The 121896-nt window shown below is 39.8% G+C and overlaps 2 protein-coding genes and 1 long non-coding RNA gene across 6 annotated transcripts; 1 reads left to right on the top strand and 2 right to left on the bottom strand.

Annotated features, from left to right (window-relative positions):
* Positions 1–44492: 44492 nt before the first annotated feature.
* On the bottom strand, positions 44493–87091 carry GALC (galactosylceramidase). Of its 4 annotated transcripts, none has more exons than XM_087747460.1 (17): positions 86784–87090; positions 85722–85790; positions 83823–83886; positions 81721–81834; positions 80149–80288; positions 77933–77971; positions 65382–65512; positions 59933–60088; positions 58280–58404; positions 56904–57031; positions 56365–56454; positions 54958–55047; positions 54470–54614; positions 53768–53948; positions 50799–50962; positions 49036–49112; positions 44493–47248 (listed from the first exon to the last, which is right to left on the bottom strand). In XM_087747460.1, exons 1-17 carry the CDS (start codon positions 86949–86951, stop codon positions 47105–47107), a joined length of 2025 nt encoding a protein of 674 aa, XP_087603586.1. In that variant the 5' UTR covers positions 86952–87090; the 3' UTR covers positions 44493–47104. The 4 variants fall into 4 exon arrangements, with proteins under 4 accessions (XP_087603586.1, XP_087603587.1, XP_087603588.1 ...); XM_087747461.1 differs by lacking the exon at positions 65382–65512 and adding an exon at positions 71533–71660; XM_087747462.1 differs by lacking the exon at positions 65382–65512 and adding an exon at positions 77068–77162.
* Positions 87092–91268: 4177 nt separating this feature from the next.
* Positions 91269–99944, top strand: GPR65 (G protein-coupled receptor 65). The gene is made up of 3 exons (XM_087747464.1): positions 91269–91327; positions 93351–93446; positions 96344–99944. Exon 3 carries the CDS (start codon positions 96465–96467, stop codon positions 97500–97502), a length of 1038 nt encoding a protein of 345 aa, XP_087603590.1. The 5' UTR covers positions 91269–91327; positions 93351–93446; positions 96344–96464; the 3' UTR covers positions 97503–99944.
* Positions 99945–100554: 610 nt separating this feature from the next.
* Positions 100555–107472, bottom strand: LOC148056823 (uncharacterized). The gene is made up of 3 exons (XR_015702312.1): positions 107309–107472; positions 102672–102854; positions 100555–101043 (listed from the first exon to the last, which is right to left on the bottom strand). It is a non-coding gene; the product is annotated as an uncharacterized LOC148056823 (long non-coding RNA).
* Between the last annotated feature and the right edge of the window lie 14424 nt (positions 107473–121896).

Below are 121896 nucleotides of genomic sequence, written 5' to 3' on the forward strand. Positions count from 1 at the left end.
TCAATTTTAAACCCTATGGTCTGGTCCAAAGGGACCAGGGGTGGAGATTGTAATGGAAATACCTTTAAATTGTTGTAACCCAGGATTTGAGTTGCATGTGATGGGAATTAATATAGCAGGAACACCTTATTGCTAGTCAGGCTAGGAGTAAGGGGAGGAGTTCATTGCAATGTTAAATCCTATAACCTGGCCCAAAGGACCAGATGTGGAGACTATAATGGAAATACCTTTAAATTGTTCTAGCCCGGGATTTGAGTTGCATGTGATGGGAATTAATATAGTGGGAACCACCTGAACCAATGGAGGAGAAGCCTTACAAAAAGCAGTGCAAGTGCAGCAGTAACCTGACCTGAGCTGGCTTTGGTGCCCAGTAACTTCATGCAACACACCCCCTCTCCTGTCCTAAGTGACCACCATAACAGATGGAGCCCAAAGTCATGGACTGAATGAACTCAATGGACATTTGTGGGCATTTTAAAGACATTTTACAGGGGTGGTCTGTAGACTACCTGAATGATATCTGTGTATTATATCAAAGGATGGGAAGGGGGGGTGGTGGTTAGTGAGGTTGCATTGGGTAGCGTGGTACCTGAACATGATGTAAATGGTATGGAATGAGGAGTGGAGAATGTGCTGGTTTTGTCTGGGATAGAGTTAATTTTCTTTATAATAGCTAGTATGAGACTATGTTTTAGTTGCTGGCTGGGGTTAAACCACAACACTCTGCCATGCTGAAATGGCAAGATTATAAACATGCAATGATAGAGTATCATGAGATGCCTGTATCTATCAAAGAAATAGCACAGAAATCAATAGCATAGAGGAGAAGGATCATGGGAATTCTATGAGTGGATGCGGGAAAGAGATATCTGCAGGTATGCCAACATCCTCATGTCTGTTCTGTGACAGATTCTTTCAACGATGCTAAAGTGTTCCCTTTATTGCTTTTCCTCCTATAGCTATAATACAAACATCTCTCAGGAGACCTTGTACATGTTCCACTTAAATATTTGGGTTTGTACTATTGGAAAATATGTTTCCCACCCACCTTCTTATCCTCCTGCAGTCACTTGGTTTTCAGAACTGAGTAGTGTAATATCTGTTCTGCAGGAGATAAACTCTTTTGCCTCAAAGTCATTGACAGTAATCAAATTCACTGTGGTACACTGGCTGTTAATTACCCAGCGAGGAAAAAGTACAACATGATGCACCTGAGAAAGCAAGTCAAGTAGTTGTGACTTATGTCATTCCTAAAACAAAAATACAGTTTAAAGACTGAAGCAATGAGAAACTGTCATTGCACTTCTGTGCAGTCAGAGAGCAATAGTCCTGTGAGTAATCAGGCAGAATTTGCTTCTTAATATTTCTAAAATGCATAATAATAAAAAAACCTTCTATTTTATTGCCCTAAAATTGGAAAAGCCACACAAATTTTGCTTGCAGGTGATGTCATAAAATTGTTAAATTGGATCAACTCAATTGAAAAGAGAATAAATTGAAAGTTTTTGCTCAATCTGGAATTTTTAAGATTTACTGTTTTTTACATTAATTGAAAATTTCAAAGAAGTGCCATTTTGACCCAAAGCATTGAACTTATTCATTTAAAAAAAAAAAAGGAAAGAAGAGGCCAGGACTACTCCAGAACTGGGTTTTTTGGGGGTGAGGACAGTAAATTAATGAAAATGTTATTTCCTCAAGAGCAGTTTCAGTAAAGCTAATTGAAATTTTCCAAAAATAAAAGTTATTCTCAGTTAGCTATATTCCAGATGTATAAGAAGCACAGAACCATCCCTGAAACTCTGCCAGGCACCCCAAAAGAACGACACAAAAGTGGCATGGGCAAACAAAGCAAACTGAAAACGAGAGAAGAGATTGGAATAGTAGAGGCCAGCCTGGTGAACAAACACTGAGTTAAGTTAGCTGTTAAATCCGCAAAGCAGGCACCATTTGTGTTTTTTAATTCTGTACTATTCTGTTGCTATGCAAAGCTTATTTATTTAAAACATTCGTATAACTCCGCCACCTTCAGGCAAACAGTTTTGGAAAAGGATCCTTACTACTGACTACAGTAACAATGGGAAAATCTAAGTGAAATACTTTGAAAAATGTCAACTGCAAGAGAGTAGTAAATATGCTTGTACCAAAAAGACTGCCATTAATTTTAATGAGATTTTCTCATGTGGAATATTTACAGGACTCAGTCCAATGGCTAAAGAGTAGCATGTACCACTGTTGGTAATAATAATAAATTTGTTCTCTAATGTTGTACTATAAAGTAATTATAGCTGCATTTGATGTGGAAGTGATAGCTCTGGAGTTTACTTACATACTTTATCCAAAGTGTGTTCAAGTCTAGTTGGCCCACTGGGCAGGTGTGGCTATCCATATCAGCTGCTGGAGCTGATGGGATGCATCCAGGATTTTGGACACATTTGATTCCTCTGCCTGAATGATCCATTTACAGTTGGGTGAGCTGGGGATAAGACTGGAAGTTTTACCACTGGATCACTTCAGTCATACTCCTTGTCATCTCTAATTCTTCTTTTCTGTGAACCAGTGTAATTTCAGACCAATTGCTCAAGGGAGAGGAATGATGAAAGAGGTTCCACGTTGTTCACTGAAAAGTTGGAGAACTAGCAGATTGTTGTCTTGATGCTTTGAAATACAGCAGACTACTAAAAGCAAAATATTAGATGCCTACCCTTGTCTTCTGACCTTCAAACAAAATACCACATAACTGATAACCAGACAGAAAGATCCAGATCTCCTTTTGTGTAGAGGCCAAAATAACTTCAAGGCTCTAGTTCAGCAGAAAGATACTGTGTTATCACCCAAGTCTGACTACATTCTTACTTGGTAAAACCAGAGCTAAATCCTATTGCCAAACATGGTCTGAGCAGTTAAGGATCTTCTGATAGACCCAGACGCATGAATTTAAACGCATCTGAGTTTTCCGATAAGTAAAATTTCTGATTCTTCTATGCACTTTCTCTTTGTTTCTGTGTGATAAAATGAGCATCTTGTGAGAAGTTACAGGCTCCAGAAGAACACTTAACAGTGTCCAGACAGGTCAAGAAACAGGTAGCTAGCGGGCTTAGGCAGCAAGGGAACTGTGCAAAGTATGGAAGTCCAAGGAGACAGAGTCCTATTAATTCCTTTCTTCCTCTTCCTATTAGGAACAGAGTGAGCAGGCGACATTGACCACTTCCAAAATCCAAGCTTTACAATCAAAACTTTAGAATCATAGAATCAGAGAGTTTACAGATAGTTATGCTGGATATTAGAGATAGAAATAATATATTCCTGTATGTATAATGAGCTTTGGGTTTTAATATTATTTGACCTGCAATGTCTCCTCACTAGCATGAAGGATTTAATGGGAAGTTATTTTTTTCACCATAGTCTGTTTAAATGTCTGAACAGGCTTAATTCACCTCTTCACTTGGTTGCACTTTCATAGCTCTTTCCCATCCACTTGTCAGCTCTCTGAAAGGTCCCTTTCAGATTGGCCAAAATGAACGCAATCAAATCATATGGGGGAAAAATTAAAAACAAAAAGCTGAACAAAATAAAAGACCTTTCCATCACACAATTGTGATTTAAATTTGTATGTATCCAAATATTTCCTTTGGTAAAGCTTTTCACAATCCCCTGTGCAAGGCAGCAATCAGCTGTTAACAGGAGATAAATTAAAGAATGGAAAATTATAACACACGTTCCACCTGCATATTGGCTTTAACACAAACATCAATCATTTTCCAAGGTAATTAGTATTGTGCTGGCCTGCAGGGACGAGGCGAATGAAAAGGGTAAGATTTAATGCTCTATACAACACGCATAAACACATGCACATCCACACACATGCACGCGCCCACAGCAAAGAGTTTTTTCACTGCTAAAGAGCTTGCTGTAAAAGCTGCCAGTGAATGTGACAAATCTCTTGAGACAAATTCAAAAACTAGAGAGCCATGTACTGATCAAACTTATACAGAGGCAAACCCAGAATAACACCACTAATGTCCACAACATTTCTCAAAGTTCACACAGAAGTAAATGAAATCTGAATCTGGCTTAAAGTCCTTGCCAAGTTCTCAGGCAACAATACTTTCTTGATTAAGCAACAGGCTATGAAGAACAAGGAGCTATTGTCCATGCAGCTGGCAGCAGTCTGATTAATAATAGCACTAGTGGACATCTGAGACATGCTAAAAGTTATTGAATTCATTAAGCTAAATTCTGTTGCAACTTGAAATCACTAGGAGTCTTGCCACTGATAGCTGTTTAGGCCAGCCTGTCATTATTTCCCATATAAAATAAGCAATAAAGCAGCAGCACCAAAAAAACTTTGAAAACCAAAATTGGACAGAACCTTAGGAAATACACAAGTTGTGAAACCATTTCATTTTAGAAGCTGAGGATGGATAACAAGTCTAATAGAAATCAAAGTGAAAAGACTTATGCTACAGTTCATCAGATACCCTTAACCCAAGTATGCTATTAGCTAATATAGTAATACACTCATAACTGATGGATTTTGTCTTTGCAAGCTGTTTTTTGTTTGTTTTCAGCACACACACACGAACACGAAAGTCAAATGAACAACTCTATGATCCCACAGTCACATTAGGCAGTTCTAGTATCCTTTCTGAGTCCATGCACAAAGGAAAAATAAAACAACCTTCACTATTGTAATTAACCTTAAAACACTGGAAAAGGACGTGCAAGCCATCATTTGGTAGCACGTAAATGATTAAGAGGCTGTCAGATAAATATTTTTAAAAGTTCCTACAGTTTTAATTGCTGTTCCCCCTCCTTCTTTTTTTCCTTTTGTTATCATTCTAACTGGAGTCACAGATGGTTCCTGACCCCAAAACCCCAAAGCAGCTTGGTGGCTAGGTGGAGGGAACCTAGTGCACTTGTGATTATTATTGCTGTGGCATTGTCACTCAGCTTATGCCCTATGCTAATTCAGAAGATGAAAGATTAACCTGGCCATTGAGAAACTTGCCTACAACCAGCATACCCAGCACTTACAGCTGCAGAGCAAAACACGAGCTGTGCTTAATACAATAAGATTTGGAGACAAAGGCCAAAGAACAGGAGGGATTTCTTGCCTTCCTGACAATGCTGCAGCCTGAAAATGAGGAAGATTTGCCCTTCAACTATTGCTCTGGGATGATACAGACTGGACATCAGAGACTAAACCAGGGAAGCTTTGCACTGTTAGGCTGTCAATGCCCTTTTCAGGTATCATGGAAAGAAAACAGGTTGCCAAGATCAGAAGGCAAAGAGTTGGTGTTGCAGTCTGAACAAATTAAGACCCTTGTGGGGATACCTGAGCTAGCTCTCAGTAGCCCAGCTTAGGTGTGGGAAGCAGTATGGCCCCATTCTTCTGGCAGTCTGTCTAGACTAACAGACAGGCTAATAAAGCTGGGAAGAAAGCTCTGCTGAAGTGATTAAACTGCATTCAATTCCAAAATGAGTTGCTCAGGGATAGCTCTATATCTGCCCACTGCAGACACTGGAAGAAAAAATCAACAGTGGAGAAAAAACAGATTGGAGGAGGTGGCAGAAGGTCCTCCTGTTCACTTGCAGCATGCATGACAGCAACTCTGGAAACGGTTCTCCATGACCAGTGTTACAAGCTCATAGTCCTTGCATGTTATTATTCAGCATCCAGTACAGGAACCAGTGAGAGGACAAGGAGACTGGGACTGGTAAGTGCATGAGGGAGAAGAGCCTGGAAAAGGCTGGGCGAGGAGATCAGTGTAAGTGATGACAAGAAAGAGAAAATAGAGGTTTGACCTCTCAGGCATACATTGGCTGACTGAGGGCCTCAAGACAAGAAGCTGGTAAAAAGGGATGAAACTGCACAAGGAGTTTGAAGCCTGGGGCTGGAAAACGTCATTGGGGAGGATGCAACAGCAGGACAGAGGAAGAGTGACAGCAACTGGATGAGAAGGCAGGAAAAAAAGATAAGAGGGAAAAGCTAAGCAAGAGCCTGGTTATAGAAACAGAGCAGGGAGAATGTGAGTTATGATCACACATGTTGCTGTTCTTCCAGTATTTCCTCATGTGGGAGCCAACAGCTGTGTAATTTATGCATCCTTTTAACCCCCTTGGAGGTCTAGTGAAAAAGAAATTCTGCACAAATGAGATCAGCTTTGCCCTCCTTCCAGGGCTCAGGCTGTTACTAGTTTACTCTTTCCCCATGCTGTGGATGACCTAGAAGAAATTCCACCTATCCAAGAGTGGAGAACAGTGTCTAGCCTTTGCCGTTGGACTTGGTCATCTTGCAAAGATACTGATGATAAATTCAGAGATTCTAAGAGACATCAGACACAGAAGTATATCTATTCAGAAGTAGTATTTCTCACTTAAAAATCAGGCACGGGTGATAAGGAGACTGTGTGTGGAGGATTTTTGTTTGTATTCTTCTCTTTTGCTTTTATGTTTCTGTTCTTGAAGAAATCTTTGGAAAATAGCAATTTATTCAGAGCCTGTCACACAGCTGACAGTCTGCTGCTGCTATCAGGAGATACATCTTATTTCTGTTGAGCTGGTTTGACAGACACTTGTAAGGTTTCTCTGCTTTATATCTCAGCTCCAGGAGACATCCTTACAGAAACAGAGCATTCTATCTATTCCACTTGTGGCTAACAGATTATTATTATTTGTTTCTTATCCCAAACCATCAATACTTGGCAGTCTGTCCAGAGCCGCACGGCTTACATTTCTTTCTCCTGTTTGCTAGATGAGCTTTGCCCTGTTATTAACTTCATTTTCCTGCACATAAAACTGACTGGTGAGGCTCTTTGGGACATTGCTGTCAAAATGATTTTTCAATAGAAAACGCTGTTTCTGCAAAATTGATTTTTTTTTACTGGGAAAATGGAATGAGTGCCTAGCACTCAACCTGCCTCAAGGGTCAGGGTAGCTCATGGGATTTGTCACTCTAGAAATGTATATCTGCATCCTAGCTCAAGGGTCAGCCATCACTATGTGGTGTCCTATGGTGAGATTTCAGCACTTTTTAACAGATGTTTTTGGGATGAAGGAAAGGAATCTGTGATCTGACTTCAAGCCATTTGACCATATTTAAATAGTGGCAATATTGTGCCACTAAGCCCTGATATCCCCAAGATGTGAGAGCTCAAACTGTGTACTATGCAAGCATGGTCATATGGCTTTAAATCAAAGTATAGCTTTGTCTTGCATACGTATCCTTTGTAAAGCAAAAATCATTCACTAGTTAAATTTTTTAACGTGTCTTATGATTAAACCTAATTCTGAAGTTTTTTCTGCAGGGCAGAAATTATGACTCTGCGTGTCTGACTTGAGTCTAAAACGTATTATGATCCTGATGGTCTCACCCTCCAGGACCCTGTAGGAACTTGTCCTCTCTTATGTGCTCCAGAGGGTCAAACATGGTCAAGGATAACCCAGGCAAAACCCTTCACTGCAGCCTCACCTCTGTTGAATCCCCTCTGACAGCATTGAAAGTCACAGGAAGAAAGAGAATTGCAGTCAACCTCCAGGAGGTCAGTGCTCTTTTGTAATCAAGTCCTTCATTTCCACTGGTTTAACAGTGCCCAAGGAGCCTCAGTCCACATGCATGGACACAGGCAGACAAGTGCCCATCTACAAAGCCAGCTAAGCCCCATGAGAATGGCATGTTATTTTGTCCACAGCAGATAGAGATAATCAAAGGAGATCATCCTACTTATTCCCCTCTCCTTATTTAGACTGAGAGCTTTTCATTGCAGGGAGATGTTTTGTTCGTGTTGCATAAGTACAGGGTGTTTTCAAGTCACTTTTCCTGTGTGTTACACCAATCCTTTCCTCCTCTAAGCTTTCATCCTTAAAGGAGGTCCTTGTCAAGCTCAGGGACAAAATGCTATGTCAAAGAAGTTTGAACAACTGCTTCTCCTTTCTTTTCCTGGGCTGTTGCTGTATTTAACTCACAGGCACATTTTAAATAAATGATCAAAAAAATTTGCAGTTATGTTTCCAAAGAATTAAAGAAAGTAATAAGTGGCTTTGGGACTTTTGTTCATCTGCTTTTGGTAAGGCATGGAAACTTAGCTGATGGTGTCCTTGAGGGTATTTTCTAAGGCTGAGACACCAGAATATTCTCCTGACACAGTCTGAGGAAGGGAAGAGAGAGCAAAAACATGGCTGGAGCTGCATGGCAGAACTGTAGATCAAAACAGCTCCCTCAGCATTACAGTGTCCGCCTCTTGATTCTTCTCTTGGCTTGCCCTGCATTCCCAAGCAGTCAGTCACATACAGCTTCTAGTTTTAGTAAGTGCACAGCACTAGCAACGCCATCATAGTTTCACAGAAGTTGGGTTTACTGAGGAGATCAGCTGGCAGTGCAGCTGCCCCTACACCCTACCCCTACACACACAAACAGATAAACACACACACACACCCCCTCTTGCCTTCCCAATGGGTCACACGAGGTAGTGACCACATGCACCATTGCACCCAGCCTAGGCTGAACGTAACAACTAACCTGACCACCAGAAGAAACAGAATTAACACTAAGGAAGAAGTTATCCGAAGCCACAATATGCAGATTGCAAATGCTGCTGAATCTACATTTTCCCAAAATGTAGGGTATCCAGCAGCAGAAAGGATGTCAAAGGCTTGGTTACAGTATTGTGGTATACCCATTGCTCCCGAGCTACTATGCCAATGCCAAACATAAGCCATTTTTTGCCTTTTGAACCTGAATTCAGCTTTTCTGTTGGTATTACTATTGCCTTTCATGTAGTGGGTTTTTTTTCTACAGGACTGTATCTGTCTCATTCATTTCTCAAAGACAAATTCTAGGCATGAATAAGATCTCTGTGGGGTGTGTAAGAGGTCTTGTCAAACTTGTGCCAGAAGCTGAAAGTGCTGTCAGGCAGGGAATGCTGGAAGAGATGTTATGTGATCTCCCTGCTAAGGCTGCTGAAATCAAGCCTGGTCTGGCAGAGTCCTTCTTTGCCCTACCATGAATTTCCCACCCCACCCTCTGAGAGGGGATGAGGCACACTGGCCAACAGCTGGTCACTCGCAGTAGTCTCACCTCCTGTCCCTGAAAAAACAGGCCTTGAGTTTCTCATATCCCACACACATATTAACAGGTACTTTGATCACAAGCTCACTGTACCTCTCCTTCACTGTGAACCACTCTATCTTTGAAAAGGGGATAACAAGAAGCTTTCACATAGAGAATTACTTAGAAATAAATTCATGATTATCTATGAAAATTATGGTCAATCTAAAGATGAGCTGCATTTAAAAAAAAACATGAAAAATTAGTTATTCCATTGCTAGAGCAGGATCTGAAGGAGTTTCAGGATTATGCAGAAAATTACACATAATGCTACATGACAAGCAAGAAGAAAATAAAATACTGAAAAGTACTCAGCATCACTCCATGGTCCGAATGAGGCAGAGTTCCCACAAGAAAAAAGATACGCTTCCAGACATTCAAAAAACATATTGTACTGCTCATACACACAAAGGTGGCATCTAGAGTGTCCTGTTTCTGACTGCATAATTTTAAATCAGTAGTTGTAAATAGGAACTCTTTATAGTTTGACAAAAAGCAAAAGAGGGAGAACTGTTTCTAAATATATTAAGAGTTTAAACATGGAGGAAAGAAAAACATTGTTCATGGTACTACAAAATGGAACAGGAGCTGGAGTTTGTGAAGAAAATGAGCATAAGGAAAAGCTCACAAACAAACAGCTTCACAAGCAAATCAATCTTACTTCTTGTAATGATAATCCTTCAGCATGTACCATACCTGAGACTTAACCCGTTATCATCAGTAGGATTCTTTGCATTGACTTCAGAAGACCAGCCCTGAAAGCAGTGTAATAAACAGAAACTGAGCAAAAGGTCTTTTAGGTGAAGAAAACTTCCTGCCAACAAGATCTACTAAGACAGAGACCCTTAAAATTGTAGTGCTCCTTCGCTGAGGTTCTTGCACAAGTCACTCAATTCTTATTCCACAGATCCATCATTGCCCTGTAATTTAAAAGCAAGTGAAAATCAGCACTAATCAGATCAGTATGTGTTAGTCAGGAGACACGCCAGAAGACATGCACAGTAAGACAACAATATATTATAAATCCATTTAGTAGAGCACCCTACAGGATGAGCTTTCTGCTCACTTCCACAGAATACTGTGTTGACAAGAACCTTAACAACACAACTTACAGCTCAATTATATGACATGGATTTTCAACTAGAGTCATCAGAAATATCACTTAAATGTATTTCAAACTAGTTCATTGTTGACATGATGCCCTGGCTATAATATTCGCTCAGATAGCCATTGTCATTAGTGGAACTGCTCTGACATTCTTTGGTGTAACTCTGAAGCACAGTTATCTTCTAATTCAGTAATTTATAGAGCAACACAACTATTCTATGAGAGATGGGAAAGAAGAAGGAGAAAATCCTTCTCTCCTGCCTCAGTCATTTCATCACTATGGTTATCCATGGAGCTGTGTCTTGCTTGGAAAGTTTCTGTAAAGTGGGGAAGGTGAATTCATCTCCACAAACTGTGGGTAGGTAGGACATGCGTTGAATTTATTGACACCATTTATTAACAGCATAAGCCCCAATATAACTCTGAGGAGGCATCTTCTGGCTTTACTCTTTCACTTGCATTGTGTAGTCCATGTCCTTCACATAGAACAGGGCAGTACTCCAAAAGGAGGTGAATTTTGCAGGAGCTGAACTGATTCAAATGCACGTTTTCCTTTCCACAATCCAATTCCTACAGCTATGTAAATGTAAACAGGTGGAAGGGAGACAACAAGATGTCTGTACCTTCTAAATAAGAAATGAAATGGCCTTTTGTCGTCATAAAGGAAAGGACCATGTCAAGAAGGCCATATCACTGTGTTGTAGGTCACTTTATGATGAGAGGCGCAGATCCCCTCACAGATTCTTTGTACAGCTACAGCATCCTGATTCCTTGTGTTTTACTCACTGAAAGGGTCCACATCAGTGTCTGAACAGCAATCATTTCTGACTAGACTTAGAAAGCCTAAGTCTACTTCTCACCTTCACTCGTGTAAAATACACCATCCTTGAAGGTAAAGGGCTTTTGCCTATGACAAAATAGGCATTACAATTGATAACAGAATTAGATCCTAAATCTGGAAGTCAGCTAATCAATACACATACCAGGTGTCTAGGAATATCCAAATGGGTGGAAACAACAAATTGACATTTCAAAATTATGACCCGTATTGTCATGACCATACAAGTCAGATTTACTGGAAAAAAAAGCAGCGAGAGGAATGGAAGGGCCTTATACATATATGTGCTGGTTTTGACTGGGATAGAGTTGATTTTCTTCATAGTAGCTAGTATGGGGCAATATGTATTGGATTTGTGCTGAAAACAGTGTTGATAAAACAGGGATGTTTCTCCTTATAGCTGAGCAGTGCTTACACAGAGTCAAGGCCTTTTCTGCTTCTTACCCCAGCCCACCAGCGAGAAGGCTGGGGGTGGGGGGGGGGCACAAGAAGCTGGGAGGGGACACAGCTGGGACAGCTTGACCCCAGCTGACAAAGGGCTATTCCATACCGTATGACGTCATGCTCAGCATATAGAGCTGGGGGAAGAAGAAGGAAGGGGGGGACGTTTGGAGTGACGGCGTTTGTCTTCCCAAGTAACCGTTATGCGTGATGGAGCCCTGCTTTCCTGGAGATGGCTGAACACCTGCCTGCTGATGGGAAGTAGTGAATGAATTCCTTGTTTTGCTTTGCTTGTCTGAGCAGCTTTTGCATTACCTATTAAACTGTCTTTATCTCAAACCATGTATTTTCTCACTTTTACCCTACTGATTCTCTCCCCCATCCCACCAGGGGGGAGTGAGTTAGTGTCTGTGTGGTGCTTAGTTGCTGGCTGGGGTTAAACAACAACAATATAATGTGGCCATCAAATCTATACCTGGCATTTGAACACAGGCACAGATGCTTCCTGTACTAAATAAGGAAAAAAAAAAAAGTTGTTCTTATTTAAGTCTCTGAATGCCTAGTGGGCAATCTCTTCTAGATTGAGCAACCTGTTGCATTTTTACAACTGGAAGGTGAGAATTCTACACCAAGTATCACCAGGAGCTTCCAAACATCCTCACTGTCGCATAATGATAACAGTGAACTTCCTTAGTGGCTTCCTAGTTGCTGCATTTAATTGTCAGCCTGGTCCTCAAAGCCCAAGTTTATCCTGCCAGGAAATAAAGAAGTCAAACAACTGGTAGGAGAGTTGTTTGTGCATCATACTCCAGAAGTAAAAAGCAGGGGGAAATATTTCCTTCTCCTTCCCAACTTGACACATATAGTAGAGTGTTTTGATGGAGCTCTGTATGTGCAGCTGTGTTCAATAGAGTGAAGCTCAATCACTGAGACGGGAACCGCTGCAGATCACAACTAAAGTGGCTGGCATGTGAAGATCTTAAATGTCAGGGAGAAGCCAGCAATCAGTCATCAAAAATGAATAAAAAAATTCATAGCTTGAATTACATTTTACCTAGTAAGGCTTTGTATGAATTAGGTGGGAGTTTTTGATAAAAAATTCTCCCTCTTCCCAAAGCAATCTGATGATCACTACCTAAATTGGACTTGGATAACACAGTGGTATACACACAGACATCTTCAGAACTGGATCAACAGTAGGTCAGCTGTCCTACCAAAACTATTATTACCCACAGGGAGACACAAGCATTAACCCTTAAAGGAAATTGTTTGTGTAGACAGACTTCAGCTTCCAATCCCACTAAATTCACTGATTTGCTGATAGAAATCTGTTCTAGAAAAAAGGTTTACCTTTTAGTAAAACCTTCAACATTTTTTGACCAGCCATGCTTGGTGCATTCGTATATGCATATGCATAAGCTCTGGAACTAAGTGTTTGTACCACTTTTAGCTCTGGGAGTCCAGAAAATGGAGACTAGGCTTGGTTGGCAGCCATGTGTGGTCAAAGCAAGTCCACACACACGTATAATTCCATGCCTCAATCAGGATAACCACTGCTAACCCAAGATGCCTTCTGCCACTGGCTATATCAGTCATGACCCCATCAAATCATGCTGTTGTTAACAGAGCTTCGTCAACTGTGATGCTGAAATAACTTATCAAAGAATGCATCAGCATCTCCATTACTTGGTTGCTTTAAAGCAAGATTGCCTGTATGAAAGAGAAAGAAAAAGCACACTGTAGTTTAAGTGCAGGTATCAGTCTTAAGATAGAAATTACTGGCTAAAATTTGATGGCCTGATATAGGTCAGATTAGATTATCATAATGATCCCTTCTGCCTTAAAAATCTATTAATTTTTAATAAAAAATGAATTAAAATCAAACTCTGTCTTGTCTCTTTTATGCTGCTGCATTAAGATAAATTATCAGGATCTGTAATGCAAAATATTTCAACAAAATCTTGCAGAATAACTCTTGAAGAGATGATATGTCTGTGGACAGGCCTAGAAATGCCCTTCATTTTTTGAATTTTCTTCACCTTATAAAACATCTCTCTCTCCCAACTTAAGCCTCAATATTCATAACTCCTAATATTGCATTATATACATGAAAGCGTAAATGAAAAAATTAGCTGCTATGTGAAATTTCCCAGACCACAGCTCCTACCAGATGTTTGCAGCTTACTGGGCAATATATATTATTTGTTCCTACATGATGGTATCATAAGCAGAGAATTGGCACTTCTTGACTCTGAAGCCATGCAAATCTCTCTGGCTGTCTCTCAGACACTGCTAAATGAGACAAGGTTCCCAAAATCTCTTATCTATGAAGTCAAACAATAGCATATTTCTTAAAATAACACAAGAGCTACATTCTGTGTCAAAGCAGAATAATAAGGCCAAAGAATTTGCAGGAACAAACGGTTTGTAGAGGGTAGTGGAAATATCTCTTAGCATTTTGCCCTTTTCCCCACCCATTTTTCTCTACGCACAATTGTGTCATGTTCAATTTTTTACACTTCCCATCCTGTCATCAGTTTTCCATGCCATCTGTAACTCAGCTTTCCCCTCTGCTCTTTCTCATGATAGCCGACCTAGGTTGAAACATGAAACCAATAAATTCTGTGGTTCTGTCAGACTTTCAAACCCACAGTACTTAAGTGAATTCTAAATTGGTTGACCACAGAGTGGACAAAAATCCATTAATGTGTGCATAGTCCTTCTGGAAACAATGCTTCCTCTAATCAGCTTTTTAGCAACTCCAGTAGCAACCCCAATGACAGCCATGATGATAGCCGCTGTGTAGTGAAAGAGCATTAACAGCATTTTACATTTCTATTTTCTGCTGCACCAGAGATTTTTTTAATTTAATTTCAATTCTCATTACATAAGGTCTGATAGAAAGTAACAAACCTAAAAGGAAAGTGATCTCATTTAATTGTAGTGCTTGGTTACACTTCATTTTTAAAGGTTGCTTTCACTTTATTTTATAGAACTGGTATTTTTTTTATGACAAATAGTAAGGGGGTTTAATTTAAAATCCTACTCAGCAACTTGATATGCTTCACTACCAGAAAGTGCAAACAGTGAAGGAATTATGGGCTTCATTTATCTTTCCCTTTTTATCAGCCGTGTGTTACGTTAAGAAACTCACTTATTCTGAGTGCTGTTGGCTCAACTTCTTTTGGAGCTGGCATATGTTACATTGCAATGATTGATCATTATGTACTGCTGCAGTGCTAGGACAAGGGGATGAATAGCAAATGAAGACGCATCTCTGGGAGAGGAAGGCCAAAATATGCCCAGTTAAGACTAATTATAATAGTGCTTATCACTGAAGACTCATGAAATATAGATCGAGAGCATAATGACAAGCAGCCTGGATGTTACAGATCACACAGTACCATCATTAAGAAAAAAGACATAAACCTCAACATCCATATAAAGTGGGTAAAATTATCTTCATTTTGTAGGCAATTTAAGACCTAGAGATTAAATAACTAAGTAAGGTGATGTTGCAAGTCAGTGGCAGTCAGGAATACCATGCCAGGGGTCCTTACTCTACGCCGAGTGCTCTTGTCACTGGGACACCGACCTAAGATGATAAGAAGGGTCCAGACTGATAGGAATTAAGACATCCCATAGCTTCTGCTTGCAAGGAGGGTTTGGAGCAGCTTGGCATGTGCATTCCAGTGCAAGAGGTGGTTCATATCAATCCCTGCTCCTGCTCCACAGCTAATGCAGAGGTCATGACCGCTTCTTTCCTCTCTTTTCATTCTTCGGCTTGATTGATAGTTATCTCTTTAGGGATTATTAAATATGGTTCTACTATACATTTCAAAAGGCAAAAAGCTCATGGCTTTTTCCACTGGAGGACATTGCACAGTCAAACAACAAAGATAGGATTTCTGCATGTTACTTCTTGAACACAACTCTACTGTTATACAGCCAATCAATCTCGCTCAGTGTTCCTATCTTGTAAGGCAGAATCATGTAAAAAGAAGAATGAGTACTAGTGATCTACTAGTGGAAAGGGAGGAGAACAGACAGCAAATAGATTAAAAAGCCTACATCCAACCCTGTGTGAGAAGTGAGACGTAAAAATATGAGCAATAATGGATAAATGAACAGATGGTTATTATCTTCATTGAAACACAGCATTTCCTCAGGTGAATGGCTTTACTGGTTGATCAAGATTGGCACTTTGCTCTCGACAGTGGCCATTACTGAGTACTCAATTTATTAAAAAAGAAGATGACATAATACACATAGCCATTGAGAATTCTCACTGGTATGTGATGATAGTTCATATTTTTGAGTCAAGGAAGGCACACACTTTTGAAATTCTTCCAGTGCATGTTGGTTTGAAAACACGACCCTCCAAACAAAGCTAATTTTAAGCCCAGGTTCAGATTAAAGTCATCAACAGACTCAGAAGTCAATGTAAACAGGCGATTTTGATATCAGGATCCTCTGAAAGAAAGATATTTCCAGTAAGCTTCACTTTTCCCTCTTGCCAGCATAGATGAGAGATACACAAAGTCAGGCTGTGGGAAATGGACGTCAGGAAACAAAAATTATTTTGATAAAAAAAAACAATACCAGAATGGAGGAACTTTTTTCTAAAGGTTATCTCACTCCCAGAAACATGCTGATCCAACTGGACGCATTTACCCTAAGATTTTTCAAGAGTTTGGACATGGATTGAAATTTTGTGCCATGGTTCATTTTGATTTCTAACCTGACCAAGGAGTACTTTCAATCATTTCATATTTCTCCACATTGCAAAAACCTTCAGTAACAATCTTTGAACCAATTTTATCCCCTTAATGATGTTTACACTATAACAGTATCCCAGGGCCAAAACTATCACTTCCCACTGACTTTTTAAAGGTGGAGGGGAGCGTGGATAATGTTTCATCAAGACATCTTGTGTAACATACTATTTTTTTCTATTTGTGTACATAGAAAGAGTCAGGTTGTGGAGCTGTGAAACTGAATTTTAAATGCTTTGACAGATGTTACATTTTAAATGGGATTAACCTCTCTCTTCAACCTCCAAATTCTGAACAAATTATTAAATATATCCTACAATGATACTGACAACAAACAGTTAGAATCCACCAGGTGAAAACTACAGTGCTGTAGCCTTAAGCAATGCACAGCTGGACAGGGAGCAGAGAAGAAAAATGGCATGGATAATTATGAAATATATTAATAGACTCAGCCAGGAACAGAATTGCCATGCTCCATTAAGAAGATGCAAAGGCACATGGCAGCAAGCTCTGATGTACCAGGTGTAGTATGGGAAAACCAGGAGAGTGGTATTTCTTCAAGAACAGAAGCCCCAGGGAAGAAATCATCCTCTTCTCCCATAAGCTTGTGTCAGACTCCCAGACAGTCTGCTGGGAAATTTATCTTTCCTACCCATCTAATTTTTCTCTCTTGCGACAGCAGAAGGAAACTCTGTGGAGGCAGCTTGTATTTAAGATTGATCAGAAAACAATACTTCTTCTCTGTCAAACAGCCAAGGTTTTGAAAGGAGTTTTCATCGCACATCGAGAGAAGCTGTGGATTTTTAATTACTTTAGATTGGGGTGGAGGGGGAAGTGTTTTACATTTTCTTGTTGCTGTTTTTTTGATGGAAAATAGTGTACCTCCCCAGAACATCCAGCTATTCATGGGATAGGTCAGCTGCATGGATTTGTGAGAACTTCAGATTTTAGGCCAATGTCCTAAGCACCAAGCTGCTGGCCACACTGACAAGGGTTGGTGGTTCATTGTTCCATTGGGGTCTGACCCAAATTCCACATCAGAAATTTTCTTGAGAAAATAATTTAGTCAAAACTCATGTATTTCTATGAAGAACTTCAATTTTATACTGAGTTCTCTAACAAAATGTCCTGCTCAGTCTTCTCACAGACCAGAAATACCTTCATTTTCAATAGCTACAAGATAAAACTCTGCCCTCACCAGCATCCATGTCTCTGCCATAGCCGTTTCCAGACAAATTAGGACAAAGCAGGGCAAAGGCTATCACTGCCTTGAAAATCCCACCCCATGCCTGCCTTTCTTTCTTCCTCCTGCTGCTGCTAGAGACAAATGATTTCAAGAGCTGTATTCCTTCAAAGCAAGTTGAAATTCTCTTTTTAAAAACAACAATACAGAATAACTTTTAAGGGAAATAAATCCAGAACATAATGTCTGCGTCACTGCTGTTAGCATCCTCTGTTTTTTTTCTTTGAGCTTCTCAACCTTTGTCCTCTCTTCCCTCCTCCTGCCTGAAAAAGGTGCTGTGCTTTTCACACCCTTACTCATACAATCTCACAAGAAGGAGTCTGTGTTTATCTCTGTTTTTAAAAATGGAAAGCAGGCAGGCACAAAAAAAAAAAACCAAACAAAAAAACCCCATAAAGCCAGCATTTCTGAAATATCCATGCAACACAACACAGGGCCTTTCATAGCTAGCTTAATTAGCAACAAGTTGTCCTCCTTACGAGAAGGGTCTAGGTTAAGCTCAGCAAACAAATGTCCACAGGCACAAAACCACACACACTGCCTGGCCTTGCCACTGACTGTCTCTGAAGATCAAGAAGTGCCTGAGTCCTGCAGACTTGACTATCACCTCTACCAGGAGGGCCATTAGGCAGAAAGCAGAAAAGGAGGGAGGACCTTATGTGTTTGTGCAGGGAAGTGAAGAGCTGGAGAACATACAGGGTTACCATGGATCCAGCAGACTCCAGGAATGGCAGGAGTCCTCTAAGCATGGGTGCATTTGTGACACGTACCTGCCTGCTTGTCATTGCCAGGGTACTAAGACCCCATCACTTCAAATCTGCCCACAACATATTTCATATCCGTAAACAAGTTATTCTCCAGCAACAGCAGCTCTTGGCTTAAGGGACAGCCTTCATGGGTGGGTGAAAATCAGGTGAGAGGTATCAGTATACCGTAACTGAAGATCTAGGTCTCTGTGCGTGCAAACCACACTTCCAGCCAAGATTGTGTTTCATATCTTTTTCTAACACTCAGAAAATAAAGTAACTTCTTATCGGTGAGATGATGCAGTTACTCCGCTAGCTCAAAGTGGCAGGAATTAAGCCATGCCTGTGATCTACAGTGAGACAGTTACACAGGTTTTATAGAAACCATGCAATATCAAATATTAACTGTTCAACAAAGGTAGTGAAAAATGAAAATAATTATTTCACACTGTTTCAAGAACTTCTCATCAGAAATTCATCGGATGATGTTCACATTCCTGTTGGCAGGCTAGCACATGATAGGTGTTATGTGCAGTATATTCATATGAATGTCTGAAAAAAACCAAATTCTTGACTTCAAAATTCATTTAATTGCAAAACTGAATTTGTTTCATGTTCAGGCCTCGCAGTACTCTCTTCTGTGAAGAGTGTAGCATTAGCTATTAAAATGCTAGGCTTTGAAAATATCTACAGTTGGTATAGATAGGGCTGAAAGAAAATTTTCTGATGAAAGAAAAAGTTCAGGTCATCTAATTAAAAAAAAGAAGAAATGGTATCATAGTGTAGATGACAGACTACCCAATTTTAAGATTCAGTTCCAGTATGGGAATAAAAATTCCCAGCGAAGAGTCATAAGATATTCATGGGTAGATATTTGTTTTTACAAAAGATTTAACAAATCCTAAGAGTCGAATTCATTTAAAGCAGCAGTCTCCTAGAAAAAAAAATTTGCAACAGGAAAAAGGTCTTAATTTGTAAAATAAATTGTTCATCGTGAATTGTTTCTCCAGATGAAATTTCCATTTTGAATAACTGATTTCATTCTTTCTCCCTCTCCCATGTTTTTTTTTTCTCCTCCTGCAAAAAAAGAAAAAAGTTTTCTTCCTTTTCACACAGGAAAATGTATAAAGTCAAGACTGTTTATTACCTGACATGTACCAATTTGAAAATAAAACAAAGGAATGTATTTTTGAAACAATAAATTTTCAGTATGTTTACCCTTGCATAAACAAACAGAGCTGGAGTTTGCAAGAAATATTAAAGTTAATTTAAATTGCAAATCTGACCTTATTAAAATGGTTTTTCAGAGAGCTATAAACAAACAGTGTGTGAGCTGGTAATGTAGCCAAAATAACAGAACACATTCTCAACTAGCATTATAATTAAAGTAAAAAAATATTGTTTTCACAGTTCTGAAAATCTCAGAAGGGGAGGAAGAGTGGGGAAAATATTTTAAGGAAATCTCAAGGTTGGGGGGAAAAAAAAGTGTTGCAGTTGGATGTCTCCTTTAAGAATTCTTGGGACATTTACTCGTTCAAACTCAAAATAAATTCTGATGAACAGCTTGAAAACGTTATTAAGCACTTACTAATTTAATGTGTTTTGAATACTTTTCTCCTACAGCTACTACATTGCCTCTTAATGTTTGAAGCACAACCATTAAGATTTACTGCATCTTCTGTGAGAATAAAAATGGAGCAATTAAGACGGTGCTTGTATCTGCAATGGATGTGGAGAGCTAATAAATTTCAGAATTAAAAGCCAACAGATAAGCTGGGCTGCTTTCTTGGTTTATGGAAAATCTATACCTGAAGGTCTATTTAAACCAGTGTATTGTTAGCAAGCAAATTGTTTCCTTTTACTTAGAAAAATAACACAGGCTGCAGAAGACCAGGGAAATTAGATGGAGCAGAGGTGAAACTCAACAGGGTACTTCTACCCTCCAAAAGTTTACATGATTATAGCTCTTTCGTACAGCATGCATGGCTCTTGGTAAGTGTAAAGGAGTACCAGCTCTCTGTGAGTAGGTGTTCTCTGATCACAAATGTATTTTTACTCATGCCCTTTTTTACTCATGCCCATGTCGGAATGGTTTGTGCATTTATTTCATTGAAGTTAGTTTAAAATAAATTTATTTTAATGTAACTAATAGTTATTTAACTGTATTGTCAAGAGTATATTCTCATTTAGACTCAGTGCATCCAAACAGAAAATGGCCAAAGACTATTTTACTGATAGAAAAGGAGTAAACCAAATACTAAAACAGACAGTGACCCTCTCAGGCTACTTTAGGCAGGGTGGCAAAGCAGAGGTTCTCTTTCTCTGAGTATCTCTGTGGGGATTGTTAGTATTTTGTAAGACTGGATTTGATTGTCAGGTGCTTTCCCATTTAAGTGGAGCATGCAGGGAGGGAATAGCAGTGGACAGAGTCAGGGTGCTGTTTGTCATGGCTTCACAAGCACAAAACCTCGTAAAACTCTCCAACAAGCAGACACAAATTTCTTCAATATCTAGAGCTGTGCCTGAAAAGCACCACCTAGCCTCTAATGGAAACTTCTTCAATCTTTCTTATTGTAGTAAAAGCAGCACAGCAATTCTTTGCAGGGCCTTCTTTCACATCAGGGTGGTGCCTAGTGCGCGTACATACAGCTACTCGTGTCCATCTCTGGGCTTTGAGGCAGTTTCTGGATCTCCAGGGAGGAGGACTTGCATGAGACTTCTCCCTTCCACTGCCTCTGCTCAGGATGAAAATGTCAGAATCCCCTCTGTTTGCAGCAGTTCAGTGCTTTCCACGTCAGCATGAACTAAGTGCAAATGCAAAACAGGAAAAGATGAAACAGAAAAAGATAACCAAACTATTGTAAATCTTGAAAAAGGTTATCAGACCTGGCACAGGTTCTGGATTAGGTTTGTGGCAGGTCTGTCTGTTTGCAAAGGAATTCATAGAATCACAGAATCGTCAAGGTTGGAAAAGACCCTTAAGATCATCGAGTCCAACTGTCAACCTATCACTGCCAAGTTCATCTATACCATGTCTTCAAGCACCGTATCTATCCGTTCTTTAAATACCTCCAGGGATGGAGACTCGACCACTTCCCTGGGCAGCCTGTTCCAATGCTTGACCACCGTCTTGGTGAAGAAGTTTTTCCTAATATCTAACCTAAACCTCCTCTGGCGCAGCTTGAGGCCGTTTCCTCTCGTTATATCACTTGTTACTAGGGAGAAGAGACTGACAATTCCCACAATTACTTTCTTTATGTGCTGCAGGAGTCTGAACAACAGTAAACAAAGCTATTTGTGTGGATCATTCTTTTTACAGGGTACTTATTTTGGCTAAAAACATCCCAGCTTCAGTCATCAGCTCTATTTACCACTGAACTAAAAAAATGAGCCATTTCCCCCCAAAACAGAGGCAGGATAGAGTGGTAAGGCAGACATGCTAGAAGCTATAGGATTGCAAATAAATTATTTTGTATAACTAAGGCATTTCTTTTCCCAGGATCCTTCTGGGTTTAAGTTTCAAATCCCCCATCAGCCACGTGCAAAAACTGGAACCCTGGGCTTATGAGATCATATGGATAAGATGAATGTGTATATGCTTTCTCTAGTTCCTGTATACAGAACTTGGATCTACTTCAACTGAGACTGGAGCCCGACCTTTCAGAGTGAGGCTCCAGTTGAATCACGAGCTGCAGAGCACAGGCCTGTAGGCGATACTACCCTGCGGTTCCTCTGGCCTGCTTTTCAGGCCCCTTCATCTACGCTCTCTTCTACCTCACCCATAACTGCGCTATGAAGTGTTGGCCTAAAGACTATGGGCTATCAGGCTGCACCAAGCTTTTGGTTTCCTCTGGCATAAAAATAACAGGGATCGCAGTTTGGTGAGATGCATCATCTGTATAACAGTATAACAGGATCAAACAAAGTTACTGAGTGCTAACAGTGAATTCAAAAATTCAAGTGCCCACCACGTGACAAAGGAGCTAAGACGCCTGCCTAGCTCCTTATGCTATGAAGTCTGCCTGGGTATTCCTCCCCATCTGGAAAAGAGTCTTCGGTTCCTGTTGGCATCTGAACAAATACAGCCTCCTTTTCAGATCAAGAATAAAGCAAAAGAAACGATAATTTAGAACAGAACAGACACCCTCCCTTTGGCTGAGAAAGGAGAGAGCAGCAGACACACACCAGTGCCAGACATGCAGGAATGTGAGCCATGTGGGGATAGATCCAGGGACTAGGATGGAGAGGAAATATAATGGGAGTTGAAGCTTCAGCCAAGGAAGTGCTACCTGCATCTGTGTCATTATTATGAGGGAAATGTAGCCTAAGAGAGTATTTTCCATGGTGCAGCAGATGAAATTATTGTTACGGAAGATACTATATTTTAAGGGATGACATTACTAAGAGAAGCCATCATACATCTTTAGTTCCCTTTCCTTCATACTTTTTTTTGCCATGTGTTACCAGATGAATGTGAAGTAGCCCAAGCAGGACAGTTAAATACACACCCAACATTAATTCCACCTTTTTAAGTGGAAAAAAAAGAAAAGATCCAAAATCAGGACTGCAGGTATGGCAGATGTGACTACATGAATCAACATGTACTCTGTCACACCAGCACGGTTCTCGGAGACTTAAACTGGTATCAGTATTATTCAGACAGCTCAGATTACAAGTCTTGGAAGCTGTATGAAGTAGACGTGCCTTAGTGACAGCAATATTCACCTTCTGCATTCATGATACGCTGTAAATGTGATGGGGTCTGAGGGGAAAGACCACCTTATTAGTGCAAACATCTGAATTTTAATTCAGCTTCCCGATAAAGTTGATCTCATTCTAGGCTGGGGAATTTTTCACATGGGAAAAAGTGAAGATAGACGTTCCTGGGCTGCTAACTTCCATTGATTGTTTCCATTTGTCAGTGTGAAAATCAGTCAAACAGCAACAAAAGATTTCCTTTTCATGGTTTTCCTGCAGCTGAAAAATTACTCCTCCTTCCAAGCAGGATGTCCAGCAGATTAAAAAACAGTATAAATTTTCCCTCAGTCACAGATAACATTTGTATTACTAACTATCAGAGCAGATAGCCCAACTGTTTTCTGACCTGTTACAGACCGTGGAATGAGGGTACACACATCATAATTAGGGTCATGCGAGTTAGGCCATATGATGGTTATCAGTGAGGTCATGAAGAAGGAAAGAGGAAGATGCTGAAGTCACGCTTTCAGAGGTAAGACTCCTGAATGGTGATTTCATTTGCAGGCTGACATTTGGCCCTCTCCTGTATCATTCTCTTTCCTGATTCCCAGATCCAAGGTCCTTCCCCAGCTCTGCTGCTGGGCTCTATGCCCAACCTACATCAGATTTTGCCCCCCACTCCCCTTGCATTTAGAGCAGAGAGCTACCCCACAGCACCACTGTCTGGAGAGTCACAGAGAGTTCACAGGTGAAATCATGCTGCACAGCTCTGACTGGAGCACGTTTTATGAGAATAGCAAATAGGTGACTAATCAGTGACTTGAAAAAAATACAAGGCAATGGAGAATGCTCAGAGAGATGCAGAATTGCAGCTTAAAACCATAACTACTTGTGCCCTGGGCATGGAAAACGAATTATTGCCTTCCTCTTTGCAGCAGTCTATACATATTAGAAGATCAAACAACCACACATTCATTTTTTTCGTCACAACCCATGTTTCTCTAGGCTGTTGGTTATTGCTCTTCTCTTAAATTACATCCCCATATTTCTTTGCAAACATACAATTTACACTAATAATAGTCAGTAGATGGGATGACCAAACCCTCCAAACTAAGAAGGAGAACAGCTCTCAAAAAAGACTGAATTTGCTACTTGAACTTCAAGTTTTAAGGGAGGGAGTTGTTTCTACCGTCAATAGGTGTAACAATATATAACAAACCTCTCTGAACTTGTTTCTAGAACTGTTCTATAAAATGATTCATCTGAAGCAGAGAGATGTGAGAACTCTGAAAAGAAGGAAAAATGTGAAATATTTCACTTAGAGCCAAATTAATAGAATAGAATAGAATAGAATAGAATAGAATAGAATAAAATCATAAAATCATAAAATCATAAAATCATAGAATCATAGAATCATAGAATCATTAAGGTTGGAAAGGACCTCTGAGATCATCAAGTCTAACTGTTAACCTAACTGCCTGGTCCACCTCTAAACCATGTCCCTAAGCACCACATCCACACGTTTTTTGAATACTTCCAGGGACCGTGATTGTACCACTTCCCTGGGCACTCTGTTCCAATGCCTAACCACTCTCTCTGTGAAGAAGTTTTTCCTAATATCCCATCTAAATCTCCCATGGCACAACTTGAGCTCATTTCCTCTTGTCCTATTACTTTTTACTTGAGAGAAGAGACCGACCCCCACCTCACTACAGCCTCCTTTCAGGTAGTTGTAGAGAGTGATAAGGTCTCCCCTCAGCCTCCTCTTCTCCAGACTAAATCACCCCAGCTCCCCCAGCTGCTTCTCGTAAGACTTGTGCTCCAGACAATAGAATAGAATAGAATAGAATAGAATAGAATAGAATAGAATAGAATAGAATAGAATAGAATAGAATAGAATAGAATGATTTCAGTTGGAAGGGACCTACAACAATCATCTAGTCCAACTGCCTGACCACTTCAGGGCTGAACAAAAGTTAAGGCAAATTATTAAGGGCATTGTCCAAATGCCTCTTAAACACTGACAGGCTTGGGGCATCGACCGCCTGAATTACGGGACCAATGATACCCATAGCTTAGACAGATGATACAAGATCTGTCTGCAAGAAGAAACGATTCCCTAAAACACATGATGTCTGCACAGCCCAGTGTGTGGGCTCACCGCTGTGGAAATAAGGGAGCCCATTATCTGAACCCAAAGTGGCACAAGCCTGGCATACAGATGTCCCTGAAGGTACATTTAAATCCTGTCTTTAACTTATAAGGCTGTTACCACTTCCTGTGTTCAAAACCTTTCCCCAGAAGGCACTGACTGGCTCAGAGGCAAGATGAGTGAAACCAGCTATATGGTTTGCTCAGCATACTAACACTGCTTCTAAGACGAAAACACTGCAAACACTGTAGCTATCAAAACAGACATCTCTGGGCACCTCTCATGGCATGGGCTGTCTATCATATGAGCTTGTTTGTATTTGCAGAGAACCAGAGGAGTTAGGGAAATACTGTGTTTCCTCCCCAGTGCTTTCCTCCCCTCCTTAGATTTAATAATAGTAATTCACTGTGAGCATGTACAAGCACACAGGTTAGAAAAGAAAGCTCGCCATGTTAATCCCTGCAGAGAAGTTAATTTTTTTATTGATACTATAAACTGAGCTATATTCTTTATTCTTATTGTTACAAATCATCTACCAACATACTTCTTTCCTACTCTCCCACCTTCTTCATTCTGTTCCTACACCAGACTGACTGATACCAGAAGTGAAGGGGAAGATCAAAATCAAACTTCCAAAATAAACTCAGAAAGTACATTGCATTGCTGCAAAGCACATTTTGCAAACAGCACTGAAAGTGATTTCAAGCACAGGCACAAAAAAAAAAACCCCAAAAACAAAAACAAACAAACAAACAAACAAATAAAAACAACAAAAAAACCCCCACACAACTAATTCATAGGAGTGAAATGCAAATATCCATTGCCAGGAGATTATATACATGACATGCCAAAAATGAGCTGAAAAATTACGTTCATAAGCAGCCACATGCAACAGCTCTGACCATTTCGCTGTTACTGCATTAGATAATGATCAGACCAGGAAAAGCATCAGGTGACACATGAAGGAGGCATTGCAATGCTTACATCTCTTTGTTTCTTACTTCATGGGGTTGTCTGAATTCAGTCAGTTATTACCCAGCAAATAGAAGGCAACAGTTAAAAGCTAAAGAATAATATTCAGCTAGTCTATAGCCCACAACAGGTGAAAATATCAGCAGGAAGAAAATGCACCTTGACTATGAAACTGAATATCAGTTTTTAATAGAACTGGAAATTTATTGAAGGTGCTGTGCACATATGCTGTATAGCAGGTAACATGTCACACAGGTTGTTATGGAAACATATTGTCATTGTCATTTGGGTGGAAACTCTTAGAAAATTGAAGGGACCGCTTGCAAAAAGCAGCAACAGTCATAGCCTTACATCTCAAGAGCTGAATCAAATATGAACCCCCCAAGACAACCCTTTGACACTAAAGAAAGGATGCTCACGTGTAAAAGGGGGAGAGGCACAGACCAGTAAGGAGACTTGCTGTTGAGTTCCCCAAGTACCAGGAGAAGAAGACCTGATACTCTACAGCTAGCAAAACAAAGTGTGGTAGTTTGAAGATGGTTTGGGGTAAGAAAAGTGCTGGAAGACTGACTGAGATTGATTTAGACAAGTACTAAATATAAGGCAAATAGAGTTACTGTTTGATTAATAAAGCAATAGCTCAGGCACTGAAATAAAGCCAAGCTGCCACATGCTCATTTTGTGGAGAAAAACTGACTCAGATAATAGCCTCAAGTGGCTGGAGAGTTCAGTGAGGAGTAAGACGCTAGGACAGACCGACCTGGAGGGCTATCTAGAAATGAACCTACAGAGTCAGCTCAGCTTTGATGGTCAGCAGGAGGCTGAGTAAGACACGATGTTTCTCTTCACAAGCACTACGCAAAAAAGGCTAGTACTAAGCACTGTTTTTATAGAGGGAGAGCTAACAGGTGAGGATTTGACATTTCTGAGTATAGAGCCAGGCAGAGTAGCTTCTTTTGGTAGAACCAGTGGGGATTTCAGGCAGCGAGAACTAAACGTCTCACAAGCCCATCAGGCAGATATTTGAAAGAATGATGACACAATAAATGTGGCATTTTATAGCCTCAGCTAATGAGCAGGCTTCAGCACCTACAGCTCTAACATAATTGAAAACCAGAGCATTACTTAACCTATTTCTCATCAATGTAGGTGTTTCATCCTCAAGGCTCCATTCAATCTCCTTCACTCACTTATTCCACCAATGATCTGCCAAGAGTATTTCCCCCTTTGCTAGGCTGGTGAATTCTGCCTTCTGTAAAAAGCAGGACTATTAATTGGAATAACTCTCTCTGGGATTTGCTTCTGTTCTTTGTTTTGATGGGTAAACACCAGGTCCCACTGCCTTTTTCCTCTCTTCTGTGGTGATATTAAACAAACACATGTACTGCTTTTACAAGACCTATCAAAAGTAAAAAATTATTTTCATGCAGGTTTTGCAATAGTGCTCTTTAGAATAAAAATAGATAAATACGTAGAATAGGCAGGTTAACAAAGACGACAAAAGAGCAAGGCATCAGTCTGATGCAATATAGTTATTACAGATTGATATGGACTGATTCTGATGTGCTGTTCACCCCAAAACTCTTCCTCAGGTCCGCTTGAGTTGTGGATGCACAATCTATGCTTTTGATTAATCCTACAAATAGCTCATGAATCAAATTTGACCTAATTTTCCAAAGCACTCAAGATTTCCCTATCACTCTGATGTCATGAAGCAGAACAGCAGCTGCTGGCTGCTCTGTTCATGTAAAAGGGGAGTCAACAACACTCTTGAGAAAGTGTCTTGGAAGTCAAAATTCTGAAAATAAAGAACTTTTTATTGGAGAACCAGACCTTACCTCTGCAATTAGGACTGTTCTAGTACTATTCAAGCCCTGCTCATCCCTTCCTTAGCCCTCCAAGGACATCTCCAGCAAAGCCAGAAAACCTAATCTTAACGTTCCCAGCATTGACAGAGGTAGTAAAGAAATGTAGGAAAATCCATTTATTTTTTTTTCTTGATAAAAAACCATTTGGGTTGTTTCTGCCCTCAGATAAAGATATGAAAAAGGGGAGAAATCTGATTCTGCAGGTCACCCTTACAGTCTTGACTAAATAATAGACAAAAGGGTGTCAGCGACCCTCTTATAAGATGGTTATCTGCTGACCTGCTTAGAGCAAGTTGCGCCTGAATAGAACTGGTCCCACTGATGTGTTTACAACCCTAAGCCCATTACAAAGGCTGAAGGGGTTTAGATGAAGGAAGAAAGGAATACATGTTTTCTGGGATTTATGTCTACAGGGGGGCGGTGGTTTAAAGAATCCTATGGTAAACAGAGGTCAAACACTAATCCTCTTTTATTTCTTGTCTCAGTAGCAGTAGTAGAGGGCTCCACAGGCAGCAGAAGTGCTTCCTTGGGAAGGCAGGCAACAAGGCTGAGAGCCCTCAGCTGTATTTGTGCATCCCAGGCAGGGAGCCGGCACACTCAGAGGGGAGAGTCAAGGCAGCGACTAACAGATCTGCTGTTCTGGGCTGGAAAGTCTTAGTCATCTTCTGCAGAAACCTTGCTTGCAGCTGCTATGGCAACATGATAAGAAGGATGCAGAAGGGGACATTATTTTTTTTTTTTCCTCTGTGCTGAGTCACCTGCTCCGCCATGAAAAGCAAGTGAGATTGTTTCATCCTGAAGTGGGTGGGTTGTTTCTGTAGTTTGGAATGAAGCATCACAAAGCAGTGAGTACATATCACAGCTGTAATCCCAGCACTCTGTATGAAAAATAGGTCCTGCTCACTACACCCACCACTGAAACACAGCCACACCATGGAGAGACAGTGATGCAAAAGAAGATGGTGTACCAGTAATCAAGAACCAGTGCAGGCAGACAGAGCACAGTGCACATTTTTACAGGTTACAGGTCTCACAGACTTAGTGTTGCAAAGCCTGACACTGCCTGATTAAATCCTACAACTAATCAGGCCTTATCTCATACCACATCTCAAAGGCAGTTATTGAGGAGGCAGCGTGCATCCTAACATCATTCCGTACCTTGGGCTGGTGCATGGCCCACTGAGAAGACTGAGTTCACTGGAATCTCCAGCTCTGTGGCCTGCAGCATCCTGGGTTTCCCTTGGAGGTTTCCTGTCCAGGTTCCGGCCAACTCATGAAGACTGATGAGCTCAGGGTCCCTGAGTGTTAGTGCTCTGGGCATATGCTGAGATAATCAAAGACGCTTGGACCCTCATCCAACTCCATCAGCAGCCACAAGAGAAACCGTGGCTGGGCTGCACTATACAGGGAAAGCCTTACTGTCTAGGGAAAAATGACATTCTTGCAAACATACGCTGTTATTTTGGGAGGGGTTTTTTGGTAATTAACATCAGCTGCTTTGAGACCTGTCAGTCTAATAGCTAAAGCACAAGATGTTCCTCCCTTTCTAAGCCCAGCCCTGACTTAAAATTTCAGCTTGATTTTGAGCCTTTTATTTCACTTCACTTTCATTGGTGAAAGTAATACTGATTATCCCAAGAGGAGGAGAATATTTCTTTGCCTCTCTGAGGTGCCAGGGCAATTAACATGGGTATAACTTTTTAGGAAGCTACAGAAATGGAAGGCACTGTAGAAGTTCAAAGCAATATTATTATATGGCTCAGAAAATGATACAATATGCTGACAGAAATTACACAGTATAGTGCTTAATAAACTTAGAGCCAGCATAATAAAAATTCTGTCAGTAATAAACTCCTTTCCCAGTTGACTGCAGACCTGTGTTGCCAAAAATTATCACCCCCTTGCAGATCCTATAGCACTCCACCTTCATACTCAGTAAAATGGTACCCCAATGACATTGGCAGCCATTTTATTTGTTATCTATAGTAATGAAAAATACAAATAATTGACCTTAGAATTCTTGGGCTTAGTCCTAAAAAGTAGTAAGACTTTATGCACACTTAGGTAAATATGTTTCTATTCAAGTGAGTAAGCCATCAAGCTGTGGACCTGCCTGAATGTAATATCTTAGAGGTAACCTTTATTCCCCTTTACAGTTCTCTTCCTTGCTGCCCCAGATGTGACTTACAACACTACGTCTTATTACAGAATCATCTGGGCAATCTGTTCTTACATCCCTGTCTGGTCTGCAAAGCAAAAAACACACATCCAGAAGCCTTAAAAATAATACAGACTGACAACAAAGCATTAGTGGGTATTTGTTCAGTTCTAGTAGGATGTCAGTTTTTTCTATTACAAGTAGCCACGAATGATGTATTTGTGCATACAAGTGATTGTGGAGAATAAACATGCCACCAAAAATGACAATGCCCAGTAATGTCCATGGGACCATTTTGAAAGGCCTTGGATTTACTTCTTGTTAGGCATAAATGATCTGGTCATCGGTTATCTGATCAAAAACATCTTGTCCACTCGTCCGTCAGCACTTTCCAAAAGGATAACAACACAGTCAGAGAACAATTTGTAAATAACTGAGCGAAAGCTGTTCATATAAACAGATCGATGGGCAAAGGCATAGAGAAAACAGGGCCTATTGACAGATTAATCATAAAAAGAAGAGATTAGAATTCATTAAATAAGTATTACCAGTTTACCAGCTTTAACTATCGCACCACAGCAGACGCTGATTTCAGAAGACTTGCCTCAGTAGTCTGAGCACGACGTTTTTGAAGTATTTGAATGCCCATGAAATACTGGTTTGAATTCAGGCATCAGCACAACCTTTTGTCCCTTTATGGATGACAGGCCACATTTCAGGGTGCTTATTGAATGCAGATACGACTTAGAAAGCAGTCTCCCCTGCCACGATAATAAAAATCACATATTAGCTTTTCATTAAAGGAAAAGAATTAGTCAACAGTGTCCTTGGCCAATCTTCTCAAGTCTAGCACAAGCATGCTATGCATGACTCATATCTTTCTGTTCGTTGCAAAGCTGTGGATGGTGGCTTTTTATTTTATGCATACCACATATTTCTGTTTCTGCAAGGTCCCTTGCCTTGTCATACTGATCTGAAAGCTTAGTGCAGACCATGAAAACTACAGGTTCTCTCTTTCCATTTCATGTACCAAACTAGACTGTAACTAACATCACTAACAGAGAAAGTGTTAGTTTGTCTTTCCCATGCAAATTGAAAGACAACCTATAAGCCAAATTCAGCTGAACTGTAAAATACAGCCCACAGTCAAAACAAGGGGCATACAGAAGTTGTGGGGATGGGGGGGGGGGACAGACAGACGACAGAGGAGCTCCTAAGACTCCCTGACACCACTGTTGGGTTCTCTAGTCTCTACAAATAATTACTATTTCAAAGGCTGTTGAAGCTGTGTGATTTCCAGAGAGATCACAGCAGGGCATGACAATAGAGTGCTTGTCATATCCATGGGTGGGACATCCAGATTTAAAAGAAAGCTGCTGTCTGCACCATTTGATTCAAGTGCAATGGGTAGATGGTGTTGACCCTACCCGTAACTAGCTAAAGCTGAGTGACAGAGAATGCCTGGTCAAACAGCGTCAGCGGGGAGTGCAGTTCATTACAGGGTACCAACTGTGCTGCTAGAAAGATGCTATCACCAATGCTACAGTCATAAATCTTTACCTGAATCCTACCAAAGGGCTTAAGCATCATCCTGATGAGATTCTTCTCTTTGTGTGTATTATGAGAAAGCACTCACAACTTGGAACTGATTCAGAGAAAAATTATTGTGTGAAATATGCAAAGTCTAAGACCGTCCTGGTTCCTTCTTGCACTAAACATTTGCTTATGGATTCTTAAAAAAAGCATAAAGAAAATAGAGATCTGAGCAGGTCATTTGGCAAAGAAAATGGTGAAGAGGGAAGTACTTTTTCAACACAATAATGTCTCAAGAACAATACAGATTTATCGTACTGTGGGAAACATTGAAATTCTTTTGATATATTTACAGTGCTGTTACCCTGTGTTATGTCTTCTAAGGATGTGATGACCAAATGCCACAAGACCTTCTCAGAAATGTAGCATAGACCTAATAAATGCATAAACAAGCCAACATTTCTTTGACATTTATTGACTTCCCAGGGGCTCATGGAATATGAAAAACAGCCCTCTGGAATTTTACGCAGTGTTGCCTTCCGTAGTTGAAAGGGAAAAGGCGGAAGGACTTTGTGTACCTGTAGCCTGAGATGCAAAGAGAACACAAGAAGCTGAAGGTGGGAGGTGAGGAAGCAGCTACTGAGCATGTTCTGAAGCCAGAGATAATATGGGTATCAGTCTTCCACCCAGAGAGCCCATCAGTTAAACCTGATCTGTCAGAGGGAGCTGGGATCGGTGTTTAACATTCATATTCCATAAAAGAAACTAGAATTCAGGATTGAACACAGTTCAAGATGCCTTCTCATGTCACAGTGCCTTTGCTGAGATTCCCCTGTTTCCCACTGTACTGGGATATGGATACTACCAGAATAATTCGGTGCAGAACCAGGAAAAAGAGTTTTTTCCCCTTACTACTTCCCCCCATCAAGCAGTGGTAAATGGGAAACAAATTTTGTCATTATACTTGTATTTCACCTTTCCACAAGATGCTTCAAAATGTGGTTTATGAAGATACTCAGTTTGGACAAGAAGGAATATACTGAGAAGGATTTCATGAAGCAAAACTAGTATTATTGGTGATAGGTGGTCCAATGTAGTGAACATCTCAAAATTTGTGCTGTTAGGTTAAAATGTATTGTGGCTGTAAACAACTGAATTGCAAAACTATAAATGCAAATGGTTTATATGTCTCTGTGTATACATATCAGGAAAGAAGCAGAATGTAAAGACAATGGAATAGCTCAAACTCCAATTCAGCTATCATGCTTGCAGAGCTTGATTTACTGTTTTTAATAGGGTGTCTTCTCTATGCTGGAGCTGTCTTAAGCATCATTAAATTACTAAAATTTGTTGCAAGCTAAGAACATACATATGTTTTTACAATGGCTGAGCTCAAATACCATAACTCATCTGACAGCAATTGTAAACCACCATAAGATGAGGCTGAGTCCAGAGTGAACTTTCATGTACCCCCCCCAAAACAGCAAATAACCTCAATATTAGGGAAAAACAGACTGCCAGCTTAATTTCCAGGACTGAATGAGAGAGAACAAGGGTCTGAATCTTTTTATTCTAAATTCAGACCTACCAAGCTTGTTGCCAGGCTGTGAGTTGCTCTGAATTGTGAACTCATCTTTCCTCTATCCAAAAAATCCTGGTCTGCTCTGGAATGGTAATATACCCTTTGCTACCCCATCAGGTGCTTGCTGAGCACCATCATTTATTTGTGAGAAGCTGATTCCTTAGCCTCCTCATTTTTTCCAAAGATCTGGCTGCCTTGACAGAAGCTAAGAAGAAATCAGAACCATGTTGTCATTGTTCTCTCCAAGTGTAATTTTTCCCCAGAATTTTCCAAGATTAATTTTTTCCCATACCAAAGACATCTTTTGCCATAGGATGGAAATTCCATTTTTCCAAGACAGTTATAAAAAGCCAAATAAATGAAATGTGAAAAAGAAGCCTTGTCATTGCATTCATCCAAATGAAGTTAAATATTTAGGCATACTTTACACAACAGACGAATGCCTCTTAGGTCTTGGCCACAATTCTCTGCCCGTAGCAAGTCCCAGTGTCCAGAGCTAAGCTTAAACCATTTTTGTATGCATAGCAACTGATCTTTCATTTCTCTGTTTTTGCATTGCCATCACCTAACTACAGTCCAAGTTTTAGCATTCCCATTCTCCAGGGTAAATTCCATTACATGATGCTGACTTCCTACAATTATTGCTGGGGGGAGGGCGGGATTTAAAAGTCAAGAGCTGTAATTCTTGTATTTCTTGTCTGAGTTATAATTTTTCATTTGTGACGGGATTTTTACAAATGGATTTCAAGGCTAGAAAAATGGAATAATGTCACTGGCACACCATTTTACAGACAGGGAATCTCAGATACAAGAAACTCACATCAGTGGCAAAAGACTACAAAATCTTGACTCCAGGGCTGGTGTCAAGACTGGATAATTCTTCAGTAATTCACAAACATCCCAATTTCAGGTACACAAGGGTTTCTTTTCTCCAGTATTAGAACTCTACCAATTGCTGACAACACTGCTGTGTTTGGCCTATCACTCTACAGGAGTATCAGCAGTACTAAAAGCCACTAGCAGATTAAGACAGTGGCATTCTGTCCCCTTGGTCTGAAGGTGAAATCCTACCTCCTAAACTTCCTTAATCATCTGAGTAGCCTTCCTGTCTTTTCACCAAGTGAGTTGTAAAGACAGACTGCACAAATGAAGCCTAACCAGAAACCTTCATGGATCTGATCTGCAGAAGGGCTAACTACCCACAGCTCCAGCTGAAGGTCACCAAGTTCCTTATCTTCACTTCCTCTGGGAGTTAGGTCCACTCTCTCACTTAAAACATCTTATAACTAACAGAGGGTTGCTCCTTAGCCAGCTGTTCCCAGGTACCCTGCCTTACTCCCTTGGTCTAGAGACTGGCACAAGCCCCCCACTTGATGTGGCAGTTTCCACATTACAGCTCTCAGGAGAAGACTGTGCTCTGCCCAGCATTATGTATGGCACTCTGAGGCATCGGATTATAGCTCAGCTCTGTTACTAGAACTCCTTCTTATTAACTTTACTGCTCTGTGCTATGTATTACAGCATGAAGCAGCCCAAGTGTCCACCAGTGCTGCAGCACTGGGGCCAAACAGGTGGTTTGTCATTACAGATCGGGAAGCCAGAAACAGGAGCTCTTGCCAGCAACTGGCAAGCACAGATTTACAACAGCAGCTCATCCAGGCTCTTCCTTCTCTCTCAAGAGATAAAGGCTCTGTCTTAAGTAAAGTCACTCACTAAATAATCCACAAGGAACTTTTCAAAATGACTCGAAACATCGCTAACAGGCTGCCAAGCTGCATCCCTGCGCTGACTACACAAAACACAGTCGTCCTGGTGTTATCTTGCTGGCCGAGACAGGGCCATATATATAACTCACCTGCTCCAAAGATACTTGTAAATAACCACTGTCCTCTACAGGCCATACGATATCTTGGGATCTCTCTTCCACTTTTCTGTATATCCTTCGCTTATCCAAACACATTTTTTGGTAAGCAATTTGCCTTCAAAGTGCTGTGGGTGAAAAGGAAAACCTATCGAGGTTTAATGATCACATTTTGGTCCCTCAGCACCTCATGGAAAGGTTTCTTTCTCACTTCTGCACAAGAAGCTAAAGTTACAGCAAGGAAAGGAAAAATAAAAATCTGAAATGTTCCTGAAGATCATGTTCTGTCAGAGCAAACTAGAAGGAAAAGAGCTGTGACCCAGACAGAACAGAGCACCTAAGGACACATAAAGATAACCAACAACACTCAGAGGATTTCATCAAGAAAATGGACAAAAAAATACACAGACAAGTATTAAGGTTATAAACCAAGAAGCAGAATTTCTGTAGTTCTTCAAAGATGATGTTCCCTCTCATTAGCCAGAGGGGCACAACACTCCCACAGAAAACATTATCTTCCTCCTCCACAGAAACTCATATGAAATGCTGGTCATAAGAGCCACTTAAGACAAATAAGCACCAAGTTCTCTGCCTTGTGCCTTCTCCCCACCACACAAATGCTGTATCCACCCTTTAGACAAGCAAACCTCATAGATGCCTTACGTAAAAGCAGGACTAAAGAACAGTCCCCACTTCAGCTTCACACGTCCTCTGGGTATTGCTATAATCTCCGCCAGAATCAGGAACATTTCTCACTTTGCTTTCCAGGAGGCAAGGCATAGAAAAACGACAGGATCTTGTATCTTTGTGTTAAATTCCACAAAGTCCTTCTGCTTCCCAGTCCCTACAGACATCTGGGTAGGCCCTTTCTGGGGCAATGCAAAGGGCACAGAAAAAAAACCCTGTGAACCCATAACTAAGGATTTCCTTGAGCAAGGTGTTACCAGAAAGGCTGAGCTGAGATGGCCCATGCTTATGCCCAGTGCTGAGCTGCCTGACATTGGTGGCCTGCAAAGGACAGGGAAGGACATCACCTTAGGAAGCCTGGGGCTTAATCCAGAGTGAAAGGAAATAGCTGGCTATTAACCTACAGCACATAAAGCTTTTGAAAACCTGGCATGAGGGAGTGAATTGCTTTCCCGGTAATCACTACTCATTTACCTCTCCCATATTTCTGATTATGCTGTTCTGAGACACTTGATAATGGCCAAACCCATCCTCCCTTTCTGCTTTCACACTGTTGACCCCTTTGTTTTTGTAAGTTTCTCAATCACCCCAAAGTCAGCCAGTTCCAGTTTCCCACATGCTCTTTGTGTCCTCCCTTCACACCCGGTTACAGGGCTGCTGCCTTTCCTCGTCTCCAGACCTCGTAGAGCAAAGAACTGCCTTGTTCAAGGGTAAGCTGGATGACAATTCCTCTACCAGGGCAAACATGCTGCTGCTTTCTTACAAACTGTCTCTGTCCCTTGCAGTTGCTCAAGCTATCAATTTGACACTTTAAAATTAAAGCAGCAAATATGAGCCCCATACCTCAGAAAACCTCAAAGTGATGGGAAATAACAATCTTGCAGCTGTACGCTGTAAAAAGCTCCTATATGCCTTTCTCCTTCGCTGTCACATCTAGTCTGGGGTTTTATCTGTGATCACGTCTGTGCCTGTGCACAGCTCTCCTGGACAGCGTCAGCAGAGCACACACGGCTGCATGCAGCAGTGCACGTGTGCATGCTCGCACGGAGACCTTCCAGTATCGGGGCTGTGGCACGTAAAAGGCTTTTAGGATACAGGCTGTAGCAGCACAATTATCAGTGAAGAGCAAACTCATTGTGCTCTAAAAATAATCATTGCAGATCCTTTCATAGCTTGAACACACGAGTGAAAGATTACCGAGACTCACACAAAAGCTATGCCACTGGCAGCAATTAGACATTCAGGGCTTTTACTTGTTTTAATGACTTTGATCCGGACAAACCACTGTAGGTAATAGATGCTTTACAAAGCGTTTGGGTTTTTATAGGTTAATCTGCTTAAAGCAGATGCAAAATTATTAAAAGATGAATTAGTATTCCTTGTAAGGGAAGCCTTGGGTTTTGTGCACAGAAGGCCGTCCGTAGTCTCAACCTTATCTTTCTTCTCAAGTAAAGCCGCCTTCATTCCTTGTTTTCACGGCTGGAGAGGCTGGCCCCAAACCCAGCTAGCCGCCGCTTTTCTCAGCCGTACTTCCACTGCCATCTAGTGCCTCCGGCGCAGGCGGCAAGGTCCTCTTGCTTTCAAACTTGTCACAAAAGATAAAAAGTCCTAAGGTTCATGTCAAACCTCAATTTTTCATTCGGAAACCAATCTTTGTGATACCACTATAGATTTTTTTTCTGAGTACAGATCAGACTTGCTGTAATGAGGTTTTTTGGGTTTTGTTTTTGTTTTTTTTGTAGCCTGAAGTATGAGCTACCCCTCCTGACTGTCTGGGCTGAGTGGTGGTTTGAAATACCGTGTCAGTCACACTCAGTGAACTGGAATAGCATTGCCGTTTATCTGGTTTTGGTTAGGACAGAGAGACGTTTTCACAGGGAATTAGGTCTCCGGAGGAAAAGAAGTAGCTACAGTTAAGCGATAATGTGAACAGTGTTCATTAGCTTCAGGAATACGACAGTGAGAAAAGGTGACTGCAGATGAAACAAGTGGACTTGGCCTTGTTTTCCTCTCTTACCATTCTGCTCTTTTGCTAGGTATGACTTTAATCACTTTTTTCAATGAAAAGAAGGGAGAGAGCCTGGAGACAAGCATTTCTGAGGGCATATTATGGACTCAGGCTTTTTATAGATTCATTAACACAACTCCTCCTACCTTGTTAAGTCATTATAAGTACGCAGGGACTGATACAACTCCAAGGAGACACTATGTAAGCTTTACATCACCCCCCTATGTGCTTCTATACCAAACAAGGCCATTTCCGACCTATATCCTATTCGTCTCCATTCTACTGGTTCCACTAGAAAGGCAGCTCCATGAAGCACAGGGCGTTGCCTTACCTTCTCCAGAAGATTTCCATGCGGGCAGTGGCAGCTGTTGGTGATGTGCCTATGTTTCAGCTCACTGACGCTATCACTTTCGCCTGTTTTTTTCTGTGCTGTGGGACTGCTGGACAGAGAAATCACAGGACACCAATGTACTGCTGGTACACGGAATCAAGGAGTCCCTTCCAAAACTCTGTGTAAAGACCCACACCCCTAGTGTGCCTATCAATCATTAGAGGTAATGCATCGTCACTGTCCTAGGCACTGTAGCTGTCTGACATGAAGAATAAAAAAGGCAGCATGTTCAGTGGCAAATTCAAAAGGAAATAAAGTCACCACTCCCAGTGTCCCCGTCCCCCCCCCCACTAACGCAGAGCTGACAACCGCCAAGCAGAGGGACATCCACAGAGGGATGTCCGCAGAGGCTTGCTCTCAGAGCACTGTCATTTTCCCACTTACTTACACTTTCGCTAGGAGGTGACATGGAGCTTTTAGTGCTTTTCCCTGCTAACGCTTTCAGTCTTTGCAGGAAGGAAGTTAAAGCAGCAGCTCTATTTCAGGTCTATTAAGCAAGAGCACTCAGTGCCACTCTACCCCTGTGTTGCAGCAGTTTTCTAATGAGGAAACTGAGGCATGGAGGGAACCCGGGACACCATGTTAGGAATAAATACCATGCTATGACATCCAAGACTTGTTTAAATCTTCAAACTGCTCATATTCATTCTGGGTTGCATAGGCTCTTTGAACAACAGCTGCAGTTTTCTATCTTTTGACTGATGCACTCCAAATCTCCATCCACCACTCACTTAAAGCTCTGGTAAGTGTAGTGAATTTAAATATTATTAAAAAATCCAGGACTATCCAGGACTGCACGCAGTGCTCCATAATCACTTAAAAACAGAACAGTACATTTTAAAAAGTCAATACAGCTTCACAGGTAAATTCATTATGTTCTGCTTTCAGAGCACTGTCCACAACAGAGATAAACCTAAATAGAGAAGCTCCAGATCATCAGAAACGTACAGCATGCAACACACACTCCTCTTTTATCTGCAGTAGAGGGCACTGGTAATATTTACATGGTACTGAGCTCCTTGCAGGATTAAAGAAGTGGGATGTGGTCCACAATCTTCTGAAATAAGCAGGCACAGGGAGAAAAAGACATTTCAGTTAGACAACGCAAGGCTAAAACCTCACAGGGCAGAAAATAATCATCAGCACACTTATAATCAGCACATTACTTTAATGGAAGCTACCAGCTTTTTAAGAGAAACTGCCTTCTGAAATGACCTAGTATGGATAACTACCCCCAGCAGAAGTCTTCAAAGGCATCTGAGGATGCAGAATATGCTCATCAGGGAGGTTGCTAAACACCGAATTGCTGTAATCAGGTTTTGATGGAATAAAAGCAAGCCAGCACCCTTTCTGCATCAGGCTTCTTGGACGAGGGGGGGGGTGTCAAATGTGAACATTTTGGTGGTAAAAGGAGGAATGATAAATAGAAACATGGTACAAAAGGAAAGAAAGAAAATCCTTCGGACTATTAATACTCCAATGCCTGATCGTACAAGAAAAGTGATAAAAACCCTGCCTGACTTCTAGGAGGTTGAGTTCTACAAAGAAGGTACAGAAGATCGGCATCTACTGTTCCCAATTCACCATGTAACACACAAGAAAAACACTCACCTTCAATCCTTAATACTGCCATTGAGGGTGTCACCCTGGTAGCCACCCTATGTGGCACTGGGGAGTGTGGGGGGCGATAAAAGGTAGGGAAGACAAAATACGGGTAAGACGACTTGTGGCTTGGCAGCTAAAACACCAGAAGAAAGTTTAGTTGCCTACAGGGTCCTGCTGATGCCTCCTTGCAGAACTTGGTTGATATTAATTCTATTTATTACAAAAATCAGGTTTCAGTGGAAACCTATTCTGTTTCATTAACTGTAGACTATGTGGGAAAAGTCCAGTGAAGTGACAATATTCAGATTCAGCAGATGAAAAAAAAATAATTAGCTGTAATACAGAGCTAAAAAGATTGAATTGTACAAAAGATGAAGATAATTGCATTATCACCTGGCTAAGTATTTGAGTGGGAAGGGCAACAGATGTCTGTGAGTATTCACCATTTAAAAAGTGCAAACGGAAGGAGAATGAAACCAAGGGATGTAAAGAATATATTTACATTTGGGGAGGGGGGATTTTTGTTGCAGAGATCTACTGGAACTGTCATTAAGAAAAAATTACTTACATCTTTCTCATGATGGCATTTGAAAGGAGTCTCCCACATGGATTCAGTAACACCGTAACAGAAACTCCCATTGGCTTCAGAAGTGGGTATTCATAGTCGATGATTCTATATGAAAGCATTCACCTAATCAAAGCATTTTGTCTCAGTCACAGGTGTTTCACGAAGGACTCAAAGCACCCCACAAATAAATACTAGAGCTCAATAAATATTAGACACATCCTGCAGTATCAACCTTGCTTTTATCATGAACTGGGAAGAAAAGCTGAACTATGTTCCTCCACCCCTTCCACAGATCATAAACGAAGTAATGATGCTGTTTGTTTTAAACTCAATAGCAGAATAGCCACCTACAAAAGAGAAGGGGAAGCTCTCTGTCCTGGTTTCAGCTGCGATAGAGTTAATTTTCCTCCTAGTAGCTGGTATAGTGCTGTGTTTTTGATTTAGCATGAGAATAATGTGATAACACACTGATGTTTTAGTTGTTGCTAAGTAATGCTTACACTAAGTCAAGGCCTTTTCACTTCCCATGCTCTGCCAGGGAGGAGGTGCACAAGAGCTGGGAGGGCGCACAGCCAGGACAGTGGACCCCGACTGGCCAAGGGGCTGTGCCGTGCCGTATGAGGTCATGCTCAGGATATAAACCGGGGGGAGCTGGCCGGGGTCAGCGATCGCTGCTCGGGGACGGGCTGGGCATTGGTTGGCACATGGTTAGCGGCTGCATCACTTGTTTTTCCTGCGTTTTGTTTCTCTCTCTCTTTTTGTTGTTTTCCATTACAGTTTATTATTATCATCGTTACATTTTATTTTATTTCAATCATTAAACTGTTCTTATCTCAACACACGAGTTTTCTTACTTTTACCCTTTCGATTCTCTCCCCCATCCCACCGGGGCAGGGCAAGGGTGAGTGAGCAGCTGCGTGGTGCTCGGTTGCCGACTGGGGTTAAACCACAACACTCTCCCAACCTTTTGTCTCAGCACTCAACTAAGGCAGGCCCCAAAAACGTGCAACAGGAAAAAATTCTTATTTGGCAAGGAGATGGGCTGAACGATCAACAGGGTATTCTCAGCCTCCTCCTTCTGGTATGGACTTGCCCTGCTGCATTGAGTGATTTCCTATAATGCTGGCAAAACATTTTTTAAGGATAAAGTATCAGCTGAGCAGCAAGAAAAAAATTGAAGTTGAACTATTAAGCAGCAATCTTAGACTGAATAGGAAATGGGCAGCTTATGCTGGAGACATTGTGCATCCCAGTGCAGCTTTATAGATCTCTGCAGCGAGACATTAGCGTGCACCTCAGCTCAGCACAAAACCTGTCTGATCTCTTGCCAGCAAATGCTACCATTTATTGCTCCCACTACAAGAGCAATCACGTTAGAAGGGAATACGGACATCCTTAATAGGATTTGCTGTTTGTCATTGCTGCGTGCTCTTTCAAATGACTCGGTTAACTCTGTATAATCAAGCTAAGAGGCTACAGAGCCGCTCCTGTACAATCTCAGATTGGCTGACGTACATGAAGCTTCCCAAAACCTTGGAAGAAGCAGCAGCAGCAGCAGGGAAACATTTTCCCTTTTCTTACAGCTCTGCTGCTATGCCAGCAGGGAAGAAACCTGCCGCAACCGGGAGCGGGACTGATTCACACCTCACAGGCATGCCTTTCAGCTGCATCACCTGCTGTCATGTTTTCTAACCCTTCCTAAGCCTAGCGTTCTTGGAAAATGACAGTGTCTGTAATTAGCTAAACAACATTTGCTTTTTAGCAACAATGAAGTCTTGTAAAGTCTTGTATTCTCTATAGGCATTTTAATTAAATTATTGTTTATGGAAAACAGCAAGAGAGATGACTGCATTTCCCAGCAGGAACTGAACAAAGGAAGCCAAGCTAAACCTGGACCGTTCTTTGCTTTTCCCCATATTATTTGGGTACACATGCGCAGAGTTTGGTTTGGGCTTTTTGTTGGTGGTGGTTTTTGCTGGTTTGGGTTTTTTTTTTAATAGACATTTTAGTGTTATCATCTTCTCTTAGACCATCAAGGGTTCCCAGACCATGACTGCACAACATTAGCCTAGTGTACTAGGTTCTGTTTTCTCTTGCAAACCCTCGAGTTCATACTGTACTGAGCCATCCTCTACTAGAGTTCTGCATTTTGAAATGTATCCATGAGCACAGTAAAACCAAAATGACTGCTTTCCTGCTCTAAGTGAAGTTTTAACTCTCAGTCAGGTACACTTGATACCAACAGAAAAGGCATTTTAAAAAAAAAAAAAAAAGTCCAACACTCGAACAAATACTTTCAGGTTACTTTTGTCTCCACTTGCCAGAGAGATGTCTAGGTTTGGCCTGGGGTGTACAAAAGTAAAGGACAGGTTTAATACACTAGTTGCAAAGTTACTTGGAGCGCCCTGACAAAATTGATGTTTGGGTTCTGCAGCTGTTTCTAACCTTATCCGAATATAATTCCTTGAGGGGAAAAATATACTGTCTTACAGTTGTTTGTCTCAGCCACTATGAAAACCACACAGAAGTATCTTGGCACACAGTGAAAGCTTGGCAACACCGCTGCAACACACTTTTTCCTCTGCTCAATTGCTAGTAGGTGTTTGGGGTTTTTTTAAAACACAAGTTCTAGAAACAACGCCTTTATTGTTTCAGTGGCACTTGAGCATAAATGGAAGGAACATATCTAGTCGCAAGAGGAACTTGCTCATGCTGACTTTTCATGCATAACCAATACAGGCAGGATGATTGCTAAGGTTCCAGCCACACACAAAAAGCATTTAACCTTTACCTAAGATATCATTGTTAAGAAAATGGATAATCATTTGCATTTTATTTCTGTTTCAGCAAGCCCTGACATTAATTGGCGCATGATATTTCTTCTCATCAAGTATCAAAGTATAATATGCTCAAAACCTTAAAAAAGCTACCTGATGATTCCACTACAAGCCTAGCAAGTCTTTTAAAATTAGGGTTTGGTTTTGTTTTTTTTTTTTTACAATCTTCCCCACCTCCAGGATGTGCTAGACTTGTATGAATGTAGTAATTACAAGGGGGTTTAAAAAAAGAAAAAACAAAAAAAACCCGAAAAAAAACCCCAAGCATCAAAGTGAGAATAATAAGGTCTCCAAGCACTGTCCCTCTTTGGCCATGCTGCTGAAATCATCAAAGACAGCAATAGTTATGGTAGTTATTTTCACAATATGCACACCACGCCAGAAAACGGACTCTGGATAGAAAGTTCCTTCAATAAGGAAAGAGCACATCACTACAACTCCAAATCAAATCCTGAACTAGAAAATTACTTCTGATACAGCGAAACCAGGAGGCGGCTGCAAAAGGATCCACCATCAGTAGCCTAAAGTAACAGTCTCTCCTGTAATTTTAAAGCAAAGGAGTCCTGGTCTTTTGCAGGAATTTGAAAATCCCAAGCGTTGCTCATCGTGTCTAACCTCAAAGGTGGGGTGGCAGAAAAGGGGCACAATTGATTTCGATGCAGGGTTTGTGGAGGTGGTAGCACATACGTGGCTACTGGAAGACAGTGTTTCCAGGGTAATTCGTATCTACCAGCATGACGGCCTGAAAAACACAACTAGCTCTACGGAATTTCTCCCCCCTTTTTAAAAGTTGAACCCTTAAAGTTTGGGGCGGGGGGGGGGGGGAGGGGGGAGCACACTGGAAGCCAGATTCAACGGGATATTCAAAGTAAAGAAGTCTCATTTAAATTTTAAAAGTACATCTGTATAGCACTGTCTGTTTCCATACCTAGAAAGAGACTTTCAGCTAAATCTCATGAGACCTTAGTACTCAGCAGTTTTGCATGACTGGCCCTCAAAAACAATCTAATTCCCTTAACTAAATTAAAAAAAAAAAAAAAAACAAAACCAAAACACAAAACCAAAACCAGAAAGAAGCAAAATGTACATTGAGCGCAATAAAAAATTGTTTTATCAACAGCACAAGTCCTAATGCATATGGATTTTGAGATATTTGTTAATGAGGACTGTTTGGCTATTCAGAGTGTCAGAAAAACTCTTCCAACCCAATTAAGCTAATGCCAACCATATTTATCAGGAATGACAATGGAAAAAATGTCAGCTTTCTTACTGGAGAAAACAGAGACCCATTTACAGAAGCATTCTGCACAAATAAAGGGTTTTTAAGTGTTTTATTTATCCATTTGGAATGATTAGTATTTATAATCAACAACATAAATCCACTCCTCATTGAAAGACCTGACAGCTTGTTATTGCCAAACATATTACGGCCTGCTGAAGGGTGAAGAATTACAGACTACGTAAAGATGAATAACATCATATCACCATTAAATCACTTATTCTGTTCATAACAGTTTAATCCTCTAACATTATAAATTAAGATTAGAAAAAAAAAAAAAAATCAACACTTCCAGTGATAAAATACATTGCATTTAGTACACAATATACCAGTACAGTTTATTACCCTAGTGCATTAAAAGGTAAAAAAACTGGACAGCTCCTTTGGAATAACTGCACCATTGCTGCTCGCTCTTGTACACAAACACTGCTCGCAACCACACAAGCTACCAGGAAGTCTCCAGGAAGTATCCTACTAGGAAAAGCCATCACAGCTAAAATAAGTTTACTCTAAGAACTACTTCTGTACTCATATTACTTGAATATGAGGACCTAAAATTATAATCCTTCACATCTGGAATTACCAGTGACATCCCTTCTGAAATCAAGCAAGTAATGAACAGACTTGCATCCGTACTTCAACCACCAAATGAAACTGAAGTGGAAAAACGGCTTTCATTTTTCACCCAGTTAAGTAAATAATTACTCAATATTTGGAAGCCTTCTACAAGGCTTCCAAAGTTTAGTGGTTTGGACCATTTTTCAAGGTTACTAGCATGCATGAAACTTGCACATATGAATGATTCATGACCAATCAATAGCAGTATCAGTACAATAGCTAAAAGGTAAAACATTTTTGCTTATTAGAGATGGAATTTTGAGATCTCTTCTCCAAAAGCTAATTTGGAAGATAACCTTTATAAAAATTTTCCAATAATGATTTGTATTACATTAACTCTATGTTAGATGACAATTTCAAAGACTGAAGTTAACACTTACTGGAATCAGCCTTCAAAATAAAGTGGATCAGAATAATAATCTGTATAAATTGAAGTATACTGCAAATCTGTTTCTGGATTGAGGATGAGATATTGGCTGCTACAGATAGCCTCCTACAGCTATTAGTGCCCTATCAAGTCTGTGGAACTACTTGCTTGTCAATTAAATAGGATGTGAATGTGAAAAGTAGATGGACACAGGAGGCATGCTTCATTATGGCGCTAGACATCATCTCCATTCAAACCGACCAACAGCAAACAAGCAAAATTCAGAAGCCGACTGAATTTGGAATGTGTGTGATGAAAATCCCATTCAGTACCTCATTACATTCTCAATGAATTTTTTTTTTTGTAGCACAGTAACTTGGAAAAAAACCAATGAAGCAACAGCAAAACAGAATCCCTCCTTTCCCAAGGATCTGAAATTCCCTCTGAATTTTACTCCATGATGCCTAGGAAAAGTTTAAAAACAGACACTATTGTGTCAGTACCACTGCCTGGCACACTAAACAATTCTGTTTGCATCCACCTGCTGTCACTTACCTTATGAATAGATTGCAAGCTCTTATGGGCAAAGACTATGGGTTTTTTTTAATTTTCTTTTATACCAGGATGTGATAGTATCCGTATCTCCTCTGTGCTACAGTAATATAATAAGCCAAATAATATTGTTATGCTTTAATTATTTTCTGCTCTATGCTTTAGATCCATTGAAAGTGAGAGATGGTTGCCCAAGTTTCTAGGAACAAAAGGCCAGTTTTTCCACATGTGACCTGACATGAAAGTAAGCACTCTGCTTGCCAACATCCACAAGCAAAGTTTTTATTCTTTGCACTATTCAAAAAAAAAAAACAACAAACCAAAAACAAACACAAAGCTATCCTTAACAAACTGCAAATTATGGTATCTTTTCATCCATTTCAACCCCTTCATTGGAAAGAGGAGGTAGTTTAGAAGTAAGGCACATCCTGCACTGCCTGATCAGCCATAAGGCACATTTCCATTCCGCTGAAAATATGATCTGTTTTAAGGCTGGCAATGAAAGTTGGAAGAAGTAATCAGGAAGAAGTAATCAAATGCACTTGGAGTACTGTAATGTCTAGCCTCAGACTGTAGCAGCAACACAGACAAAACATCTTTTTTTTTTTACTATAGAAAAACTAGGTACTTCATCCAAATGAAATTTGAGAATGACAGAACTACAAAAGTATGGGGCCACTGGCTCATAAGGCTTACTGGCATTTAATTCTTTCTTTCAGAGTGAAAGGAATGGACACAATCATGTAAGTGTTAAAAATGCAGCTTGAGATGCCTCTGTCTTCTGTTAACTTCTAAAGTTATCTTAAAAGTGAGCTGGGAAGTTAAGATGTTGTTATTAAGACAGATTTAAATCCATGATTTTGTTTTCATCATTACCTTGAACTAAAATTTACCCCCCAAAATCAAAGGACAAAAATCCCATAGCAACCAGGGGATAAAGTTACAGTCATGTTGATACCTACTCAAGTAAACCTGTAACAAATAATAAGGACAGAATTCAGATTCCTTGCCAACAGATCAGTCTCAGCATAGCATTAAGTTGTTCTCAAAGTTTGAACTGGCTCCTATTCAAAGTAATATGAGAACTGGGATCTCCAAATGCAAAAGTCGTCTCAGCTAGCTTCAACATGAAAGTTGTCAAACTGTGCAAACTCAAACGAGCGAGTCCCAATAGCAGCCCAGCCGTTACTTGGTTTAGAAATGGTGACATTCTCCCAGAGTGGATAACCATTTAACAGTCCTGAGGCAGAAGTGCCCTGTCAAAAAAAGGAAAAAGCTTTGTAAAATCCAGTAATTGTGTTGACACTGAGCCTGCTCACATGGGAGAAGAGACAAAGCAGAAAGATTTCAAGTCAACTTTCAACTACATTTCACACATTTTCCATGCAGAGGCGCTTCTAAATATTGCATAGAATCCTCCAGTGCCTATCAGCTCTGTGCAACAGATCTACTGCCTTTACAGTGAATATATAAAAGGCCTATCTCGCCCTAGTTCACATCTTTGCAAACTCAGTGCAGAATCTGAAAGGTAAACTGGTTTTCCTCTTCCACTTGCGCCAGGCTCCCTCAAACAGGCCAACTGTCTTACGGGGATATGATACAGCTTCCACTGATTCTGCAGAATTAGGCAAAAGTCACAAGGAAAGATAGATCTATTTTAGTCATCAAGCTGACAGGAAGAGGGCACAGCAGAACTTTCAAGAATCAAGTTGCCATTAAAAAAATTAAAAACAGTTTCAGGAAAAGTTACAATTTATCTTCCAGTGTTCCACTAAACAGTATTTAGGAAAAAAAAAGTATTTCAGTTTACTTGTATTTCTTAATCTGAAAGACAATTACAGACACAGGTAAAAGCAAAGAATGCCTTTCAAGAAGGAGTCAGCGTGAGAATTCTTTAAAGAGGGCTCTGCACTTCTGTCATTACATCAAAGGCATATTTGGTACAAAATACTCTAACAGCATAGATGGAAGTTTTAAAGATCATCATTTTAAAATTACCTCCACTGTTTTGTGTTTTAAATAATTTATGTTCATCTTCAGCACCCCACTCAGGTTAGCAAATGTCTTGGCCCATTTTACAGATGGCAATCACTGTCATAAGTGTGGGTGCACAAAAGCCAAAACTAAACTACATCCATTCCAGTGAATGCCTCAGGTACGAGCCTCCCTTTGTCTCCCAATGTGAAGCAAAAAAGACAAAAAACAGTTTCCAATACTCACTGACATCTTAGGATGAGGGAAAGACAGCGCATAATTTTAAAAGAGAGTTTGCTTCAGTAGAAGATCTCCCCAGCTGGGATTCAAGCTTCCCCATGTTTCAGGCCACATTGCAGTTGCAAGGGTTACATTAGGCAAAGTGATTAGGCATGCAGCAGAGGAACTTAAAGCCTTTTAGTTACTTGCACCAATGTCACACCCAGCTAAGTGTACAGGTATATTTAAAGTAGAGCTTGGGACTACTTTCCTCACCCAGTGACTATGGCCAAAAGCGGCGGAGTAGGGGGGAAGGCAAAAATGTGGACAGGCTTCTCATTAACTGTGGCCTGTTTTTACAGCAACGCTATGCCCATGGTTTTTCAGTATAGGAAAGAAGGATGCCAGCTCATCTGAGTTCCCCAGTCCTTAACTAGCTCCACATACAAGGCCTTCGCACACAAAGGGAATTGGTGGGAGCCAGATTTGTAAAACAGGCTAGTTTAGTAGTTTACTGACAGTCTTCAGAACAGGAAGTCAGGTCATGATCTTTTCATTAGATTAAACAAAAAAGATTTGCCTCTCTAGCCCTCCTATCTCCAGCTTTCAACTCATCTTTCCAGTTATTTTCTATACCCTCTCCAGTTTCTCAAGATCTCTTTAAAAATACAGGCAGCAGAACTTGGTACGGTATTTTAATATCAATTTAAAATAACAGAGATATTATTTATGTTTTAGATAGGGCAAACTAGTGTAAGTAGACAGTCAACAGTATACCATAGTTTTGTCTAAACCATTTAGGAGTGGAAGTTTCATAACAGGTTTTCTAGCATTTTGCTTGTGTCCTTACCTGAATGTTGAGAGTAAGTGTGTGCCACACATTATCCCGGACACCAGAAAGTCCTTTCATTAATATTTCTTCTCCAGCTGCAAAACACGCTTAAGGTTAGCAAAGTATTACTTCACCCCTTTGTTGAGACTGATAAATAGCAAGCCAGCAAAAGGAAAATAATACCTATTTTTCAGAAGTGTTCAGGACTGACATCTTACCAATTTCAGCTGCAGCATGGGAGCCTTAACACGCAAACCTGGACTCTACATTATCAGTGCATTCTCCTGTTTTTTCACTGAAATCTCCAATGCTCTTGGGAATTTGGCCTGAGATAAGGATTCCCTCTATTGAGAGTATGGGTTCACAAAGTGTGACAGTAGCTATTGCTCTGCTTGTTCTACAGATCTCCTTGTTTATGTATTGGAACTTTTTTAAATCAGAGGGTTGCCACATCATCATGTTGCTTAGTTCTAGTCAAAATTTAAGGTAAGCAAAAATTGGGTGTGACTGACACCTGGATGGAAGACTTGAAAAAAAATTCAGCAGACAGGTTTAGCTGCAAGTTAATTTAATATTCAGGCTCCCTTCTAGAAAAATGTAAAGATCACTGAAAATAGCTGTACAGAAAAAAATTATCATATTGTGTAACAAGTGTCTCAGTCTGAAATAATGAGGTGGTTATCAAAATCCTCTCACTTCACCTAGGAAAAATTATTTTTACAGCCTGAGAAACCAATTGGGTAATGTTATGTCTTACTAAAAGTAAATACTGGCGTCAATCCTAAACATGAGTATGTTTTTACATACAGCTGAAATTTAAGTTGTTATGGAGTTACACATTGGAAAGTTTCCCTAGGGAGCACCAGTATGTTAAGAGAAGCTAATGTAAAGCCTTCTTTACACAACGCATCCATGGTTAAAAAGGAAAAAAAAAAACAAACAAAACACAAAAAAACCCAAAATTAGGAGAAATGAGAAACTACAGCTACCAAGTAGATGAGACTATTTTTAAGGTCCAGTACAGTGTGAAACAGGTCATTATAGGCTGTCTTCATATCAGATATACTGTAGATCTAGAAGTTGCATTTGACTTATCAGGAACTATGAAAATTGTAATTTATACTTATGAAGTGATAGGAAGCGAATTTAAACAACAAAACCTGCCACTATTTCAAAGCAAATTAAAAAGAACTTTTAGCTATTGATGAAGTATTATGACATATTCTCTTTCATGTGCCTGTCAAGTGCTCTATAGATGAGCACATATGAATGTTAGCATCACAAGTAGAATATGCTCTCACTCCACTGAGCTAGACTAAGAGTAGAATGCCTAATTTGTGGAAACAGTAGGCCACTCATCACCATCACCTAAGCCAGATGCACATACGTTGACTTGCACTGCTCTGCAAGACAGGCCACTGCGTTTCAAGCAGGATTTGATTTTTAGGTGTAGTATAAGAATACAGATCAAACCTGTCTGTAATTAATATTGTATCACAGTATTTATGAAAAGCAAAACAATTTACAGTTGCTAGTCTAACACAGGTTTTGTCAGCAGAAAAAAAAAAAAAAATCCAGAAGGCTGAGACTGAAAAGTGGACCAGCTAGTAGCCTTCAGATGCTCTCTTCACATACAAAATGTGGCCATCATTAGAGCACAATGGGTTAAATTCATAGTGATGACAACTGAATTACAAACTCTGAATGTTAGCCATTTTTAGCAAGGCTATCAAAATGACATGTCCATATGTCAGCAACCACTTTAGGAAAGAGCTGCTTACCTAGGTCACCAGTGACTCTGTAGGTGCCATCTGCAAAAACCCAGAAGAAAACTCCTTTGGTACGTCGAACATATATCCCACCATTGTCGACTCTTCCTGCAATAAACACGCCCCCATCACGTTGGTTTTCTATGTAGATGTCACAAGTGACTGTCATGTTTACCCTATAAGAGAAGTTTAGTGTTTTAACAAGCAAGGAATCGATTTTTTTGAGCAGACAGTAGGTAGAACAGTATTTCCTATGTAGTACAGAAACCTTTTTGAGGAAAGATTTGGCAATCCTAATTGTGACTTACAGGTGCAAGATGCACAGGACTTGTCTAGACTGGTTGTTTCCCACCTGTGAGTCCATAGATTTTCTTAGGAGGAGCAATTCTTCTCAGAAACCAACAACAAAATGAAGCGTATTGTCAGCAACTTTCAATTAATTATTAAAAAACAAACAAACAAACAAACAAACAAAACAAAGAGAAGGTTTGCATCTCCGCAGAAAAATTTTCAGGTCTGCAAAATGAAAAGTTGCTTTTAGATAACTAAATCAAATCCAAGATTCAAGGTCATAGCACCACATCTGCTAAAATTTGATCTTCATTTCTCTAGGATTTTTAATACAGGCCAAGTCTTAAGAATTCCAGACCTCTTGCCCAAAAGCTGAAACAATCTTTTTCGAACAAAATGTTCAAATAGGTTGAAAGTATTTGATTTTCCTGAGGTGATACTTCAGCTCAACAGTAAAGCACCGTGTCATACACCTAATGACATATGTAAAGGAGAATAAAGCAAAGGAATACCAGAACAATCAAATGGCACCTTGAAAATGTACGTAAATTCCCCTGCCCTGAAGCTGCGCTACAAGCCTCCTTATTAAGAAAAATTAAAAGCATTCTTTACTTCTGTTAATGTACATTGAAATTAAAAATCTACATCCCATGTCTGAAAGGACTTGCAATATGGATACGGCCAGAAGGTTGCATATTGAGGAAGTTTCTAATTATCTATAATTATTTACAGAATGTGAAAAGACTCTCTATGACATCAGCTCAGCTAATAACTAAATCATAAAGAATATTTATTTTAGCAACTCTTCTCCCCACCTCTTACATAACAGTAAGAACGATCTGGGATTTCATTCTAATGTAAGGCTATTAGAAGTATCAGATTCTTGGATACATATTCATTACACAAACAAGATTTCTTTCTTGCCTCCCTATGTATTAACCAAGACACCCCCCGCATCTTGCTTGAGCCATTGTAAAGAGATCGGAAGCAATGTAGACTGAGTTAAATAGTAATATTTTCAGGAAACAGCTACGTTCAATAAAACAGAGCAAAACACAAACCCAGCAGTAGAAACAAAAAGCTTTCACAAGCACAAGATTAAAAGTCAAACTAAAACCCACTAAATAATCCTGAAATTTAATCATAATAAATTGCCATTGATGACTGAAGTCAAATATCATTCCACAGAGAAATTCAATGCAAGATTGGTTCAGTATTTTAATAGTATGCACTAATGGTTGAAAACATCTACCTAGGACAAGATGAGCCTTAAACTGAGGGTGAAGCAAACAAATCAGAGGGCCTGAAATTGAAGACTATCCTTATGAAAAGTTACAGGTCAGTAAAACTTGAATAGTCAGCTGAATATTCAGGAACCAAGCTTGGTTCTGAAAACAAGATGAAAATTCAGAAAGAAATGGAACCAAAATGAAATAATGGAAGTTTTTAGGAATCTCAGTACAGTAACTTACTCTCAGTACAGAATCTCAGTACAGTAATTTAAGAATACATCCTGTGTAGCTGCTATAGGGACCACTGAATATGATCTACTCAATGAGGGAAAGTTGATTACAGGGGGAATAAGAGACTTCGCATTAACAGAGGACTGCAGAAGAAAACATCAGATAACTGAAGAACAACCTCTAGCTACAACATGGTGGTATTCTTCCAGGCTTCAGAGCAAAGTGATTCAATCACTTGTCCAGGCCAGAAATTAGAAGCGTGAAACATGTTCTGAAAAAGCAGTTGGGGGATCAATGATCCAATCAAAGTGAAAAAACCTGACAGAACAGCTATTTTAAAGAACATATCAAAACAATTTAAGCTAGACTTCCAAACAGAAGAAAAAGTTTTAAGCATAAAGTTTATTATTACTTACTATTACTAAACCAATTAGTTAACAGGCTCTTTTCCAAATGCTTTTTAATTTAAAATAAACATTATGCTAAAATATGCTTCTTGATTCCAAATTACTATCATTATAGCTCCTAGAAAGAATTGCAATCATAACCACACTCTTATCAAACCAGTAAATCTCAGTTATGTTTACCCAGAAATAAAAGTTTTAAATAGCAGTTGAATCAAATCCACGCAATTCTAGGAACTGCTCAGAAGATGGCAGTCTGCAACAAATATAACTGAATTAACTCCCAGACTATTTCATTGATATGAGATTGATCAAATCACTAACAATCAAGCAAGACAACTCAAAATTAAGTAATCTAAACTGAATCAGTTTTTTTGTCCCATTTAAAAACATATGAAACTCAGTGCACACTTTGAATTAGGATTTTGACTTGGTCTTTCTAGTACGCCAACCCAGATCCATTATTCTGAAAAATCAGCTTGAATAAATATGCCCAGCAGGACATTAGGAAAAAAAATTCCAAGGCAGTGCAGCAGTGGGCCAAGCTACCATGAGATGTGGTGGACTCTCCATCCTTGGATGTTTTTAAGACTCATTTAGACAAAGAGACAGTTGATCTCTTAGAGTTGGCAACAGCCCTGAGCATGGCTCAATGACTTCCGGAAGTCCCTTTAAGTCATCATTTCTACATGTCTACAGAGAGTCTGAATGCAAAAGCCCTCTGTCCAAGAGAAATGAAGCTTGACACAGATTAACTGATCAAAACTCACACTGGTAAGGAGGACATTTCCCCAGATGTCATTAGAAAATAGTATTTACATACCACTGAAAATTTCCTATGAGACTGATGGTCTGGTCTGCATCAGAAACCCAGGTGATGGGTCGCTGAACCACCACCTGGCGGAGTGTGAACACATGGTCTCCTGGGTCAGAAGCATTTATGAAGTATTCAAATACACCTGTCTGATCTGCAAAATTTGGGGCTTCACTGAAAGGTGGATTACCTGTTCAGAAAATAAAATACATATCAATGCCAAAACATTATTTTTCTTCTGTGTACTCCTGTTTTCAGAAATTTCCTCTGAAAATATTCTCCACAACTTTAACTTACTCTATGAAATCACAGTCTCCAAAACTGAAGTTTTGGGAGTTGAATGGTGATTTTAGTTTTGGTTTTGTTTTTACACAGACCTGTCTTTGCAAACACCTAAACAAAGCAAATTACCTTCTTTCCTATTTTCCTTCCAAAAAATAGTTTGCTATAGTTATGAGCTATATCATTTGCATCAAGAATTTTAAAGCTGTTAGCAACCACACAGTTAAGACGTAGAATTAAATACACCTCATTGCAAGTGATGTATACAGGTGTAAGTTGTTGGAGAAGCAGGTATAAATAAACAAAAACAAAACACACATTCAGACTACTTCATGTTGCTTACATTAGAGGACTCAAACAACATAATTGTTACTGCCTTTCTATATCCATGTGTGAATTAAGTTTTTGGATAAGAGAATTCTGACTTACGAATATTGAAATCATCTTTGTAATTTGAAGGAAAGGGCTGAGGTGGTGGAGGCTCTGGGCAACCACATTTCTTCCCTGTCTTGAGTGTGGTTAAAGTGTAGACTTCATCCACGTTCAGATCTAAAGAAAAACTTCCCTTCCACACCTGGAATTAAAGAGAGCTTAAGCTGCAAAAATCAAACAACTAAATAACAAAATACCCAAGTTCCTGAATTAGAGGAGATCCTCTAAAGTCTTGATTTAAGGCAAAAATCCTGTCTTCTTGCCTCAGCATTTAATATCTCTGAGCTATTCTGAAAACTCCTTTCCCCCAAACTCTTTATCATGTCCAAATAAGCTTGTATATAGCTAGTAAAATTGTAGCCAAACAGAGCTAACAAAACATGCCCTAATTATGCAGTTTAGGCATGAAAGTCCAGGAGTTCCAGCAAAGGGGGAAGAAACACCTGAAATTGCAGAGAGACTGTAATTAAAACTGATTGACTTACCTTTACAGGATGGAGTTGCTGGAAAAGACTAGAGTTTCCAGATTCAAAACCAAGTCTAGAATGCCACACTTGAAGGGTTTCCACCATATACTACAATGAAACACAATATAAAACTAAAAAAAACAAACCAAACCCAAAAACATAACACCAAACCTTGAATATTCACCTTGACAAATATCAGTCCTCTAAGGGTGTCTCATTTTTGTTATTTTAGAGCTGTTGATCACATTAGAGGTCACCCCTCTATTCAGCTAGCCATTACATATGACTTATCTTTTTATAGATTATACATCAATAAGCCATTGTCCTAACATGCAGTAATGATGCTTATAAAGACAGAAAGCATCGCAATCGCACATGCAACCTTTAGCTTCTTATTACCAACAACGGTATCACTTTGATACAAGTTATCTGGCTAGGAGGAACCAGGCTGAAATAATCTCCTGCCAATTTTGCTTTAATGAGACCTTTAGTTTAGTTGCTGGTTCTTTGATATTCATTTTTGAGCGAAGTACTTCACTTACAGATCTCTAAACTTCTGCGATACTATGGCACATCAACTACATTAGTTACAGATTTTAATCATATCTGACACCTACAATTTTTTTTTTAGTTACCCAGATGAACAACCAAGCAAGCAACCTAGAGTTTGGTTTGGATAAGCTGTCTGATACTTCCCCCAAAGGGAGCTGTATATCAGAAGTGATGCTCAACTACTTCTCCTTAGCAAACCATTTTATTGCCAAAAGTAATGTCCAAACTATCTCCTCCTAAATGAAAGGAAACTAATGCCACCAAAAATCAAATTCCAAATAAGCAAACGCTTTCAGCTTCCAAGAAGCAATCATCCAAATCAACTAACAAAGATTCAGTCCAGTTTACACTGTGAAAGTATTGTTCACATTTCAGAGGGAAATTCAGTTTAGCGAGATTAGGAAAAAAAAAAAACCAACTCAGAGATTCTCAGAATATCTCTTCACAGGATGGAACATCATAACCTACAGTATGCAATCAACTGCAGTTAGTCCCTTCAAAAGGAGCTGATGACAACTAGAAAGGTCATGGCCATGCCGGCCAGTCAAACTATTTCAGCATGTCAGAGCACCCAGCCTTGGAATAAATCCTAAAGAAAAATCCAATTGCATTTCTGTTCTGGGAAATTTCTCCTTCGATATACAGATGATTAGACTGGAAGGTAGTAATTCTACAAATTCATTTATGACATTATGTCTCATGGTAGAAGCAGAACTAGAATGCTTAAAACTTTGCCAGGTGTCTAACAGCCTCTCCTATTGGAGGTAAAGAACTCCAATTTCTTGCTAACCTGTGATATTTTCTTCCATGTATTTCACTAAGGACAGCAATTCATTTTACAAGACTGATCAAATGTATTCAATATTTACTTACAAATGACCCTTTGAGGTAGAAAGTTGCTCTCTGAGGTGTCACACTGAAGTGAAGCAGTGGAGGCCTGATACATTGAGAGTGATTATGAGTCTAAACAAAAAAATAAATGTAACAGAAGGAACATACATTACTGGAATGCACCACATAGCAATGTTCATGAAAAACATACAGCATAAACTGAAATTTAAAAAGCAGCATACGATCAATCTGCAACTATTTATTTCACTGTTATCTTAATGATAACTGCAATTATACCAGTTTAATAATTTTATTTTGAATACTGCTTTAAAAAAAGCACATGATTTAATTTCCTCCCAGATTGTGTTATCAAATGAAAGCTAATTTGTGATATAAAGGTGACATTCAACTAGCTATTCAAAGTTTAGATAGAAAAAAGGACCTCTGCTGGTCTCACTAAGAAAGCTACAAGCATCAAAGAACTTATTCACAGATATTAACGACATAAATCAAAACAGGTTCTTCATAACAAGACATTTCCTTTATCTTTTCTAGTTCATTGAAACTGCTGATGCACATACCATAGTTTCAATGATGATGGTAAGGTTTCCTAGGCCATCTGTCAGAGCTACAAAACTGCCACCTCCTTCTAAGTGTCCGTCTACTTGCAAGTATGACCAGCCTGGCTGTGTAAATTGCGTTGTGTGTGCTGAGACAAAACAGAACAAAAATCAGAAGAAAATACTTAAGTCAATAAAAAAATAATACCATTTGTAGTCTGAATTATATTTCTCTCATACATGCTTACACAACAAAAACTTGATTTTGGGAAGAAAGTAATGGAATTTCCAAAACAAATTCTACCTATACAAGAAGAGAGATTAAAGAATTATACTAAGGCACAATTAAAAACATCAGCTCTGTGGCAGATGAAACAGTTAAAATGATAGTGATTATTTATACAGGAAGAAAAAACTATTACACCACTGTATAAGTCAATCATGTACATGCAATATGAATATTCATCACAGAATATTCATCATAGTTTAGATTTTCCTAAAGATCGCCTTTTTTCCTTTTTTTTTTTTTTTTTTTAAATAAAGTAAAAGTTGAGCCAGAGAAAGCACAGATGGGCATCTCCATGAAGAATAACTAAATAAGTAAGGTTTTCAGCATATAAGAGAGAGTACCAAAGAAGAATATGACCTAGATCATGAAAATCCTGAGCAACACAGAAACAGGAACAACCGTTCAGTTGTTCTGAACTGTTCATATGACAGTATAGCCATTTTTTTTTACTGTTTTTACATATACAGGTAACTAGCAGAAGAATAAAAATGAAGGCAATTGCCTTGTTCCTCCTTTATGGCATTGCATTTGCTACTTGCTCTACTGAACTGTGGCAAAGCAGTAAAATATTACAGAAGAACTACAGAATAGCGAGTGAATCCATATGTCCATAGACACTATGTGAACATACTCCCCTTTCCCCATGAACAAGGAAATGCTGACTTACACAAACCAAGAATCTCAACCAGGACAAGAATATAGAGGTTCTTTGTTGCATTTTCTCAAATTGAGATGTATCAAATGTCTACTTAAGGGTTAAAAAAAGAAGAGGGAAAGGAAATAGGAAAGCACACTGACCTTTATGGGCACTTCAGAACAAAATATTTTAATAGTAACAGCTATAAAAGGCAGTAGTTTATTCATTTCCGATGTATCTAATGGTCAAGTATTAAGATTTCCCTTGCTGTTACATCTTTCTGCTTTCTATTGAAAGGAGCTTTTTTTTTTCCTTCTTCTTTTTTAAAGTACTCACAAAACTTTTCACAAAACTACTTTATTTTTGTACAAAAAATAATACACACAAAAAAACATTAAACAAATAAAGGCCTCAGAAAATACAGTTATACTCTGTGTTATATCACCAAACTTTTAACTGCAAACTTTTTACCTGTAATCCAGATAGGAGCTTCTACTTTGTAGTGGCCACTCCATGGCTCTTGCGCTGTCATTAATCCACATCGACCAAAGGGCAACTCTTCATAATAACTAGCCACCAAGTTCCATGCAATGGTTCTGGAAGGAAAACAGATTTGTTTGCTCCATTCATATGGATAGTATTAGATTAGATTATTAGATTAGGGCTGGGTTTTTTTTTTGGTTGGTTAGTTGTTGCTGGTGGTAGGGCTTTTTGGGGGGAGGGGTTTGGGGGAGCAGTTAAGTACCACTAAAAAAAAAAAAAATATCCTTCCTTTATCCATATAAGTAACAAACAGAAAACAACTCTAACCAGCCATCCTCCAGGAGTTTTTGCTATTTCAAGAAGTTGTCAGGATACTGACATGGTTAATTACTTCAGGCCTTTTGATTTGGTCTTCACTGAAAATCTTTTGCTAGAAACTTAAGACCTGTGCGCCCTAAGTATGGAAATACAGCTTAATAAAGGAGCTATGTAGAAGCAAAAGCTGGCATGCTGTTCTGCTATTGCATATAGATGAGTGCAAAGGCCTCATTCTAACGTCATTGCCATAGATTTATCACATTATATATACATTTCAGAAGAGATCCTGAAATCCTACAAAAAGGTGCTCATAAAATAAACAGCTCAAGTTGTAAACTCAACTTGCTCACATTAAACTTGTTCTGCAGAGTTTCAAACTTAGAAAAGGAACGTAGGGAACTCAAGGCAATTGGAATGGTCAGGAATTCATGTAGGAAATATTCATCTGTTAGAAAATTTCAGCTTGCAGAGAAGGAGAGAGAAGATTCATAGCGACCAGGTGACTCAAGAAACTTCCTTTTACAAGTATCTAAGTGCTTTGTGCTGTGCTCTGTTTCAAGCATTTCAGACAAAAAGATTTCTCTTTATTGTTCCAAAATGAAGTAACATAAAATCTAAAAGCTTTGAACAATTTTGCTTACATCTTGATGCCTACATTTTCTTTAATAAGACTATTTTTTTTTTTCTTTTTCACACTAGTAGTTGTTGCACTGGAAACATTGAAGTATGTTTTCTGTTCTCTTCTAAAACCGTGAGTTATGTAATTTCCCAGTGAATACAACAGCTTTCTTCCCGATTTCAGTTTGGAAAGAAAATGTGCAGGAAACAGTAAGCATATCAAAAGACTACAGCATGTTTTAGAATGGACTCTGAGAAAGACGTTGTATGGAAAAACTAGATAATTACATCTGTACCAACTACTTTTAACTGAAGACAAACAACCTGATAAAGACCTTAAGAAAAATACAGGTAAATTAGCTTTATTGTTATTTTCCTCCAATGTTTTTCATGTTGCTAGTTCTTCTTAAGAACATTCTCTTTTTAACAAATATCAGAGTCTCAAAGACATCTGAACTCAGCTGCATAAGCATTGGATACTGTGGAACAGTAACTCAAGAATACATTAAAACTTGTGGGACTTCTACCCTACAAAGAGGTAAGGACAGCAGACTTCATACCTTACTATATTTGAATTCAGACTGACAGTGGAGAGAGTTTCAGTTTACCTGCTATCTTACCATAGCAGATAGATGTGTTATATAGTACTTTAAACAATTCTTACATACGAAGTTGTGAAAGCAAGCAACAGTGCACAACACTTACGCAGTCATGTTTCCATTCACGTAGTTTTGGTTCAGGATCCGAGCCCAGCAACCTGCACCTACTTCGTCATTGAAAGTACTGTAATCTTCTGAAGACCACAGTTTCTTCTTAGTTAATAAGGCATTTGGCACTGTTTTTGTTCCAGGATAGTGAGCCCTACACAATATTTTAAAAAGAAAGAGCACTTAGCAGAACAAGAAAAATCAAAGCCTGGAAGTACACACAACAGCAATGATTCATCTCCTCGAAACTGAAAACAAAAAACAAACTTTCTTTGGAATAGCAACAATGGAATAGAAGAAAATGGAACAAGAGAGAGTTATAATATTCTGTAGCTTATTGTGTTTGCATCAGTATATTATTTCTTCTGATACATACCAGCATAAGTAATCCTAGCATTAAATATATCATGCAATTTCTGCACCTTGCTAAAGCAAAGCTTTATCCTGAAATTGAGCTTGAAGATTTTCATAACTGTAACGTGCTAAATAGTGCAAGGTAGCATGTATTGTCTCCATCTTAAACAAAACCATAAATTATAAAATCAACAGTAAGACACAGTAGTAGGCATTATACGAAGAACTTAACTGCATGACTCTCTTAGGATCTAAACATGAACTTGGCTAATTTTGCACACCTTTTTAATAAACTCAGGTTTCAAAAAGGCATGCTAGTTCGACTATAAAAGTTACAGAGGTGTAAACTGAAAATAGTTGAAACATACAATGAAAGTTAATTTTCTTTCCAAGATCTTCCTTAGTGTGAGGAAAGATGCTTTCTCTCAAATGAAGACTACTGATTATACTCAATCACAACACTGATTCACTGTGCCAGATTAGTCTGACTGAAATAAAACCTTTCAAATCTCTTGCAGAAAACAGCGTCATGATTTTCCCCTCACTTAACACACTCACTGAACACACTAAATACATATAAAATGAAACTATCAGCACTGGGAAGGAATAAATAAATATTTCCTTTACTATTAGCCTGAAATGTGACAAATTGATAAATTTGTGGCAGAGACATAAGAAATACCAGTTTTTCTAGGCTGACTGTTGGGTTTTTTTCGTTATTTTCCACCTACTGGACAATGGGCCATTTCCCAGTGTTGTAGTCCTTCATACATAGCTTCACTAATGATAATGTAGTAGATAGATAGTAGAAATTTTTAGCTACATCCTTCTCTGCTGTACAGACTACTGTATATTTCCCATTTGGCTTGGAAACACAAGTATTACCTTAATACCAAGCAAAGGTTTTTGTAATGGCATAAAGTGTGTAGCTCGCAAAGACAAGGCAAAGAAGGAATAATTTGTCTTTCCAGACTCCATATCCTGAAGATCTGTTTCTTAAATACTAAGAGTCATCCCTGCTGAACACAAGCTGTACTTTAAAAAACAAAAAAGTGCAGGGGGGTGTTACAGAGCGCTTTACATAAGATTACATGGGAACAAGATCTACAGAGCTCTGATTTCCTGCACTAAGACAGAGGGTCGCCTTTATTTGCATAAGAGGGAAGAGAAATAATTCAATGCAAAGACACTAAAGCTATGGAAATAAATTGTAAAAAATAGGGATGATAAACAGAATTAAAATTACAGGGAGAATAAACAGATTCTAGAAGCAGACTCCTTCAGTGTATCTTTATTGGCAGCTTTGCTCCACTTAAAGCCCACACACTTAGAACATTCTTGTTTTGTCCCATTGGTATGCAATCGGGTAAAACATTTACACTACCAGTTGCAAAATGAATTATTTTTATCTGCTCTTCAATGCAATTCCTATTACTGTTAATGAACACAATTTAAACTGTATTTGCTTTTCACTTGCACTGCTGTTAACCAAGGGATTTTGTTTTACTTTCATTAATATCTAAATTAGTCCTTAAAAAGTAGGATATGACTAAGGAGGGCGTAACTCTTATTCCATATGAAAACTAACTTTTTAAAAAAATAAGTACACCAATCTTTATTGTTTAAACTTTTAATAGCACTGTAGAGTGTATACTTTAAAAAGACCCACCCAAACGCACAAAATAAACATTTGCTATCAGATTACAGTGAAGGCTTTCACACCCAGTATATGCTGGATTTGTTGAACTCTATGTGATTTATATTTAAAGAAAACACTAGATGACACTACAGCCCTCTTTTAGATGTCTTGTGCCACTCTACAGCCTCAACAACTAACACAAGGTGTGCAGCAAAGGTCAGGAGATTAGCTGTGTCCAGAACAGCGTGCTCTGCTCCTTCGGTAGTGAAAACAATCTTTTTACTTCACTGGAAATGAAAACTCCTACAAAGGAGTGACTATACTCCAATTACTCTCAGAAAATAATTGGTCCACTCAAGGACCGCTACTATTTGGAGAGACTTGAGTATCCTGATTAATGTTGCAGGAAAAAACACAGACTCCTAAACACCTACCCTTCTTGCTGTCTGAAAAGATGAACTGGAGTAGAGTTTACACATCGTTCTTATAGATGTGATGCTTCAGCAGAAGCAGTGGGATTTTGGATTCTGTGCTCAAAAGAGTAGAGTGTCAGACACACTATAACAGAACACCATTGCAAAGAGAGAGGAAAAAGTGATGTATATCATGAATGGGGGAAAAGAATGGATCTTGGTGAAGAAAGGGTAATGAAAGGAATAGTAGAAACAGGATTGCAACAAAAGTGACACGTAAGTTTAAACCTCTTATCACTGTGAGGGAAGAATTTACCAACAGCTGTTACTATTAGTGTTTGCATTCTTCAAACCACGGTCATTTACTAAAAAAGTATTTTCATTGTTCCCTTCTTTCAGTCTCTCTGGAACCAGCAGATGGTTAGCTCATCCTCAAGGCCTCTATCTGTTAGAGTGGTAACAAAGTATTTTTAAAATATTAACTATTATGAGATTAAGTGCGTTTTATACAGCAGATGATGAAGCAATGTAATTCCAACTAGGGCAGCTAAACTAAATCAGATATATTAAGAAAGTAACATTAATTAAGAAAAGCTCTTCTACTTATGGATTGCGAATGCTGCTTTGCACAATTCCCCACAGTGACTTCATTTGGATAACTTAATTAAAAAACAAACAAAAAAACTTTGTGTTATTTTTTGTTTTGCATATAGCAATGACCCAAAGGGGAGGAAGGGGAAAGTCAGGATAGAAATAGCAGGGGTTTCCACCATTTTTCTCTCATGCATCAGTACAAGGCTGTAGAAATTAAAAAAAAAATCAGCCTGTGTAATACCATCACTGCAATGAAGCTTTGCAGAAAAGCACTGCCTATGAAAACCTCAGAATCTAGTTCTCAAGAACATCTCTAGAAAACAGAAGCTGTCAGCCAACAACACTGTCTTTCCTACCTCTCATTCTGTATCCGCACATAGGCCTGGGATGGACTTGGGACAGTTTGAATTCCCACTACTGCAGGCACCACATCATGATTCCATCATGCAGTAATGTCACAACATCATCTTGTTTTTCTTAGGTTGTTAACCTAGGCATAGTTAGGTCAAGTAGCTCATCTAAAGTACTCCTATAAGTACCTGTGGAATTTGCAAGCCCATCCTTGAAAAACATTGTTTTCAAGAGCTACGATGTAATTTAAATGTGTTCAAAGTAGGAGTAACACTTGCTTATAATTCATTCTACTTAATTTCACTGGTAAAATTGATGCAACCATAATAGCTCTGAAAAGCTGTTTGGAAATATCACATTATAAAGAGCTTTGGTGACCTGGGTCATTCTTATGCAGGTGAACATCTATTAATAGTTTTACAGGGTGTCTTCAGGGCTCCCTCTAATTTCTAGCCACTACAGTATCTTGCAGATGAAGCCTGGATGCAAATAGTGCAAAATAAAACAAAAGCAGCAGCTTTAACTAATCTCCCATCCAGCTTGTCTGATGAGAGACCTCACAGATCACAAATTAGGTTACCAAGCCCAAAACTAATTTTATGTACCTTCATGTAAAATCCTGGCTATCTGAAATACTTTTTATATTTTCAAATAAAAAAGAAAGCCAACAATTTTTTTTTAAGATACCATGGTAAGATGTGGTTAGGCATTGGAACAGACTGCCCTGGGAAGTGGTGCAATCAGAGTCCCTGGAAGTATTCAAAAAACGTGTGGATGTGGTGCTTAGGGACATGGTTTAGAGGTAGACCAGGCAGTTAGGTTAACAGGTTGGACGCGATCTCAGAGGTCCTTTCCAACCTTAACGGTTCCGTGATTCTATGAGCACCACTAAATGTCCAGTAGCCAACTGATTATCCGTTACACAAGAGAGTATTTCATCTCCTTGTTAAGACTTAATCAGAATAGGGATGTAAAACTTAGACTTGCAAAGAATTAAGCAACCACAACTTACTGAGATAGCGTAAAAACAGTTGAGCTTCAGGAACTGACTCTAGATGCATACTTGTAGCTGCCAAAAACCAGAAAGGAAGCATGCTTACTATGTTGGGATCACGGTAATGACAGTGGGTTTGCATCCGGTCAGAGTGAGTTCACAATTGCTTTCACTTGTTGATCTATACATGATCCAAGACTCCACTTGCAAAAAACTGTCAGGATACATTTTTTTGTTCAGAACGGGGGGAGGGATTGATCTGGGGGGGGGCACTGATTGCCTATCTGTATTTGGAGTGAAAGCCTTCATTTCTACACCTCCTGTGGGTCAGATATATAAAGATGAATGAAAAAGACTCAAGTTGAAGCAAGGAACAGCCACATTTGAAGCATGTGATTGGGTCAGGCAAGTTTATGGAACCTAATAATTAAGATTTAGAGCTACTGTAAAAAGAAAAGTTAATGAGCAAGTCTTACACACATTTCCATCCAGCAGATAAGTCAGTAATCAATCTCAAATTTAGTCTACTACTTTTGCAAAATATTAGCACCATATGATGAAACCTAGAACTAGAAAAACAAGTCAGCTGTTTGCATGCTTTCCAAACACAACCTTCCCATCAAAACAAAATGGGAACTAAGAATCAAGACATTATTGTGACTAGAAAAAGAATCATAGCCCCAATTCATTTCTGGATCACAACCATTTCTGTAACAGACCAGTGGAAGTCAGTAATATAAGGCTGTATACAAAGCTGTAAAGCTAAAGCTCTTTTTGCATATGAAATACAGGAACCAAAACAACCCTCAGAATAAACAGGGTTGTCCAAAAAAACTTCAATTCATCAAAAGTGCAACCACAGCCAACAGGAATCTTTCACATGATAGGAGACTCATGATTCAATTAAAGGGTTAAGGCTGTCACCAGGACAACAGCCCACGTGATTTGATGTGGGTTACTAAGAAAGATTATAGTATCAATCCTTTCATTGCAAGTAAGAGTATAGAGAGGTAAGGCTTTGGCTGTGCTACTTACAAATAAGCAAGATGAAGACAAGCTATGAACAAACCAGCAAGAAAGAAAAATAGAGAGAACCCCCTACCCAATCACATCGACCACTCCGTGGAGCTCAGAGTCAAGCAGCAACACAAAGGAAATGGGCTCCCACAGTCTATCGCTGGCTATGATCCTCACCTGCTGCAGACCATGCTTATCCAATGTGTACCTCAACAGCTTTGGAAAAAGAAGAAAAAAAAAAAAAAAAAAAAAAAAAGCAAAGAACAGAGAGAAGGGACAAATAAAAAACATGTTTTTCAAATTGTCAAAAATTTATACTGGGAAAGGCAGCATCTTCTTCAGCACTACTTGAGCATATTTCAAAAACAAATCATGTTCCAATTCTTGTTTTTACAACTTGGACAACAACTGTTAAACCAAACAAAATGTAATAGATTGAAGGTATTTTGTGCTTGTCAAAGGAGGACACCTTCTTCCTCTACCATGCCAAACCCCAAAGTATACAACAAAAGGAAAAATTAAAAACATTCGGCTCTTATTTTCTTACACAAAACTGCAGATAAAGTTAAAGACGAAGCATATCACATTTCATGCAAGATACTCTATTTGCAGATCAGCCACTTAGCTGTTGTTCAGCCTGGAGAAGAGAAGGTTCCGGGGAGACCTTATAGTGGCCTTCCAATACATAAAGGGGGCTTATATAAAAGAGAGGGAGAGACCCTTTATAAGGGCAGATAGCGATAGACAAGGGGGAATGGTTTCAAACTGAAAGAGGGGAAATTTAGATTAGATGTTAGGAAAAAATTCTTTACTCAGAGGGTGGTGAGGCACTGGAACAGGTTGCCCAGAGAGGTTGTGGACGCCCTGTCCGTGGCAGTGTTCAGGGCCAGGTTGAACAGGGCCCTGAGCAACCTGGTCTAGTGGGTTGCATCCCTGCCCATGGCAGGGGGGCTAGAGTTCAATGATTTTTAAGGTCCCTTCCAGCCCAAGCCATTCTATGATTCTATGCTACAATGCTGAGGGAGAGGCTACAAGGACCACATACAGGGCAAGGACAATTGAATTATAACTTATGAACTTTGTGAAAGCACAGTAAACATCTAATTAAGAAAAGGAGTTGATTGCCCCTATTATCCCTACTAATCAACTATTTCAGTTCAACAGTGAAGCCACACAAATGAGATCAGCTCCTCCTAAACACAACCAACAGAAGAAATGAGAAAAAAACCCAGACACATACACACCTTATTACTCAGCTGTGTTTTATTTCAAGTTTTAAAATTGCACCCACTGTACACTTCCCTATAGACATTTTAAGGCCTTGAAAGTCAATGAAACAAATTTAAAATGTCACGTAAGCCCCAGTCTAACAATGTAGTTTCTTGAAGTCCAGAGGTCCCCTAAACAGCGTTTGCTGTACTTGTAAATTCAGGTAACATCAAATGCCTAACTACCTTCAAATCATTCTGTATATTTCTAGCATATATAATCTTCTCCAACAGGCAACACTACCTGCAGGAAACAGTGCTGTAAGGTTTTGCTTTCCACAGATCAGAATCTGAACTAGCCTATGTGCAGTCTGACAGTAGCCTGAAACATCAAGATTTCCTGCCCCAAAGTCTTAAGAACTTTGTCTGAACACAATGTTAGTATTACTTCTGCACTGTATTTTCCTGTTACATCTTGCATCAGAATAAGGCAGTATTTGGTTTGCAGACTTAGCATACATACAATGGCTAAAGTATTTAGCTATTAGGGGGGGTTCCTGATGACTAGAGAAAAACAGTTTTAATGCCTGTCTTCAAGAAGGAGGATCTGAGAAACTACAGGCCCATCAATCTAGCCTCAGTCCCCAGGAAGGTTACAGAGCAAGTCTTCCTGGAAGCCATTACCAAGCACAAGAAGGACAGGAGGATGACTGGGAACAGCAGCATAGATTTACCAAGGGCAAATCACACCTGGCAAACACAATTGCTTTCTATGACAAAATGACTACCTGTGAGGGCAAGGTGAAATCAGTGGATGTCACATACCTTGACTTTAGCAGTCTCCCACCAAGGTGGATAGAAAAGTTCACCCAGGGTGCAGATGGCTAGTGATGTCCTCATAGGCTGTTATTAGGGCCAATACTGTTTGATGTCTTTAATAAAACTCAGGAAGTTAACATTTTGCTTTTCTTGCACACACAGCTTTTGCTTTCCCTATTAAACCGTCTTCATCTCAACCCACAAGTTTTCTCACTTTCACCCTTCTGATTCTCCCCTCCATCTCATTGGTGGGGACTGAACGAGTGGCTGTGTGGGGCTGAGCTGCCTACCTGGGTTAACCCACAACAATGGTTATATGCTAAAAAGGAGGGCTGTTATTTAGAGGGAACTAACAGACTGGAAAAAATAGGCTGACGGTAACCTCATCAAGTTCAACAGATGCAAACACGAAGTCCTACACCTGGGACAGAATAACCCCTTGCAACAGTACAGGCTGTGGACTGATGAAAAATTCAGTTAGGTACATGAACACAAAAAAAGAAAAAAGAAAAGAGTATGAGTATGGTTAAACCAGTGGAATAAAGTTGTCCAAAGGGGTTGTGAAGATATTAAAGCTGAACAAGCCTCAGCACCATGATCTAATTGCACCTGCTTGATGCAGGGGGGTTCAATCAGATGGCCTCCAGAGGTCCTGTGCAAACTGAATTAGTCAATAATTCTATCTAATTACAGATAACATCCCCAGAAATAAGACAAAAAAAAAAAAACCAAAACCACCAAACCCAAAAAACAAACAAGGCTGTTCTGCCAGTAAAATCTATTGTTTTAAATTGAGACAAACATTATGTCTTAAGACCAGTTACATAGATCCAGAATTAAGTTTCTAGCTTGTGCTTTGAAATATGCAATACAAAAATCCTATTTAAAACTATAGCAAAAGCAGCATGGTCCAAAATCATAAAATAAATCCAGAAGACAGTATTTTCTATAATTAATCTTTATTCTTCCACCAGCTTAGCGTAGTCTTAGACAAGTCAATTCATCTTTCTCTCTTACAGCAAATGTTTTCTACCTCAGAGAGAGCAAATAACAGTGAACTGAACTTGTTTTTCGTATTGAACTGAAAAAGCATTCCTGGATCATAAGACTAATGATTCCTCTAAAGTTGCAACTATATTAACTATGAAAAATCAACAGAACAAGAACCCCTTACATAAAAGCCATAGTCATTGACAAATAGCTCTTAAATATGTCACCCATCTTCTTTGTTCATTAAGACTTACCATGATTTTTTTATTTTTTTTTAAATGACAGACATGAGGAGACATGAAAAAAAGGGAATTTGAAATGGCAGCAATCATTTCTGCTATTTGATCATTGTATAAGAAAAAACTCATGCTACATCAACTAGAAATAAAATATGATTTGTTCTGTCTGGTAAATAAAAATTGATGAAGACAGATTTTTTTCCCACCAAACAACATATAATTACTGTCCACTAATAATGTCTTAGAAATAAAAGATAATTTAAATAATTGAGAACTATGGAAAAACATTTTCGTCTACTTCTAGATAAACATCAGAAAAAAATATTGCGGAATATATTAAAGTCTAATTGTGTATTGCATATAGGCCTTTGAGAAAGAAATTGCCAAACAGAGCTATAGGGTCTATAGGCTTTGTTAAACACAGCAAACAAAATCCATGTCTAACACAGATGATGTAGTACTGAGCCATAATACATCCTGGGAGAAAAAAAATATTAATATATACTATACAAAACACAGAAATAGCATCTGTCGAAATAACATAAGAAGACAGTAGTGAAGATGGTCTTGCAAACAAAATAAGGAAGCATAACATAACACACCTTAAGGCTTGAGCTAATTATAATTTTTTTTTCTTTGTTTTCAAGCACTTTATGAATACTGGGTAAGTAATTTGATTTAGTAACAGATAAAGGCTTTTTTGTTTTCTTCTTCTAACAAAATTCCTGCTTGCAATGGCAAGTGCTGCAACTCATTGGTATGAAATGAGGGCAAGCACTATGTTCAGGAAGACCACTCCTTCAGCCAATAAAATTGAAACACACTGAATGATAACAGCTTGGTAGCCTTCGTTCTAATGAGAAAATATGAAGTCCTCCATCTTTCGAATCACAAGCCAGCAGTCGGCAAATATGGAAGGGAAAAAACAGACATAGAAACTTCACCTTAAATCTACCTTAGATATGCTTCAGATTGCAAATGGTATTTTAGGCAGGGATAAAGCTCCATGGGGAGCAATGACATCAAGGTAAAAACTACCTGATGCAAAAAAGAAAGGAAAGGAAAAAAGAAAATGAAAGGAAACACAAAGGAAAGGTCAGTTACTTTTTGTGGATGGATGCCAAAGCAATCATTCCAATTATCTTGATAATTTCTAAATAAAACAATATATATTTAATCCCAGGTTTCCATTCCAAAACAGAAGAATTAAGAAAAAGTCACAGAAAGGGTTATACTTGAAAAGAGATTACAGAACAATGTACACAAAAAGATTTCTGAGAAAAGAATTTAAGGCTATTTAGGAAAACAGATTGACTAGCAGATTTTGCAAACTAGACACGGTTATCTAAGAGACATACAGATACAGTGTACTTTTAGCAACTTTCTGAACCTGAGCATTTGAAGGACAGACACTTAAATCTCTTTTTAGGTCAGCAAGAACTCTGTTTGATAGTTGGTCCCTGAAAGTCAACATTGGTTGAGAAACATACTGTTCTCATTTTCTACTAACCCCAATTTCCTGAGAGATAACAACAGTACTGCACAGGCATATTCTCCTAACATCACTTTTTGTGATCAGCAGGGATGGGGGAGTTGGGGAAAAATCAATATGACATTCAAGAAAAACCTCTGACAAAAAGAACTTTCACCTTAAAGAACAACTAAAACACGCCTGTGGTTCTAAAGGCTACAAACAAAACCCTTAATTCTGTCAAGCTCTTAAAGAAATAAGAACCATACACACTCAGTGCATTCATTCTGCAAGTTTCATTGGCACGGAAATCATAAGTAAAACATTTCCTAATGTGCTATAACTTGCTGAGGTGCCAGTCTTGCCTAACCTAAGAAAGTTATAAGTTTTTAAATCAAATGAGTTAACTCAATGCTGGCATTATAATTGGTATTTCTCAGGCAGCCACTTCCAGGTGATCAGTGTTTACTAGCTCAACACATATGAAAGCAGTTTCTTTATAAAATCTCTGCCTAACTGACTTGCTATAACCTTTGAACCATGCATTAGTTTAAACGGCTATGAGCATATCACACCACCTTACGTATAGATGAGGATAAATGGTACACTAGTGTCCACAAGCATGTTCTTATCACAGTAAGGTTAAAAACAGAGTTAAGCAAATTACCAAATGTAACACAAGTGAACAATTTATACACTTACAGGTCATTTCCACTGGGAACATGCTATAATTTTTAAAAACCTATTTATGGTTTTGAGAAATCAGAGATTACCAAGAAAGCAAGAGCAGCAGAATAAGTATCAAGCCAGTTGACAGAAGCAAGGTAGTAAGAAAGTGTGTTATGGAGCAAGAGTGCAGGCAAACAATCAAGTTGCCATTTGCTAGAACCACAACAGCGGGCATTCCTAGCTGCTAAAATTGAGATGGTTGTACTAAAACAAACTTTGGATGCTTGTTTTTACTTCTACTTTGCTATCTGTGTGTGCGCTTCTAATACTATCTGTTATCAGATATAAGCAACAAACAGAAACTCCTAGCTTTAGGACATGACCAGAAAAATCTCAAGCAAAGGACATGTAACAGGGAACACTGCAAGCATGGAAAGTTCCAGTATGAAAGTTCAAGTGCCCCTGAAATTAAAACTGATTGCAGACCAAGAATTCAGTCCTAAGGTTTTTCTGACTTTGAAGATGCACATGCAGATTAGCTATTAGTCTCCTGTCATTCGCTAGTGCTAAAATAAGAAGCCTAAAACCTAGCTCCCAAGTGAACACTTGAAAGAAACGATGGAAGAGTGGTAAGGTTACCTTACACATGTACTAAATTGAAAGAAGAGTGGAAGACAGGAAAGAATAATCAGTCACCAGTGTACATGATGATGACAAAACTGGGAATTGCTAGGAAGTATGAAATAAGAATATATGACTTCTCAAAATGGAGATGAAGACTTACTTATAGAAATGAAGCAATAAGCAATGTGTAAAACGCCTCCCTTCTCCCACACTTACCCAACTACCTCAACAGCATCATTAAGATAGGGATCAACTATCATCTCCTTTGAAATGTTCCAATCTCCATCCGCAGCGATGATGCCAATGTTCCTTAGACCCAGTCTGTCCAAAGATTGTCGAAGTACCTTAGTAACAGATAACACCACTTAAAGTACAGCCTTCATCAACCAGGTGACATAAAAATTTAAGACTGAAAACAATTTAAGAACTGTAGGAGTCATTGGTGGAAGCATTTGTCCTCAGACCAAGATGGATAAGAGAAGTTCTCACTTCTCAAAGGAGAGCCATAATGATAACTAAGACAAAGTTAATGGTAAGTATTTTTAACACTGAAGGAATATCTATGATATTAGATAGCCATTACACAAAAATTGGCTTCTCATAACTTGGACTACTTTTGACACCCCATGTGCATATGTGTACTCCACTCAGACACTCTCAACATACTGACTCCATCCACTGCACGCATTTAGTTCATTACATATGAGTAATGGATTTATCATAAAGTCAGTCATGTTAAGTTGATCTAAAAATGATGACTGGCTGGAATGTGGAAGTGGACATACCTCCACAAGTGATCAGAAGTGAAAATTAACCTGATCCCAAAAAATATATATTGAGAAAACAGGGACTGAAGTTTTAAAATAGAAAAGACCTTCTAAACATACAGTTCTCTACAAGAACAAAAATCTTTGCCAAACATCTATCCTTTTCAAGTGAAAAGCACCTGAGTATTCTTTTCACAGGCTATTTTACTCTACAAAAAAATCCTTGATGTTGTAAGCATCTGATATTTAAGTTTATTCACTACTGGGCTCTCATATGTCTTACTGATTTTCAGGAATGTAATGCATAAAACTGGATCAGCAGCTTCCACATACAGTTGCATCTGAAAAAGGACATCAGTCCACAGTCTAAAATCCTTTTTTCAATATTCGATATAAAAGAATGATATACTATGTGCTGTATGTATGCATGCAGAAGAAAGACTTTTCCAACCATTTGAAGATCAGTAGACATGAATCCTTAAATAATTTCTTGTAATAGCCCTCCAGCAATGTGAAGGAGACCAGGGAACATTTCTGTTTTGACATGTAGTCAAATAAGGACACAACACAAAGTCCAAATGTTGGTGACAATGAAACCCTAGGTCTAAAGGACATAAAACTTATTAAGAAAAGTAGCAATGAAGTTCTGTTCAGCTGCTTGAAGCCTTTGAAGCATAATGAAGAAAAATTCATAATGGTAGAAATACTTACAGTATTTCTTGCAATTTAAAGCTTTCTAGCTAGCTAGACTTTCAGAAAAAACTCTCTAACCATAGAGATATTTCAGAAGAACAAAATGACTAGAAAGACTGCAAAACTTCCATGTTGAAAGATTAGTACCAAGGACACAGAACTGTAGACACTCAAAATGCACTCCATAACAACGTATGCAGAATGGCTCCCCTGCACCCAGTATTCATGTTTCTATACAGACACTCCTTAAATTTTAGGGTTAGTTTAAGATGACAGTATTTAAAAATATAATTGGAAGAATAGAATCTTCTTGAATAAGAATTTATAAGCAATAGAATCATCATTTCTTTTTTCATTTTTTCTACTTAATAAGAAACATAACTAGCACCTTAGTGGATGAAGTAACTAAAATAACTTCTTACAAGTAAAAATGTAGCAAGATAACTAAGAGCTTATCTATGTCTTGTATTTGTCAGACATTACAGAAAATGTTTGGTGTGCAACAGCACACTTCAGTAAATAGACCTTTTCTGAAATGGTGGACTGCAAATAGAACTATCGTGCTGATTAGAAAATAGATGCCATGTGACACTGCAGAGTGTAAGAGAATGAATGGTGTTAAAAAGCCTTATATCAATTAACATACAGTGGAGGGAAGGCTGACACTTTTCAGCTAATATTTGGGTGATTTTAAGACCAAATTTTAAACTAAACGTTTAGCTCTAGAAGCCAAAAGCTTAGTCCCAATTCAATGGCATTTAAAAAGCTAACAAGCAGAATGCCACACTTGCACTCAACAGTTTGTTCTCCACATTCATTCTCCCCACATTAGGAAGCGAAGACAAACAGATGAGAAAGCCTCCAGGTGACATGACAGAGGACTGAGCAAAAACAGAACATTTCTATTTCTTACAAGATATACAGAAAGCCAGGAAACCAGTTTTAAAAAAAATAGCCAATCAGTGATACAGGGAAATAAAATGAGCATTTTATTTATAGTAAGATCTGCCTTCTCTCTCTGATGATTCTTTTTACAAAGGGTGCAGTCTCACAGGTATTCCAAGCAACATAATATCTAGTCAGTGAAGAAATAAAACTTGCAGCTCAAAAAAAAAAAAGTCTCACTATATCTTCCATCTTACTTCCATTATTTTATTCCAGCCTGCAAACAAGTGTTTTCAGTTCTGTTTGGTTTTGCTTCTATAACATACATACTGAAGAACGAGAGATTTCTACTGAAGTCCCCACACACCCCCATTTTCCCCTCCTCCCCTACCAGCATAACTTACCTATGATTAGGATTATCCTTTAGGAGACTACTACTACCCTTAGTGATTTCTCTATTAGCCTACACCCAATTAGTGAACCGCTTTTCTTTTTGAAGAAGAGAAGCCTGGAACCCACACTGCCCGAAGCCAAACATAACACAAAAATGCTAGCTCCTGAGGGTTTTTTGCAATAAAGAGAGCATCCTATGAACTCATTTCCTAGCTTTAAAAAAAGTTAGGCTATGGTTTATACTGAACACACACTGGGATAGGATAATTTAAGAGGACTCTAAGCACACCCACTGAACAAGTGTAGGCAGGGATTTAAGTAGCTTCACTAGCAAAATCTGAATCACCTACACATCCACCAGAGTTTTGTTACTTAACATGTCCAGAGAAACAAGACACCTTGATATAGATGCCAAGATACCCTGCTGTGTCACACTTCAGTGTATTTGTTTTTTCTCTGGAAGGGATTTTGTAAGTCACTCTAAAATTCTAGTGCCAAACCTCTGTGTCCAAAAGAACTAAGGGCCTAGCAGCCTACAAAAGTGAAAGTCTAGAAAATACCTTTAATGAAATTAGTTGTGGAGTAAAGTATACATAACAGAATTTAGTCTAAGTTGTGATAAGACCTGGAAACTAAGTTACTCTGGTGGCAGTGGACCCAGTAAATCAGTTTAAAATACATGGCTGATTAACATATTTGTTAACAAGAAACCCATAAAGCTGGATATAAGGTATTCCTCTTTCTTTGTACAAGGTATATGACCAGCACAGAGCTTTCTGCCAGTACTTCCTGCCCTCCGTCAGTCAAAGCACTGCACAAACCATAGGAAACAGCTATAAGAGTATTCATCTAATTCTGCGTTCTAGGCAGGTGACTCAGGAGGACTACAAGGATGTTGTGAGGATATGCAGGGAGAAGATCAGAAAGGCAAAGGCGCAGCTGGAACTTAAACTGGCCACCGCCGATCAAGACAACAAAAAAAGTTTTTATAAATATGTCAGTGACAAAAGGAGGGCCAGGGAGAATCTCCCTCCTTTGTTGGATGCAGAAGGTAACCTTGCCACAATGGATGAGGAGAAGGCAGAGGTACTTAATGCCTTCTTTGCCTCTATCTTTAATAGTCAGACTGGTCATCCTCAGGGTTTTCAGGCCCCTGAGCTGGGAGATGGAGATAGGATGCAGAATGAAGCCCCAGTTGTTGAAGAGGTGGCAGTCACTGACCTGCTCCTCCACCTGAATGCTCACAAGTCCATGGGGCCAGATGGGATCCACCCGAGGATACTGAGGGAGCTGGCAGAGGAGCTTGCCAAGCCACTCTCCATCATTTATCAGCAGTCCTGGTCAACCGGGGAGGTCCCAGATGACTGGAAGCTAGCAAATGTGATGCCCCTCTACAAGAAGGGTCGGAAGGAAGATCTGGGGAACTACAGGCCTGTCAGCCTGACCTCAGTGCCGGTAAAGGTCATGGAGCAGATCATCTTGAGTGCCATCACATGGCGCGTGCAGGACAACCCGGGGATCAGGCTCAGCCAGCATGGGTTTATGAAAGGGAAGTCCTGCTTCACTAACCTGGTCTCCTTCTATGACAAGGTGACCCTCTTAGTGGATGAGGGGAAGGCTGTGGATGTTGTCTACTTGGACTTTAGTAAGGCCTTTGACACTGTCTCCCACAGCATTCTCCTGGAGAAGCTGGCTGCACACAACTTGGATAAGTACACTCTGCACTGGGTTAAAAACTGGCTGGACGGCCAAGCTCAGAGAGTGGTGGTGAATGGAGTCAAATCCAGTTGGCGGCCAGTCACGAGTAGTGTTCCCCAGGGCTCAGTACTGGGGCTGGTCCTGCTAAATATCTTCATTGATGATCTGGATGAGGGGATCGAGTGCACCCTCAGTAAGTCTGCAGATGACACCAAGCTGGGTGGAAGTGTCGATCTGCTGGAGGCTAGGAAGGCCCTACAGAGGGATCTGGACAGGCTGGATCGATGGGCCGGGGCCAACTGCATGAGATTCAAGAAGGCTCAGTGCCGGGTCCTGCACTTGGGTCACAACAACCCCATGCAACGCTACAGGCTGGGGGAGGAGTGGCTGGAGAGCTGCCTGGCAGAAAAGGACCTGGGGGTGTTGGTTGACAGCCTCCTGAACATGAGCCAGCAGTGTGCTCAGGTGGCCAAGAGGGCCAATGGCATCCTGGCTTGTATCAGAAATAGTGTGGCCAGCAGGACCAGGGAGGTGATAGCGCCCCTGTACTCGGCACTGGTGAGGCCGCACCTCGAGTACTGTGTTCCGTTTTGGGCCCCTCACTCCAAGAAGGACATTCAAAGTACTAGCGTGTGTCCAAAGAAGGACAATGAAGCTAGGGAAGGGTCTAGAGAACAAGCTTTACGAGGACCGGCTGAGGGAGCTGGGGTTGTTTAGTTTGGAGAAGAGGAGGCCGAGGGGAGACCTTATTGCTCTCTACAACTACCTGCAAGGAGGTTGTAGCGAGGTGGGAGTTGGTCTCTTCGCCCTAGTAATAAGCAATAGGACGAGAGGAAACGGCCTCAGGCTGTGCCAGGGGAGGTTTAGGTTGGATATTAGGAAAAACTTCTTCACCGAAAGGGCAGTCAGGCATTGGAACAGGCTGCCCAGGGAAGTGGTTGAGTCTCCATCTCTGGAGGTATTTAAAAGACAGGTAGACGTGGTGCTTGAGGACATGGTTTAGTGGTGGACTTGGCAATGACAGGTTAACAGTTGGACTCGATGATCTTAAGGGTCGTTTCCAACGTTAACGATTCTATGATTCTATGAAATATAATTTTAAATGGAAACGTTTTATAGGAGAACATTCTCAGTTTTCAGGAGTAGGCAGAATTTTATATATGCCAGCCTCATGAAAGATACTTAAAGATACTTTTTTGCTCTTATTGCAATGTCAAGTTTAACTGTTGTATGCCATTTCCTGTATCATTCTACTAAAACTAATCATTGAACAAAATAACTACAGAAGTTGTCAAGGACAAATGATGTGACTAACCTCATCCAGTGTACACAAACTGTAAGAACTGAAACTTTTCTAATAGCCACTAATTGACTAATTTTAAGCAGATGGGATCCAATCCTTGCTGAGTTCTGAAAAAAAAAAAAAACCTCAGCAGTTTTTCTACACACTCAATTTAACTCTTATTTCCTTTTAAGAAGAGGTAATGCCATTGCTTCTTAGCCTTGAAGCAGGAACAAGGAAGTGAACTTATGAAAATGAACAGAAGCTTGTACTTAAGATTCCACTTCAACATAACATAACAAACAGAAGTGAGTTTTCAAAGGGCAGTGGGGCAGCAGGGGCAGGCAGCAGTGAGAGATATTAGAGATATCTCAAGGTTGGTTATGTGAAATACTGTGTTCCTCCAACTCTTTTAGAACAGAAGGTACTGAATTTTGCACAGCTGAAAATACAGCACCTTTATTATGTTTTCCATAAAATAAGAACCTGGAGTTATATAGCAATAATTTAAGGGCATTATATTCACTGGAACTTTGCTACAGAATTTTAAGTAATTCTAGATCTTGGACTTATAACTATATCCATGCCAGTACAAAGATGATGAATTTGTATGATTTCAGTAGCATTTACTGGAGCTTCCCTTAAAATGTAGAGGTCCTAAACACTTAGCATACACTGACACACTTAAATTTCAAAATAACAGTTTCAGACACACACAAAAAAAAGATCTAGAGATCTGATCCTGTTAGCATTCCATGCCTGCAACTACAAGAAACAGAGTTCAGTAAGTGAAGTAGCGGCAGGATTAAGGTCCCTTTTCTAGGCAAATTCAGAAAACCTGATTGTTTACATATGATAACAAACATTTCACTTCAGAGAAATAAGAAAAAATACATACCTTAATATATTTGCTACTAAATGCCCTTTCATTCCATATCTATAAAGGAAAAGTAAAAAGCCATTTAGAAAAATCGGGATATGTCAATGCATAATGAAAGATTTTATTTATGTATATCTAAGATTATACAATCCATTAATGAACTCCATGGTTTCAGTTTGCTAGAGGAAAGTGCTCTGGCTGGTTTTGTTATCAGCTCTTCAGGGGAAAATTCTGCATGAAAGTTCAAAATAGCTGCTTGTTTATCTCTCTCTAAGGTCTACTGATTGCCACCCTGCTGAAAAGAACTCCAGAGCTGCTTGAGCTCTACAATGGTAGCAGTGTTACACATGACATTATTACCAAAGGGTCTACAGTTTGTTGAGGCTTCAAGGTGTGGTGCTAATAAATGGGCCCTGTTGCCATACACTGACATAGGAGAGCTAGAATAAGTTACCTGTCGAACAACTGCCTACAGGGGGTTATTCAATGACACTTACAGTTCTTTCTAATTTACACAGGACTACATCAATACTTGAACACAAGAGAGATCCAGCATAGTTTAAGTAAACAGACACAAAATCATCTCATTTCTGTTACTCTGGATTTTCCATCTTGTATGGAAAGAGTGTTTAAGCTAAACACGGCTCAAAATTCAAAAGCAGGAATGCCGGTCTTCTTTTCTACCAAATACCCTGGCCAATAAAATGCATAGTCAGAAACCTTCTTGCTTTCTTTTTTTCTAACCACAACATGAACACTGTGACTGACATTCACCAGTAAAGGTGAAAGTATCCCCCTGTAGGTGTAGATTACCCAACCATGTACAAGCAGTTTCTTGCAGGTGGGATATGTTCATTTGATTTTGATATTTCTAGATCTTCCCATAAGTGCTAATATGCGACTTCAGAAATGAGCCAATCAAAAAGTTACTTACTGAAAGGCTCATTTCATCATAAACCAAAAGAGCAGTAAAGGCTAACAATGTAGAATCAGAACACCATTAAAATTGTTTTGACAGTTTGAGCCTTCACAGACCTCACTGCTTTCCTGTATTTCAGATTATACCCACAAAGAAATCAGACAATATGCAAGGTCAACACATTGCCTGTAGAAGCAGAAATTCCCTTTTTTTAGACGTATAGAATTCAGAAGGCCAATCACTGTGAAGTAACAACACAGAAGCCAGACATTACTCAAATATGTGAAGTGCAGAACTTACCTTCTACCCTAAGAGCACAGCAAGGAGAAAATTTAACAGCAGTTGTTCTCCCTGTCTCCCCAGTTGAATTGCTGAAGCATCACTGTGTTACCCAAAGTGCAAGACTGACACAGCTGAAATAAGTCAGTAACATCAAGGGGGATGCATTCCAGAGGAGATATACATCAGCTATACCTTCCCACATTACAGCAGAAAGGTCAGACTTCCTTTGAAGGATGGGAACCATAGTTTCAGAAGCTTTGCTCTGGACTGCTGAAGTGATTTTCAGCTCTTCTGCAGCTAAACAACTGTCTCATATCAAAACACTTTAAAGTCCAAAATAAGTGTTTCAGTAAGTATAGAACTGATTTTAGAGGAATCCTAGCCACACATTCTCTCAATCAGAAGAAAAAATTAAGAAGTTGAATCTCAGTCAAATAATGAAAAGTGTTCTTCCAGATTGCCTGCTTCTCTCTCTCATCTCCAAATTATGACATTTTTCTCAGACATTCATTCACTACTTCCATATATTGCACTGTAACACATGCCCCTTTATCTACTATAAATTATGTCAGAAAAAATGGAAGAAGTTGTAGAGGATTGCCCTTCCACAAAACAGCGACCATATTTTATGCCAAGAAGTCATGTTAGCTGACTTTCACAAACTCCGTCTTCACTAATGCTTTTTGTTAGCTGGTAACTGCTGAAACCCAAGCAGAACAAGCAAGGCAGAAAATGACAAGCCCAAGACTTAAACAGATTTCAGAATTCCCAAATTCTCTGGTAACTTTGTTCCAGAATTGGGAAGGCAGGAGACTAGCCATTTTACACTGGTTCTGCTTTAATGGCCATTATTGCAGAAAGACTGTAAACTAACATAACTTCTGCTTTTCCCCTTGCAACAGAAAAAGCCAAAACTGCAGTTACAAAACAATTTCTCTTCCCATCCCCCTCCTCCAGTAATCAACAGAGAGACAAGACCAAGATCTTAGGAATGAAGATAGATAAAATATACAGGAGATTTTGCTTTACTGACCCCAATATAATCAATGTCCAAATCATGATACTGTTTAGCTCCTAATATCCAAGAAACAATATAGTAAGCAGTGACATCTGGATAGTCATAGGGCCAGTTTTCGCCCTTGCCTATCCATGCTGGAAATGTCCAAGGTAATCCTGGAAAGAGAGAAGAAAAACAAAGGAATAAGATAAGTGGTTGATCTACATTACTCAATAAGCTTCAATAGCAAGCTGTAATTTGTTCTACCTAAAATGAAGGAGCAGATATGCACTTCAAATTCACATAGTTCCAGTGAAGACAATGAAGCATAACTTATTTAACTGGAGAGTATGCTCTAATATAAATTGTGATCAAACATATTAATAGCCACTGTTTTTTTTTTTTTAAGCTAGAAAACCTTCATTACTAGAGAACAACTGACTACATACAATCTTTCAATTGCGTGGTATTAGCTCTAACAGGTTTAAAGTTCCAAAGATTTTAGGATAAGAATTTACAAAGTTACAGACAAAGGACCAATACTGAACACCAGAAATTGTTAATCTCCTGAATATGAATTTCAGAAGAAGTGATGATCTGATCATAATAGAGGAAGAAAGATTGGGATTGTGAAAAAGCATTTCTGAGTCTCAGCTGTTTACTGGATCTTGTAGTAAGAACAACAAATTAACCTAATCAGATCCAGCTAAATTTTCAGCTGACTTTGTATAAGACACTATAGGCTAAGTCAGGGCAAACCCTCCTTCCTGTGTTGAGAGCTTGATCTGAGGGAAGAGGGAGGTCATTAATAATCATAATTAGTTATAGATGGTAAGCTTACTGCTTGTCACAGTGCTTGTCTAACGGAACCTGACTAGCAAATCCTGCACCAAGTCATACCTTGTGGCTGAATATGGCAAAGCCTGATCCATGGAAGAGGCAGTATTAGACACTTTTAACAGATAGATTTCTTACCTTGTTTCACGTAAAATACATTTTGTAAACTCTTTCAACTAAAATCTAGGGTTCCACATTTGTACTATCACAGCACACACACCACCCATGATCAAAACAGGGAGGCAGGGAAGTCCTCTTACAACTCAACTACATACATAAGACAAATCAGAAGACAAACCACCATAGCAGAGAGGGGGTGATGAGTTTGTAATAAGAACATATAATTGAATTTAGTGTGTGTAAAATTCACAGATTTATACTTCCTGTAAGTTTACTTTATCCCTCCCAATTTTTTACTCTATTATATAGAAATTCAGCTCTCATGATAAATCATTTATGTTCATTGCTGTGCTACAGTCTAAGCATTAATGTTACTTGATACAAGCAAATGATTAGAGTCATTTCTTACCCTATGCTACTTGTTACACACATTCCTGTGATGCTACTTGTTACAATACTGTAACAAAGTAAAACACAATAAGTTTAAGTGAAGCACCAAAGCAAGCTTACCAAATATTAGAGATTCTACTTTGTCTACTGCAACATCAAAACACCTGCCCATTAAAATTAATATGCTAATTAAGCATCAGATATGTAATTTAGTTAGGGGGGAAAAAAAGCACTTAAATTGTAACGCTTGAAGCAATTTACCAATCAGTTTAATTTTGGGGTTCCTCTTTTTAGCTTCTTTCATCAGCCACCATTCATAGCCCCGGAAGTAGTTCTCATCATTTTCATAGTGCATATGGGAGGGTTCAGTACCATCTAGGAAGGAAAGAGACAGGTAGCTCACAATTATCTTCTGTGTCATGAACTGTTACACATTATAAAGTTTACTGTATTGCTCACTGCCATAGTATGCAAGCGCATATCTCCAACATGGTTCACACATTCTTTGGTATGTACTTCAAAGCAAAATGAGTAGTGACAAGGAACACACAAGACTTGCCACCCTTCATTCATAGCATATTAACTTAGCATAAATTTACTATTTTTTATTTTTAAGGGACTATGCCTGCTTTTAACATCAGAATGTGATTAACTATTGGGCTTTTTCTATTCCTAACTATGATAATACTATATTCATTATTATCTTGGTCCCAGCAACCACTAGGAAAGTTACAGAATTAAGATCAGGAGAGGAAAAAAAAAAAAAAAAACAACAAACATTTGTAGAAGTAGGTTATATCTAAATCAAAAAGCAAACAAAAGAAGATTATTTTCTTTTTCTTCTGTGTCCAGGGAGAGAAAAGAAAGGAACTGCCATGAAGTTTTTGAGTGACAGGGAAGAGATTTTTTTTATTTTTATAGTAAAAGATCTAGTTTATAATTTCCATGGTGTTCCGTGACTGCAGGAAGAGTTTTTGGAATTGAAGGCTATGCACTGAATTCCCTCAGGCAAAGGTAAACAAACTAGAAAGGTGCAAAAGAATCAGTGTTGCACCAGAAGTCATTACACACAAAAGTCAATTAATAACTTGTGCACACAACTGCAACAATTACTTATGTTAAACTATATGCCTAATTGTTCCAGAGATCTCTTCTGATGAGACTTTTTTTTTTTAATGAAGCCTGCTGAAACAGCATATTTCATTACAGAAAATAGGACTGTTTGGGTTTTTTTCACCTTACTAACACTTCACTATTTGGAAGTTCTGTTTCTCAGAGTCATAGAACAACAATTAGATTCCAAACTTAGACTCCTGATCATACTTCAAACAGACTCCTGATCACACCTCTGTGGTCAGAATAAGAGCTGCAGTCTAGTCTATACGCAACTTATTGTTCTCCTTCTAAAATCTGGAAAGCCGTCACACAAATATGTAACATTGTCCTTAGACAGCAGCAAGACTGTTTGAAGATAAGGTCTGTGCATGCATGAAGACGACTCCATTCTCCTCTAACCAGCAATTTATTGACCAAATACTGAGCTCTTAAAGCCAGTATAATAACTTTCACCATGTTAATTTTTCTTAAGGAAAGTAAGCCAAAGAATGAAAAACAATAGCTAATTACACAGACATTTAAAAAATATATATAAAATGCCACAAAGACAGATGCTATGCTTTCTATTTATTAACTGAGTTTGCTTTAAGTCTACTCCTGATGTGGCCAAGATTTACTTCGGGTGGGGGGGGAAGATATGAACTGTAGTCTAGTTACTGCTTCTCAGCTTCCAATCACAAGCAGTTGCTAAACAGTTTTTCCTATACGAAAATATAGTAGCCTATGCAAATTACACCAAGACATTTCCATTTGCAATTGTGGCCAGGCAAAAAAAAAAAAAAAATAGTGTCTACTGTCAGACAACACCACTCCAGTGAAATGTAGCAGATCATTAAACCAAAGAAACATAATTGCTTCTGACCAGCCGTCTTCACATTTTCATGCTTTTAAGACATAAACTACCTAGTCCTACAAGAGTTTCACAGTTTGTATTGCAAAACTGGTGTTTGAGAAATGCTCTGCAATTCAGAAACCTACTAGAGCTCCCTTAATCTTGGGGGGGGGGGGGGGGAAGAACTTATTTGGTCTAGAATGCAACCTATTAACAATATGATAGTGAGAACTGTCTCCAGAATGTTAGTGTGAATTTCTCTTCTACTAGTTAGCACACATTGTATATGTTTTTCTGCAGCTTCAGTACAACTACAGAATGCATCTCCATGCTTCAGCTGGAGTGACACGTGCAGGACGTTACTTATGGCATCACTGCAACAAGAAGTTAAACCCTGCTCACACAAAATCCATACCTGTTGATTGTCCATCACCTCCAATCTCTACTTTGAGGATATGTAAAGAAGCACCAAAATTTGGCTAGAAAAAGAGAGCAGAACAAACAGAATCCTGCTGTTAACAAGAAGAATGCAATAAATAAGTGTACAATTTTGAGGATGCTAAAAATTCAATACTTTTTTTTAAACACCCGTTACAGATGCAATGAGAGATTATACAAAATTCAAAAGGAAATTGAGCAAGATAAATAGTACACTTATCTTTAGTCACTTTCACTGACTCTTGCACCATTAAGGACACTTCTCCCCAGCTGTGCAGAATTTAAATTGGTTATGCTCAAGAAAATACTGAAGCATTCTTAAAGTAGAACATGGACTATATGAGGAACACAATAGTATTTTTATTATTATTAGAAGTGAAGTTTGTTTTCTTTTAAAATCAAATTATTGAAGTTAATATTTCTGTAGATAATTTATTCTTTGGTGTAAAGGGTTACACTGCTTATGTGAATGAGCATACATACAGGTGAGAAATAATCTGCTAACTACAGGCGGAAAGGCAAGAGAGAAAAAAAAACCACCACACTGAAAAACAAATGGCCACGTAGCCCACTGTCCTCTTCCCCTGGCATCTGATGGGTGGAGCAGAATATAAAATTCAGGCTCATACAGGCAATCCTGCTCCTAGTATGCTCTTCCAGCCATTAGTGGCTTAAGAGTTGCACAAGCCAGAAGTTACAACTAATCATTATTTTAATAACCACTAGCTCATAGCTGGCCTCCTGTATGGAATTACCCAAGTATAATTTTGGCGTCCAAAAAAAAGTTTTAAGATGTAAGAATGCAGTTTGATTTAAAAATATGCTGCATAGATGATAGCTTGCTTGACTTACAAGTTCTGGAATTTTTTATTTGTTTTCAAATAAGAAGCAAATATTCCCAATTTACTATTTCTCTTCCTGACATTTCTGATTTTAAAATTCTAACACATTTGCTCTCCCATCCCCATGAAAGCTGACTGACATTAAAAGACAAGGAGAACGAGGCAAGGTATCTCATGACAGCTTAAGTAGTTTTGGCGAAAGAACATGTCAGAAATTCTTTGAAAATCATGATCTCTCAGCTAGATTTTCTTTTGCCGCATGCCTATTGATTCCTTCAGAAAACTCATATTTGTAACACACAGCTTAGGTCTCAAAAAAACATAGGTTTTGATCCCCCAGTCACACATTATGCCTTATTCTATCCTTTAAAACCAATTCTTTAAACTACACAGTAAATTTTTCCCCTCCAGCCATCTGGATTACACTACTTGAAAGTGACCTGGCATCCACTTCCAGCAGAGTAATTTACAGTGCCAAAAGCAAAACAAATTATTACTGTCCAGTGCAATAATCTTACCATATATTAAGTTGGGTAACTCCACAGCTTACGCTTGCTAACTAAAGCACCTTACAAACCAATAACATTCACACACCTTCTAGAGTGACTGCACTTATACTTGAGACTAGTTTGGAATAGACATGCTATTGAAAAGATGCACTCTGCACAGTTGTGTTCACATTATGTGAATCTATCTATACTCCAAAAAAAATCAAAACTATCTCAAAGACCTACTTCCTGCAATCGCTATGAACAACTAAACCCCTCATTTTAGCCACAAAACTGATTTAACCCTCATGAAGCCCACATGGATTATAGAAATACATTGAAAACATTTTTTAAAACATACTGTGAAAACATAAAAGGGATTTTCGTAATAATTTGAAGAAATAGGTTCCTGAACAACATGCTGGTTGTCAAAAACAACAGCTAAAATTTAAGGTTCTGATAAAAATCAAATAGGAGTTCCAACATTACACAATAAGAAATTCTGCATGAAGTTATACATTATTGTAGCAGTGAAACCGACTTTACCTTGAACAGATAATCTAAAATCTGGGAGCGATAAGGTTCTTGGTAGTTCACCAGGAGTCTAGATGTGGCCTAAAATGGAAAGAAAACATGAAAATATGAAACCCTGACTTTCAAACATATAAGTACATCCCAGTTTTTCAGTCTAGGACTTTCACATATCTAATAAACCTTCAAAAATAATTATAGCACCAGGGACTCAGTTAAGCCCCTACAAAAACTCTTTTCTAACCCTTCAGTTGCGCATTTCTGGTTTTGTAGACTGCAGTTGCCTTGTACTCCAGTTCCTTATAACTTACTGCAAAGAGAGGCCAGAGAATAGAGAAACAAAGAGATCTCACAGACCTAATGCAAGCAACACGCAGCTCCCTTCCAGCACCATTTCTCCCGCTCTACTCGAATCTCCCTGCTTTGGCTCACCGTATACCAAAGGCAATGGGAGCTCACGGGGCACACACAGGCAGGAGGGCAAGGAAAGCAACTCAGCAGGTCCACGAGTGGATAAGAACTCACAGGTTCTCATGTCTCTGCTTGCTGGACCACAGGAAAGTGCACAACCGGCTGTTGGCTCATCCAGCATTTTAAAACTCATAAAGACAAATAGCTAGGAAGACCCTCCACAGAAACAACCCACCCTGGCTTAGCTCTCCTCCATCAGCACCAAGGATGTGGCTAGCCCTCAGCACCCTGAGCAGCCTGGCGAGAAAGCAGCTGACTAGAGGACAGGCACAGAGCAGGGCCCGGCTGCAGCTCCCCTCATAGCCGGGACCCCTGCCTGCACAGCTCCCCTCAGGGCGTCCAGGACCCCCCCTCACAGATCCACTCACACCTCCCCATCCTCCCGCCCCCACGGCTCTCCTCACGGACACCCCACGGCCCCCACGGCTCCCCTCACGGACACCCCCAAGCCCGGGCCCCGTCGAAGCCTCGAGGGCCTGCACCGAAGCCACCAAACCCTCCCACTGACGGAATCCCCCGCCCAAGTGCCCGTTGCAACCGCCGCCCCGAGGAGGGCATCAGCACCACAGCACCGGAGGAGCCCCCACGCCCGCCGGAGCCGCTCACCCCGCCGCCGCTGACAGCCCCGATCCCGTCGAACTGCCTGCCCAGCCCGCCGGCATCGTCCAGCACGTAGGTGGCCGTCGAGAGCGCAGCGGCACCGACGCCGGGGGGGCCCGGACCCCAGCTGCAGCCAAGCAGGAGCGCGCCCCACAGCAGAGCCGCGCACCCCATCCCACCGGCTCCGCTCCGCGCCGCCCCGTCCCTACAGCAACTCGCCACTGCCCGGCTCCGCGCGTCACGTGACCGCACAACCTGGCAATCACCTGAGGGGCGGGGCGTGAGCACCCGTCGCCTTTCCCTTTAGCAAAATGGCGGCGAAGGGAGGGGAAGGCTTTCAGCCCTTCCGGGCAACCCCTCCTCCCCCCCCCCCCGGGTTGAAGTTAGTGGTTGCCATTTTGAAAAAGGGCAAGGCAAGTGCTGGCTGGTGGGAAGCGTACCGCCATGCTGGAATTGGGCACCGAATGGCGAGTGAAGCTATTGTGGAGCCATCTTGGGTATGGGAAAGCTGACTGACTGTGGGGCGAGGCCCGTCGTGGGCGTCACGGCGGGACAGGGTTTCTCTGGGAACACACAGGGAAACTGCTTTTAGTGCAGCATGAGCAGCCACGTTGTGAGAGCTACACCAAACTGATCTTTTTTTCGGGGCCTCTGGCAAGGGATGGCAGTTTTCCTGGGAGAGGAATGGGGTTTCCCAGTGAAGCTCTCATTCCCGGGCCCTCACCAGCAGCCAGGGTCCCGGTTTCACCCTGCTCTCAGGCTGCCACCAAATCCCTCGTAAAGTAGGCAAAAATCGGTACTTCGAAGGAGAAAACTCCAGCGCGTTGCGAGAAAAACCTTTGATCGCTTGCACAGGAACAGGCAGTGGAGCTGGGAGTGGCCCTGGGGCACAGGGCCAGGCCCGGAGTGGCCCTGCCCCAGAGAGGGGTGCTGGCAGCCTCACCGGCTTCCCTGGGAATCCCAGTTGGCCCCAGTTCGATCCGCCGCTGCGTCAGCAGGAAGCTAGAGGGGGATCCTGAAAGTGGCTTTCGACTTGCGCCGCAAGCGTGGCTGAACAAGACTTTCAGTTTTACAGCCTTCATGGGGCATGCTACATGGCCACTGCGTAAAAATAGTAGCTGAGATGGTGCTGTGCCACACGTTAAAAGTTTCCGTGAGGATAGCCAGGGTGTTCCCTCAGGCTCCAGCTCATGAAAGCATTCGACTCAGAGGAAAAGTAATCAGGAGATTGGCTATCGGCTTGATTACCCTATAAAAATCCTTAAAGGAGAACTGTCTGTCTGCTGACTTCAGTGTTTTACACAGGCAATGCTCTCCGTGTGCTTAAAGGAGGAACGAGGCACTGGGAGATGTGGTGGCTGATGTCTTGCGGGCAGTGTGTTAGAGCTGTGGAAAAGACCAGGTTTTGCATGTTTGTCCATAAAGAATGCTGTTATTCAAGCCACTGCCTCTCTTGTCCATGTCATTGACGGATCTGATGTCTCAGTGATGACATTACCTGACTGACGTTTCCTGTTTATTTCTTTTTTAATAACAATACTAAACACTCACAAAACATTTTGCACTTTACAGCAATATCAAGCATTAACTAATGAACCTGCTCACGCCCAAATGAGCTATATGATGTCATTATTATATGCAGAAGGCCAGAGTGACTTCCTCAAGGCTACAGTGAGTCAACGGCAGAGGCAGAATTATGCTCATGGTCCTAATTCACATTCATGCCAGCAGATTGTACAGCTTTGCACACCTGGAAGGTTTGCAAAACCATCATGAATTATTAACTGATTAATTTCGATAATTTCTTAAATTAATGCATTGATTTATTCTAGGTAGAAGGCTTCAGTGGAATTCACTCTCTTATTCACTCATAGGAGCCTAAAAGTGTCAGCTTTCAAAACTCTTATTGCCATCCTATGATGTGCTGAGTGCCTCCCCTTTTCAGTTGGTATAGAAAAACATTCTCAGAATCTGTTTTGGTGGAAAGAAGATATTTTGGTGGGACATTTATTCTGCATTAGGAGTCTCGAACTTGCTTTTTACCTGTTTTTTTCCTTACATCTTTGTCCATGACCCAAGGACATGTGATCTGGACCCTTTTTAAGCCCAAATATAACCAATATATTATTGAGGACTTATTCATTGCTTCTTTTGTAGATAAGATAATTTTCCACTGATAATGCTTTTCTATCTCAGTTTTTCTTTCTTGATAGTACTTTAATCTCAGCCAACCCAAAGAACACCTGTTGTTCCGAGGTGACTGATTTGAGATACCATGTATGTCCAGATCTCAAAAAAAAACCCTGGAAAACTGTGCTGCTTGCACCAGAAATTAAATCGTTCCATATGGACACAGTCAAGAGTTGCTTTTTGCAGATAGCTTTACTTCCAGAATGTATAAAATGTATCATCTCCCCTCTTCCTTTGATCTTTCAGTCCCACCATCAATTGTTACAGTGAAGAACTGTAGAAATTTATCAGCTATGTTTCTCTATTTCTAATAATGCTAAGAACTGCTTTTTCTTCAGTGAAATGTAGGAACCCTCAACAGAACAGCAGAACCAGCTCACTAGACATTGTTCTTAGTAGGTACCATGTTAGGAAAAGGCAGGTGAAAAGTGATAACGGAAGTCTTTGTCTAATGAATTTTCTCTCAGTAAAAATAAAGGTTTGACTGAAATTTATTTTAGAAATTAATCTAACCAAGTGGCTGGAATGCCTCCCTTTCACCACAAGTATAGAATGATTTGATAATTTAGGCTTCATATAACAAGCACATCAGTAGAAAAACTGTGGATGGAAAAAGTCATGCTCTGGCTGGAAAAAAGAAGGAACCAAATCTCTGCATCCGGTGGTTAAATATTATAAAGCTGCCTGGTATTGTTCGGTCATGGTTTAACCCCAGCCGGCGACTAAGCACCACACAGCTGCTGGCTCACTCCGCCCCGGTGGGATGGGGGAGAGAAATAGGAGAGTCAAAGTGAGAAAACTTGTGGATTGAAATAAAGACAGTTTGATAAGTAAAGCAAAAGCCGCACACCCAAGCAAAGCAAAACAAGGAATTCATTCACTACTTCCCATCAGCAGGCCGGCATTCAGCCATCTCCAGGAAAGCAGGGCTCCATCACACTTAACGGTTACTTGGGAAGACAAACGCCATCACTCCAAGCGTCCCCCCCTTCCTTCTTCCCCCAGCTTTATGTGCTGAGCATGACGTCATACGGTATGGAATAGCCCTTTGGTCAGTTGGGGTCAGCTGTCCCAGCCGTGTCCCCTCCCAGCTTCTTGTGCCCCCCCAGCCTGCTCGCTGGTGGGGTGGGGTGAGAGGCAGAAAAGGCCTTGACTCTGTGTAAGCACTGCTCAGCAGTAACTAAACCATCCCTGTGTTATCAACACTGTTTTCAGCACAAATCCAAAACATAGCCCCATACTAGCTTCTATGAAGATAATTATCTCTATCCCAGCCCAAACCAGCACATGTTCTCAAGGAAGTCAGTAAGTCCTATTTTAGAGCTTTTAAATTTGCTCATCTGTTTCATTTCCCCTTAGCGTCTGAATCACCAAAGAGGCCAGTTTTTGTGTTAGCCAATAGATGTAAATTTAAAGTGAAATTTTACCCAGTTTCTTAGAAGCAGAATTGAATTGTTCCAAACAGAATTTAAGAATAAAATCAGAGAGCACAATAAATTATTCTGATCACAGAGGGAAAAGAGGAGCTATGCTCATGTAACAATTTTCCACCTGTCTAACTGAATAGAATTATCTGTTAAAAGAATCACTGCTGTGAAAGCCTCATCCAACCTCTGATTCAGTTTATGTAAACATGTATATATATGCAACCTGTTGCAGTGCATAAAATTCTGTTATCCATTGTTAACTAGAACTGTTCACAAACTTCCTCCCATCAGTAGGCAAATGGAAAAAAACAGTAATATAAATTCTGAAAATAATGAATTCTTTTTGCACAAACTCCTAAATTCATTGTGATATAATTTTATGGGTTCTTCTTAGGTGGATTCTTATTTGATTCTGTGATAAAATTGTTGGGAAAGGCAAGTGACAAGTCCTTCAGTCAAAAAAAGACCCTATGTTTTGAACATACACAAGTTGACACAAATAAATGCATATACATGCCACAGTATTTTATTTCTGTGGAGTGGTTTCTCTGCAGAATGTATTGTGTCCTATATAGGAGGTTTGTAATATACTCCACTCATGTAATTAGGCAATATTTTCAATAAAACTTTTATAAACTTACTAAAAGCATTCCTACATTTACCAAGGTTGGTACCATCCTTTGTGCATACTTCTACGTAACTATGCTGCTTTTTTCCCATGGATAAGATTAGATTAACAAGGTATTAAAAAAAAAAAAAGAGGCAAAAAAAAAAAATTAAGAGACATGTGAGCTGTTGCCTCATTGGTGAATCCAAGAGCAGCTTCCTGTTGCTTTATCTGCTGAAACAGTTTTTCTTCTCAGAAGCAGACACGGGTTATGCTACCGATGGCATCACAGTGAAACTGCTACGTGGGGACACATGGCTGCCTAGGTAAGTGTTCAAAATCCAAGAAGTGAGATACACAACTTAGGTTCTGGTACAGATTTCAGCCTGGCTCTCCCTTCATGTGATGCTGACATCATACAACAAAAAGAAGGGACACAAAAGAGGCTGGAAAAGATTGTTTTGGGAGAAGGAGTATTTCACTCCCAGCACAAGTGCAACGTGAGACAAAAGGGCAAATGACATCAAAAGATCGAATTAGAAAGATGTGCCAGCTTGATTTATTGTTGTAATGATATTGCCATGATCAAAATACCTGTTACATAGGAGAGGAGCGAAGGATGGAGAAGAACAGTATTTAGGGGTGAGTTCTCAGGGTTCTGAAGCTGTGCATCCTTCACTGCAAAAAATGCTTCAGGCCTCACAGGGTGTTCCAGTAGCTCTTCTATTATTGTTCTTTAATATTTGATGTCACTATACAAGATACTCAGCGCTATTTATATGAATATACACAGTGCTTAAAACTTAGCAGAAAAATGAGCTGTGCTAAAAGTAGCTTCTTAGAATACCAAATATCATGTACATGAAAATAGTTTCTACAGCATCTTTTTATATGCATAGAGGAAAACGTGATGCACATAAAGATATAGCAAAATAATACTCGCCTGCATGGCCTACATCCTAAAAAGCATAGCTTTTTTTTCTATTTGCTCACATTAACGGATTTTTTATGCCTTATAAAACAGTCCATAAAGTGTATCTCAAAGTTAAAAAGACTGAGCTCTTTTAGACCTGTTTGAGTCTCTACAGAATCTCATGGAGACCTGTGAGTGAAATTCAGTGTTGGATGAGGAAAAATGCTGTTCATTTTAAGCAAAAATGTCCATGTTACTGACAGGCGTATTTCAACTCTCCTAAACTGTGAAGTTTTTCAGAATTAAGTTTTGAGATCTGCTCATTAGGAAAAAAGATCCAGCTATGGAAGGTCCTTGTGCTTCAGGAAATCAGTTTGGCACTATAACTTATTTTGAGAACACAGAGCAATCTACTTTGTTGAAATTGCTTTGAGAGAAAAAAGAAATCGAGAAAACCAGCTGTTCTTGCATGTTATGGATGATATACAGTAGCGCCAGTACAGCAGCTACTGCACTAGCTCACACAACATATTATTCCCCTGAAACTTATCTAAAAAGCAAAGCACTTGCTAAAACTTACCACATTATAATGAATATTGCTAACAGCAACTTGCCCTTTTATGAACTTGAATTTGAAATAAAGGGTGAAATGTATCAGTTGCAGATGTTTCCAAAATTAAACTGATGTTTATTAGCTAATGGAAGATATTTTTTTAATTAGTGTCTAAACTTTTCTGTTAATAACATAAAATCCTTACAGTCGTCTTCATCTTCCCTAATTTCCCAAACTATATTAGAATTCATTTATCTGAACAATGAAAAAGACTCTTCCATTCTTCCCTTAGAAAGTTGTTTGCGGACAAGAGTATGGCATATCATTTTGTATTTGCGCTTATGAAAGTACAACTTTATACTTACTTTGTTACTTTGTTACTACAAATGGAGAGACTTCATAAAGCTCTCTTTAAATCTGAAAAAGACACTGTAGGAATGCATCAATACAAATACAATATGTAATGAGTACTTTTCTCCAGCAACTTTCACAAGGTTCTTTTACAGGCTTGCTTGCATACATTACTTGAAGCGTAGCATTTGCTAGTCCATTTCTCTAAAATTTATGTCTGACTGACTTTTTCAGAGTTCTTGTACAGCAGGGTTTCAGTAGCAAAATGACAAAGAGACAGGGACAATGATTATCATTGAATAGTGTGGCTTAAAGAAAAAACTAATGTTGAGTTGTTTTTTTTTTTTCATTTGAAACTCATCTGATACCAAAACAAGTCTGTAAATAAGTCACAATTCTACAGAATTAGTCACAGTGAGTTTGGACCATGAAAGTCAAACCATTAGACTATATTGTTAAACAGAAATTCCATAATAGTTTTTTAGAAAAAATTAACAATCAGTGGGAAAAATTATCAAATATTGTGTTTTAGGATAGCTGTAAGCCAATGCCATCCTCTTGGGCAAAACCAGCAGGTACGCTCATTAGCTGAGAGAAAACCTGGGAATGCTTCAGATCATGCATTCAGGTAAGACAAACTCTTTTGTATTACATAGTCCTAATTATCAGAAAAAACCTAAGCAAGGAAGTAGGATATGAACAACTTCTCCTGAGCTAAGGCCCCACATAACTGTAATGAAATGTGTTGTAATCAGGGCAAAACAATGCTTTCTGCTTTTATGTTTCTGTGCAAGAAACTGCAGCATGCATTGTGGTATACTTCATTTGCTGGCTCTTTGACACACTTCAGTATAGGTCATCAATACATGCCAGAATGACACACTTGTTATTATTCTCATTGAAAGCATGTCCTCGTATAAGTAGTGTCAATGTGTCATCAAAGCTGGGACATGGATTACCTGGGGAATTTTAGACAGCCTGCAGGGCTTTGTTCGTAGAAACTATTGATTATACTGGTTAAAAATAAAAGAACACCATGGGGTACAATGACCTGTGAACATGAAGAACAGAAAAAGATTGCGGAGGTGGCAAATCTCATGTGCTCTCAACTCTCTGCTTTGAATCCCACCTTCAGTGTCCCAGCCTGCCATTAGCCAGTTATATCTTAAGATATTAGTTCCTTAAGGCAGATGGCAGAAGAGGAAAGCAAGGTCTTGCCCCAAAGAACATGCAGTTTATTCAGACAAGTACAATATAAGGACAAGTGTTTTACTTATGATCAGTGAGATCAACAGAGCAAAACTTTTAGAAACAATGAGGTAAAAAGAGAAAGCTGAAGAAAAAAAGGTGGATGGTATGAAGAAATCAGCATGTTGGTCTGTGAGTAGATATGAAAGAGCTGATAAAGGTAACTGTGAGAGGAGCTGTTATGAGTAACATGGAGACAAGTCAGGACCTTGTAAGGACGATGAGTCTGTAATATAACAAGTCAACTAACAATGGAGAAAGAGTTTGTGGGGGAGGGAGAAGGAATTCCAGTTTCTCAGTCACACGACTAGTAAACACTGCCTCATACACTTGCTACATTACACACATGCTTCTGAAAGGGCACGTTTCCCTGTTAGACATGAAGAGACCTGTCATAGGAAAAGAAATGCTAAAATGTGATTAGAAGAAGAGGTAGGTATTTTATCTTTATTCATCTGGTCAGTCGGCATATGTTTACTTTGCTTTTGGTGAGAAGTAGGTCAGCAAAACCCTGGGATCCAATTTCTAGAGCTAGATTTTTAATTTGTGATACTTATCTGTACTGGTAAGCTTACAATGCCCTATTTACCGTGTGGTTTTATTAAACCACACTGAAAAGCAGACATCTTATGTTTATCTTAAATACAGACACTGCATTTTTTTTAATTAGTCGTCATATAAGTAAAGCTGCTCAATGGACCTAATTGGCAAGTCCTTCTCAAGAATTTTCCTTGTCTTTCAAGCCTGTGAATAAATTTAGCTCTAACTGTGAAAAGTTAGCCAACTTGATCAGATAAAGCAGTGGCTGGTAAAATTAAATATGTGCTTTCTGACTAGTTTTGTCATTGCTCCTTTTTTTCTGAATATGCATGAAAGGTTTTTTTTATGGAAAAGAGATCCATATAATAACATCTCAACAGAGGCAATAAACCTACTTGGGTTTCTCTGCTAAACCCACAAACCTACACACACACACACACACACACGCATCAAACCCATAAAAGGCAGAATGAATTTGCCTACCACATGGGAAAATCCCTGCACCCAAGTTGTCTTCAGTTTGACCTGTATCCTATGTAGAAACGGTTGTAGACGGTGCTGTCTTGCAACCTACTTGTTCTACAACCTCTTCACCTCCTCCGCTGGCAGTCTAGGCTCAAACCACAGATGAGTTATTACAGACAGTCTCTGAAGCAGTTAGTATACTTGGCAGTAGCACTGGACCACAACAAATATTCACCATTCTTGTATTTCCTGAACTTAACGATTAGATCTTTAGAGAATTACTGAGTGTCAGAGCTGTGATATAATCAGTGAGTACCAGCTGTCTCATAGCTATGGTTGTACACCCTTCCTTACTTAAAGGTCAGCTCTTCTAAGTGCTTCTAAAGCTCATGCATGCAACTCCTCCAGTCCCACTGCTTTAGTCAGGGCTGCCCTTTTACTGGTATTTTCATGTCGAAGCTGTTGATGCCCACAGCCCTGGTAGTGCCTAAGATAAGCTCAGTTGCTAATGGTTTTATAAAATCATGCATGGCAGCTGCAATTCTTAGAGGAAAGAAGTGTAAATGAAAAATTGTAGTCAGAGAGTCTCCACCTCACATGAGTCTAACTGACACCCTGGCAGATTCTCCTGTGCATGCAGGAACCCAGTAGCCTGTCAGGTTTCACAGTAGGGTTCCTGGGACATGCAGTAAGCTTTGCTGGAATAGCACAGTTGATCGCATACAAAGGAGGGGAGGGGATGCGGGGAGGTGTGAGGATGCGACAAGACAAGAAAGTGATTTGCAATAGGGAGACATACCAGCCATATATTCTCCTCTTCTGAGCAGATCCCAACATCTAGCAGTACCTGAACCCCTGTCTTTCTATCCTTGTCTCTCCATTGACTTAGAGGGGAGGAGGTTATTGGGGATAACAAATCTGCCATATTCGTATGGCCAAAACCATGTTCGGCTCACCAGAATAATAGAAAGTGCACTTCTGTTATTTGTGGTGCACTTTCTGATCTCCTTCAACTCTCCCACAAGAGAGACCCTACCCCTCTGGAAGTGTCTTAACTACTCATCCTGCTTCTGCTGTAGAAGCTTGCATCTGACTGACCTTGACCACCTTAGGCAGTTGGGTTCCTCTTCCTATGCACTCCTCACTCCAGGAGTGTTTAAAACCTTCGATCTCCTACAAACAGTTTCTTCTGAAAAAAGACACCCACCAAGAAGCCCATAAAAAACAAACAAAAATGTTGTTATACCTGACATTTTTCCTTTTTGGTAACAGAAGGCTGGAATCTTATCAACCAGGTCCTGAAGAACTAACAGATGACCACCTGTCAGACTACAGAGGGTTTTTTATTGCATCCAAGCTGGAATTAGCCCAAAGATACTACTCGGGGTGGACAATGAACAACACTACTAAGTGCCATGATGATCACACCCTGGATAAGTATTTGTTTCCAATTGTGTACAGCACTGTGATGATTATCAGTATTCCCATCAACTGCATATCCCTCTATGCATCTTGCGTTCAGGTGAGGAAAAAGAATGAGTTAGCAGTCTACCTCTTCAGCCTATCCCTGGCTGACCTTTTGTACTCTCTGATTCTGCCTCTGTGGATTGATTATGCCAGGAATGGAGATAACTGGAGGCTCTCTACCTTGCTTTGTCAGATTTCTGCCTTCCTTATGTATATGAATTTCTACACTAGCACTGCGTTCCTTGCTTGCATCTCTGTTGACAGGTACCTGGCATTAGTTCACCCCTTGAAGCTCCAGCACTTGCGCACAAGAAGATTTTCGTTGATTGTCAGCATATTTGTTTGGCTTCTGGAAAGCATCTTGAATTCAGCCATATTGCTGAAGAAAGAAGCATTCAATGATCCTTGCAATTTAACTAATCATACATTATGCTATGATAAATACCCTCTGGAATTGTGGCAGGCAAGGATAAATTTATTCCGGATATGCTCAGGGTACCTGGTCCCTTTGATAATCATCGTGTTTTGCTACCATAAAATCTACCAAGTAGTGAGGTGTAATCAAGCCACAGTAGATGAAGAAAGGAAAAAAGTGAGGAAACTTATTCTGAATATCACAGTTACTTTCATTGTTTGCTTCACTCCTTATCACATAATATTGTTTATTCGCAGCATCAAAGAACCTTACACCACTGACCTACAGCTTTTGCAGCTAATGTATAAGGTTTACAGAATCACACAGGCCTTAACAAGTTTGAATTGCATTGCTGATCCCATTCTTTACTGCTTTGTGAGTGAAACTGCACGAACAGACATACTGAACTTGCTCAGGTGTTGCTTGCGCCTCCGAAAGTGTGAGGGAGACCCAGCAACAGACCATGCTCTGTGCAGTTCTGCTACAAAGAGCAGCGCGCTGATCACCTACAGAACTTCCTGTGAAACAGAGACTGTCAAAAATGCGTGAGCGAGCACAATCAAAGCAAAATGGGATAACCTAAAGGGGAAAGAAAGAAAAATTCTTCCCCAGTGTGTACCTAGGCAATACCCCAAAAGTCACAGATATTAATCTAAGTCAAACCAGTAGCTGGAGTTAATAAGAACTTATTACAGAGTCAATGAAATCAATGGAGCATCAACCCGTATCTTTAAATCAGGCATGGTACATAAATCAATGTCAACAAACAAATGCACAGTCAAGAAAGGTGACCATGACATGCTGACAAAATTACTGAGGATCCCCCTCAGAACTACGTCCTGTCGCAGTTTGCTAGCTAGCCCACATGCTGAGCATACACTTACTCAGCTGGAGGAAGGCCAAAGCCCTCTTAAGGACTTTTAGTCATTTGTTTTCCAGGTTTAGTAGAAACCTAAAGCTTAGCCAGGAAGGAGACCCAAAAGGGATTTTTTTTCTAAATCAGTCAGTACTGTGATAGAAGTGAATAAAGCACACACACACATGGACATCATTCAAGTGATTGACAAAGGAGCAGACAGAGGGAGGGTAGCAAATCTCTCTAATTTCATGGTGTAATTTATGCTGCTATGATGGTTCCTGTGTTTCAGTAATGACACAAGTTCTCCTTCAGCATAGTCCTGAGATTAGCCACTTCTTAAAATTGTTTACCTCGTATGGACCGGTACTTACCTGCTCTTAAGCTTTTCAGCTTTTGTTTTATTTGGAAAAATCTATGTTCTGATGTATAACCATATGTCACACAGTTTCATTACAATATCAATATTGGGTTTCAGATAGTTGAAGATTCATTACTTCAAGTGCCTATAAAGTACCAAATTCTAGCTACCGGTGGTTTAGCTCAGATGAAAATTTTCCTGATATACGCAGGGAGGAAAGGGAAGGGAAGGACTGCAAGGTGAGGTTTCACATCTCCACAACATAAAGGACCAGCCTTTAGCCTTGCATATTATGACTGAAATCTGGAGTGTGGTTATGTTTGCAGAGTCAATAGAGCAAGAAGGTTTATATCCATTTACTTAACTGCACCTGGAGGCTTCAGCTAGAGGTTTCAGGTCTCTCAGTCTGCCAGTTTTAAAAAAATCAAACAACAAACGAACAAGCAATACTGACAAACCAGCAAAAAACACGAATGTACCAACAAACAATAAGAATGGCAGCAAAAGAGCCCACATTTTGAAAGGGTTGAAGTTAGCACAAATCAAAAGTACAGGTGTTAATTCAGGGTTTCTGTTCCCGTGCAGGCCCCTGCAACGGCTGTGTGGTTCCCTGGTAGTGGCAGGCACTTGACCCTCTGAAAAGAGTTAAAACACCATGGAGAGTCTTTTTTTTTCTCCTCTTACAACCTTTTCACTTTTGTTCAGTTGCCAGGAAGAATGGTTGGTTATCATGGTTGTTCAGTTTCATAGGGAAAAAATTTTTCTTTCCATCAAAAAAATCCCCCTCTAGCAAGTCTAGTGGAAAGATTTTGACCAGCATGTTTTTAGCACACTTCTAGGTCTGACATTGTATTTGGAGGATGAGCATACAGTGGTCATAAGCAATATGGAAATTCTTATGAGAAGATCCCTCTGCCTGTAAATTACAAATTTCTCCATTACAAAGAGCCACTTTCATTGTTTTCATGAGTTCCTGTTTGTGTCTAATTATACTTTCAATTTCAATACTTTCACATTCTGAGAGGGGAACTTGAGAGGCTGAAGAGGCTGGGCTTGTTCAGCCTGGAGAAGAGAAGGCTTTGGGGGACCTAATGGCATCCTTGGAATACCTGCAAGGAGGGTATTCAGCAGATGGAGCCAAGCTCTTCACAAGAGTGCATAGCAGGAGGACAAGAAATCATGTGCATAACTTGAAGCAAGAAGGGTCAGAGTTGATATAAGGAAAAGCTTTTGAACTATGAGGACTGCCAAGCAGGGGAGCAGGTTGCACCAAGATGTTCTGCATGCTCCATCCTGACAGGTTTTCAAGACCCAACTGAGCAAAGCCCGGAGCAACCTGGTGTGGCCTCATAGCTGACCTTCCTTTGAGCAGCAAGTTGGACTGGAGACTTCCCGAGGTCCCTTCCAACCAGAATTGTCCTGTGATCCTATGAACTGTGTATGTCACTATTCTGGCTGTTGCCTTCCTCCCTAAAAAAGTATGTTACCTTCCCTTCTTTGTTTCCATTTGCTGGATTTTGTTTTGTTTCGATGTGGTTTTTTTTTCTGTACTACCTTCATATATATCATGAAGGAAGAAGTATGCAAGCAGCAGTGCAAGTTACTTCACCACAGATTTGCTCCTGTGCTGACCTATGTATTTTGCAACAGAGTGTGAAATTTCACTTCAGCACTGGAATAAAAGCGGAACCGAGCTTCATGGTGACTTCATAGAAATAAGAACTCAGTGGTTCATTTCCAGAACTTTCACATGCCAGAAATGTTAGAAAGTTAATTCTTTTGGGTTTTTTAATTTATTTCAAATAAAGAATAATGAAAACTAAAACTAAGCAACAAAACTGAATCAAATTTAACTTGTGCGTCAGGGAGTAGTGAGAGCTGGCTGCTCTGCAAGGGACAGGGAGGCAGGAGCTGAGGGTCACAGCCAGGCAGGCTGGGCAGCATCCTCACCAAGAAGCCACACAGTCCCACGGCACCCCAGCGAGGCCCACAGAGCAGGTCTGGTGATGGTAACCAGCGTTGGCCAACAGCTCTGTAATCACCAGACAAATCCATAGTGACAAGGCAGGTCTGAGGTCAAGCCGGGAAGCCAAGTCAGGAGGGCAAGGTACAAGGCCAGGCACGGCCGCACCATGTCAGCACTGGCCTCCACGCAGGCAGCCAAACCCCAAGGAGGCAGGAGAAGAGACTGCGGACTCTGTTGGCAAACTTAGGGCCCTGACCCCGTGCAAAGAGCTTAATTTCCACAAAATTTGGCCCTGAGATTTTATACTTTTTAATATTTCACCAATGCTCATGAAAGCCACAGCTTGGACCATCTTACATTGGTACATGCATATTTTTCATAGCATCATTTCCTAGAGTACCTCCCTGCATTGCTGAAGATCCACTTCAAGATAAAGGAAAACAATGACGATGGCTGGCCTATAGGCTGGGCTTCACAAAAAAGCTCAGATAAGTTCAGGGTCCTATCACTTCATGGTAATAAAATGTAGGTGCCTAATCCCTTAAATTGTTCTGAAATACTCAGTCTATGTGTTCAAATCACAACCCTCTGGAGAAATGAGGAAACATTTAGATGTAGACACTACAATGTCCTGTACTTCAATCATTTGTGTATTTACCTCATTATTTTTACATAGCTAAAAATTTACACTTTTTTTCATTCTCTCTCCAAATTTTTTTGTCCCAGCTGGACCAAATTTACCATGTGAAAGTGAACATCTATGTTCGTTTTAAAATTGCAGTGTTACGGGAAAGGTACTTTTCACTATACAAAAATGGCATAGCGAAAAGCAAATGTCTTCATCCAGGCTCCAATCCACGCTGCGTATTATTGTTATTGAATATTCCACTTAGAATTTCTGATGGCTCTGCAGGCAAAACACAAGTGCAAATTCATAGGAACTCTTCCCAAAGCAAAGACATTCCTTACAGAAAAGAGTTTATAAAATCCAAATGTCTGTTCACTGGCAAGAAGAAATGAATGCCTTCAAATTTCATTTTCCACACAGACAGTGCCTAAAAGCATTAGTGTATGGCCTCAGTGAGTCACTGTAGTTCCTATCTCACTTCCCAATCTATACAATAAGAATATGGATAATTAAAAGGGCTGTGATGGTAATTTAGTTAATATCCACAGGGTATGAAATGTCAGTGCCAAATGATTTTGTTGTCAGCATAATAACAGCAGAGGTGAATTTATATGTCAGTAATTCACATGAAGCAGAATCCATCTGGTAAAAATCCAGCAACGATGTAGCTCAGTTTCCTAAGTTAGGATCTTTTCAGTGAACTGTGGTGACCTAGCTGGTGGAATTTCAGACTTCATTTAATCTGTTTTTCCTAGAATCTTAGCCACAACCTGCATCACCGCATTCTTGATGCGGATCATTATTCTTTTCTGATGTAACTACACATCAGCTTTGCTTTTTTAATGTCAGTCCTGACTCACATGGTTGTAGGCTAACAGAGACTCTTGCCTAGCCTTTTTTTCTATTTTGAGTCTCTAACACCTCTAACTTGAAAGCCACTGATAAAAATGAAGGGAAGTGTGAATTTGAGTTAAAACACTAATATATTCCACTTCCTGTTTCCATTCATGGAGAATGACGCTACTAAAATAATTCTGATTGGTCTAGTGACAATCTTCAGCGAGGTCACTCTTAATTTAATGCCAGTAAAGAAAGGAGCATTGGGCCATAGTGTAGCCATGTGCCACTTTCCATATTACTTACCAGTTTCATCAGTGTCATCATCGGTCTAGTTCTCTACTTTCTAAGGCGGTAAAGGAGCAAATTGTTCATTTGCTCCCCGCCTCCACACAGCATAGAGAGAGAACCTCGGTGTGTGTATTAGGGCGCTTGGGACCAGCGTGACCACAACAGGAGAAGATCTGCCTGCGCAGAACAAGGCTGAGGGGAAGGAAAGCAAAGCGTGGCTCTGAACTCAGCAGAAGCCAGCGGCAGCTGCTGCACCCACGGGCCAGTGCTTTTCCTTCTGTGTGAGACGGCAGCTCCTTGTGGTCCCAGAGCCCCGCGAGACGGCAGCTTGCCCCTGCCCAAGGCCGCCTGCTCTGCCGCACCTGCGGGTCCTCAACAGCGCTGACCCAAGGCGGCATCTGATAAGTGGTGCTCTGGTGCTGATAAGGGGAAAGAGAGCGAAACACGTTGTGCACGTCGTAAAGGTTTTTCTTTTATTGCTGCACCGCAGTGGCTGTGTTACTGATAAATTGCTAGCCTAAGCTGACACAGGGAAGTTTTGGCTGCTCAGCTATGAATTAAAAGTAGCCAAGCTATTTCACCTAAATCTTGTAATATCCTAGAAAGATATAAAGTCTGTTCTGGAATGAGGCTTTGGGAAAAAACAAACAAACAAACAATATAACAACAACCACCACCAAACAGAAAACAGTAAAGAAAAGGCTGTATCAAATGACATGTAAAAAGCCTGATCCAGGTGAATTACAAAGACACTGCCCAAGACACAGTCAGATCCTCACCTGTGCCAACCCAGAGGCAATGTCAGCAGAGCACATCACCTACAGCCTCTATCCAGCCTGCATACAGCAGAGCTAGAATGCGTGACTCGTAGCATCTCGCTGAACGTCCAAGTGCACACATATATGGCAATCACAATACTAATGTGGAATGGGAATGCTAAAACAGTGGGAGGTGTGAAACACCTGCAAAAAAAAAAAAGTGGGAAAATAGGTCAATCCCTTTTTTGTTCTGTATTTAATATTAACTTTGAGTATTTTGGTGACGGAAGTGCAGACTGCCAGCTTCTTTAAATGGGGTGTGAGAGAAATTAAAAAAAAAAAAAAAAAAAAAAAAAAAAAAAGAGATGTCTCACAAGAGCTGAGGTAGCTCTCAGGAGCTGTTACTTTAAATTTAGTACTTTGAAAATGTTATTGCTATAGCAACTACTTGCTTAAAGATTCAATACCAGGGACAAAAAGATTCTTTTTTTTTTTTTTTTTTTTTTTTTCCTTGTTTTGTTTTCCTGGTAAAGTCAAGATCTGTTGCTGGGTGAAAAATTGAGGTGGTGACAGATTGGGTAAAAGCACACCCAGATACTATACTAGTGTCCAATCACATATAAATATATATATATATATATAAACATCACAGTTTTATCTTCATTGCATATGAAGGTAAAGTAAACAAGATAGGGGTGCAGCTCATGCCTTATCATGGTTTTCTTTATGTCTCTTCAGATCATTTAGATGTGGCATGTTGCCTTTCAGATGAGATACTGAAGTTCATTTATCATAAGCAAGGACTTTCATAAGGTTTTCCCAAGAGCTGGTCCTAATATGCCCAAATTTGGACTGTATTCTGTCCCAGCTGAAGCTTTATTTTGATTTCTTGTAGAACCTTGACCTTACCTGTCATTTCTCACTGTTTAAAAGATTCCTCCCTTTCAACAACAGATGGGCAAAGTAATGGCTGTTTTTCCAACCCTGCATGAAGAACTACACCCAGGAACAATCTTATTTCCAATTTCTAGCATTTTAGCAGAGAGTTTATTTGTGTCTCAATCCCAGCCCTATCTCAAGGATATACTGACCTATTGGAAAAATTGTCACCTCAGTTTCCTTCATCTGATAGCTAGTACCTTAGCAGATATCACAGCAAGTACTAAATCCAGAAAGCTACAGTCTAAAGGAGAGGTCCATACATTGTCTTCTGTCTCACATACTTAATTTTACGTGTGAGGAAACATTGTGAGGAAAATGCAGTTCATCCTGTAAATGCAGTGTGGGCAGAATCCCTTAGGCTCACATCCTTAAATGAAATGAACTGATGGGACTGAGGAGGCACAACCAATGAGATTGTCCCTTCTGGGAAGCTGCAGAGATTAGAGGCTCCACTCCAATGGGCACAAAGAAAGAAGGTGGGGTTGGAAAAGACAACTCCAGTGAAAATGTATCCTCCCCTCGTATTCCCTTGAAAAGACTACTTCTAGGTGCCAAATGGAAAACTGAGTCAAAGCAGTACAGCACCTACATCAAGTCGCCCTCCTGGCTCCACAGCTCTTACAGTCTCTTCCACTTCAACTTTCTGCAGTCCATCCAGACACACAACAGATGATTACTGAGTGCAAGAGTGAGCAGCCAACGGTCTCAGGACACAGCTCTTCCCAGCTGTTTTCCTCTCCTTCCCTTGATACCCCACTGTTCCTACTTGTATCCTAGTTTGAGGCACCAGATCTCACATACGACATCTCCAGGGTCTCAGAAAGCAGGCTGGCTTATAGCAACTCACCTTCTGAGGTATCTTTTCATCTTAGGAGACCCAAGGACTCCTGAATGGGAAGGAAGGTAAAAAGCCCTAATTCTTAGAGGGCGAGAGGAATTCTAACTGCCAAATATCTATGAAGCAATTCCTGAGATGCATTCTATTCTCAGAATGAGAGAATAACCACATGGCTTTACCCATCTTCTTTGCTTATGCTCATGGAGTGCCACACAATAAATTATCCTCAGTGAACTGAAGTTTCCGCTCCTTCTCAGAATGCAGCGCAGCAGAAAAACCCAGAAAAGATCAAACTGTCGATGACTGCTGATATATTCACAGTAACACCATGCAGGCAGAAGCGAGCTCTCCTTCCTGGCATGCAGAGAATGAGAACGTGTCACTGTCTGGCAGCTCAGTCAGCGCACATGAACCTACTACAGGTTCTGTGCAGCGTAGCCAACCTAAGAAAAAGCTTCATACTGAGTTGTTGTACAGGGAAACAATACAGCATTCACATTTGTTACAGAGTTAGTGCCAGAAATGTGTGAAATACAGGATGTAATTTCTTGGACACCTGTTTTGACATGATCAGTGCCAGTCTTCCTTTCCCATCTGTATGGCAGTTGGTGCACAATGCAGTGTCTCAATCCAGTCCACATATCACTATGGCACCTCATAATATAACAGAAGTAGTAAGATACTACAATGTATTCTGAAGGCTTTGCCAGTGACTCAACATTTAACCTTGCATTGAAATTTGCAGCCGTTGTAATTCCCCGTGTTCTGTTTGAGTAGCACATTTCATCACTAAGTCTAGTGTTCACACTTAGAGGATGATTTATTTTTGTGGAAAGCAGGCAATAAGTTTAGGCAGTAGCATTTAGCACTTTAAAATTAGCTCCTTTTGGAAAGGAAAAATTCAGTCCTGAAGTTTTTTTTCGATCCCTATTACATACAAAATTTGACTTTAGGTACGCCTGACATATGCAGTTTCAAAAAGATCTAGAAATATTTATCAGCAGTAAGCACCACAACTCCATCTCTACCCAGGGAAGTCAAGGGAAATAACTTCATTTGAAAAGAACAAAAAACACCGAACAACCTGATTCTTCCTGTCTCACTATTATTTACACTTATGATTTCTTCAGAATTGTTTCATGTGGTTATTTGAAAGTTACAGCTCCTGTATCCAGAGGTTCTTTTGTATTTTTCCTTACCTTTTCTTGTGTTTTATGTTTATCACTGCACAAAGAGTCTTGACAACGTGAATTTTAAATGCCTAAATGTAGGAGGGGGAAAAAAAGGATCCAAAATATAGTATGTTTTAAATATCATTATTTTTTAGTAAAATCTTAACAGTGATATGCTATGCATTTTTTTAAAGCTTAACATTCAGCTTATTTCTTCACTGTAACAGGAAGCAGCCCACAAAGGGTGTCAGGGTAGAAATAACAGAAAAGTGTAAACTTTAAGAATGATTTGGTAGCTATGAAAAGTTTTGCAGACTACAAATTCCTGTTCAAACACTCAGCTAAGCTGAAGGAACCTGCAAAATGGATTTAACTGGAAGCCTTTGCAAAAAATTGCTGACTTGGTACGTGTAGATTTATCTTTTCTGTGTTGTGCACTCATTTTAATTCATTACAGTCATATTACAAGTGAAACCACTTCTGGATACTTCTTTGGTTTTTAGTCAATTATGCAGTTTATTTATTTTTAGCAATTCATTCGGAGAAACCAGACCCAAGAACTCAGAGACCCTTTGAAGCACTGCCTGTGCAGGAGGCATAAAACACCCAGCGCAGACATTAAGTCTGGCCCTTCACTCAAGACCCCTGTAAATACACTCTAAAGACATTAAAGTAGGCACCTTAACGATTGCAGCAAGAGATGGTAGGAATCCCTATGCTTGGATACATATTATTTTCTGGAAAATGCCTGCTTTCCTGTCACCTCAGCAAATCTCTTTTTCCTTAAATTCTTGATTTGTTCTTGCAAAGTATTATGTAGCATTTTCACTCAAATGCAGCAAAACATCGCAGAGACGACTGTCTCAATTGTATTTACAGCAGACTGTCTGAAATGAGTGAGCTGAGAGACTATCCTCACTAGGTGGCGATTTTGGTCTGTTTAGCCAGGCTTTATAGAAGAGCAGAAAAAAGTCCTAGTTTAAAGAGGTGTTTCTTATACAGAAGAAAAGGCAGCCTGGGAACAGAGCTGGCCACTGCGCCCCAAGTTCCCGTGAAGCTGGGGTGAGCTGTCATGATCCTTCCAGCCTCTGTCTTGAGCCGTTGAAAACTGTCAAGCTGTGAATCGTCAGACCCGGCAGCTCGAAACAAAAGGCCTAACACTGAGCCTTGCGAGCTTTCTTCCAGCCTGGATATATTAACAGCTAGTTTATGCTTACTTTTCTTTGCAACAACTTTTTTGTTTAATTTTGTCTCCTTTCTTCCCAGTATTTCTTCCAGCATAAATATGTACATACATATAAAAGCAACAGGCATCTGTATTGCTAAACAAAGCAGGCTCTTCCAGCCTCCAGCCTGATGAGCCCCTCATTCCCAAACTCATCCCACTAGCCTTTTTCTTCTCATGTCCTAGCTGAGCTCCGTTCTTGGGACAGGCACCAGTTCCAGGGTACCACCAGTGCTCACTCAGAGCTCCTGTAACGCCCCCCTATGTCCGCCAAAGCACTGTATTTGATACATCACACCAGCACACGTATGACACCTTTCACCAGCAGTTCAAACTCATCCTGATATCAGTCAGCTCCTCTCCTCAGGCATTTATAGTGGATGAGTTCCCAAGGCTACAGCTCTCTTATTATCAGCCTCCAAGTATATCAGAATACACTTTGTACTACTGAATAACCCCCCCAAAAAGATTCATGCTTTACCTTCTTATTTCTTTGCAGACATTCACTTCCCTGAAGTACAATAAATCATTTTCATCTGCATGTTTTCTCAATGATCAGACCTTTCAATTGCTGCACTAGAGTAATGTTCTTCCATATAACTTCTTTAATCTCCTCAGTATACAGCTTCATGTCCTGAGCAGTACTGGTTCTTCCCGGTTTTCTCCCAGGAGCTCACATTACAGTAAAGCTTTTCAGGTGCTTTACACTCACCATATCTGCTTCCCAGAAGGATTAGCCCTGCTTGTCCTGTTAACTCTATTACCATCTGTTGTGGGTTAACCCCGGTGGGCAGCTCAGCCCCACCCAGCCACTCACTCATTCTCCCCTGGTGGGATGGGGGAGAGAATCAGAAGGGTAAAAGTGAGAAAACTCATGGGTCCAGATAAAGACGGTTTAATATGCAAAGCAAAAGCCGCACACAAGCAAAGCAAAGCAAGGAATTCATTCACTACTTCCCATTGCCAGGCTGGTGTTCAGCCATCTCCAGGAAAGCAGGGCTCCATCACACTTAACGGTTACTTGGGAAAACAAACACCATCACTCTGAGCGTCCCCCCCTTCCTTCTTCTTCCCCCAGCTTTATGTGCTGAGCATGACGTCATACGGTATGGAATAGCCCTTTGGTCAGTTGGGGTCAGCTGTCCCAGCTGTGTCCCCTCCCAGCTTCTTGTGCCCCCCCAGCCTGCTCGCTGGTGGGGTGGGGTGAGAGGCAGAAAAGGCCTTGACTCTGTGTAAGCACTGCTCAGCAGTAACTAAACCATCCCTGTGTTATCAACGCTGTTTCCAGCACAAATCCAAAACATAGCCCCATACTAGCTTCTATGAAGAAAATGTCTCTATCCCAGCCCAAACCAGTACACCAGGCCAGTTACAGTTTTAGCTCATGCTACTACTTTCTTCTCCTCCCTGTAACTACAATCAATATTCCTTTATCCTTTGCTATATTCATGGTTTTCTTCTTTATTAAGACCAGAAAGAACAACTACACAAGGTTCTTTCATTACTTCAGTGACACCTATGAATCTTCTCAACCCTAGAAGTCAAAATATTTGTTAATTAGCTAGCTTTTTGAACAATTTTGGTCTTTACTGTAAAGTGATTTATGTGTTTCAGGAAGCGATATGGAATGAATTAAATTCTCAGCATTTATTAACTTTGCTCCTGTGTGCTCAGTTTTTATTCTAAGCTATATTATTCATATGTGTGCTGGTTTTGACTGGGATGGAGTTAATTTTCTTCATAGTAGCTAGTATGGGGCTATGTTTTTGACGTGCTTGCGTGCGTGGCTTTTGCTTTGCCTGTTGAACTGTACCTAAATCCACCAGTTTTCTCCCTTTCTACTCTTCTAATTCTCTCCCCCATCCCAGCAGGGGGGAGTGAGCCAGCGGCTGTGTGGTGCTTAGTTGCCGGCTGGGGTTAAACCACAACAATATGAAAAAATGACATTTCAATAATGTGATACTCTGAGATGATTCCAAACGTCTGCAACTAAAACAAGGAATTAAAGCTAATAGACCCTACATTGAACTATATGTACTTCTCTTTTTGCCATCAGGACATACTTGGCCACTAAAATGCAAATAATATCCTGTGGTTGTGGTACACCATCAACTCTCATTTGCTGCTTCCGTCATATGTATTGAAATATTAAATTTAACAAAGAAAAAAATTAAATGTTAGGCTGTACAAGTCCATCCAATATGAAGCATTAGGCTCCTCTTCTTCCTTTTCCTTCTGCCTCCATTTCACTAGTCCTTGACATCCATTCCCTTCTTTTCTTTTGTCTTTTTCCCAAGGTCATTCTTCTATATTGCTCCACCTTGCTCCCTTATATGTCCAGAATAATATTTATGAAATAATGCTCGCCTCCTCACATTTTTATTACTAACATAAGCAACCCTGAGCCACTGCACAATACAGGGAAGTGTCATGTTGTTGGGGAAGGAAAATAAAAAAGGTCACTAGGGATCAGTATTTTGTCTGGATCAGAAAGGACACATTTACCACAATGACAGCCACAAACAGAATTCAGGAGAATTTTCTCAGAGATTGAATGAAGTCCAGAGCCAGCCACCATGAAGTCTCTTATACACGCGATGTCAAAATAAACTGATGTCATGTAACCCAGATTCCTTTTTACTGCAGCCTTCTGGGTTTTTCCCCCTTTTTTGTTTTTCCTGTTATTTGGGTTATTTTTGTTCCTGTTAATTCTCTGAAGAACTTCTTAATATACAACTGAAGTAACTTAGAAAATGTGGTTTTAACATTAAAAGTTGTTTATTAGAGTAAACGTCACATCTTTACCTTACCTTAGAATAGTATGACCATGACCTAAATTCACGTTGAATTTCAAGAAATTACTATAGCCAGCTTTGCTCAGAAAAGTACAAGTTTAGACATAATACTGACTTGATTGAGTGGTTTCTGAGAAATCTGTGATCCTCTCATGTTTGGGATGTCCCTAGGTCCTGGAGCCACATTCACCTACCTTCAGAGGCACTTTTTCAGAAAGTCAGTGGGTTCATCTTTGAATTCAGGCAGTTCCAGTTAGTAGCAGTTTAGTTACAAGGATTCCAGTTTGGCCCAGCTGCCTTTCCTCAAAACCTGGCAAGAGCACTTTGCACTTCTGATCAGCTTGGTTACTGTCTTTGTAACCACAGTCACTGCTATCAGCAGTGCCACTGGTGATACCCCACCATGCTGCCGGCACCCAGAACCTGCATACCAAGGAAAGACAGCCTCGCTGGTGTTACAGTGGTTTGCCCTGGCTGACTAAGGATCCTGTAAAATGCCCTTTTATCAGCCTTCAAATCAGAATCACAGTGCCAAGATCTACGACCTGTGCAGTTCCCAAGTGTTGTCCCAGGTGGACGTGCAGAGGACTAAGTATTTTTATGATGCGGAGACCATGAGGTCATGATGGGCTGTAGATCATGTCCTTTACATACAGGCCTTACTTCTATTTCCCTGCGTGGACCTAAGCCTCATACCTAGATGTCTCTGGGATAATACAATATTTTAAATGATGGAGCAGTCTTAAATTCACCATTTGCTTGAAGTCTCCAGCCTCCAGATAAAAGAGAAGTATTAGGCAGAATAGCTTCTTATAGCATAAATGCACATATTGACAAAAAAAAAGAAAATATAATTTATAGGTGTTTCAAGTTCCTTGAGATGTGCTGTCTACATGTACATAAATTCCTATTTTTGTAGCTTTTTTTTTTTTTTTTGAGCAATGTAACTGTTGGTGTTTCTTACATGTTTCCTTTTTTGGACATAAGCAAAAGAAAAACAATAGTTATTAAAAAAGTAGATAACTAGAAAACATCTATAAATTCATATCACTTTAAGCTGAATAATTTAGAAGACAATATTTGTAAAAACAGTACTGCTTTCTTTTGGCATCTTCTGAAACAAGCGTGCCAGATTATTTGAAAGAGTGTGCTCTTTATAAAATTTGCTAATATTTTGGAGATGTTACTATTTTAAAACTGAAAGCCACACTGAAACATTCCCATTTGAGACAAAACATTAAGGTCAATTTTTTGCTTTTCTGTTTAACTAGAAAAAAGATTATTCAATTGATTTTGTGGTCTGCCAGGAAACCCACCTAAAGCTCTCAATCTGCTTTCATATTTAAATGAAAATGAAGAATCTTGGGCATAATGAGAAGATATTTTCAGTGGAGCCAGGCAGTTTTACATCTACTATGAAGCTAGCTTTTGGATAGTAAAGCCTCCTGTTCCTGCTATGAGGAGCTCTGGCTCTTTCCGTAAGCTCACGTCAGGCTTTTATTTCAGGAAACCTTCTAACTTGCAAATGCTAGGTGTCACTGAGCACTCTGCTTGCTGCACACTCACTGGAAAATTGTCATATGCATCCTCAGAGGGCCAGCAGGACAGATCCTTAACCTTTTAACACCGTACTGTTCTCCCACACACTGCTTTAGCTCTTGGTAGCTCACTGCTAGTTCATTTTGCTCTCATCTGGGACAGATAATGAGAAGAATCTTGCTGACCCCTTACATCATATTAATAATTACCTGGGAATAAACACAGTATAAATAACTGTAGGGTGCTATGTTGGGCAGGAATAACAAATACCTATTTAAAAGAGGATACTTTTTCCTCTGTGCAATGAAAGGCAAAAAAAATAGAATTGCCAGAGAATGAGATGGGTTTGTGTTATTTAAAATAAAGAAATAAATTTATTTGCCCTGCACCATCTACTGAGTGTAATTTTCTTGGGCTGAGGGTCTTTCACTAGCCTTGTTGACTCAGCAAAGACTGATATATAGTTCACAAGCTAATTTCAGGAAATCCATCATTGCAGTGATAGTTAAGGTAAAAGACATTTAATAAAAACTAGGGTACCAAATGAAACCATGTTTTAGAAATTCAGTCATGAATCAGGCTGTGGGGACACCAGTATAAGTTAACTATGCGTGAGCGAAATTCACTGGCAAAACCCCATTAATCCATTTAAAACCTAATTAAGGAATCAATAATGCTTTTCTAACACATAAGTATGAAATCTACATCTAGACTCTTAAAAATAAAAGTAAATATCCACATTTCAGAACTTGAGTTGCAATAGCACTAATTAATAATGACATGACTCCATCATCCCCTTCTATGGAATTGTTCCGCGCTGTCATTTCATTAGTCTCATTTCAAAAGTCCCTCATGAAGAAATTTCTATCATTAAGTTGGCTAATCTACAATCAGCTTTCGTTGCTGAGAAATTTTCTTCATATTCTCATATACGAGTAGCAATGAGGAAAGTATTAAATGCATTTATTTGCTTTGAAATGTTTTCATAGATATGCAAGCATTGCAACAAGGTGCTCAAAGAATTAGATGAGCTATACCTAATTAAAAGTTCTCTGAGCTGTTGACCATGGAGCTTGATGCAAGATCCACAAAAAGCCTTTCCAGCTCCCTCAGGAGTCAGCACGTCATTGCCTGCTTGTCCTCTAAGTACAGCTTGCCAAGGAAGCAGAGTTGCAAGGACAGCCAGGCTGCTGTGGGATGGACATGTGGACAGCACTGCACACACAGCTGAAACACTTCCTAGGGTGAGTAGTGAGGACATTCACAGGAAGCTTTGGAAAGGCTTAGTAACTGCCATTTCTGAGGGTGCTTCATCTGTTCACACATCAGTGACATCTGCCACTAACCTGTTCTGCTTCCACGCTGTGGGTGCAGATATCGAGTCATGACAGCACTTGTCTGAGCCACGACAGAACTTGTCCATTGATGACAGAGAACGTAGATAGCAAAGATGAAAGATGTGTTGGCTCTAGCTCTAGATCCCATTGCTAGTACTGAATACTCAGCCTACAGCTTTTGTCAGAGAGTCTCAGAGCACCACCAGAAACACACAGAAATTTCCAGAATTGGTTTGTATGCGTATAGTCTGTTACCACTCTTATCTAAAGCTTCCTTTAATTAAAGTTACCAAAGTCTTCTGAGAATAGAAAGACTTGAAACTCAGTATTTCCCCTAGCCAGTACAATAAACAAGACAAAGAGGAGGGAATCATCCAGTTATAACCACTAGTTCAGTACCCCACACATTTGTGTTTCCTCAGATTGTTTTAATGCATCTGCTTCTTGTGGGTATTTGTGTTTTCTGTAAAGCTTTAAAAATGCACATACTATTTTGTTTTATTGTTTTGTCATTCCTACCTGCAGACTAAACCGATTTTCACATTATCGGACAAAGTAAGGAATTCAAGAATTAAAACAAGTTTTTGAGTTCTTCTATTTATACTTCCCTTTCAAGAACCTTGAAAAAAATGTCTTTCATCCTTCCCTTTTGCAATCTAGGAATAGTAATTTGTGCCAGAGCTGAATGCAGGGAGGATGCATGCTCTTGCCTCAATTAGTATTGACTCTATCATGGTCTGTAGTTGTAAACAATGCCAACAACACTTACCAGCAACAAAACGAGAACTAATCAATAATGGGTCAGGAGGACCGGTGGTACATTCACCTTCTGGGAATATAAATCCTTGGCAAGAAGACACGATTTCAGCTTCAGACTCTGTAACTGCAAGACTCTTTGAAGTGTTGGAACCAGGTTTAGTTTTTAATCTCAGAATATGTTTTGGTAATGTTCTCAATAGCTCCCACCAACACAATTATTATTATTATTATTATTATTATTATTATTATTATTATTATTATTGTTGTTGTTGTTGTTGTTGTTGTTGTTGTTGTTGTTGTTGTTGTTGTTGTTGTTGTTATCATCATCATTTCCCACTAACACAATCTTTTTTCAAGAACAAGTGGTTGTGTAATTCACTAAAAGCAAAACGGACATCCCAATCATTTTCACTCTATGCCATTCAAGATAGAATGAGAAATTATGTGCCGGAAAGTTTTGTCAGTAAGGAAGGTATCTGAAATTTCTGGTCTTGTGGGAACATGATCAAATGAAACAGATGCTAAAGGAATGTACAGGCCTGATCCTGTGCAGAGCTGTCTGTTTATGTAATTAGCATTAGCGGTAGCTGTACTTGCCATTCATACTAAGCCACATACAGGACTTTTGATTAAGTTAGAGGTTTATCTGCTGGGCCACAGTCACTATGCCCACACTCTCCCCTCTCCTATCATGCTGTCATTCTGGGGTGTTGTTCTGCTCTTTTCTTGTGTCGGGCATCACTTCTCCTTGAGGACACGCTGCACACGGTCAGCAGGGCAGCAGCATGCATGCAAGTATACATGTGCAGTCACAGACACCTAGGACTGCTGGAAAATGGCTTTGCAGGGAATCACTGTAGCCAAGAAAATTCCCTTTCCTGAATTATGGGAAACTATGACAAGACAGATCCTGTATCGCATGGCCACCTCTACCTAACCAGTATTATGTCATCTTAAACACAGGTCAGCAGCACAGTCTCTCTTTTCTAATGAATATAAAACCATAGATTTATATGGCCATTCTTTCCCAAATACCCATTTTTATTCTACATTCATTGTTAGCAAACTGCTGCTGCCAATAGCATTTGCATTACCAGTGACTGCACCAGACAGTAAAAAAGGCTATGGCTGTGCTGGTCAGTCACCACACGTGGATATAAACCTCCTACAGCAAAGATATAAATAAGATCAGAGTCTGAATACAGTGCAGCGAGTAGTCCAATTATATATGTGTTATATGCGTCATGCTAATATCAAGTATTATAGAAAACTGATGCCAAGCAGACAATACAGAGCTCTGAAAATAACCTCTTTGTCCTGAGATAATTGTACTTCTTCCTTGCTATCAGCCATTTGTGGGAAAGTATTAAGTTTAGTATGAGGTGCAAAACCATGAAGATTCTTATAAAGAAGGTATTGAAGAAGTCATCATCTCAGCACAGAATAGGAGAACCCCTTTGTCTTCAACCTGGCTTTCATTTTTCTATCTATCTATGGCACTTGAGAATTCACAGAAAAAGTTGCAGCAATTACAAATTATGTGTACATAGTGACCTTTAACTATAACATGCACCAATTCAATAAATTAATTCAGCTAAGTGTAAAAATAAAAATGTGCTTCCCTTGGGTATGGCAACAGTGGTGTCTTGCAGGGATTCATCTATCTGTAATAACATTCTGTTCAAAGCTGCATATGAATATAATATACTATTTAAAAAAAAAAAGAACAATACATTCATATTCTGAAAAGACCTTAACTCCCTTGGTGATTGCTGTATCTTGTGAAAAAATAGCAGGGTGCCTGATCAAGCCAATTGAAGACATAAATTATTGGATGAGAGGAAATCAATATTTTATTAGAAGCACAAGGCTTACTATGATGAACCTTGCAGACATGTGCCTTTCTGTTTATAGGTAAATCATTAGATTTCCTAAAATAGACAAGGCTGCTAGACAGCTGATTTCTTCAGCTCGGGGCAATGGGGATTATAATATAGGCATAAAGAGAGATGGTAAAGAATGGGAAATGTAGCTATAAAAATCCTCTTGAAGGGAAAGGAGAAGGAAGAAGGTACAAAATGTGACTTTACAACCAACACGCATCTGCATCCTGCTTTCAGAGCCTATCTTGAACCTTATAGTACTTTTGGCAGTGTGCAAAGTTATTAAATATAGCCTATTTTACAATGCTGTTTTTCATTACAAGCTGATTCTGAGCTGTTCTGAGCATCTGAGACCCCAGCTCAAGTCTGTTTGCCAAGATCCTGAGAGGTTCTCGAAATCCTGTTAAGTCATTAATTGTAGTTCATCCAGAAGCTTTGAAGAGCAGGATCCAGGACAACATGGTGCTAATGGGAACAGAGGCTGCTGAGCTCCCAACAGACGCTTGACACCTCACAGAAGCCGGCTCTTGCTACCTGCATCGAGGAAAGCGCAACACGTGAGCTCTTCCTATGCACGTTAGGGAGAGAGCTGTCAAACATGCACAAGCCCCGTGCCAAACTTAAGCCTCTTAAATCATAGCGTACTCTTAGGTCCCAACACAGGCTTCTGCGACATCCTTTGGGTGCAGGTATCTTTTTGTCATATTTCAAATATATTTCTCTCTTCCCTCAAGCTGTCTCTTTGCAGGTAGATATGGTGGTGAAGAAATAACCTCACAGGGCTCCAGAAGGCTGTCGAAATGACTGTTCGCATATTTGTACTGCCAAATTTATTAAAATATTCCTGATGAATTCTGATAGTTCCCACCTGAGGATCAAAGGAAAGCAAGAAAATGTAGTTCTGAGTGGAAAGACTCAATTAAGTGGGCTTACTGGAAATTTACACCATTACCTAGACCTGAATTTGGCCTGAAACCCCCTGCAGAGGGTACATTGGGAATATTCCCTTCTCAAACCCAGACTTAATGCAATTTGTGAACTGAACAGAAATCAGGTTAGAGAAGTGATTAATGGTAACTGCAGTAAGGTATATTACTTATTTCTCTTTCTCATCATCTTGCCTCAGCTTGTAAATGTTTTTTTCATGGAGCAACTGCCTTCGTGAAATCAGTATCAGTGTACAAAAGGCATAAGCTAGCTCCTGTCAGACTGCGAGGACAGATTCCGAGTGACTTTTTGGGCTACATCCTATTTCACAGATTGAGTAACACTTGTGATATTAGTAACAGCAAGTTCAAATTTTAAATAGAAAACAGTATTTAATCAGTGTGATTCACTTTTCCAAACCAATGCCATTGCTAAAGGTTTCATTTGGGTAGGCTGCTTTTTTGGAGTATATCTCAAGTATTACTACATTGTTTTGAAAACATTGTATTGCAAATCTAACCGCAATCTTTGGCATTACCAAGAGCTGCCTTGCTCATGCAAATTCTGGCATTCCTGTACTAATCACAGTTTCAGTAGGTGACACAGCACACTACATTCTGCCGTCAATGTGCTTGTCACCTCACTGTCATTGCAGAATGACTTCTTTGACAAGTAACTGTGGGTGTCTGGGAATCCCTATCAGCCAATCCAAAATAAACCTAAACACCATCCGCAGTCACACCTGAACACGTTACGTAGTTTGTCACTCTGGCATACTATTCTGGAAGTAAAATACTGCCCATGGCTATTCCTGTGCAGTTGCGCTGCCAGTGCTCGGGCCGGGATACACAGCGCTGTGAGCACGCCTGCCTTCTCAGCTGAATTATTTTGGTAATCACTAGTGATTCCTCCAAGGGCCACATTGCAGGCTGTTCCTGCTGGCGAGAAATTAGGCCCAGTGCTCTGCCCCAGTGTAAACCAGTACGTGCGACATGAACCACACCCAGATCCATCTGCTCGGATTCATCTTTTTCCATCTGCCACCACGCTTTATAAGATCCATAGGACATTGCCTCAGAATTATGAATCATCCTCTCTAGGCTCTCGATATCCTACTGTAACAGATGGGCATAACATATATTCCATAATAACCATTCAGGATATTTGTTCAGGCCCTTTGTTATATTAATGAGTTAATAAGAAAAGAGCCAACTATCTGACATTACTAAATTACTGACCTTTCAGGTAAAAAAGGCTAAACTCTAAATCTGCATTAGTAACACAAGAGAAGGCATACCCGTGAAATAATGCATTTCCTCTTGGTTTGACTGGAAATCGATACATGAGATATAATCCAAATTTTTGTTAGTACCACTAACTATGGCAGAGTAATTCCTAGAGAGAGCAAGTCTAATGAGCTGCACTGAGGCTAAATAAATAGGATGTTCAACAGCTGTGATGTTTTGGCAATACACAAGTGAACAGAGAGATTTTAATTTATTAGTAGTGAAGCACAGATGAGCCCACAATAGGAGAGAAGCATCTCTCTGCTGCTTGTTTTGTATGATAAAATCTTACCTGTGTGTCAAGTTTTAAAAGATGTGAACTGCTTTCTGCTGCACAGTCTAAATTTCACAAAAATTATCCAAGGGCTAGAAAACCATGTTGCATGTCACAAGGATTCAGTATATTTGATTATCCAAAAAGAAAGCTGAGAAGTAATTCAATCACTTCCTTACGCATTTAGACATTGAAAATGTGTGTGTGACAGGAGGCAGTTTCTCTGCCTGGCTAGCCAGAAAGGCATCGCAGGACCACGTGGCTTAGAAGGGACAGTTTGACAGTCACATGTGAAAAAGGCCAAGTTTCCTTGTGACAGAGGTGTTTAAACATCAGTAAGTTCCCTAGGCAGCAGCACCATCACTTGGAGTCTCTAAAATGATGCAAGATGGTTTCAAAAAATCTGTAATCCATTTCTTCCAGTAAATATTCTGCGTACAAGACTGCAAACTAGATAAGCAGGATAGGCTGTGCTGGCCCTTGAGTCAGCAAATCCTCACCACTTACCCTGAAGGCAAGCAGAGATTTTCTAGGGTGGCTATAGGAGCTAAAGCTGTCCTTTCTTCTGCACAGCTAGCACGGGAGTGTGTTTTATCTGCTCTGTGCAACACGAAGGGGAGAACGGGCTGTGCCATGGAGAAGTTTCATTCCTGCTGCTCCCTCAGTACCGCAGCTACAGCCACTGCTGCTGAAATTCAGTAACTCAATACCGAGGACAGGAAAAAAAAAAAAAAGAACATGAGGCTCGGTCTGTGCAATGAGTGCTCTCTAAATATGACTATTTATAATAGGAGATAGCAGGAAAACAGATAATTTTAAAGAGACAGGGTATTTTTTGTAATACATTATAGGCTAACATCCAGGGCGGCTGGGGCATTTCAGAATCAAAGAGCATGGGGGGTCTCCAGGCCTCTCACTCCTTTTCTGAGTTTCCATTTGTCCAGCAGTACTGGCAGCTGCTGGTTCCCCTTGGGCTATCAGGTTTTCTCTTAGACTGGTTGTTTCCACTGGATGTGAGGAGTGGGATGTGCGCTGGTATCCAGATAGGTGCCCTGAATATAGCGAATGGTTTCCGGTTCTGTTGAGGATGGACATTTCTTCAGTTACTTTGCTAATCTCTTCGTCGGTGATGAGATTTTTCCCATCGACACTCCAAAACTTTCCAAGGAACCTTACTTGTTTACTTGGTGGTGTATATAACACTTTAGTGCTGAAAGTGGCAAAGCCGGTCTGCATTTTACATAAGCAAATAATTTCTGAAGACAGTTGTCCATCTAACTTCAGAGGACATAGGACATTTCCAAACCCACAGCTTCCTTGCCTTATATATATTGATGGCCTCTCCGTAAGAATTTACATTCTTAAGTCCTTGCTTCTATGCAAATACAAAGGCAACTTGCTCTGAATGTTGAAAACCAGGACTGAAATGTGCTTTTGTGCTATGGCTGTGGTGAGATCTAAAGTCAATTAATTTATTATTCTCAATAAGTGATAGAATTCATTCTCATAATTTAACAGATTTTATCTAAATCTTTTATTTTGTTTTCTGTAATCTCTTATTTGCTTTCAATTCCACAGTGGCTAATTAAGATTTATAAGCAAATCCAGAAATGAGACAAATTCAGCAGAATTAACTGATATAACAATCATAATGCATATTTTCATAATGCAGCTTTCTGTTTATGAATATCCCTTAGACTGTGTAATTCCAGGCTATAAAAAAAGTGTTTGCCCTGCATTTATTTAAGATTTCTACTAATGGCTTTAAGCACTGTATCATCATTAATAACAATAATAATTAGATCCATGAATCATTAAAGGAATCACTTCTGCAGGGGTTCATGCTGTTCCTTCACCTGTTAAAAATCTTTTCTTCTCTTACTGTGCTGAAGGGAGGGCTCTGAATCTCCCTGTGCTTTGCCATTGCTGGCAATTAGCAGCGCTTGCTGATTAAGCAAACCCAAGACACAGTTTTTGGCTGAGCCATCAGAGAAAGTCTGCTCCGTGGTAGGAACCTAGCTAGTAAGGGACCTTCTTTGCTTTGAGATTGCTCTTGATGGCACACTGGCATAGAGAAAGACCTACCTTTTGTAAAGATACTTCAATATCGTATAGCAAAGGGATGTATGCTGGCAAGACAATCTCTCTCCTTGTATTCGAAGCACTTTCTCCTTGTAATTCATCTATTAGGACACAGAAAGAAGCAGCTGATTACTATGACTGATATACTGAAAGAGAAAAAAAACTTATCTTTGCCACTATTTCCATTACATGCAGTTGCCATTCTTTAAACCTATTGCACATGTGCAGGTGGCAGGAGATAATTGATCTTCATTGAGTTTCTAGGTAATAGCTTTCAAAGTTTCCCTGGAGACAGCACTATCATGATGGATTCATTCATTGAACAACCATGAGACACCTAACATGTTTCAATTAAAAAAAATCCTCCCTCAACCTGCCATTCTTCACTCCTCTTGAAAAATCCAATGAAATATCTTTTGATAGAAATAATGTAGTTTCATACACGTACACCTGTATGCACACATCCATCCAACATTTGATTCAAGACCACCATTAGTTAAACTATGCTGGACATTAAAGAAGTATAAGAGCCAGTTTCAGACTTGCTGTAATGAGATGTAAATCCAGATCCTGTTTATTCATGCTCTGAATTTGTCTTGAGTCCTTCAAGGTTTAGTACTAGTTATTTGTAGGATTAATTTGGAGATATCCCACTAATGGAAAAGTGTGTTAATGATTGTTGTATCTTACTATATTTAGGTTCATAGAAGGAAAAAATATAGTTGATATTAACCTTAAAATGTCCAAAGGGACAGAGTTGTTTTAAAGTTTTGATGTGGAGGCCAAAACAGCATTTAGCACAGAAGTACATAATTCTAAGGGAGCTGAGGATAAAGGCACCCCGCCAGCATGTGTGAAATTCAGCTGCAGTTTGAAGACAACTCTCATAGCAACAAACATTACAAGACACTGTTATGAGTTTAAAAAGGAACTTCAGCCTAACGAGAAAATATGTTACTATTTCCATACATCCACATTGACAGACAGGAGCCATGCTCAGCTTTTTTTGCCCTATAGACTCCAACACGAATGGATTAAAATGCTTTATGAAAAACAGTTAAACTATCACTTCCATGAACTAGATCTTATGCACTACAGACAGCCAGATTAAGATTTCAGAACTGGAAAGACTGAGAACAAGAGTCATTTGGGATGCCTCATTCATTATCCATATTCAGAAATTTGATCCGTGACTCAGGCAGATAGACTTGCCCTGATGCTCGCAGGCAATGGCAGAGAATGGAGATCCCCCCACTCCAGGCTCAATGCTGCTGGAACCTCCACACTTGGAAAGTTGTCTCCCTATGCCCTTGAAGAGGCAGTGAATTGGTGACACGGTTATGGGTCTGGTGCAAAGTTTGTACAAAATCTGTAAACAAAATCAAAGCTGACTATTCTGAAAAGGGAATAATTGGCAGACTGAATTAGAAAAGAGATTGTTATAATTAATTCACTTGAATGACACTTCAGTCTCTATAAGCATGACATAACGACTCTTCATTCAGGAACACGGACGTGACTGTGTCCTCCAATTCTTTATCTATTCCACCATAATTGAGCATGAAGGGTGTGCACTGGAAGCCAAATGTCACCCAAACTAATGCCATTAAGAATGAACGAACATCTATCTGTGTAGCTGAACTATTGCTGAACCTGCAGACTTATGCAATTCTTGTCACTAAGAAGCCCATTAGCATTGTATAATGACATGCAAATAAGGAAGAATTGTTCTGAATGAGAAACAGTTGACAAAAAAAAGCACTACATATCAAAATATATATCTAGAAAGCTCTTCTATTTCTGGTGGGGATTCTCAGCCAGATCATTATGCAAGTCACTTCACGTACCTGTGCCTCTCCCCTTACTCCCTTCTTTTTCTGTTTAGGCAAATAATTCTCACCTGTAACTTAACAAAATACATAGACTTAGCTTATGTTTTGATAATGATTAGATAATAATGCCTACTAAAGTGAACAAGACTAACTTAAAAATTATAGACTTGGTCAAAATGAATCTTTACATTTTTATATCAACAGAAGAAAATAATAGCAGCTTGCAAGATTCCCTGTTCTGCCTCTCCCTCCTTGCCTGGAACAAATATTTAAAGACCTCAAAATGCTCCACAGAATGCATTCATCATTTCCATTTTGAAGAAGGGGAAACTTAAGACACACTAGACAATTCATG

The sequence above is a fragment of the Nipponia nippon genome, unplaced genomic scaffold, assembly GCF_047370975.1.
Source record: "Nipponia nippon isolate SJK-2023a ecotype South Korea unplaced genomic scaffold, ASM4737097v1 scaffold_11, whole genome shotgun sequence".
Classification (NCBI taxonomy): domain Eukaryota; kingdom Metazoa; phylum Chordata; class Aves; order Pelecaniformes; family Threskiornithidae; genus Nipponia; species Nipponia nippon.

Bases quoted from the DNA above. Each gene is read 5' to 3' on its own strand.
- GALC (XM_087747460.1), bottom strand. From the start codon at position 86,951: ATGGGGTGCGCGGCTCTGCTGTGGGGCGCGCTCCTGCTTGGCTGCAGC. The intron at 77,972-80,148 runs GTCAGTAAAGCA...TTTCCTTTATAG, and splicing joins TGGACATTGATTATATTGGG to ATATGGAATGAAAGGGCATT. The intron at 65,513-77,932 runs GTATGTATTTTT...CTTTTTCCAAAG, and splicing joins TTAGTAGCAAATATATTAAG to CTGTTGAGGTACACATTGGA.
- GPR65 (XM_087747464.1), top strand. From the start codon at position 96,465: ATGAACAACACTACTAAGTGCCATGATGATCACACCCTGGATAAGTAT.